Source organism: Acartia tonsa, chromosome 3 (genome assembly GCF_053477335.1).
Source record: "Acartia tonsa isolate MP-2025a chromosome 3, ASM5347733v1, whole genome shotgun sequence".
In the NCBI taxonomy this organism is placed as follows: Eukaryota; Metazoa; Arthropoda; class Copepoda; order Calanoida; family Acartiidae; genus Acartia; species Acartia tonsa.
The window spans coordinates 35,583,902-35,728,080 of NC_137262.1; the positions used below are offsets into that span (position 1 = coordinate 35,583,902).

The 144,179-nt window shown below is 32.0% G+C and overlaps 3 protein-coding genes and 1 long non-coding RNA gene across 9 annotated transcripts; 1 reads left to right on the top strand and 3 right to left on the bottom strand.

The window, feature by feature from the left end:
* Positions 1 to 12,763: 12,763 nt before the first annotated feature.
* On the bottom strand, positions 12,764 to 26,481 carry LOC145314013 (saccharopine dehydrogenase-like oxidoreductase). Its single transcript, XM_080153734.1, has 16 exons — positions 26,368 to 26,481; positions 25,596 to 25,700; positions 23,825 to 23,906; positions 23,216 to 23,327; positions 21,969 to 22,037; positions 21,497 to 21,552; positions 20,973 to 21,054; positions 20,557 to 20,627; positions 17,084 to 17,161; positions 16,683 to 16,728; positions 15,901 to 15,995; positions 15,405 to 15,477; positions 14,981 to 15,060; positions 13,965 to 14,031; positions 13,356 to 13,387; positions 12,764 to 13,073 (listed from the first exon to the last, which is right to left on the bottom strand). Exons 1-16 carry the CDS (start codon positions 26,456 to 26,458, stop codon positions 12,959 to 12,961), a joined length of 1,254 nt encoding a protein of 417 aa, XP_080009860.1. The 5' UTR covers positions 26,459 to 26,481; the 3' UTR covers positions 12,764 to 12,958.
* A 3,664-nt stretch (positions 26,482 to 30,145) lies between these two features.
* LOC145314015 (protein spinster-like) lies at positions 30,146 to 74,547 on the bottom strand. Of its 6 annotated transcripts, none has more exons than XM_080153739.1 (14): positions 74,074 to 74,547; positions 72,618 to 72,820; positions 53,464 to 53,577; positions 52,490 to 52,590; positions 50,949 to 51,299; positions 49,564 to 49,709; positions 48,193 to 48,295; positions 43,877 to 44,012; positions 41,826 to 41,965; positions 40,729 to 40,929; positions 40,055 to 40,184; positions 38,819 to 38,884; positions 36,842 to 37,067; positions 30,146 to 30,330 (listed from the first exon to the last, which is right to left on the bottom strand). In XM_080153739.1, exons 1-13 carry the CDS (start codon positions 74,097 to 74,099, stop codon positions 36,994 to 36,996), a joined length of 1,791 nt encoding a protein of 596 aa, XP_080009865.1. In that variant the 5' UTR covers positions 74,100 to 74,547; the 3' UTR covers positions 30,146 to 30,330; positions 36,842 to 36,993. The 6 variants fall into 6 exon arrangements, with proteins under 6 accessions (XP_080009865.1, XP_080009864.1, XP_080009867.1 ...); XM_080153738.1 differs by having other exon boundaries at positions 36,864 to 37,067; positions 74,074 to 74,524; XM_080153741.1 differs by having other exon boundaries at positions 30,146 to 30,368; positions 36,864 to 37,067; positions 74,074 to 74,522.
* A 4,557-nt stretch (positions 74,548 to 79,104) lies between these two features.
* Positions 79,105 to 103,558, bottom strand: LOC145314859 (uncharacterized; the record flags this gene model as incomplete). Its single annotated transcript, XM_080154939.1, has 13 exons — positions 79,105 to 79,929; positions 81,553 to 82,969; positions 83,361 to 83,477; positions 84,008 to 84,087; positions 84,531 to 84,623; positions 86,484 to 86,557; positions 87,425 to 88,116; positions 88,610 to 88,859; positions 90,245 to 90,379; positions 93,841 to 93,919; positions 95,020 to 95,133; positions 96,027 to 96,102; positions 103,476 to 103,558. Coding segments are annotated over 13 exons (3,249 nt in total), but the record flags the coding sequence as incomplete, so codon positions are not given.
* A 25,597-nt stretch (positions 103,559 to 129,155) lies between these two features.
* Positions 129,156 to 131,154, top strand: LOC145315233 (uncharacterized). The gene is made up of 4 exons (XR_013877988.1): positions 129,156 to 129,268; positions 129,550 to 129,620; positions 130,171 to 130,267; positions 130,731 to 131,154. It is a non-coding gene; the product is annotated as an uncharacterized LOC145315233 (long non-coding RNA).
* The last annotated feature ends 13,025 nt before the right edge of the window (positions 131,155 to 144,179 follow it).

Here is a 144,179-nt window from a genome sequence, read left to right on the forward strand (position 1 = left end):
CAAAATGGTTTATAAAACTCAAAGATACATTTCATAGCAGTGATTTTTTAATGGTAGAAAAATAATTCTTATCTTAATCAATTACTAATTCTGTCTAAAGCAGCTTAAAAATATATTTTGCATAGGATATCTTTAGCTAATCAACTGAATATTTTTAAAAAGTTATTCCTATATTGACTAAGCATAATGCTATACGCGAAGAAACTCTTAAATTAAGTCTGAAAATGTAAGTATGTCTTTATAAAGCATCCTGTACTTTTGTAATTGATTCATATGTTATTTCCGTTTAAACTTTTCAATTATTTTGAATATAAAATGCGTTGTTACTCTTTATTTGCTAAAGTTCTTCTGTCTGACCGTCTGATATATTGCAGGAATCTAAAGGGATAAGACAATGGCTAATGGATGTACATTGTACATAATCAATGATGAAACACTCAACTACCCCTTCTAAAGATTACATTTAGTTGTTGAAACGTTTGGACACTTAACATAATGAACCAACCAATACTAGAATTAAGTGAAAGTCCGCAAAGTTGCCGAGACAATGAGTGAGAATCGATTCGTTATTATAAAACTTTGGGGACTTATGTAATAAACAGCCCATTATCCAAACCCTCCCTGGATATATTGAACTTCGCATGATTTGTATACATACACAGTAAAATGATATTTTTTTATTGTTTCTTGAATAAACTAATTTGATTAATACATTAATATTTTGAAAATGTTTTCACTTTGAAAGGTGCAAGTAAACTAAAAGTTAAGTTTAGCTGATTACATAAAATTGTAGCTTGTATATTTATATGTTTTAGCAAAGAAACCAAATTAATAAAAAGATTAATTGAATAAAACTGGCGACTTCTCGAGAAGCTTTGCTTGTTGACTGTTTTCAAAATAAATGCAAATCATTTTTACTTTGATTAGCGGCTCCGCCCCTAGCATCTAGGCGCTTTGTAAAGGGGTATGAAGGGGGCCTATAAATAGCCTAAAACCTCTAATCTAAAAATAAAGTAGTCATCGTTCGCCTTGTGTGAAGCTTTCCCAAAATTGAAAACTCAATCAGTTCAGTAGTTATTTAAATCATAAGCTTCAGAGAGAAATAACCTTACTACTTTGTATAATAGGATAATGAATAATGAGTTGTTCGATGGTCTTTTAGTTTAGTGGGCTTTTTTATCCTACTGAATCCCTTACAAGGACCTAAAGCAAGCTGCAATGAAAATTAAGGATATATTTTAAAAACTTTCTGATCAATCATAGAAATACCAATTTACTGTTTTATAAAAATCTTATCTTAGTTTAGAATTTACTAAAAACTCTAGTCTAACAAAAAAATTAAATTTTCGTTTGTCTTGTAATTTTTGCTCATTTTGAAATTATCTGTATTGTAGTAATATTATGTCTAAATACTGCATGGTCAAATCAATGTGGGGATGCGCAGTCAGGTTTTTTCAGGGATATAGTCATAGGAGGATTAGTTATTTATCGCTTTTATTATAGACAGCTTTCCGCGGATATTAACATGAAAAGATTTATACCAAAGGGCCGAACGACGGGGCTAAAAAATAGCTTTAATCTAATTTAATATTAGTTGAAAATATTCTGTAATACGTAGCTATACATGATTTTTCGGTATGGCTTAGAACAGCTTATAATCCAGCGAATATTATTTGGTTTGGAAGCCATACTGGAAAAATGATTTTTTTCACACTGCTTAAATGTTTCTCTCTTAGAATATATTATTTAGAATGTAATCTTCATATAATTCATATTTTATTTGCCTATCCTTTTATTTTTGTTTTTAACTGCCCCAAGCCATATCATAGAATACTTTCAGATGGGATGGGGTAAATGGGGGGGGGGCATCATTTTAGCCAGCTACAAGTTTCACTTTATTAGAGTACATTTTAATCTGGTGTAAGATCCTATTAATACTACAATTTTGTTTTTGACAATTAGCAAATGTTAACAGGGAATAAAGAATTTCTTATCTATTATTTGTTTGGATAGACAAAACATAATAATAATGGATAATAAATACGTGGATAAATTGACAGAGGAAAATTTGACGTCATTTAGACAAAACATAATAATAATGGATAATAAATACGTGGATAAATTGACAGAGGAAAATTTGACGTCATTTTAGGTTGCTAATAGACCTCATTTATTGGCCAGTTCGTACATTCAATAGAAGGGGACGGGATTGGGTAAAAGGGGTTATTTTAACCAGCTGTGAGCATCACTTTATCAAAGTACATAACAATTTGATACATAACATCCAAGTAATTTTATATCGAATAGTATAATGTACTTTAAATAGCATAGCTACTCTCTTAAATAGTGTAAAAAGAAAGTTGATGATATATTTAAAGTTTAGTTTCGTAATAATATATAATTGATTGGTTGATAAAGACTAGACATCCATTGATTTTAATCTGCTAAAGAGGTAATTTTGCTTATTATCTTCCATTGTTTTTCCCCTTTAGATCCCTGTGTTACAATTACTCAAATATTGAAAATTTATATCATACTTTATTATAATTTTTGCTAATTAACCTATATAACAAAGTTAGTTAATAAGCTAAAGAATTACACAATTTACATAGATATAAGTACAAACTGAGAAAGGCATTTGTCACTTACAGAGAAGCTTTGCTACTAAAAAAACGTTTGTATATTCTTATAAATTTATTTACTTATTTGAATTGTCATCATTTTTAATGTAGCGCTATAATCAGAGTATGTCTGTTTATCATAGTACATATTTTACCTGTATAATTGATTAACATCCATTATTGGCACGCACCGGCGGGAGGGGACAATGGGCTGTTATTACACAAGTTCCAACAGTTTTCTAATTCGTTGGCATAAAAACTTTAGGGACTTTTGATTAGTTGATTAATTAAGTTAAGTGTTCAAGCATTGCAATCACTAATTTTAATATACAGAAGGGGTAAATTTGTGTATCATCTTGTGGATGAACATAAAATTATCGGCCATTATCCTCTTTAGATCCCTGAGTATATTTGCTTATTTTTTCTCTGACTATGTCTATTTTGCATTAAATGCTTCCCTTAAAAATAAATGTTGTTCCTATTTATGTTTTGTTCAGTTTTAAAAAAGAAATATTTCTGACCTACAATTCTGCTACAAACCGGTTTCATATAAAAATTACAGACATTACCCTTACACATGATCACTAAAACATATATGACGCAACTAATGACGTAAACAAAGCATTTGATGGAGTCGCGCATTATTTCATTGAAACAAAATACATTCTTTGTAAATGTAGAATGTACTTGGATAAAAATGCATAGATAAACATCAGAAATATATATAATAATTATCTTTAATTTTACAAAAAATACTCTTTTTTCACTAAAAAACAACGATTTCTTGAAGCATCAGCTGATAGGTGAAGAAAATACGATAGACAAAATGTGTTTCCATCCTCTTTCATGTGATGATGCAATGTGATAGCGGTTCCCAGATTAACTTAATTCCATAGAATAACATTAGAATATTATACACACTTGCATACTTTTCTAGTATTATTAAAATAAAATAAAAGACTTTAGGAACCGCTTGTTTGTGTGACAGAGAGAGCAGAAAGCTTTCCTATTGAGTATTGCATTCATTATAAAATGCTTTCTTTTCCTGATATCAGAATGGATAATATTTTTATTTTATAAGAATTTTTTACATAACAGGAAATGGTGGTGGTGGATTGCTATAATATAAACATTTCCGGGGGGGGGGGGGGGTGCGTGTAGTGATATTTACCCCAGTCCCGCTTGAAAGCCTCTCATTTTGACCTCCTCCAACCTTTGAAACCCCTTATTTGATCCTCATCAAAACAAGATTGGTCGTCATGGTTCTACACCCCCAGAAAAAAATTTTCTTCTTAAAAATATGTTAATGTTGAAAGTTAGATATACGCAAAGTGTAAAATAATAATTTTTTTTTTTTAATTTTAAAGTCAATAAGCAAATTGTTCTGATAAACTTTACGGTAGGATTTGCTTCAAATAATTTTAGGCAAAAATAAAAATACTTTGTTTATATACTAAATAAATCTGGCATTAGTATGTTGATTTCTATAAAAAAAATTTAAATATGAACAAATTGGTGTTATTAAAAAACTTTGCCTGAATCTTTTTTAGCAATAAAGTCTTGGTCATACAACTTAAACAAATTACTTATAAAACATGACAATGCAGTCTTTTGAATAGCGAAGCTACTTTGCCTGTTCTCTATCCTTCAGTCATAATGGATAAAATGTCACTTTTTCGGATGATATATAAAAAAGACTGCTGATTTTTTTTGCAAAGATAAGATTTTTCAAACAGCATTCATCATAAATCTTACCTAATCAGTCGGTCACCCTACAAATTCATATCAATTTTAGAAACGTTTCGTGGTTTATATTATTCTTATTTCCTTCTTTTTTATGACTATACATAATGTTTTATGCATCACTACCTATAGATGTTGTAACTTTTTTATCAAAACTACACTTCATAATAGTTGTTCCATAAAACCAAATAAAGTTCCTGAATTCATTGAAAGCATCATGTAGCTTGTCCTTATTAAATTCGAGTTAAACTATACATAAAAATATCCACAATCAAAAGAAATTTTATAATATTCACTCTTAATCATTATATAAAAGTAACAGGATGCTTCTCTTTCTGTTACTTGAGATCTCGCTAACTGCTGGACCGATATGGTTCTCCTTTACAGTGAAACTTCCTGGAAAGCTAAAATCAGGATATCTCCACCATTCAAAGAATTTTTTTTCTAAAATTAATACCAATCAATTATTGTAATTTTTCTTTATAAAATTGAAATTAGAGGGTCAGCTTTGTCCTCTTCTTTTCCTCTCCGTACTTCTAGAAGCCACTAGGAGCATCCTTGTGAGTAATTTTAAAAGCTAGAAATCATTCTTAAATCAAGATATTTAAGATCTCAAGAACCCAGTAAAAGTGTCGGACTGATTATGACGTAAAAAAAATAATTAGCCAATGAGAGGCCACTATAAATTTTACCATTGGTCAATAATTGCCTCTCATTGGCTAATTTTTATTTTTACGTCATAATCAGTCCGACACTATTACTGGGTTCAGATCTCAAATGACATTTATTCATTCTTTTAAAAGTATTTGCAATAAAAAATTTTCCACCTTAACCTTAAAGAGAGAAAATTAATATATGTAAAATAATTTTTTACGTAAAGATAAAATTCCAACACAACTTAGATGTAAAAAATTTAATAATGTAATGCTTCTTCTTACAAAAAGAAATGAATACCATAACAAAGAAATAAATTTCCATTGGTATTTTTTATGAAATTTTTTAAAATTAGCTTAAATGTAATATTTGAATCTAATTAACATAATAAACCTGTACAACTTACTTTGTCTTTCAGTCCATGATTCATACAATATATTTACATATATAATTGATAAAGGTTTGGTGGTTATTATAATACCTAATAATTTTGATCTAATGTCCTTCTGTCTCTCTTTTTATGACCACTGGACATTTGTTTCATACACTTTGTTCATTTGTCAATCTATGTTTTTTTTTGTGATTCACTACTTATGGATGTTTTCAACCTTGTTTAGTAGATTAATTAATACTTTTTTATCATAAACATAAAATTTGTTATTTAAGTTTGTAATATGTAATTAATGATAAATTCTAAACTTTAAGCAGATTTTCAACAAAAATCTATATCTTTATCTTAATCTTAATCTCTCTTTAGCTACTTTGTTAAGTAAACTTAGAATAAATATACATGGTGGACCAAAAAAATTGTGTTTTCCGATTTTCTATCACAATATGAAGGAATACAGAAAAAAAACAATTATAAGTCCTTGTTCTATGTAAAAATATCATAGAATAAGGAGGAATAGAAATGAAAACCTTAAATATTTCTGGGAAATTTGAAGGAATCTTTGACTTGCGCAGTAAAGACAAAAATGCTAAAGTACAAATCACAATGACTAGTTGTCACTAGTACATACTCTTGTTTTAATTTTGGTAAGTACAATTGACCACATTTGTAATTTTAAAGGGTCAGCTAAATGGGTACAGCCCCTTCCTCCCCCATCCCCCCCTTCCACAAGTTAATGTATGGATGTAGTTCATGTATAAATCAGCTGTTTAAAAACATACATAAGAGCGCAACCTAGTTTTATAATATAAATACTGAGACCAATATTTTTTTTTATAAAATTTACATAATTAAATTTCTTTAAGGCTTAATATGCACATTAAACTCATTTTTAATCCATTGTGAATAGGGAAGAGGAAGCTGGATTCTTGGGTACATGGCTTTTAGTAAACTATTGCAAAAGGAATTTATTTTGAATATTTTTTCTGAATAATTACTGAAATCATGTTATTTACTAACAGCCTTATAGCCGTTTTGGTCTTTCAAAAGTTCCAATTTTACTTCAGGCTAGCCAGGCAGAATCTTCTACCTGGATTCTTTTCTATACTTTATCTTCTTTGAAAAATATACACCAAATTTATGAAAGGTTGTCTTGGTACTTTGATACCATTTTTTGTATGACTGCCTGTGGGATTTTGTCCTTAAGTTCCTTTTGTTTCCTTACATGAAAGTCCCCAGAAGACGACTTTAAGCGCTGGGCTGAGACGGGGCATTCCCAATAGAAGCGCGCGCGTAATGTAAACAGACACTATCTTTTGTTTTGTTTAGCACGATCAATATGCTATGAAAATGAAAAACCATGTATCGTATGATTTGTATGGTCTGCCATGCTAATATTTCCTCCAATATCTCCCGGCTTGATGAGAGAACCATCTAGGTAACTTTTTATCCATAGAAAACTGCGCGTTAGAATGTTAAGATGTGTTTTATTTCAAGTAAAAAATGCAATTTTATTTTTCTTATTTTCAAGAGAAAGACCGATTGTTTTAAAACCTAACTTGTAAGCGAATGTTTTAATATGCTTTTATGATAATTTTATTCATAAGCCATTTATTTCTATTCTGTTTTTACTCGTTTATTTTGATTTTGATTAATTTTAGAATTGATAAAGGATTCTTTGTTATACAAAAAATCACGAAACCTATCATTATTTATTTTGTGAAAATATTCAAAACAAATGAAAATTAAATGTAATTAATTTTAATATTATTTCAGGATTGACTGTCTTCATAGTATAGTTCAATAAACATACTATTCGTAAACCGCCTAGTTCTCTTGGGGAGTAGAGGAATTGGTTGCCTTGTCGCAACAGATCTCGGAAATGGTCATGTCTGTCCATGTTCCTCGACAAAGGTATTTTCTATTGTCTCTAAAAATGTAGCCGAAATGATAGGTATATAATATCAATAAATGCTCTATGTGAAATAAGTAGTGCAAGAAAAATTAAGGTAACTCTTTCATTTAGTACAAAAAATTCTTAAAATATGAATATTTATCTAGAAAAAGATCTAAGAAAAGTACTTTTATGAGTTTTTATATTTCTCTATGGCAAATTTTTATTCTCTTTTAAAACTGTGCACATTGATAAATAGCACAAATTACTTTTTTATTTCTTTAAGTATCTAAAAAAGAAGAAAGTCATATTATTTTGAAATTTGCATAAAAAAATACTACCTTATATCAAATTTCAGATAAACAGTGACTTTATCTTTAAAGGACGCCTGCAAGAACTACCACGCTCTAACTGCTGAAAGACTGCCACAAGTAGACCCAATACCCCAAATTTAAAGCCTTCAAGCTTCAATAACAAAAAAGTTCTAGGCATTTCAAAATAGCATTTTATGTAAAATGAAAATTTTGAAAGATTTCCAATGCTCATAAAAGAAAAAACAATATTAAATTACTTCACCTATTACAAAATTATAACCTTATCTTTGTCAGAAACTTAGATTGCCGGTAACTGATTACATTTTTACAATAAAAACACCACATTTCATAGTCAAAATCTATGAAAAAAATTAGATTTAAATTGCATTTGTAAACGAAAATCATAGCGGACACAAAGGGGGAAACTAACACAAGCTCAGCTGTGATTGGTTGTTAAGCAGATTCAGCCTTCTGATTGGCTACAGTATTCTTGGTACAACGCAAGTTAAACTTAATTTTTTTTATGATTTTGACTATAAAAATGGGCATTTTGATTGTAAAAATATAATTAATTATGTGCAACCTAAATTTATGACAAAAATAAGCTTATAATTTTGTTTCTAGGTTACATAGTTTAATTTCAAAATTTCTAACATTAGCATTGCAATTCCTTTAAAATTTTCATTGAATATAAAATGTCATTTTAAATGCCTAGAACTTTTTTGTTAAAGAAGCTGAAGGCTTCAAATTTGGGGTAATGGGTCTACTTGTGGCAGTCATTCAGCAGTCAAATCGTGGTATTTCTTGCAGGCTTCCTTTAATATGTCAATCATATCGAAGTATTGAGGAATTAAATGAGGGGCGGGGATTATCAAACATGAGCAATTGTCAATTACCTTACTTATTTATGTAAAAAGAAACATTAATTGTTTGTTTTATAAAAGGAATTTGAAAATAAATTTTAAATGTAGTTGGTAGAATAGTTGGTTACTCGAAAATATTGTTTTCAAGTAAAGAAAAGATTTTATTCAACCCTAAAGCACAAAATTCTATCAGAATAAAGCATTAAGAGAACTTTTCAAATCGTGATCTAAAATACGCCATTGTTTAAAACAGTGTTGTTAAGCCAGAGCCGCCATATTTTGCTGGAATCAGATTCAGAGCCGTTATTTTCTGAACGGCTCTGGCTCCAGGGATAACTAAAAAAAATATCTTTAAAAATAGATTTTTTGTACCTTGATTAAACTTGATGTTTGATTTTCTTAAAATTTTGAAACCCTTTTAAGTGTTTCAAGTCCATTTTTCTCAAAAGTAGAACTTTTAAAATTTTCCAAAGTCAAAAATAGAAAAAAAAATTTGTTGACTGTTTCTTAATTTTAGGCAAGAGCCAGAGTCATTAATTTCAGAGGCTTCTCTGCACCACTAGTTTTAAGAAATATTAAAAACACCTTTTCTTAGTTTTATGTATTATTTTTAACAGAGATGAGGACATATAGATATTTTTTACATACTTCCCACTGGTTGTTTCACAAAAATAGAAAATGCAATTAATTTTGGTCCACACTGCATCTAATATTAACAAAGAATAAAAATATGCAGAATAAAATCACCAGATAATGCTCTTTCTTTAGTTCTAAGGAAAGATTCTTAGAGAATAGATATAAGCATATCAAAAAAGATGAAACTTAAAGCTTTAATTGTTCTAGCTGCGTTTCTTTCTTTAGTCATAATTAACAGACCAGAGTTTTCATTAAAATTGAGAATGATTATTTATGCTTTGCTAGTGATTCCCAGTTTAATTGCATCAGCAGTAATATTTCTCTATTTTACAAGAATACCAGTCAACCAATATACAATAATGATTGCAGCCTCCAAAAATTTGATGGTCTGGAATGTTGCTTTGACAATAATGTTTTATGGATACATGATGACATCATATTTCTATTGGGATGATTCAGATAGTGATTCTGCAAAATATAAACTCTGTGGTTTACCTGTCACAATAACTGTGGATGCATTTATTCTTGCTTTGGTAGAATTCCATATTGTCCGTTTTATCTTTGAAGTGTGTCCTTACTTAGTGTTAAGTAATGATTTTGAAAGATATGCTTGTCCTTTATATTTATCCGTTCCCCTTCTTACAGCATTTATACATTTCATTATGTATAATTATGATGGAAGGATTTGTGAAAATATTGATCCAGAAATACTATTTTTCAAGTTAGATGTCAATGTTAAAGAATCAAATTCAAACTTTAGAAGCTTTAAGCTTAGAAAAATTTACAATGTCCTTCTTCTAGTAACACAGATAGTCATCTTTCTGTACAGACAAAGAAAACTTTTGAAACTTGTTGCTGTAAAAATAACATCAAAATTCCACACCTTTCAATCAAGAAGAATTTCAAATAATGATCTGGAACTTGAATTTGTATCAAAAACTGATAAACCTCTATCTCCAAAACTGATGTATGAATCTAATGGTTCACCCATCAAAGATATTGGTAATGTGAATGCCCTTGAAAGGAGTGAATTAGTTCTTGACCCTGCTAAATTGGAAGACATCAGACCTGTATCATCTACAAATGTACAATCTATTCAAGAAAGTCATTGGCTAATGAAAAACAAATACAAAAAAGCATTTACTGAATTTGACGCTTTAACCTTGGAAAGTAAGGAAGTTATTGTGGTTACAGTTAAACCAGCAGCTACTGATGCCTCATTTGATTATACCTCAAATGATTCAGCTAATCAAGTTACCTTAGATGATAAAGAACCCAATAGTAAAGCAAATCTTGACAATAAAGAATTCAAAGTTTCTAACAATCAATTCAAATTTAAGAAGATAATTGCCAAGAAGAACAAGGTATCTCCAAACTATTCAAAAAATAATATAGAAAAAGACAATTTGAATCTTCATCCTGAGCCTAAAACTCAGGAAAATACTCAAACAAGTCAGTTAGGAGAAAATAAGACAGATCTTAGAACATCAAAATTTTTTGATCTCACAAAATTTGGGCTTGTGACAGGTCTAACTGTTCTAATGTTTTTGAGTCAGTTTATTAGTAATGATCACTTCAGAATCTCAATGAAATGCACAGTTGTAGATTGCTTGTTGCTGACTTCTTCAATATCAGCTATTATGTATTCAGCAAAGATAAGACATTTCTTACAGCTTAGATTTAATCAAATATTAACAGAACTTGGCTATTATTAATAGGCAAAATACAAAAAATTCCTGGACTAGCCTAAGTGTTAAGGTTTCCTTAGCCTTGTTAAGATGAAAAGGAATATGAAAGAAAGTCCTAACTCTTATAATTGAATTTTTGTGAAAGTTTGTTTCAGGTGTAGTTAGCATAGATATTGTGAAATTATAATTGAAAATATAAAATAAAAAAATTGTGCTATTTTAAATGTACCTATACTTAAGAATTGTTAATAAGGTTACCTTTCTGGTAGACAAAAATTTTGCTTAGTTATTAACATAAGATTTGATAAATTGCCATTGCAAGTGTTTATTTTGTACATGTTTTCATGTGATTGTGAATTTTATTACCTATTTAGCAAATAGACAATCGAATTTATTGATTTTTCCTTTAAAAAATGAACATTATCAAATAAATGTTTTTATTTAATGGAATTTGTGTGTGGGTGTTTTTAGTGATGTGCAGTCATATCTTTACAGTTATATTTTTTTTAGATTTGCCTCTAGCCATAAGCTTCTTTAAAAATCACTTTCTGTAAATTTAATATTTATATATTTTGTGTTAATGTATTTTGTCTATTAATGAAGGTTTAAACGTATATAAACTTGTTTTTACTATCTTGTCTAATGTCTTGGATTCTAAAAACGAGTTTTGCTGCATGTTCATAATGTTATTATTTAAGAATCCACTCTGTACTAAAAAATGTGTACATTGTATTTGCATTGGATCCTGCCTCCAACATTTTCTTGTGTATTAAAATAAATAAAAAATCTAAATAAACATCTGTGTGTAAATATACCTAATACTTATCCTTTCATTAAGTTTCATATTTTGATTAAAATAAATGTTTTGATTTGAAAACATTAAAAGTTATTCTAAAGCTTTTTTATACCATATTTTTTATTTTTGGTATATTTAAAAATTGGGCTCATAACCCCAACGGGGACGCAAACAAAACTAGATCTTGCGATTATGTCTGTAATAAACTAAATATTACAATTAAAGCCTGTGGCAAAACTTAACTTAAATTCTGGCTTTGTCCCACTGTGCAATGGTTTATATAATTGTGTACCAGCGATCGTCCCCCTGGTAAATAATTTCCATGAAAATGTTTTTGATGTTGAAAAATGGACATATTATTGTTTGGATCTTACACAAGATCTTTATTTTCTCTTATAAAGTGAAACATGATGCGGGCTAAATCCGCCATTCCCTCCCCTCCTATTGGACAAAAGAACTAACCAGAAGCAAGCTAAATTGAAGACAATTTTTCCCTGTCACAATATTCACGCATATTCTAAATATCTATAATACAAAGTGTCTTGATGTTTGTCCTTCCGGCTGTCCCTTAAGATGTCCCTAATGGCCCTGTGGTGGTTTTAAGCTATTTTCTTGGGGGGTAGGACACCCCCAACCCCCCCGTAAAAAAAATTCTGGGGAAACTACTTCACATAAATTATGGGCGCAGCACTAGAATTTTTAAAAAAAATTTTTAAAAATTACCTCATGGGGCAAAGCCCCTAGAGGCTAGGGGCGAAGCCGCTAGTATTTGTATAAATTAACTTATAAACATTTCTTTTTAGTTATCTTTGAGTAAAAGACGACATTTTACATTTAATGTATTTTTAAAACAAATTTTTTTAGAAATCTTTTATGATAAATGTATTTAAAATTTGATATCCTTCAACGAGATTTGGCGTATTAAAGCTCAATAATTCCAGTTTTATTTGCCTCAAAAGGATTAAGGTCCAGGCCAACAAAACAGAGATTAATTTTACAACTTTAAGTTCTGTCTTATTAGATCTCCACGTTATTAACTTACCAAGCATGACAGGATGTCCCAAATTTGAACTCTGTAGTTAATGTTACTGTTTAGAGAGGTGCTTGGAATGAAGGTTATGCAGATATTAAATACATGACAACTAAGTATATAAAACTATTCAAAGTCTTTACTCTTTATTTATTTGTTGAATTACATAAAAAATATAAAATGTATTAATGTTAGACACCACATTTTACAAAAACAACAAACATTTAAAAAAAAAAATTCTAACCTTTTTAAAAATAAAAATAAAATATGTCAAAATCTGAATGAAAAAAGATTTATAAAATAAAACTGGTAAAAAATAAATGCAATTCAATTATCCTTCAATAACAGAAGATTGGAAGGTGACATCGTGTTTGTTGAGCCTGTCAACCAGGGTAGTTTCAGCAAATGCAAACCCAGGAGGATACACGCCTCCAACACCAGGCAATCTAAAAAAGAGAATAGTTTTCATAAAATGAAATAAATAACTATCCTTTCATATACAGACATACAAACCCCCATAGAACGGCAGGAAATTATTTTCAAGTATGGCTTAATAACTGCTGGCTTAAAACCGATTAATACTGCTGGATTAAAACCGGTTCTCAGCCATGATGAAAAATCATGTATAGCATCGCAGTACAAACAATTTTCTATGAATAAATTATTACAAAAATTTTAGACTTTTTTATGTTTAAACTTTAAAACGAGGTTTTAAAAATAAATCTTACTTGTCAGTTTCTTGTAAAACAACTAGACCAGCCTAAAAAAATATCAAATATTTAAGACAAATGAAGCAAATGAAATAACAATTTTTACAGTTACTTTTAAGGCTGACTGAAAAGCGGACACAACGCTAGAAAACACAATTTGTTCGCAGTTAAGAAGGCCTAAATATAATTTGAATTCCCACGAAACCTTCCATTAAAAAAAGTGCAAAAAACACTATATACTCATTTCACATTATTTAATATTGAGTCTTGACCTTTTCAAATAATCTACAGACCTACTTTTATCACTTATAACTATTATGCAAACATACAATGTTTAGCCGTTCTGTACTGAAGTAATAGTAGACTTAAATGATATTATTTTCTAGGAACATTTAACCCATTAACTGACATAATTTGGGACACCTGTCATACTCGGCGAGGGTGAGGTTACAGGTAATAATGAGTAGCTCTCATAAGATAGCGGGACAAGTCATAATGTGCTTGAACATGGAGCTTGAGTTAGCCCTAGTGGTTATACATAAGTGTCTTTACCTCCTCCATGACGACTTAGGTCTAAACCCTTAGAAACTATGACTAATCAATCAAACAATTATTTCTTGACTCTACCTGAACCATACATTCACAGGTTGCTCCATAACCAACATTCTTTCCTTTCACCACGGTTTTAACAGTCCTTAATATTTTCAACTTAGAAAAATCTCATAAAAAATACAAAATAAAGTAACAATCGATATATCATTTCTTGGATGTTGCATCAGATTTTCATGTACTCTAATAATATTACGATCCACCAGCTTTATCCTATCCTCTACCCTTCTAGTGGATGAACAAACTGACCAATAAATTAGTCCCTACTAGCAAGCGAAATTAACGAATAAAAGTTTCCCCTGTAATTACATATCCACGTATATCCTAAATCCATTAAAGTAGCTGACCTCTGTACATGTTTGTTTATGGATTTGAGTATGTGTTCAACAAGATCTCAAACATCATAAATACATGTTTTTCTAATCTATAATACAAAGTAGCTTGATTTCTCTCTGTCTGTCCGACCGTCCGTCCGTCTGAAGCTTAAGATCTCAATAACCACTGAACCGATCGGATTCTACTCTTCAGGGTATATACCCATTGGTCCTGCGGTGGTTTTAAGCTATTTTCTTGGGGGGTGGGACACCCCCAAAAACAAAAAAAATCCTCCCCCCATTTTTTTTTTTACGAATTTTGCAAATTTGTTGTTTAATCGTTTTTTTTTTACGAATTTTGCGAATTCGTTATTTAATCGAGAAAATGTTTTCCTGCTAGGTAGGTGCGAAAATTTGCGACCCGTTCTGCTGGGTAAGTAATAGAAGATGTAATTATACCTCTTGGGGCAAAGCCCCTAGAGGCTAGGGGCGAAGCCGCTAGTATTTTATAAAGCCTAATATTTGTATTTCTTAAGGAAGGATAAAGGGATAGTATCAAATCAAAAGTGAAATATATTCCAATGCCAATGAAGCCCCCCACCGCCTGAATTTCTTTAAAGAAACTAACATAGAAATAAAGATAGAGGAAGGAAGAACCTCAAGAACAACAATAATTTCATCATTATCACTACAATCTTCATAAGATTTGTTGTTGATTACCTGTTTGGAGGTTGATCATGTTCACCTTTGGTGGCCCAACCTTTTCCATAAAGAGTCATCTCAAAATTTGTATTATCTGCCTTTAAATACATGTTAAGTTACGTTCATTTGTCATGAAATGTATAGCACAAGTATGTATTTTAGACTTGACAAAGGCATTTGATCATATGCTAACAGCATTTGATTTAGGGTAATCTGAATCTTAGTATGTTGTACTAGTAGATATTAGAGGGGATGTTAGTTAATATAATAATACCTTAAAAAACAAGCATAGGTAATTTGTTTTGGTTTATATCTAACTATGAATTTTAGACTTGACAAAGGCGTTTAATCGTATGCTATTAGAATTCGTTAATTGGAAATCTACCTTTCAGTACGCAGATATTAGAGGAGATTGATATAATAAATATTATTAGAAGCTTACCTTCTCTTTTGGCACACCCTGTTTGCTAACAGCTCCCATGGAAAAGAATTTGGGATGATTCTCTAGCAAGGATCTGCAAAATAAATATCTGTAAACTCTATTTCATAGTGCTCTTAAAATGCAATGTTGAGTTCCTTTTTACTAAAGGGTAATTAACTCATCACATTTTAATAAGTGTGGTGTTTTTAATGGTTATAAAGAAAAAGATTTGAGATTTTACAGTAATAAAGTATATATCCCTAGTCGACAAGCCAAATAAATCAAAAATTATTAATTATTTTTTTTTTTTTTGGGGGGGGGGCAGATATAAAGGTCATCATTACTACCATGTGTTGCCCCAAAATTAATTCAGTTGTTGGGCACAGCTGGAAATAATACCTAATTTTATCATCTCTTTTTTTAATCTTGATTTTAAAAATCTTATTAATTTACATAGTTGTGTTTCTTTGTGTACTTTTAAGTTTTATCATAATTGGATTTGGGATATACAATGTACCTGCCAAACTTGTTTGATGCCAGGAGACTGAAGATCATCCCCACAAACATGGTCAGGAAACAATTCCACCAGGACATCAGTGCATAACATTGGATCTGAAACAACAAAATTACCTCTTGGGAACTTCGGGTAATGCGCTACATCGCCCAGGGTGTTAGGTAAGGAAACACCCAAGACAACTCTTTAAATGCACGTTTCTGTCTGGTAGTACTAACTATGCATGGTAAACAGTAGTGCCTGTTTTCAGCCAAGGCATCCCCCCTAAGCCAACTATTAATATCACGCATCTGACATAGCAGCAATAGAAATCATGTTTAACGTCTTTAGTTTTGACACGGTGTTGAGTAGTGAAAGGGCGGGGGTTGGGTGTCAGGAAAATAATCTAAAACCACCCTAAAAAATTAATAAAGCTTCTCAGAGAAGTATAACCAATTCCGTCAGTATCTTTCGAGATCTTTAGCTTTAGACAAAAAAAAAAACTTACTACTTTATCCTATTATATAAAGTAGTAAGCGTTTTTTGTCTGTCCCGAAGGATCTTGCTAACCTCTGAACCGATATTGTTCTCATTTACAGTGAAGCTTCTTATAGGTCCTGGGAAGGTTTTAAACTATTTTTCGAAAGGGTGTCTTCACCCCCCTCTCTCCCAAAAAATATTTTTTATAACTCTTTTGAAACTCAAATCTAAAATAGGATGAAGTCGACTTTTCCTTCTCCTACCAGTGCAGTTCCCCTAGAGGCTTCTAGGGGCGTAGCCGCTAGTATTATAAAAAGTATATGAACCTGTGTTGGCTTTTCATCTTTTTCATGGAAGAATCCTCTTTGTGTCCTAAGAAAAATAAGGAATAGTTCCATGGAATGCATTTACCTACTGAGTTAATGTAACTAAAATAGTAATTCTTTAAATGGTTCTGAAGAATATTATAATTATAAGGCTAGCTAAGACGATAGGGGATATGAAAAAAAGAAATAATCACAATTAAAATGGTCGAAATGCATTAAAAACACATTTTTAAGTTGAATATGTCATTGGCAGTATTGACAGTTTGAAATCTACATAAATGTGAAAATTTATGACCACTAAACAAACATATACGTTGTAACTTTGTCCTTTTTTCTAAAATATTGCTGCGCTAAATATTGATATTTTCATCCTTGTTTTAGGTTAGGAAGTTATTGTGTACCTCATCATTACAGATCTATCAGATCCCAGGAAAGGCATGGCATATGACTCCTTCTCATTGCAATAGAACAGATTACCCCTGAAAAATTTTTTTAATATTTGAGAGATAAAAGTTATCTTTATTAATGAAAGCCTTATTCATACTTGTGGGTATGTCTCAAAGACCATTTATTGAGAGTTGCAAAGATTAAATAGATAGTAGAAATACTCACCCCTCCCCCCCCTTCTCCATTAATATTTAGAATATATTCTGTCATCACAGGCTTTAGTAATGTCTAAAGTACATAAATAAAACATGCTTATAAAATTCAATATTATAAAAATTATGAGCAAAGATAGGCCTTACTTTAAACTAACTAAACCTGGGTTTTAAGAACAAGGGGGGGGGGGGAAGTTCTGACACTTTTGCGTAAACAGTGATTATAGGCTTTGTCTTTGAAGATAATGGATAGGTTATTTGGCAAAAAAGTTTCCTTTTGGGATGTAGTTTTCCTATTTTCAAAAAAATTTTGGATTCGGCCTCCAGGTTCCGGTACTCCAGGCCTCCAGGTGGATTCTGGACAGGTAAAAAAAAAAATTCAAGATAGAACAAAACTTATTTAACAAAAGTTGGTACTTTATGGATGGTATGATCTAATTTGAAGAAAATTTTGAAATCGGGCTCCAGGTTCTGGTACTGCAGGCCTCCAGGTGGATCCTGGACAGGTAAAAATTGAAAATTTTTAATTTTAAAGTTAGAACAAAACTTATTTAACAAAAGTTGGTACTTTATGGATGGTTTGAACTAATTTGAAGAAATTTTTGGATTCGGCCTCCAGGTTCCGGTACTCCAGGCCTCCAGGTGGATTCTGGACAGGTAAAAATTGAAAATTCAAGATAGAACAAAACTTATTTAACAAAAGTTTGTACTTTATGGATGGTATGAACTAATTTGAAGAAATTTTTGAAATCGGGCTCCAGGTTCAGGTGCTGCAGGCCTCCAGGTGGATCCTGGACAGGTAAAAATTGAAAATTTTTACTTTAAAAGTTAGAACAAAACTTATTTAACAAAAGTTGCTACTTTATGGATGGTATGATCTAATTTCAAGAAATTTTGAAATCGGGCTCCAGGTTCTGGTACTGCAGGCCTCCAGGTGGATCCTGGACAGGTAAAAATTGAAAATTTTTAATCTAAAAGTTAGAACAAAACTTATTTAACAAAAGTGGCTTCTTTATAGATGGTTTGAACTAATTTGAAGAAAATTTTGAAATCGGGCTCCAGGTTCAGGTACTGCAGGCCTCCAGGTGGATCCTGGACAGGTAAAAACTGAATTTTTTTACTTCAAAAGTTAGAACAAAACTTATTTGACAAAAGTGGCTTCTTTATAGATAGTATTAACTAATTTGAAGAAAAATTTTGAAATCGGGCTCCAGCTTTAGGTACTGCAGGCCTTCAGGTGGATCCTGGACAGGTAAAAACTGAAATTTTTACTTTAAAAGTTAAAACAAACTTATTTAACAAAAGTGGCTTCCTTATAGATGGTATTAACTAATCTGAAAAAAATTTTGAAATCGGGCTCCAGGTTCAGGTAAAAATTTCAATTTTTACTTTAAAAGTTAGAACAAAACTTATTTAACAAAAGTGGCTTCTTTATAGATGGTAGGAAGTAATTTGAAGAAAATTTTGAAATCGGGCGCCAGGTTCAGGTACTGCAGGCCTCCAGGTGGATCCTGGACAGGTAAAAATAAAAAACTTTTACTTTAAAAGTTAAAAAAAAAACTTATTTGACAAAGGTGGCTTCTTTAAAGATGGTAGGAAGTAATTTGAAGAAAATTTTGAAATTTCAAAATTTTCTTTAAATTAGTTAATACCATCCATAAAGTATCAACTTTTGTAAAATAAGTTTTGATCTAACTTTTAAAGTGAAAAAATTCAATTTTTACATGTCCAGGATCTACCTGGAGGCCTGCAGTACCTGAACCTGGAGCCCAATTTCAAATTTTTCTTTAAAGTATTTAATACCATCCATAAAGTATCAACTTTTGTTCAATAAGTTTTGTTCTAACTTTAATAGAAAAAAATTTTAGTTTTTACCTGTCCAGGATCCACCTGGAGGCCTGCAGTACCTGAACCTGGAGCCCGATTTCAAAATTTTCTTCAAATTACTTCCTACCATCCATAAAGAAGCCACTTTTGTTAAATAAGTTTTGTTCTAACTTTTAAAGTAAAGAATTTCAATTTTTACCTGTCCAGGATCTACCTGGAGGCCAGCAGTACCTGAACCTGAAGCCCGATTTCAAAATTTTCTTCAAATTACTTCCTACCATCTATAAAGAAGCCACTTTTTTTAAATAAGTTTTTTTCTAACTTTTAAAGTAAAAAATTACTGTTTATCTGTCCAGGATCCACCTGGAGGCCTGCAGTACCTGAACCTGGAGCTCGATTTCAAAATTTTCTTTAGATTAGTTAAAACCATCTATAAAGAAGCCACTTATGTAAAAATAAGTTTTGTTTTAACTTTTAAAGTAAAAATTTTTTACTTTTACCTGTCAAGGATCCACCTGGAGGCCTGCAGCACCTGAACCTGGAGCCCGATATCAAAATTTTCTTCAGATTAGTTAATACCATCTATAAAGAAGCCACTTTTGTAAAAATAAGTTTTGTTCTAACTTTTAAAGTAAAGAATTTCAATTTTTACCTGTCCAGGATCTACCTGGAGGCCTGCAGTACCTGAACCTGAAGCCCGATTTCAAAATTTTCTTCAAATTAGTTCATACCATCCATAAAGAAGCCACTTTTGTTAAATAAGTTTTGTTCTAACTTTTAAATTAAAAATTTTCAATTTTTACCTGTCCAGGATCCACTTGGAGGCCTGCAGCACCTGAACCTGGAGCCTGATTTCAAAATTTTCTTCAAATTAGTTCATACCATTCATAAAGAAGCCACTTTTGTTAAATAAGTTTTGTTCTAACTTTTAAAGTAAAATTTTTTAATTTTTACATGTCCAGGATCCACCTGGAGGCCTGCAGCATCTGAACCTGGAGCCCGATTTCAAAATTTTCTTCAGATTAGTTATTACCATCTATAAAGAAGCCACTTTTGTTAAATAAGTTTTGTTCTAACTTTAAAATTAAAAATTTTCAATTTTTACCTGTCCAGGATCCACCTGGAGGCCTGCAGTACCAGAACCTGGAGCCCGATTTCAAAAATTTCTTCAAATTAGTTCATACCATCCATAAAGTACAAACTTTTGTTGAATAAGTTTTGTTCTATCTTGAATTTTCAATTTTTACCTGTCCAGAATCCACCTGGAGGCCTGGAGTACCAGAACCTGGAGGCCGAATCCAAAATTTTTTTAAAAATAGGAAAACTACATCCCAAAAGAAAACTTTTTTGCCAAATAACCTATCCATTATCTCCAAAGACAAAGCCTATAATCACTGTTTACGCAAAAGTGTCAGAACTTCCCCCCCCCCCTTATTACAAATATTAACCTGGGTTTTAATTTGTATTTAGCAGATGGCAGTCTATCCGGATACAGAGCCCGCCTGATTCCAACAAGATCCTAATACAAATTATTTTCAAATTCAATAGAATATGACATTAAAATCCGAAATTTCAATTAGCTAGCCTGTAAAATAAGTTAGTTGTCCAATATAAATTAATTCTGGATAGAAATTTTGTCTCTATGTATTTTAATTTATGTATGTATTACTACCAGTAAGATCTCATTTAACATTTGACTAATGATTTGACTAAAGGTGCCACATTCTTCAGTTGAGTAGGTAAGCACTAAGCAATGGTCATTTGATTTGTGGGTTTTTGAATCCGAGAAAAAGTCTATTTCCACCCCAAAAGATATATAAATCTAACTACCTAAAAAAGTTAAAAATCTTTGTTTAAAACTTACCTTTGAGTTAGCAAATCCATGGATAGCACTCTGCCAAGTACCAAAATTAATGGCCGCTCCAGGTATATTTGGAATGCTCACACTGAACAAAATTTTCAAAAATAATTAACAATGCACTTAATCTTATATTTTTAGAAAAAAATAGCTTATCTGTAGATTAATATAATGGGATGGCACGACATTTTACTGATAGCTGCAGCTACAGATTGTCTTATAAATTGCATTTTGCTGACTTATTGACGGTAAGTATACCCTTCTTAAATGAACTGCGAATAAAGCTGCAGCGCCCAGAGTTTATGAGTAATGCGTATACACTATACATACTTTCAGTGCACGACCTTTTTTTGAAAGTCAAACATAAGTATGGTGATGAGTTGAGCCTGCTTTGTGACAAGGCATTAACCACAAGTCTAACTATTTTTGGTATAGATATGAAACGATTGTGCCGAGATTCAAACCCATAACCTCTCACAACGAATAGCAGATGCGCTGCGAGTTTTTAATGTTGTGGAAAAAAATCTTACTCCAGAAAAGTTTCTACACTATTGACATCTCCCTTCATCTCTTTCTTAACACAAACCTAAACATACACAAATGAGTTTGGCTTTCAATCTGATTCATTTTCGCTGGTCTAGGCCTATAATTTTTAATCAGTCATTTTACTGGTTTGTTTGTTTGTCAAAATTTTCTAATTTCATTTATGTAAACCATATTATCCCTTAGGTATATAGGTCAAAATTATTGCTAGAAAAATTATACACTGGTACACTGTAAAGACCAATTATAAATCAACAAATCTAGGGAGGGAGGGGAGGAAAATGGACTCAAAATCATGCTATAAAATTCATAGCATACTTGATTTTTAAAATAATTATTTGATTTAAGATTGGTCTACCAGCACCAGAGATAATTTTCTGTAAAATTATTCAGCGTGTACATTTATTTGAAGTCCATCCCTAAAGATCCCTGGGAAATACAACTTCTATAATGTTCTACCTGGCCCATATCTGCTGGAATAGAATCAAAGCCACAAGCTCCAACTACGTATACACCATTCTCAACTGCCTTTAATAAAGAAAGTAAATATTCAATTAAAGATCGATGTTCTGATAAATTGTAGGTATTAAATAATAGGTTTAGATCTTTAAAATTTTTTTTGTCAGTACTGAAAAGGTGAAACTTGAAAGATAACAGTAAGACAAAGGTTATTCAATTAAAGGTGTTGGTTGTCTGTCTGCTTTAAAATGCTATGAGGCCACAAAAAATGTAATCAGTTTGCTTAAACAATAAACAAAATGGTATAAACACCCGTATAACCCCCCCCCCCCTTCCCACTGTCGTAATATCATGATAATGTATTATGATGAAAAACAAAAACACAATACCTACCTACCGAAACTCTAAAACATCAATTACCAAATTTGACCAATAGTAACATAGTATAGGTATTGAAAATCCAACCAAATTATTTGTTAGAAAGTGTACATACATTTTTGTAAGGTTAATATATCATCTTTTATGTCCACTAATAATCAGGGAGTAAGGGAGGGGACAATGGATCGAATATTCAATTTTTAAGTACTCTCAGACTTTGGGGACTGGCTTAAAGGGAATGTGCACGAATACAGCAGATTCTTACTGATTTTGGGGACTTGCGCATCAATGCCCCGCTAACTAGCTGAGCTAGTTTTGAATATGCAGACAGAAAAGTTTACAATTTATCGCTGGTTTTAACAAATATTTTTTCCCAAGAAAATGTCTTTTCATGTATAGAAACTCTACTGTGATATTTATGTATTAAATAATCTAAGAACCGCTTGAATTTTGGGGTCAGTTATAAATATATTAGAAGGGTTGAGGGTGGTTTCAACAAGATTTTTCTAGTGATTAATTACAGAATGTTTACTACATTGTGATGTGTTGATAATTTAATTTTCAAGTAAATGATTTTTTTCTTAGAACTAATTTTGTTCTAAATTAGGTTACCATGATCCCCTTACAATTTTGGTAAAATTTTCTTGAAAAATCTGGTTTTCGTTGCTTTTCAGCGAACCCTCTTAAATTGAATTAATTGCCCATTGTCCCCTCCCTTACTCCCTGACTAATAATTGATTAATTTCTTAGGATAAAACTATTATTAGTGGCAATTATTTGTTCAAAATTTTCATCATTTGTATTCTAGAAAGTTAGACATATCATTGTGTCTGATTGACCATCTACGGTAATAGATCCATTAAGTCTACCTTGGCATGGTAATTGAGCTGCATTTTCTCCAGATACCCTGGTTCTCCACTAATATCAATATGGTGGGCTCCATTCTCTACACAAGCTTCAACTACCATTTCTCCAAAGAATCTAATATTAATGTATTCAATTTAGACCAATTTCTCACCTTAATTATTATTTCTCAACATATTTTTAATTATATCCGATAAATAATTGTCTTTTTGAGCAAAATTTCAAATCGACACACATCCTGCTACTTGGCACCAGGGAGGGAGGGGATATTGGACAATTTATTACACTAATCCCAGAAGTTTTGTAATATCGGTTTCTTATTAGTTGTCTTAAAAAATTTTGTACTTTATTGATTGGTTGATTCATTAAGTTTAGTTTCAACTGTTTCAACCATTTTATTGTTATTTTGTGTATCATCAATGGGGATGTACATGAATTTATTCGCCATTGTTTTGGATCCCTGACTTTTTAGGAATCCACTTTTTTGGGGGGTCCCAAAGACGAGAAAGCATTAAAAAAATTGGATTGACTTGGTAGAAGAAGTGAAATCTATATGCTAGACACTTTGAGTCAATTCATCAATAAATCTATCATCCAAATATTATAATTATAACCTGTATGGACCAACACAGTTAAGAACAACTTTAGACTGTCTCGCCATCAATGCCAGGGACTCAGTGTCAGAACAATCACATACTAAACAAGAATAATAATATCAGTGCCAGGAACTTGGTGATGGAACAATCACATTCTAAACAAGGATGATAACATCAGTGCTAAGGACTCAGTGTCAGAACAATCACATACTAATCAAGGATGAGAACATCAGTGGTAGAGACTCAGTGTCAGAACAATCACATACTAAACAAGGATGATAACATCAGTGCTAGGGACTCAGTGTCAGAACATACAGTAAATACAGAGTACTAAGTAAGGGGGGGGGGGGGAAGTTTTGACACATTTGCGTAAACAGGGAGTATAGGCTTTATCTTTGGACTGAGAGAATAGGTTATTAGGGATAAAATCATTCTTATATGATGAATTTTCCCAAGTTTTACGATTTTTTGGATAGGCCTCCAGGTTCCGGAGCTCCAGGCCTCCAGGTCCTCTCTGTACAGGTAAAAATTAAAAAAATATTTTTTTTTTTTAAGAGTTAGAAGTCAACCTATGAAACAAAATATGCATATTTTTGAATGTTATTCACATATTTGAAGAAAAAAACGCATATTTTGTTTTATAAGTTGACTTCTAACTCTTCAAAAAAAAATTTTTTTTATTTTTACCTGTACAGAGAGGACCTGGAGGCCTGGAGCTCCGGAACCTGGAGGCCTATCCAAAAAAATCTTAAAACTTGGGAAAATTCATCATATAAGAATGATTTTATCCCTAATAACCTATACTCTCAGTCCAAAGATAAAGCCTATACTCCCTGTTTACGCAAATGTGTCAAAACTTCCCCCCCCCCTTAATGTCATGGGGCTGTCTTTTCGACCACGTAACAATCAGTAAGACTGAAGAAATATTTTGTTTCAGAAGCGGCAAAATCACTATAGGTATCCTAAAGTAATAAAAGATCTCATGTCTAGGGACGGTTTTAGGCCATTTCAAATACAAATGCTTTAATACCATTTTGATTATTTTACAATCAACTAAATGTTTATTAATTTATAAAGAAATGTACCTACAAAACTTCAAACAAAAATATTTACACAAAATATCAAGAAACGTGAGTTTTGTTTATATGAATTTAATTATTCATAATGCATTATTATGCATATATTCTAATTTTAATCCTTATTTAGAGAAAACTTACAGTTCAAATAGGAAATTAAATTTGCCTAAATGATTAATATAAATATTTAATTTCGTTTGTACAGTATTTGTAAGTAGAAAATAATATGTTATGTTTTTTCAATGGCATGTATCACACATTTTAAGTTCAGTAAAGGTTTTGAATAAAAGAATTTAAGATTCTTTTTGGCTGTAGCTTAAGACTTTTTAACCGATTGATTTCTCCATTTTAGGTAAGCTTTACAAGGGTCCTAGATTTTTAGTTTTTGATATACGCCTCAGGATGGTTATTTTTCTATCCTTTCCTTACTCTTGGAATAAGAAACCTCTTGATACTAAGTGCGCAGCCGCTAGTCTTAAATTTTATAAAAAAAAAGTAAGGTTATTTATGTTTGTCCGTAGAGATCTGACTGAACAATTAGGTACCTAACTGATTGACATTTAAGAAATCTTCACATAAGTCCAAACTGTGTTGGACTTCTTTGTTTTCTAATATGAATCATAAGGTGATTTATCTCCCCTCCCTGCTCCTTCGAATGCAGAGCCCCTATCTGCGACGGATGTAGCCACTTGTGCAGTAAATAAAATTCTTACTAATTTTAGGAGTCTCTTTAAGATCAGCAGCCACGGTTTCTGAGGCATTTTTAAGAACCTGCAGCAGTTTACTTTCATTTCTTCCAGCCACGGCCCAGCTTAATCCTTAAAATTAAAAAAAATCCAATTCTTAAAAATCTTTAAAAATCCTAGGTATCTATTTTAATCTTTGCATGATGATTCTTAAAACAGTTAGGTAAATTTTAGAAAGCGTAGCAACCAGAAAGTCTTTTTGTCCAGATGATTTTTCGTTCACACTTCTAGTTAGAGTTAAATATAAATCGTTGTTTTTAAAAACTCTTTATTTCTTAATGTTTAATTTATTTATCTGAATATATGTCTGATCTTTTGAGCTTTAATTTATTGGATGTTGTCATCCTTGTTTTTTATTTATATCCAGCCATAATCTATAATTAAAACATAGAATTGCTTAAAAACTAATAGAGCTACTCAATGAAAATAGTATTATAAGTAATGTATTGAGTATATCTGACTATACTTGTCTGTATCGTTTTACCGAGATCCTTCAGTACACACAGACCGACAAACATCCTATTACTTTTACTTGTCGATTACATCAGGATCCAAAGGGATAAGACAATAACCGAAAGAATAGGTTGAAACGTTTGAACACTCAAATTAATGCCCCAACCAAACCAAAATTTTAAAAATGCCGAAAAATAATTAAGCCAACGAATAATACAACGTATTTTAAAACTGATGTAATAAACAGCATAATGTCCCCTCCCCCTCTCTCCATGGGATTGCATACCATGTTCTATAGCCGCTCTGTGTACAAATTCTACCACATATTGGCCGGTGAAGCCGCTGGCACCATATATGACCAAGTCGTACCTATTCATTCTTCTGAAATTTTAAAAGCTTGATGTCAAACATATTTATTTATTACTCTAGTTTACGCCATAAGAGGCACATGAGAGAAAGAAGTTGGGGTTAAGTCAACCCTCCCATTTCGATTTTAGTTTCAAAAAGAATCAAATATAAAACGTTTTTTTTTAAAGGGGGGGGGGGAGTATTTTTTTTAAGGGGCAATTTCAAAAGTTGAAAAACTACCCCTGGACCTTCAGTGTTTTAGGAATCATCGTTCTTAGTTTTAAATCGATAGGACATTTCTAACTTTCCTATATTGACATTTAGAGCTAACCATTACAGACAGACGGACCTATCTGTATTGTATAAAATCTTGTTTACAATAAAATTTTTTGGTGATACAGGCTAATTTCAATACGGACTCTTTCAACTTTCGGTAAATTGCAAACTAATTTCAGAAAACAGCTTAAAACATCAGGGAGGGAGGGAGAGACATTGGTCTGTAAATTATCATGGTATCCATAAAATAATCTCACTGGCTTAAATCAATGGTTATCATTGAGGTGAGGATGTACATCAAATTATCGTCCATTGTCCTATTACCGTGATGTATTAATGATAATTGCATTTTTTTTTTGGAAATTTCAGAATTTTTTGAATGTTTTTATATGGTTTGCTTTGTATATGCTTGGGTTGAAAATCCGATTTCAAATCCGAAATCCACCCAATTTTTAGACCCCGAATCCAAATCCGCAATCCAAATTAACCCTAGAATATGCATTGCATCTTCACCTCATATTATATCAATCATGATATGAAGCGATGATTTTAACTAAGACTATCACGCACATACAAGCCACCTAGGCTGCTACACAAATGGATATATGATATACGTGGAGATATACGTGGACAAGGGAAAATTTGTTATCAATATAGCTTTTTTATATGGACCTCATTTATTGGTCAGTTTGAAATCAGGTACAACATCCAAGTAATAATGTATCGATTGGTACACACGGGCTAACCAGACTCAAGCCTTTTCAAATAAAATTTCTGTTTACAGCTTATAGTTGCTGCGCCACTTATTGCCAAAATTGTTCTGAAATAAACGTGATTGTTTATAAATAGTTAAAACAATGAAAATTACAGGGATCTAAAGGTATAAGACAATGACCAAATAAATTGATGTACATCCCAAATGATGACATACAAAATTAATCCTTCTGTAGATTAAAATAAGTGGTTGAAAATTTTGAACACTCAACCTAATAAACTAACCAATCAAACTTCAGTAAAAGTCCCCAAAGTTGTTAAGCCAACGAATAAGAAAACGTTATTGAAATACTTTGGGGACTAGTGTAATAAACAGCCCATTGTCACCTCTCTATATCTCTGGAAAATTAAGATAAACTGAGTACAGAAAATAATGATAAGAAAATCATCTTCACATCATTATTATTATTATATTCTTATCAAGCTTCTAGAATATATTTGTATAACTTAATTACTAATATTTGTATAGAGGGAACGGCCATTCTTGTACAAATCTCGCAATCAAGGTATATTAACACAGCTTAAAAATAACATCAAAGAAAATGGCTTTTAGTTGTGAAAAATAATAAAAAGGCAGACAGCAAAAAATTGATACATATATACATAGATACTCAGAAATGGCTACGTCCCCAACCTCCTTTGTTTAATAGAATTTTGAAATGGAAAGAATAATAATTGAGGGAGGATTATTGAAAACCACTCCCCTACCTAACCGCACAAACGAGAAAATACTAAATAACCCAAGGCAAACTTCCCTGAAAATTGTGACACAAACTGACCTGCAATTTACGAGATCTTAGAGGACATATGCTTTATCCTGTTGCTTTATCAAATATGGTAGATATTATTTATTTCAAGTGTATCTTGTAAAATCTCTTTTCAGCTTTTTAGTTTTATCTTTGATTACGAGAGGTCTCTTCTTGAACCACTCCTTTTTAGAAGTACAATCGTTTCTGCTTTGCTTGAAATATGTGGGTACGCCCTTAGAAGCCACTAGGGGCACTTGATGTGGAAGGGGGGATAGACCATCCCCCCCCCCCATTAAAATTTAAGTTTTAATAAGAAAAAAACCTTTCCTGGAACTATTAGAAGATTTATTGTAAAGGAGAACTATTATCAGTCCAAAGGTTTGCGAGATTCTTCTATACACACACACTGATAGACATTACGTTAATTTTAAATAAGAAAATAACGAATATGACCAAAGAGTGGCAGATACAATAAAGTAGTAGGATGCTTTGTTGAAAAGCACGGCAAAATTCAAAAAAAAACTTTAGTGTCATAAAGATAGACACCGCACCTATAAGTATAGAAGGATATATGTACTTTTTAAAACCAATAAATTATTTAAACTGGTTTTTACTTTTTTTTTCTTCATAATATATAAAATATAAATCATTCACTAAAAAACAGTACGAAATAGAAAAAAAGCAATGACAAAATCATTTTCACATTTAAATGAACTTAAAAACTTTAAACGTCATTTTAATTTCTGATAGCAAAGATACTGAGAAACTTCGTTCCACGTCTTTGCACAGCGGTGGTTAGCAACAAACTGAGATGATAATAGTATACACAATTCACTGCTAGCAAATACATGTACATCGTACAAATTTATACTACGTCTTCTAAAATACATGCATATATAATAGACAGAGAATATGTGTATTACCCTTTACCGCAAGACAGATAAAATAACTAGACAGGCGAAGAATTTAGTTGATACTCATTTTAGTCATTTATTCAAACTAATAATAAAAGCGACTGATTTGGGTTAAAATTTTTGTAATGCATAGATTTATCCATAGGAATTCAACTATTTAAAGCTGAATTATTAATAGTATTAAAAAATGAAAGTACAACTTTCCTTTCGTACTTTAATGGGTAGGTACAGTTTCTAATAATGTGTTCAGATTATTCCTACAAGGTTTTTCCAATTGTCCCAATTAAGGGATTGAGTATCTAGACTTTCATATTTATTGGATAGTGGTTCCTTATCCCTAAGTATTGGACCCAAGACCATATGATTAGTTTTATGAAAACTTGTGCCTTTATTAAATTAAAAATATATTTCTGTTCTTTCAAAACACGTTGAAGCTTTTTTTTAAGGGGTTTGGGGGTAAATAATCTCAATAAAGGGGGATAATTAAAGTTTTGTTAGGGAGTTCAATGGAGCTTATATTAACAACGAAATTAATTAATAAAAATCACGAAACCTATACGTTATTTCAGCTGTCGTTGGGGGGCAACACATCGTAAAATTGACGACCTCTCCATTTGCCCCCAAAATATTATTTTAGATTTATTTTGCTTGTTGGTTAAACCTTATTCCGGAGTACAATGGCGCGAAGCTCTCCTTTCTTTCTGTTTTGTTGTTAATAACTTAGCTTTAAAGTTGAAAAATAGGCTTTATTCCATAGTGTCTATAATTTTAATGGAGGGAAAGGGTAATCAAACCTTTACCCCCCCCCCCCCCCCCATAAGACATCCTTGTTTTAGATAGACATATATACAACCCCAATATTTTTTTAGAACTGTTTTTCTGACAATGGCTCCAAGACATTTTTTTAAAAAGGCTAATATACGCAAAAATTTCATGAACCCTTAGACAAGAAACATTTTAATATCTGAAAAAAGAATTATAAAAATAAATAATCGACATTACATAAAATGAAACATTTATTAAAAATTCTACAATAATCACTATCACATTCAACATGAAATCAGTTGTTTTTAATATTTAAATAGACAAATTTGTTTTATGGTGGTTTATAATCATTATATACAGAATACATAGCAAAACTATTACATAATAAAAGTATTTATTAAATTATCAAATAATTAAAATCACCTAGAATAATGGGATTTTATTGTCATTGGTCAAAATTTCTGGTTAAGGGAGAAAAAAAATGGACAATGTTGACGTTTTTTATCCTTAAAAAACTAAAAGCGTATAATCTATCATAAAAATAATGAAAAATACTCAAATTGAGCAATTAACAGTTTAAATAGATCTTTTGAGAGACTTTAAAAAAGGTTCATTAAAAATATTTTCAAATCTTCAACTCTTTGGCTTTGATTTTAAGATTCTAAAATGCTTTCAACATGGATTGTTTAATAGTTATTTATCGCATCGTATTATAAACAGCTTTCTGTGGATATAAAATGTACAATTATAAGATTATTACCGGTTTTTATATTCGTATAAACTGGATAAAATACGGTGCTTTAAATAAGGGGGGGGGGAAGTTTTGACACTTTCGCTTACTCCGTGATTATTGGGCTAGGTATTAAAGTTAGACTATAGGTTATTTGGGATAAAAGTTTACTTTTGGTTAGTACTTCACGGATTTTTAATTATCTTTTGGAAAACCCCACCCCCTAGCCCCCCGGGGCTCAAAATCCCCCTAAAAATGAACCTAACCTTAATTTTCTCAGGAACCATTTGACCAAAAGTGATGATTTCTTAAACTTAAGCTTTTATGCTTATAAACTAACTTCTAGTTTAGAAGTCACCCCCCTGCCGCCAACCCCTAGCCCTCCGGGGCTAAAAAAAACCCTAAAAATGAACCTAACCTTAATTTTCTCAGGAACCATTTGACCAACAGAGATGATTTCTTAAACTTTAGCTTTTATGCTTATAAACTAAGTTCTTGTTTAGAAGTCACCCCCCTGCCGCCAACCCCTTGCCCTCCGGGGCTCAAAAAAAACCTAAAAATGAACCTAACCTTTATTTTCTCAGGAACCATTTGACCAACAGAGATGATTTCTTAAACTTAAGCTTTTATGCTTATAAACTAACTTCTGATTTAGAAGTCACCCCCCTGCCACCAACCCCTAGCCCTCCGGGGCTCAAAAAAACCCTAAAAATGAACCTAACCTTAATTTTCTCAGGAACCATTTGACCAACAGAGATGATTTCTTAAACTTAAGCTTTTATGCTTATAAACTAACTTCTAGTTTAGAAGTCACACCCCTGCCGCCAACCCCTAGCCCTCCGGGGCTCAAAAAAACCATAAAAATGAACCTAACCTAAATTTTCTCAGGAACCATTTGACCAATAGAGATGATTTCTTAAACTTAAGCTTTTATGCTTTTAAACTAACTTCTGATTTAGAAGTCACCCCCCTGCCACCAACCCCTAGCCCTCCGGGGCTCAAAAAACCCCTAAAAATGAACCTAACCTTAATTTTCTCAGGAACCATTAGACCAACAGAGATGATTTCTTAAACTTAAGCTTTTATGCTTATAAACTAACTTCTAGTTTACAAGTCAGCCCCCTGCCACCAAACCCTAGCCCTCCGGGGCTCAAAAAAACTCTAAAAATGAACCTAACCTTAATTTTCTCAGGAACCATTTTACCAATAGAGATGATTTCTTAAACTTAAGCTTTTATGCTTTTAAACAAAGTTTAAGTTTAGAAGTCGCCCCCCTGCCGCCAACCCCTAGCCCTCCGGGGCTCAAAAAAACCCTAAAAATGAACCTAACCTTAATTTTCTCAGGAACCATTTGACCAACAGAGATGATTTCTTAAACTTAAGCTTTTATGCTTATTAACTAACTTCTTGTTTAGAAGTCACCCCCCTGCCGCCAACCCCTTGCCCTCCAGGGCTCAAAAAAAACCTAAAAATGAACATAACCTTAATTTTCTCAGGAACCATTTGACCAACAGAGATGATTTCTTAAACTTATGCTTTTATGCTTATAAATTGAGTTTAAGTTAAGAAGTCACCCCCTTGCCGCCAACCCCTAGCCCCCCGGGGCTCAAAAAACCCTAAAAATGAACCTAACCTTAATTTTCTCAGGAACTATTTGTCCAATAGAGATGATTTCTTAAACTTAAGCTTTTATGCTTATGAACTAAGTTTAAGTTTAGAAATAGCCCCCCTGCTGCCAACCCCTTGCCCCCCGGGGCTAAAAAAAACCCCAAAAATGAACCTAACTTTAATTTAAATTTCTTATTTGAAGAGTTAGAGGTACACTTATTGAACCAAATATGCTTCTATTTGGATGTTATTGACATATCTGCTGAACAAAAATATAATCGGCCTCCAGGTTCAGGTGCTGGAGACAGGAAAAAATTTAAATTTCTTATTTGAAGGTTTACTAATATGAAATTCCGAAATCGACCCACCCTAAGTAAGTTGTATTTTTTGTATTTTTTAACAAATAATTTAATCTGCAAGGTATTTTTTTCAGAGTTCTAAAATGGCGACAATATTGCTCACTGGAGATAAGTAGCTATCATATAGGATAACTTTAGATTTTTTATACCTTGATTAAGTTTCTTGTTGTACATATTTTTCATTTCTATTTAGTAACCTTTCATCTTAATTCAAACATTACACATAAGGATTTGTACCTGTTGAGAAGGCTCCTGGAGCCTGTCGGGAACACATATTGAAGCCGTAAACAATAAATTTGACTATATTATTTACTTTAACCTTATTCTATTTAAATACCTTTCCTCTAAATTTCAAACTAACCATTTTAGATATTCACCTGAACCTGGAGGCCGATTCTAATTTTTTCAGCAGATATGTCAATAACATCCAAAAAGAAGCATATTTGGTTTAATAAGTGTACCTCTAACTCTTTAAATAAGAAATTTTAATTTTCACCTGTCGAGAGTGGACCTGGAGGCCTGCAGCACCTGAACCTGGAGGCCGATTCTAATTTTTTTCAGGAGATATGTCAATAACATCCAAAAAGATGCATATTTGGTTTAATAAGTGTACCTCTAAACCTTCAAATAAGAAATTTAAATTTTTACCTGTCTCCTGAGTGGACCTGGAGGCCTGCAGCACCTGAACCTGTAGGCTGATTATATTTTTGTTCAGCAGATATGTCAATAACATCCAAAAAGAAGCATATTTGGTTCAATAAGTGTACCTCTAACTCTTCAAATAAGAAATTTTAATTAAAGTTAGGTTCATTTTTGGGTTTTTTTTGAGCCCCGGGGGGCAAGGGGTTGGCGGCAGGGGGGCTATTTCTAAACTTAAACTTAGTTCATAAGCATAAAAGCTTAAGTTTAAGAAATCATCTCTATTGGACAAATAGTTCCTGAGAAAATTAAGGTTAGGTTCATTTTTAGGGTTTTTTGAGCCCCGGGGGGCTAGGGGTTGGCGGCAAGGGGGTGACTTCTTAACTTAAACTCAATTTATAAGCATAAAAGTATATTTTTAAGAAATCATCTCTGTTGGTCAAATGGTTCCTGAGAAAATTAAGGTTAGGTTCATTTTTAGGGTTTTTTTGAGCCCCGGAGGGCAAGGGGTTGGCGGCAGGGGGTTGACTTCTAAACAAGAAGTTAGTTTATAAGCATAAAAGCTTAAGTTTAAGAAATCATCTCTGCTGGTCAAATGGTTCCTGAGAAAATTAAGGTTAGGTTCATTTTTAGGGTTTTTTGAGCCCCGGGGGGCTAGTGGTTGGCGGCAGGGGGCGACTTCTAAACTTAAACTTAGTTTATAAGCATAAAAGCTTAAGTTTAAGAAATCATCTCTATTGGTAAAATTGTTCCTGAGAAAATTAAGGTTAGGTTCATTTTTAGAGTTTTTTTGAGTCCCGGAGGGCTAGGGGTTGGTGGCAGGGGGCTGACTTGTAAACTAGAAGTTAGTTTATAAGCATAAAAGCTTAAGTTTAAGAAATCATCTCTGTTGGTCAAATGGTTCCTGAGAAAATTAAGGTTAGGTTCATTTTGAGGGTTTTTTTGAGCCCCGGAGGGCTAGGGGTTGGTGGCAGGGGGGTGACTTCTAAATCAGAAGTTAGTTTATAAGCATAAAAGCTTAAGTTTAAGAAATCATCTCTGTTGGTCAAATGGTTCCTGAGAAAATTAAGGTTAGGTTCATTTTTAGGTTTTTTTTCAGCCCCGGAGGGCAAGGGGTTGGCGGCAGGGGGGTGACTTCTAACCAAGAAGTTAGTTTATAAGCATACAAGCTTAAGTTTAAGAAATCATCTCTGTTGGTCAAATGGTTCCTGAGAAAATTAAGTTTAGGTTCATTTTTAGGGTTTTTTTGAGCCCCGGAGGGCTAGGGGTTGGCGGCAGGGGGGTGACTTCTAAACTAGAAGTTAGTTTATAACCATAAAAGCTTAAGTTTAAGAAATCATCTCTGTTGGTCAAATGGTTCCTGAGAAAATTAAGGTTAGGTTCATTTTTAGGGTTTTTTTGAGCCCCGGAGGGCTAGGGATTGGTGGCAGGGGGGTGACTTCTAAATCAGAAGTTAGTTTATAAGCATAAAAGCTTAAGTTTAAGAAATCATCACTTTTGGTCAAATGGTTCCTGAGAAAATTAAGGTTAGGTTCATTTTTAGGGGGATTTTGAGCCCCGGGGGGCTAGGGGGTAGGGCTATCCAAAAAATGATTAAAAATCCGTGAAGTACTAACCAAAAGTAAACTTTTATCCCAAATAACCTATAGTCTAACTTTAATACCTAGCCCAATAATCACAGAGTAAGCGAAAGTGTCAAAACTTCCCCCCCCCTTGTTCAGTATGGCTGAGAATCGGTTCTAATCCAACGAATAATAATCGATTTCGAAGCGATATTGGAAATAATCTTATCTTTTTAGTCTTATTCAATAGTCATACTATTTAAAAAGTTAGACAAATAATATCACTTGAATATTAACTAAATATAAATACCTATAAGAAACTGAATCTATTACACAAGCTAACAAGACTACTTAATACAACTTCTAAAATCAATAATAACGTGGGAAAGTAAAAATTTCAAACCTAACATTTTTTAAACATCAATTACATACAAAAAGGAAGAATTAGACCTTAGTAAGGATGGCAACATCCATAAGCAGCATAGCTTTTTAAGAATTAAAGACAAAAAATTTATTCTACAGAATTGAATTGACCGTCAGAACATTACCGACTGACCGAATAAATAATATAATGAATGAGGAGTCTTTTTTTTATATATAGTGTACAAGCACACTTTTTGAATTATAGAGTAGCTACGCTACTAAAACAATGTTCTGAATGAAGCTCAAGTTTCAGATAACCGGGGACATGTTTAATTTGAACCAAAAATATCAAACTTAAATTATTAACAATAACAAACAATTTACAGTCAATGAAGTACATTTTCAAATAAATTTAAGATTGATATTTTAGGTTCTGATAATTGTAAATCACCAAAATTAAGAAATAACAGCCATTTTAGCTTTCTAACATACAGCTTCTTTTCTGACAAAAGACCAAATGGTTTCCGTAATAAATTTTTAATTTTGATTTTTTTCAACAGCGACATCTTTGAGAGATTGAGGTCCTTATTTTTATTTGTATATTTGGTACAGGGGTGTATATTCTGCACAAGATTTATTTTTTTCCCCTGCTACAAATTTTTTTATTTTTTTTCTCCCCCTACTTTTTTCTCACCAAGTAGGGGGGAAAATGGAAAAATATTTAAAGAACTCTATATTTTATTTATTTTATCCCTCCTACCACACATTTTTTTAGTTTTTTTTTTCACCGAGGAGGGGGGGAAATGGAAAAACCTGAGCAGGGGATCCCATGTAGAATATACACCCCTGATTTGATATGACTTTGTGAAAGGCATAGCAACCAGAGAAAAGTAATAAAATGAAATTAAAATAAGATTTAATTTTCGTACCTATACAAATCGTTTTTTTATGATAAAAGGGATAGTTGCATGAAGTGCATTTAACAAGTTTGATTACAAGAATACCATCTAACATATATAATTTTTGATTACAATAAATAGCAATCTATTAGGCACCAACAAAATAGTCATCATGCTGTTATTGTGAAAGCCATTTTTGTTGTTTATAGCCAAAAAATATGATTTTCAAGTCGATATTTTTAAAACTTATTCAAGTTTAAATGCACTAAATGCAACTCAAATTTTAATTAACTATAAGTTTGCTTAATTAAAAATGAGTTTAGTAGAAAAGCCTAAGAAATCTAATTCATTGCCTAAATATAATTACATTATTGTTATTTGTAAAGATTTAGAAATGTAACTTGATAAGGGTATTCAAAAATTTGGGGCAAGTCTTAGTTAGAGCAATTAGGTAGACGAATGCATATTAATTTTAACTATGGTCATGTAGGTTTTTAATGCAAATGCACTAAAAATGAAAATTTTGTCAAAAGAACATTCAAAATTTGTTCAATTTTATATTTATAAATTGCAATTTTCAATCTTTTAAAGAATTTTGTAGTGAACTTGCATTTAAATTCCTAAGTGAAGAAGTTATTGATTTTATGACCCACTTCTTTTCTATAGATTGGGTAATTGTTTTTTTGAAGAGGTTTAAATTCAACTATGTAAGTTTATCAATGCAAAATTTAAATTATTTTGATAGGTATGAATGTAAGAAATTGGATATAAGACCAATGATGTTATTATTTTTGACCAATTTTTAGTGTCATAATTTTCAATTTATTTTAACAGCAAGAATTTGTAATGAATTGTTTACTAATTCATAAAGATTTTTTCTTCAAACATTCGAGGATTTTTTTGTCAGGTTTTCAAGGATTCTTTTTTTAGACTGGGGTTGTTGCTCTGGAATCTTTTGTAAGTTCGGGGGCACTTTCATCTTCAGAAGGCATCTCGTCTCCTAAAATAGATAATTAAATTAAAATTTGTATGACGTTCTACTTTTTAGATGGGATCTAATACTGGATAAACATGTTGAGTTGAATGTGTTCAAATGGCACTTTGATATGGATGCCGTTTAGGCACTATGCATCCCCCCCCCCCTTTCAATACTATGTGAATAAAAGTATTTTAATTCCAGTAGGGCTCGTATCAGATTAACTTCCGCTGGATTAAAACCGGTTCAGAGTCAAACTGAAAAAATATGTATCGTATCCAACAATTTTCCACGAAAATGAATGAAAAATATTAAAATAATCCGGACCTTTGGCCTTCGAGGCCAATAAAACCAGTTTTAAAATTCTAAAAATTTTCACTTTAATATCTACAAAAACTGTCCATAATTAGATATGATAAAAGAACTAATATCGATTTGCTTATTAAAGGTTTTAATTAACAATATCTGAATTCACAAAAACATGCAAATCAAAATATTACAATGTAGTTTTAGAAAGCATTTTGCAAATTTAAATAATACAAAATATTGCAAATTTGACCTTTCTACTTTACTAATATTTTATGTTTTTTTCTTCAAAATAGCTTAAAAATATGTGTTCTTATTTCAATTTAGGTACCTACTAGGTAAGCCAAAGCTAAACAATAATAAGTGATTGAATATGATACAATGTACACTAAAAATTACAAAATTAGCTTTAAAAATCTCCTAAATAACTTAATTAAATATTTTAAAAAGTGAAATGTGAAACTAAAAATGTGAATTTTACTGCGTCAACTCTACTTGTTTCAAGAATAAGGATAAGTTTTCTGGAATGTTTAAAAAATATTTTTTTTCTCCCAATTCTATTCCTGAAGTTTTAAAATCTGCCAGTAAATAAGATAGTACAAATTAGTTTTCTTAATTTCTAGTTTATATCACCCTGTCAAGATTTAATTAAAGTTCTTAAGTTAACAAATATGAGAACGTTTTTAAAAAATCTTTGGGTACCAGTATAATTTACAGTTCAAAGTCACCTTCGTTTCTGACTATACTTGACTTAATTTGTACCTCAGTATTTGTCTGCAAAATTATACCATTTAATTTTTCATAAAACTTATCCCTGGCCTTGGCAAAGATACTCTTTTACCTCGTCTCTAATCTAACGAGTCAGCATTCCAACATTTGAAAATGATTATGTAAATCAACAATTCTTCTAAAGTAAAGTTTTACTTAAGTCATTCTTACAAGCTTAATAAAATAATTTTACACAAACAATAATACTTTCTTAATCAATGTATTAGAACAGATTAAACTAAAAACAAAAAATCCAAATATATCAGAAATAAAGGGATAATTCCATCGACGATTTCCAATCATTTTATTACCTACCCAAGTAATATTTAGGGACAATTCACGAAAAAGGTCAATCAATTTTAACAAAATATCTAATGAGGAAAAAAGTTGGATCATGGAAAAAAAACGAAGTAGCGGGTTTCGTTGTATTTTCAGCGTAGCTTTTCTCTTATTTCTACCCCGGCGGGGGGAGGGGTTCTAACCCTGCAGGACAAATTTCCTAACACTAAGCAATCATTAACATTTAACAAACCTAACCTAACCTAACCTAACCTTAAATAACCTATTAAAAGCAATTGTGAAAATACGGCGAAACCCGCTACTTCGTTTCTTTCCATTTGATCCAAAAAGTTTTCATTCATAGATTGTCATCCTTTTAAAAGAAGTGCACTTGACACACAAACAAAAAAAATGTGCTGTACCTAAACTTTCCTCTGGTGAGGCTTTTGGTAACATCATCTTAACCTCGCCACTCACTTCAGAGGTTCCTGATAAGAAAATAAGTTTTAAAAAAAATAAAAAAGGTGCAATTTAAAAGCAGGGATGGCAATCCAAGGCACTATGCACATATTCGGATTTTCAAATATTGGCGGATCTATCCGAGACGGATGCGGATACCGAATTAATCAATGCAAAATATCCAAATTTTAGCGAATTTTGATTTCATTGTTTTTGTACAAAAATTGGTAGCCAAATCGGATTGCCATCTCTGCAAGTAAAAAGGAGTTACATTTTTAAATTACTACAAAAATCATTTTAAATATGAAGATTCAAAGCTGTAACTACCTTTTATGAGTGAAAAAAATATTTATCAACACTTAACAACGTTTAATTAATACCAGCCTAATCAAGCATGTTTTAAAAGCAATAGGCAAGCTCTGCTATTTATCTCTTCAAACAGCAACAAAAATTGATTTAGAAAGTTTTGCTAGTACAACATCTAAATAATTTTACTTTCTTTCTGTATGTCGTTTAACTCTGTTAAAAGTTTTTAAATTGATTTAGATATTTTTTGGAAAGGATCAGGGATTTAGCAACAGAAGACAAAATCATTTTCTCTCCAACTAATGTTAGTTCAATTTAAAACTGCATAATTTACTTGATTTATATCTACTATTGTAAAAAATGGTAAAAAGAAAACCTAATATATAATGATAACTCAATTATGATCATTTTTAGGGGACTAAAAAGTCAAAGGAAAGGTGATTTTTGGCAGTTGCCATATCCTTATCAATAATATTGCATAATAATATAATTGTGACTCGTAAGCAAGCTTCCAGTCAAATGCGCTTATTAAGTCTAACTGTTCTTAAAGTTTTCCAAACGCATAAAACAGTTTGACCTAATAAGCGCATTTGACTGGAATCCTACTCACAACTTTACGCCATATTGCAAAAGCTACTATTGATGCTGTGAGTATTGGTGCAAAAAATGGGGACATGATTCCAGTGACGTCATATTTTTCTTTCCCGAAAAAGGGAATGGGGAAAGAAAAAAAAAGAGATGGGAGAAAAGGGGGTTTTCCCCATCTCTTTTGAAGAGATTTTCTTCCCCCCTTCCCTTTTTCGGGAAAGAAAAATATGACGTCATTGGAATCATGTCCCCATTTTTTGCACCAATACTCACAGCATCGCTACTATTTCCTTTCTACTACTCACCATTACATTCTTTTTCACAGAGAAGTTTATCTTTGATGATGAAAATAGCGCTGATGAAGAACAGAACTCCGCCAAGGATTTCAACCCCTGAGTTTGTTAGCAGTGAGTATAACATAGATGAGTATTCAACCTAAAAAATATATAGGAATATATTAACAACATAGAATACCTAAACTTTGCTTTTATAATGTCATATCAAAATTGAAAAAATAATCCTCAAATGAAAATATCCATAAATGTTAATATGATTTTTTCTTGCGCTCTGTATATAAATGATATTTCTAAAACTGTTTTTATTTTTACTTTGAGAACGCGTTTGATACGATTAGATCAATGCCTCAATCATCTCTCCAATTTAGCTTTCAAAGACATAAAATTACACTTCAAAGATTAATTTAATAATCAGTCTCTATATGAAAGTATTTTATTCAGTTTGGCTTTCAAACCGATTAGTGTCCGCAAAATTAGAACCAGTTCTCAGCCATACTAATAAATCATGTATAGCATCATATTAGATAATTTTCCACGAATGTTAAAATTTTATTTAAATAATAAAATTAATCCCTTCTAGTTTTGTTATCCCGGCCCCAAAAAAATGGTTTTAATCTCAAGTTTTCATTTTGATATCCGCAAAAAGCTGTATATAAAACTATGCGATAAATAACTATTCATACCTCAGCACAAGAAGCGTATTCATAAATGGGAGAAACATTCCCAATAGGTTCTGACGTCACCAACTGGGCAGCTGTGGCGTTGTGTAACCCTGTGGGGCTGCTCTCAGTACTATTGTTGACAACCAGAGAATTGATCATGTCCTCGCTGGACTGGCACAGCTCGCCAGAATGGTCCAGGAACTTCACCAGACCATCCATGATCTAAAAATAATAAAAATAGTCAGTGATCAAAAGGGGAAGACAATGGCATCCCCAATGTAGATTACAATTAGTGGTTAAAACGAAAGTTATTGAACCAACCAATCAAAATTTCCTAAAGTCCCCAAAGTTGTTAAGCCAACGAATAAGAAAACTTTATGGTAAAACTTTGGGGACGAGTGTAATAAACAACCCATTGTCCCCTCTCTCTCAGATAAAAAGTAGAAAGTAGTGTCTTTAACACAATTTAGTCTTATATGAATTTTTTCCCCTTAATTTGATATTCATTTGCACAAAAAGTGTTTTTTTTGGAAATTGTTAATATAAATGTAATTATCTAATTTTCTCTCCATTCTAGTTGTCTCTCTGACGTGAGACATCATTCTTAGAAAACCTAATTTAGATTTCCCCCACGTCATTTACTCAAAAAATGCGCAAGAATGAATTTATGTAATTTTTGATTAAGAATAAGCATAGACTATTTCTAAATAAATAAACCCAAAGGGATCTTTTAGGATAAGAAGTTAAATTAATATTAATCCTCTATAATGATAAACAAAATTATCCCTTATCAAATTAAAAGTTTGGACAATGACATTGCTAGTTTGAACTAGCCAATCGCAATTTCACAATATTTGTGGCCTAAAGTTTTTAAGCACCAATACAAAATCGTTATTGTAAAACTTTGCTTTACAAAACATGTGATTCATTTATTGGTCAGTTATTTCATACAGTAGGAGGGGAGGAAATAAAGGTGCTGGATGGAAGATATCGTTATTTTAGCCCGTTGTAAGTTTTACTTTAATAGAGAACATGAAAATTTGGTGTAACATGAAAGTAATAATAAATATATCTATGTTACTGGGACGGTATTAAAAGTAACATGTATGTACACTTACCACTCCAATAAGGTACGGGGAGCCGGCATCGCCGAAAGCGTGACTGAACAGGATTTGTCCCGCCTCCGCCGTGCTTCGACAGGTAGGTACAACCACGTACAGCAACATGTCAGCCACGATGCTCCAATTCAGATTCAGGGCTAAAAAAAATTGAATAAAAAAGTTACTTATTACATCGTATTGAAGAACGTTTTAAATGGATAGAATAATTAAAATTATAAGATGAATTTTGCTGGCTTGGAGGTTCTGAAAGCCCTAGCGAAAAACCAGACTTAATATATTTTTCGTGTAATAATACGATAAGAAACAAAAAGGGGGGGGGGGGGTAAAATGTGGTGACTCGTGCCACGACATACCAGCAATTTTATTTTGGGTGCTACTCCCTTAGTTTTAGAGATAATTGGATAAAATCTTTTGGGCTGGGTCAGTAACTACCCCAACTAGAGGTATCTTTCAAAAAAAACGGCGGCGGGACCGCCGCTCCCGCCGCCCGCCGCCGTTTTCCGCCGCCACCAAAAATTTTTTTTTTTTGCATTTCTCGCCGAATTAGGCAATTTGGAATCATTTGAGATCATGTTATTTTTTTCAAAAATTTTTCCCCTTACAAGCAACCCTGCGGGGGGACTTTGTCATTTTTTTCAAATTCTCGTATATCAAGGTATATCTTAAATACAGTACTTCTCCTGTGATTTTGAAGATATTGAAACAAAATCTTTTTAGGTTGGTAAGTAAAAAATATATGAATTAAGAAAACGGCGGCGGGACCGCCGCTCCCGCTGTCCGCCGCCGTTTTACGCCGCCAACAAAAAATTTTTTTTTTGCATTTCTCGCCGAATTAGGCAATTTGGAATCATTTGAGACCATGTTATTTTTTTCAAAAATTTTTCCCCTTACAAGCAGCCCTGCTTTTCAAATTCTCGTATATCAAGGTATATCTTAAATTCAGTACTTCTCCTGTGCTTTTGAAGATATTGGAACAAAATCTTTTTTGATGGGTCAGTAATAAATATTTGCGAGAAATGCAAAAAAAAAATTTTTTTTGTTGGCGGCGTAAAACGGCGGCGGACGGCGGAGCGGCGGTCCCGCCGCCGTTTTCTTAATTCAAATATTTTTTACTTACCAACCTAAAAAAAATTTTGTTTCAATATCTTCAAAATCACAGGAGAAGTACTGTATTTAAGATATACCTTGATATACGAGAATTTGAAAAAAATGACTTAAGTCCCCCCGCAGGGTTGCTTGTAAGGGGAAAAATTTTTGAAAAAAATAACATGGTCTCAAATGATTCCAAATTGCCTAATTCGGCGAGAAATGCAAAAAAAAAATTTTTTTTGTTGGCGGCGGAAAACGGCGGCGGACGGCGGGAGCGGCGGTCCCGCCGCCGTTTTCTTAATTCAAATATTTTTTACTTACCAACCTAAAAAGATTTTGTTTCAATATCTTCAAAATCACAGGAGAAGTACTGTATTTAAGATATACCTTGATATACGAGAATTTGAAAAAAATGACAAAGTCCCCCCGCAGGGTTGCTTGTAAGGGGAAAAATTTTTGAAAAAAATAACATGATCTCAAATGATTCCAAATTGCCTAATTCGGCGAGAAATGCAAAAAAAAAAAATTTTTTGGTGGCGGCGGAAAACGGCGGCGGGCGGCGGGAGCGGTGGTCCCGCCGCCGTTTTTTTTTAAAGATACCTCTAGTTGGGGTAATTACTGACCCAGCCCAAAAGATTTTATCCAATTATCTCTAAAACTAAGGGAGTAGCACCCAAAATAAAATTGCTGGTATGTCGTGGCACGAGTCACCACATTTTACCCCCCCCCCCCCTTTCTTCAGTACTGGCCAAAACTCGTTTTAATCCAGCGGAAATCCGTTTCGTAAACATATTAAAAATGATTTTAAAACTTGTATAGGTTTATCTCTGAATTAGTTTTAATTATGTATGTACTTTTTTAGCAACCATAGCAACTGTTAGGGACTGACATACTTAAGAAAATAATTGTAGAAAACCTTAGTTTTTAAAAATGAAATACTTTTAAAATGATAATCTTACCTATTTCACCAATGAAGAGTAGAACAAAGGCGAGAATGATATTGCTCCTACAGTTGATGATGCCCAGGGTGAGAAAGACAGCGGAAACAAGGATTCCTACGCCACAGATGATGGGGTCAGCACGGGGATACTTCACCTGCAAAATTGTTAAACTCGTTAAACACAGAACCATACTTTTTATAATGCATATCCTTTTATATAACGTAGTAAGGTTTTTTTGTCTGAAGATAAAGATTTGATAAATACAATTACAGAACTGAATGGGTAGCATATTTTAGGGAAGCTTCTTATAACTCACCGGCTGGTTTTAAGCTTTATTATTCAAAGATTTAAGCCTAGGGATGGTTTTATGCTATTTTTCTGCTCGGCCTTTCTATACCTTTGAAGATAAGAGTCCATACATACTATGGTCGCAGGTCCTAGTTTTGGCAAAATTAATGTAATTTTTAAAAATCAAAAATTAATTTATCGCTCTTTTTAATGTTTTAACGTAATTTACCTAGCTTTAAAATGGTTTGGCATTATTATCATAGAATTTTTTTTATTTTAAAAATTTTAGTATAAAACGGTACGTCCAATTTCAACATGTTGATTCTTTGTTAACAGAATTATTTTATGTGATATAATTAATAATTAAACTATTATCTGATTTTTAGAATACTGATTCCTATTACAACAAAGAAAAATGTTATGAGCGAATTATCTCAATTTTCAAGTCAGAAAAATATCAATGTATTCTTGTAAATATTTTGCATATTCAATTCTGACACTCTACAAGTGTTCATGTTCGTTTGTCCTACCATTCCAAAGCTTCACTTTCATGGATGTTGTCATGCTTGTTTATTTGTTGAATGAAAAGTAATGCTATGCAGGTGTAATTAAGCATGATGAAAACAATCTAATTACATCACTTAAGTTTTCCTCATTTCTGTCTCCTACAAAAATGCTAAATTCTAGTTTGTCATAAAAAAATACATACAGTCACTTTTAGATTTATCACTGGAACAGAAATCTATTTTGGCTATTAATATTTAAGTTATAATAAATTAACAATTTTAATAGATTTCTTACCCTAAATGGCCAATCAAGACACAATAATTCACAATTCAAATCAGACTTATTAGGGGAATAAAATGAAAAATAACAGTCCTTCCGTACCAACATGTGTACATATTCTAAACAATAACATGGTCGGACTGTTTCTAAAAGGTGTTTCTATTGGTCCAATTATTTAATTTTGGATCTAGGCTTACAATATCTATTCCTTTGTAATCAACTAAAAGGAGACTTGACAAACTATCTTAATATTATTGAATAATGAAATACATAAAAGATTTGAAAATCACAAAACCTCGACCATTTGATTGAAATATCTGAAAGAATGGGCCAGCTTTTTGGCCAGGTTCTTCCCCTATTATTTTAACGCACCCGACACAGCAGTAGTAGGACCATTTATCATTACGCGATATAGGCCAAATTAATACCTATTTTTTAGCATATTTAGTTAAAAAAATAAGTTATGACGCAAGTGGTAGTTCTTGAATAAACCTAAGATTATGAAGCCCGTTTTGCAAAAGTTATTTGCCAATATTAATGCAATTCAAAATGGGATAAAGTAAAGACAACTTTAATTCTTGGTTCACTACAGACATAGTATTAGTATTGACATTATTATGATTTCTAGCCCCATTGTGCTCACGTGGAGTTTTAAGCAAACTTTCTTAATAAGCGAATAAATGCTAAAAATATGCTTCCCTTCTTTTAATCTTTCCTAAAAAAATAACAAAATATAATTTTTGAAAGATATTAAAAACAAAAATAATTTAAAATTTGACGTGTACCATGACTTAAAAACTATTTTTTTTATCTATTACCTCTCAAACTTAAATAAACTTAACTTACTTTTTATTCATTTTCCCCAAATAACATAAACCAACAAAATAACATAATCTTGCAGTTTATATAAGGTGGTAAAACATTAAATTGCATAGAAAACGTTTTCTATATTTCTGCAAAAATTCTATTTTGGGAATACATATTTGCAAATGTTGTGAAACGTTTGAGGAATATTTTGTTGGTTGAAATATTACAGGCAAGCAATGTGCATTTACTAAAATCAAAACAATTAGGCTTTAAACTTTTCAAATTGCATAAATAAACTTTATACCTATGTTAATATGTATGATAAAACCATTAGTATAAATAAGGGCCTCTAATTCTATATAAAAGTAGCACGGCAATAAGAATTAGTTTTGAGAATCTTGAGGCATATTGAGTGAAATTAAACCTAATTAGGTTTTGAAATTAGCCAACAAAATCAACAAGATATCATATAGTAAGCTATTTATTCCAGCTATTAAAACCTTAGTTAAATAGTAGTTACGCTACTACGAAACAGAGAGAGAGAGAGAGGACAGTGGGCTATTTATTACACTAGTCCCCAAAGTTGTATAATAACTTTGGGGACTTTGGTGAATTTTGATTGGTTGATTCAATAAGTTGAGAGTTCAAAGGTTTCAACAAATAATTTTAATCTACAGAGGTGGTAAATTTGTGTGTCATCATTGGGGATCTACGTCAATTTATCGGCCATTGTCTTATCCCTTTAGATCCCTGACTACAAAAGGGATATTTATTGATAGAAAATGCTAGACTTTTTTGTGTTTTATGATAAGGTAATAAAAAGTTTTGTGAAAAAAACAAAAATGCATACTAAGCAATAAAAAGGTTCCCTATGATAAATATTTAAAAAAATTAACAAGAAACATAGATGTACACAAGATTGAGATTTAGGATATCTCGATCTGATTTTTTTTCTTGGCCTAAAATTGTTCGCCCCTGAAATACCAAAACCAAATCACAACAATAGGAAGTTTTTAACAGTCACTTATTTTTTATTGACTTTTACTGCTGGGCTACTAAATGATCAGAATTGTCCTTGTCATGATATAAATAATAGGCCTCTGTATATAAACACAACAATGCAATACAAAGTTGGTTAGCTGTCTCTTCTTTTATTTGGTTGGATTAAAATAGGATTCACACTTAGGGATGTGGAGGGATATGATTCACAAAATTACCCCATCTGTAGATTACCTACAATTAGTGTTTGAAATGTTTGGAAACTCAACTTAGTAAACCAACCAATCAAAATTTAGTACAAGTCAACAAAGTTGTTCAGCCAAAGATAAAGAAAACGTTAATATAAAACTTTGGGAACTTGTGTAATTAAAAGCCCAATGTCCTCTCCCTCCCTGAATATAACCACAACAATAGAAAGTTAGTTAGCTGTCTCTTGTTGTTTTTATTTGGTCGGATTTACATTAAAATAGGATTCACACTCCACATCAACACCAAAATGTCTGGCAAGTTTAGTGTTGATGTATTACAACATTATATTAGATAATTAAGTTGGACATTTTTCACAGAAAGAGAGTGGACAATGGGCCTTTCTATTAAACTGGTCCCCAGAGTTTTATAATAACGTTTTCTTTTTTGATGACTTAACAACTTTGGGGACTTTATTGAATTGGTAGGTTCATTAAGTTGGTATCCAAACGTTTTAACCTTTAATTGTAATCTACAGAAAGGGTAATTGTAATCATAGGGGATGTACAATGTACATCAATTTACCGGCCATTCTCTTATCCCTTTAGCTGCCAGAAAGGTTTTCTTATTTTTAGAATAGTTACTTGTTCAATGGAATAGGAATTTAAATTTAGAATAACATTCTTATTTAGCTAATCTATTATTTGGTAGTTTTGTAAAGCATCTTACTTATTCTTAAAATAGACGAGACAAGGAAATGTAAAAGCGTAGCGGTCGTCTGGTTATTTCTGGTTTAACTTTTAATAATAGGCAAACACAATTTTTAGGCAACAATATTATTTTCTCATTCATTCTCATAGGGTCTCTTATAACCATTAATATTTAAACATTACATTTACTGCATTTGTCCTAAGAGTGTCTGTTGTAATATTATCCAGGAATCTTTAGGGATAAGACAATGGACGATAAATTAATGCTCATTCAAAATGGTGAGTGACCTCTGTGTAGTTCAAAATTATTGGTTGAAAAGTTTGGAAACAGTATTACAGTTTAATGTTCTTTAAATGGTGACAAGTTAAAACAGTACAATTGCAAATAACCACTAAGTCTTAAATACTGCTTGTAAAAGTGTAATTGATCATTGATTTCAACAATATCTTTGTTTTGAACATTTTAGTAAATATTGTGAAACTGTGAAAAATCTTTGAGTAATAACTGAACAAAATCGGGCCTCCGATTTACCTTTTATCTTTTACTGTTTTTATTACCTTAAGTTTGGTGGAGAGGAACATGCCAAGAGGAACGCCCACAATACCACTGGCCATGGTGACTGCGCCGAAGATAAAGGCCACACTCTCAATATTGATCATCCTGAAGTCAAAAATTTTAGTTTTAGTCAGAGATCTGAAGGGATAAGACAATGGCCAATAAAATGATGTACATCCCAATACACAAATATACTCATTCTGTAGATAACAATTATTAGTTAAAACGTTTGAAGACTCAATTTAATGAAACAACTATCAAAATTTGTCTCTATGTAAAGTTGTTAAGTTGACCAATAAGAAAAATTATCATAAAAATTTTGGGGCTAGTGTAACCAGGGAGTAAGGGAGGGGACAATGGATCGAATATTCAATTTTTAGGAGTCTTATACTTTGGGGACTGGCTTAAAGGGAATGTGCAAGAATTTAGCAGTTTCTGACTGAGTTTGGGGACTTGCGCATAGAATGCCGCTACTCGTTATGTATGTTTTGAATATTGCAGACGGGGAGAAGGGATAAGGGAAGTGGGGGGAAGGGAAATAAACACTCGTTGTGTTAGTTTGGAATGTAGCAGACGGGGAGAAGGGAGAAGGGAGGTGGGGGCAAGGGGCAAGGGAAATAAACAGAATAAAAAGGGGCAGTCATATTCTTGCTAGCAGCTGGCCGGGTCCAATAATCTTTTGATATAAAAATCACACCAAAAAACCTCAATATATTTCATCAAAGACAAGTTGTGATTTCACTTTTCATGACGCTATGGAAATCTATTATTCAATTAACAATTCCTTCATAATTTCCTACAAATTTATTGGATTAAACTGGATTTCATGCCCTTTCTTTGATAACTCTTATATTGAATTAATTGCCCATTGTCCCCTCCCTTACTCCCTGAGTGTAACTAAAAGCCCAAAGTCCCCTCCATCCCAGAGTTTTAGTACTAGGATTGGGCCGTCTTTCTATCCACGTCAATTAACAGAAGTAAGATATTCTCAGAAGCTATACAAGTTACAAGTCTGATTTTTCTGATTCCACTGGCATAAACAAAACTCATTAAAATGCTTTATAATTGGTTTTATAATATAAGATTTTTAATATTTCTTGTGTTGTATCAATGAAAGCTACCTAGATTTTTAGTCCAGATTCTCCGCAAGTGTAATAGAACGGTACAATTGACACAAACTATATATTGGCTAATTTTCTATTAGTTTTAGCTATGTAAGGAGAATTAAACATTTACCAGGTGCAATTTCTTTTGGAAACCTAAAATTGTTCCTTTTTTTAGTGCGAATCAACGCTGGTTTTAAACCAGCAAAAATTAATCGGATTCGGGGCAACTGAAAAAAAAACAAATGACATAGAAACACTAAAAATTACCTATGCTCTTCAGGAACAGTGTAGAGAGCCTTCTCAATGAAGACAGGACCCCACCAGGAAAGGGCTCCGGTGCAGAAGGTGACACAGGTGAAGGCCAGCGTTGAGATCATGAAGGTCTTGTTCTTGCCCAGGCTTACAAGGTCTTCCTGTAAAGAGATATGGTATGAAGATTTTTATTTTGGATTTTTAACATGATTATCATACATCCTTAGTGTTTTTGTCCTTATAATCATATTTTAGTTTTCAAAGGGGGGGGGGGCGAAAGTGACACTTTTTGTCAAAGGTACTCAACTAAAAAAAGAGTTACAGGTCTGAGATTTTGCATGGCAGTTGCTTTATAGGAGTACAATATGGAACTGTGAAGAAACGGCGGCGCAACCGCCGAAAACCGCCGTTTCCCGCCGAATTTTTTTTGCCTTTTCTGGGCGGTTTTAGGCGGTTGCGCCGCCGTTTTTTCACAGTTCCATATTGTACTCCTATAAAGCAACTGCCATGCAAATCTCAGACCTGTAACTCTTTTTTTAGTTGAGTACCTTTGACTTTTAGTTTTGGTTTCAAAAAGTGTCACTTTCGCCCCCCCCCCCTTTGTACTGATGATTTATCCTTATTATTCATAACCACTTCACCTTGCTTACTTCATTCTGAAGAAGTTTTCTGTTAAAAACAAAATGGCTAAACTGTAGCAAATTTCTTGGCTAAATACCTACTGAAGTATTTAATTTAAAAGTTTAACATTTTATAACATAGTTTAAGTACAGACAACAGAAAAAAATATTTATTTTGGGTGTACTGTACATGAAAGTATATGAAGTAATATCTAGTAAGCTTTGAGAATATTTTTTATTTACTTTATATTTTATTTTATAATGAATCTCAACTTACTTAATGTAATGAAGCATTTAGCTTAATTAAAGAAATATAAAAGATAAATCAAACAGTTCAATTGATATCTATATTTTAAGCTAAAGACAATGAAAACCTTACTCCATGATATAACTAGGATACATATAAATATTGGTGCTTGCTTACATGTGAAGACCGGAGCACCGAAACCCCCCCCCCCGCTTAGTTTTGACAAAAATCAAAAATAAGGGGGGGGTAGTTTTTTAACCCCCCGCTTAGTTTTGACAAAAATAAAAAATAAGGGGGGGGGGGGTAGTTTTTAACCCCCCCCCTTAATTTTGAAGAAAATTAAGGGGGGGGTTTTGAACAAAAAGTCTTTGCCTTTCCCTGCACTTTTCCTCCTTGCCGTTTTCCAGACATTAAAAAACTACCCCCCCCTTATTTTTGATTTTTGTCAAAACTAAGCGGGGGGGGGGGGTTTTCGGTGCTCCAGTCTACCACATGTAAGCAAGTACCTAAATATTTATATTTATTTTACTCACCCTGTATGTCTTTGCCTGTAGGTTGCCATGTCCCTCGCTTTCACCACGTGGCGGGTCCTCCATCAGGAACACAATAAAAATAACCGCCACAACACCGAGAATGGGCGTGGCCCTCAGGCCCCACTGCCAGCCGCCCAGCGCTGCGGCTGTGTGACTGCTGACCATATAGCCTAGACCGCTGCCTACCGGGATGGCAAAGTAGAAGACTGCTAGGGCTTTGCTGCGAGCGTCGTCAACAAACATGTCTGAGATGATGGTGGGCGCAATGGTTGAGTAGCTGGCCTCGCCGATGCCGACCATGGCGCGGGACCCGAGGAACGCCCAGAAATCAGGATTCGCCCAGCCTTTGTCCTAAAAATAAATAGAGGATGAAAACACAAAAAAATCTAAGATCGACAATATAACAAAGTGATTTACTCTAAAAATGGACGTGAGGACTTTTCTAGTTCTACATAACAGTGGCAAAAATCGTCGTGCTATGTTTTATTTTAATCATGCCTAAATTACCGGTAGGAGCTATCTGTCAGAGACAAATGAACCGACTTCAAAGGGATAGTTCTATGAAGTGTATTTAAAGAGTTAAGGTACTTAGAGTAGTGAACTTTTATATGTCTTAGTAGAATATATTAGGCATTGGATAGATATGATTATATGTTAAAGAATTTTTAACATTGACCAGACCAAACTTTTTTTATATGACAATATCTAAAAAAGTTAAAGTGATTTGCCACATAAATTACATGAGAATGGTCTATTTTTTACCAAATATGTATAGCCAAAACACCAATTTTAGAGAATCTTTTTCCACATATTTCACAAGAGTTAAAAAAAATTGAACAGGGGTTCCCCTTGAGACAAGTTACTTAAAAAACATAAAAAATAACGTCCGGTTCATTATAGTACAGGTTTTCTAATAGATTCTTTTAAAAAATAAAGAAAACCGTCCGGTTTACTTACAATATACACATTATCTCACGCGGAAATACCAACTAACCATACAACATATATATATACATATAAAAAGACCATTCTCATGTAATTTATGTTGCAAATCACAAACTTTTTTAGATATTGTCAAATAAAAAAATTTCGGTCAGGTCAATGTTAAAATTCTTTATTACAATCATATCTATCCAATGCCTAATATATTCTACTAAGACATATAAAAAGAACACTACTCTAAGTACTATATTAAATATTTTATTGGTCAGTCTTTGTTGTTATGTGTATTTTGTTTTATAAAAAGTTTGAAGTTCTTTTAACTAGCAAATGCTTTCTAAAGTTGTATTTATGACAAAAAAGTTTTTGCCATATATAACATGCAACGAAGTTGAAAATAAAAATGAAAAACTCATTTTTTATGGAAAATCCCTGGTCAAATCTTTTAATTTTAATCAATAACTTTAAATTATGCACTACTACGTTATTTAAAATAGAAAAAACTTACAGTTCACTATTTTTTTTTTAAATGCACTTCGTGAAACTATCCCTTTATAAAAAGCCCCAATTATAAAATTTATCTTTTCCAATTCATAACTTACCCTATTTTCCTCGGATCCTCCCATAAAAGATCCAATGAGGGTGAAGAGAGACCAGAGAAAGACTCCCGCAGCCATAATGTTCTTCCGGGAATATCTGTCTCCTAAAATAAAATATTTTTCAATATTTTGGAGACCATTGTTTTGAAGGTCCCTATACTCATAAAAATGACGTTACAACTTTTAAATGCATAAAATTGATAATTATAATATGTACAGGTAAAAAGCATTAATTGAAAAAAAGACCCAGGAAAAATAATTTCAGCAATATAATCTAGAGAAATCTTTCCTCTTGAACTTCTCTTATATATAATGAGATATATTCAGAAGCAGGAAGGGAAGTTTAATAATTTAGTGGCCATTGTCTTATCTCCCTAGATCCCTGATTTCCTAATTTATAAAATAAATTGTACAAATAGTTTACTTACACTTGTTTAGAGGAAATACAGGGATCTTAAGGAACAGGACAATGGGAGAAAAAATTATGTATGCCTCAAATTACACTTAACAGATTACCCCAATCATCCTTGATTCGTCAGTCATTTATGTTTACCTAAATTAGTATTTTTTTGGTGCTACTTTTGGATTTCAATATCCTAAAAATTTTTAAACTTACTTTAAAAGATAATTCATTAATGTAATGTTTAACTTAACCCTATATTCGTGATAATTTACACCCTAGCCCTATTTGACCGCTCATATAAAGTAAATTGGGGAGCAGGGGGGGGGGGGTCGTGGAAGGGGAAATAGTCCTAAGGATTTTTGGGGTGGAAAAGGGGTTGGGTAAACACGTGGAGTTTGACACAAGTTAGCAACAAATAATAACTTTAACATCCTGTGCGGATTAGGATTAAAATACCATACGGAAAAATTGAATTAGGGCGTTCAAAATAGACTAAAAACTTCACTAGGTAGGTACTTTTTATAAAAGAATAAGGAAATTTTTTTCTCATTATCTTACCTTAAAAAATGCTTACCTAGATATCCAAAAAGTGGTGCAAAAATCATGTAGCTGATGATAAAAGCAGTCTGTAGGAGCCCCATCTGAGAATTGTTGGCTCCAAATGCCTTCGTGATCTGGTCCAGAATACCTGCAAATAAAATATTATTTAGTATTTTCATTTGGAGGTCATAAGGCAAGGTATTCCTCGTGTTTTAATAATGTTTTTTACAAGGCAGGGATGTATAGTATATTGTTAAATCTAGTTGAATATCTTACTCCGAACCCCTATCTACTCCCCCCCCCCTCCTTCACCCAATTTCTATTGTGAAAATAAAAATTATAAATGTTTGCTTACAGGGTTGATCTTTAAAACGATTCCTATCACTATATGAAATTCGTATAATAGCAATACGATTGTTATCTATGAAAGTCTGTGATTCTGATGCATTTGCTAACTTAAGGGAATCCCCAATGGCAATCTGATTTCTCTGATTTGTGATTACCTATCATGTTTTTAAAGGATTTGCGACAATGTTACGAAAAATCTTCGAAAAAAAACAACAAAATTCATTATCTTATCAGCAAGAAGACTATTCTATAACATAGTATTGTCTGTTAGTCTTTATTTCACTAAAAGTTTCAATTCATATGATTTTCTATATAAAACAGTATCACATTTTACCTACCTACTGTTTTTTTCTTCAATTACTAAAAGTTGTACCTAATATTAGCATCAATGAAGAAATACTATAAATCATTTGACTAAAGGGGTTGTGTATATGAGAAAAGGTTATAAAATAAAGATTTCAAATTTTAAATTATTACTAGAACGTTAAGGATAGATAGGTGATAAGATTAGGGATCTAAAGGGATAAGACAATGGTTGATAAATTGATGTACATCCCCAATAAACAAAATTAACCCGACTGCAGATTACAAACAGTGGTTACAACGTTTGGAAACTCAACTTAATAGAGAGCCAATCAAAATTCAATAAAAGATTTAAGCCAATGATTAAGAAAACGTTAGCATAAAAGTTTGAGTACTAGTGTAATAAACAGCCCAATGTTCCCCACTTCCCAGTGATAAGATAGTGAAGTTTATGCAATACAGCATAAGAGAAATCAGAGAAAAAAGTAGAGGAGAGCAAATTTATTTTATCTATCATAATATCTTAAGAAACTAACTCCCATGACAACGCCTTTTTAAAAAATCCTCCAAAAAAATTATCATATTAATGCGCTAACTACGAACCTTATTGAAGTTTTGACTAAACACCCACATAAGAAAATGGGAGGAATGGGAGGGTAATAAAACATAATCTGTCATAAAATCACACGTTTATCATAAATGGGTTAAAATCTTAAAAACATAAAAACAATGAGTAAGAGAGATAAAAGATAAACAAAGATTTTAGTTTGATAAAAATAGAGTAACAGGATGTCTATTTTTATGTCTGTACCGTTCCCGCTAACCGCTGAACCGATATGGTTCTCCTTCTCATAGGTTTATAGCTATTTCGGGGGAAGGGTAAACCCCCCCCCCCTTCATCACCACCTCAAGATCTCGTTAACTGGACCGAGCATTCCAATTTTCGGGAAAGTTTTAAATTAGTCCTTGGAAGGATTCAGGCTATTTGGCCAATAATCATTTGATAACAAAAATAGAATCCTACACATAAAAATTGAGTGAAAAATATTAATAAACCAAAAGTATCTAAATGGATAGGTCAATGGCCGATAAATTGATGTACATCCCTAATGATATTTCACAAAAATTCCTTTGTAGATAACAATTAGTAGTGAAACTGTTGGACACTCAACTTAATGAACCAACCAATTAAAGTTTAATATTAGCCCCCAAAGTTAATCAGCCAACGAATAAGAAAACGTTATATATTATATTATTATAAAACATTTGGGACTACTTTAATAAACACTTGCGACTACGTCCCTAGAGGTCTCTAGGGGTACTTTAGAAAGGTACCGTGTAAAGAAGAACCAAATCGGTTCAGCGGTTATTGAGATACTTCGGTACATAAAGGCAAACAAACAAACATCATGTTACTTTATTATAAGGATACAATTGCCCCCCTGAAAGGACCTTGCTGTCAATGCGTTAATCAGGAACAAAATTGTTTTTGATATAATAATAATTTTAAAAATGTATAGGTAGGTAAAACAAAGAGTAACTAAACTGTACATAAAACTGTAAAATTGCGTAACATAGAGAACACACCTAATATCCTAAATCATCAAATTCATAGAATTAGATTCTTTGTTTCATAATTTCATTAAAAAGTACATAAAAAAAATAACTAGGTACTCGCTTTGTTTATCTTGTGTTTAAAAAAACTCATTTCATGCTCCTATAAATTCTTCCATTTTGGTCATAGGGCTTCTCCTAGGATACCCCATCATCCCCCCCCCCCCCCTGGAAAATCGACGCCAGTCACATAAGTCCCCTATTTTTAGCAGCAGTACAACTTAAAAACATGAAAGTTAGGGAGGGAGGGGACCTTAGTTGCTCAATAATTCATTATCATTATTGTGGAAGTATATCAATTTATTGACAATATTGGTTGGTTAATACTTTTCAAAGATCAATTTTATTTGATAGAAATTGGGCTGCTTAGTACACTAGTCCCCAAAGTCTTACAATAACGTTTTCCATTTCGATGGCTTTAACAACTTTGGGGACTTTAATTTTGATTGGTTAGTTCAAGTTGAATGTCCAAACGTTTCAACTATTAATTGCAGTCTACATAAGGGAGAATTTTGTGTATCATTATTTGGGATGTACACCAATTTGTTGATAATTGTCTTATCCCTTTACAGCCCTGTTAAAAATGTACTCCCTTCCTCCCTGTATATTTAAAGTGCAAATGAAATATGAGAATAAGAGTTTAAATCGTATGGTTTCTCCACGAGTTTTAACTAACTACCTACTTAAAGAAATATTTGATAAAATCCTTGCATAAAGTAACAGGATGTCTATCTGTGTTTGTCTGTATGTTTGTACCGAAGGATCTCGCTAACCGCTGAACCGATCAGGTTTTCCTTTATGGGGTAAATGGTTCTGGAAAGGTTTATAAATGTTTGAGGAAGGTACCCCAACCCGCCCAAAAGAAATCACCCCGAGTAAAAAAGCCCCCCCCCCCAAAAAAAACCCCAGGAATTTGGGTTATCAAATTCGACCTTCCCCTCCTCAAGTGCCCCCTAGAAGTCTCTAGGGGCATGGGCACTAATTATAAATAAAAAACTTTGTCTAAAATCAGCGTATTTAAACCCATCTACCAATAGAGAAAAAATAACTTTTATTCTAATTTTCATGAACTAACATTCAGGAGCTCTGTTTTCAAAGGATAGAATAGTTATTTCATTCATCGTATTATATTCGGCTTTCCGCGGATATAGAATGTACAATTATAAGATTAAAACCAATTTTTTAGCCCCAAGGTGCCGAAGGCACGGGCTAAAAAAAGCTGGTTTTAATCTTATGATAGTACATTTTTATATTCGTAGAAAGCTGGATATAATACGATGCTAGACATAGTTTTTTCGTATGGATGAGAACCGGTTCCTATCCACCGGATTCGAATGAATACGAGAAAATGTCTTAAAACCTTCCTAAGACATAAATATAAATATATAATTATAGCCTAAAACCATTCCGAAACCTATGCGAAGCTTTCCTGAAATGGACAGCGAAATCTGAACATACAATAATACAAATCTTACTGCTTTATAAAATAGAATACGTTTTTTTGCAATATTAAATAACTGTTTTGTGTTTTATTACGCTAAAATGTTAATGAACAATAAGAAAATAAATGCACAAGCAATTAGCTAAGCTGTTTATTTAGCATAATAACATGCAAAACAAAAAGCTGCTTATTTTGCATTGCTATTCTACAATTGTGGTCATATGTATATCAGTAAAACACTTTTGTATTATGGAAGTATAAAAAATGGGTCAATTGTAGACGAACCTATTTTTGTTTTATTTTAAGCTATATCATCTATAGATGTTGTCATCCTTGTAAAAAGCGAAGCTTTTATACATTTGAGTTAGTATTTTTTGTTTTATTATTGAACGTTATTTCAGGATAATATCGTTCTTTTTATATCAAACTTTGCGTGATGATTCCTCTAGAAGCGGTGAATCTAATTCACGTAATAAAATATCCTTTTTTAAAAGAATTTTTATCGTTATTATATAAAATGGAGATTCTTAGGATGATAAGGCACATATTATTAAAAGCGAAGCCTCTTTTAAATGATGTTTCCAAAAATCCTTTATTTTAGAAATTTTTAAAGTTATTTTATAGAAGTTTTGTTTTAAACTTTGTATTTAAAAAGCTGTCACTATATCTTTTACTGTTAGCATATTTTTACGACAGTAAGATTTGCTAAGCTTCGCTTGAATGGCTATAGTCAATCTTGTTTATTTATTATTATTATTATTGAAATTAGTGTACCTAGTCAGTATTAGATAACTATGTAAACATTTAGTAATATAATAAAAACCTAATAAAGGCCTCTTTATTTATTCTTAGACTGTCTCTTAAAAGTTTAAAACAAGGAAAAAAATTTGCGAAGTAAAAGTTAACAATATTTCTAGAATTAAACTGAAAGGGTATTTTCTAAGTAGCTTTTATTAAATGGAAAGAATTTAAAACTACAATATAATATAGGTGTATTTGTAGATAAGTTGATGAATGAATGACCGTCAAACAGAATCATACATAATACATATATTAGATCAAATATACATGCTCTAATTATAGAGAAACTGTGCAATTAAGATATTTTAAAAAAAGTTCCTAAAAGAAAGTAAATCAAAGCACAAGATAAAATCAATCATCAATCTAAATACTTTTTGCATATTACCAAAAAAATCGCAAAAAAGCGTCGACATGTTTTTACACATCTGACTTTGCCAGCTTTCTCTGAAATTGCATAAAAATGAACAAAAACGTTGTTTCCAATTTTAGAAAACGTTGCTTTGAATTTTTAAGTGATAAAAAAATTCAATGAAAAATCCAGCTTGCTTGAATGAAAATAATGGCCCCTTTAACAAGGACAAATAAAATTAAAAAAGCGTAGAAATAAAATCTAAAATAATAGATAATAAATATGTTACATAATGCATAGATAGACAAAACAAAAATCAATAGTTAAAAATCATCTATTTGAAGAACTTAATGATTTGTAAAGTTTTACTAAATCTTGATTGGTTGACTGAAACTAAGAAGAAACTTAAACTTTCAACAAAAATTTCAATTCAAGAAGGGGTAATATTGTTTATTATAATTAGTGGTGGAATGTTATTATTTCTTTGCTAGAAGTGCAAATAGGCAATTAAAAGTTAATACAGAAAAATGACTACAGAGTTACTTCGCTCTCAAAAAAGGGGGGAGATGAGGCCATACATCTGAACATAAATACATTTTTCCCAGGGAGGAAGGAGACATTGGGCTATTTATTACAATAGTCCCCAAAGTTTTATTATGAAGTATACTTATTCGTTGCTTAACAGCTTTAGGGACTTCTAGTGAATTCTGATTGGTTGGTTCATTAAGTTGAGTGTCAAAACATTACAACCACTAATTCTATCTATCAATCTACAGAAGTGGTAGTTTTGTGTAACATCATTGAGGATGTAGATAAATTAATCGGCCATTGTCTTATCCCTTTAGATCCCTGCATTTTTCCTGTGAATATTCTCTCTACTTGGATAGATTCACATTTTTACAAAATTATGGAGAGAGAGGTGCAGGGATCTAAAGGGATAAGACTTGGCCGATAAACTGATGTAAAATGTACATCCCCATTTCCCAATGATGATACACAAAATTACCCCTTCTGTAGATTACAATTTGTGGTTGAAACGTTTTAACATTTAACTTAATGAACCAACCATTAAAAATTCAAGTCCCCAATGTTGTTAAGCCAACGAATAAGACAACTTTGGGGACCAGTGTAATAAACAGCCCAATGTCCCCTCCGTCCCTGGAAAGGTAGCTTTCTCTTTTATTTGTATACACAACACATACACATGCATATTTGTAGTCAAACAAGGATGACAACATCCAAAAAAGATGGAGAGTAAATAAAAATAGCACAAAATCATCGCAAGAAATTAGTTTCAAAATAAAATAGTCTAAAAACCCGTAGGATGTATTCAACAGCTCAATTGGTTCGAGTGGTTGAAAACCTTACAACTTTACATATTAGGATGTATAATATATTGTATTAGCCTAGGACATTTTCTATGATTTACTTTAAATACCCTTGGTCATCAGGAAGGAACTATGGGGACTTTAAATGAATTTCTATTGGTTGATTAATTAAGTTCAGTGTCTAAACGTTTTAACCAATAATAATAAAAAAAGGGTAATTTGTGTATCATCATTAGGGATGTACATCAATTTACCGGCCATTATCTTATCCCCAAATAACCCTGTACGGTAACATACTATAAGTATAGAGTAGCAGTGTTTCAAATAATTAGAGGTGTTTCGGTATGTTTTTCTTGTATTCCCTGGCAAGTTCGAACCCATTAATCCCTGTTTCCTTACACCAAATTTCCTAGAGAATGAGTGTGTTACGCGGCATTCCTAACTATCTCCGCGCGGGCGTGGCTTGTGAACAGACAAAAGAAACGCGCACTTTTTCTTTGATTAGTCCCACGTGAAGAGCTACGTGATTGAAAATAATGTATTGCTTGAATATACATGCGCTCTGATGTGTGGAATATCTCAAATAAGCCTTCTGCTTAGTTTGACATCATAATGTGGTAAGAATTTATCTTCAATTCTTAATAATAAGTGTAGTATGGTATATTTTTACGAAGAAATTTAAAACATTAATTTTTCAACAAATAGACCATTTAACTGCTAACTTTTGACATACGAATATTTTCCTTAATTTTATTGATCATTTGAATCTAAAATTATCAATTTCTGATGCTATTTAATATGTTTCGTGCCAATTTAAAGTTTTTTAGAAATTTTATATTTTTAATTAAATTGAAATCACGCAACCTCGATCTACAAAAATAATAAACCATTAATATTATGTAATTAATTTTTATATTTTTGTTTTAGATTCACTGTTTTCATGGTAATAAATACACATTTGTAAACTTCACATGTTGGTCATTCGGAGGGCTTGAGATTAAGATATCGAGAACGGCTAGGATTGCGTTCCGATACAAGAGGGATATAGATTGAAAGATAATACATGTGAATCTGTACACTAATTCTTTTCTTAGTTGCCAGGGACACGAAAATACATAGAAAATAAATGCATAGAAGTAGGGGAGAAAGGAACATTTGACCCTCGTATTAATTTGCTTAAAAGCCTTGGAAATTTCTATTTAATAATGATTGGTTGGTTCAAATTCTCTGTGTCCAAACTTGTCGACCCATAATTTATCCTTTGTCTTTAAAAGAATTAATAAGATTGGAAAGTTGGCTTCAAAACATATTAGATAATTTTTGTCTTGTTTCAACTAGATTTGTCCAATTTTTATTAATCAATATTTCTAATCCACTGAAGGGGTAATTTTGTTAGTCATATTAAGGGATTTACATCAATCTATACGTTCTTTCCCGTAATATTGTTGGCCTGCCCTATTTTTCTTAATAACTATCTCTATTATATGAGAGGCCTTGAATGTCTCGTGAGAACTGTAGTTGTGCGTCTAGCCAAGGATTTATTTACTAATAGTAAGTGAAACCGTAGGATTTATTGAGATTACCTGCCAAAAATTACTGCATTTATAGATAATAATAGCAAGGACAAGTTTCTCCATATAATAACGAAGCAAAGAATTTATATTTGATGTAGTTGTTCCATTATTTTTAAACTTTTAGTAAGCAGCATTGATATCTGTGTAAGCCTCGCGTACAGCATGAGCTAACAGTTTAATTGCCTAATATACAAACTTTTTATGCCTATCTTTCTTTCAAAAATACTCATACAAAAAATGCAGTTAAGATAAATATGAGAGGAGACAAATTTAAATCCTTATAATAAAGTAACAGGATGTTTTTGTGTGTGTGTGGCTGGCTGTACCGAAGAATCTCGCTAAGCGCTGAACCGATAGGGATCTCCTTTATATCCTCTCATAAATCCTGGGAAGGTTTAAATTGAAATTTATGGCTATAAACACAATTTCTATTTTTGTTTACTTTAATTCTTAGTATATGTTAATAGGAAGCTATTTTTAGCTGTATAGGTGTTTCTAAATGTTCAAAACATTGTCTTTTAGAGGATCTCTATATAAATTAACACCAATTGTTCTTTTAATTAAAGAAATATTATACAGCATGACCCTCGAAAAAGTATTTTTAAGCATCTGCAGCCCTTATTTCTCAATGAATTATTAAAAAATGCATATGTCCTTGTTCTCCATAGTATTCCACGTAAGTAGATATAAAAATATTTTTTTTACCTCCATTAACACCGGAGATTTTTAGAGCTAAAGTTTTGAAAAAGTGACTGAGAAAAAGAATTTTTTTTTGTTTCTCTTATTTTTTGGATGGTTATATTATGTTTTTCTGGCAACTGAATAATGAGACACAAAGAAAAACAAGTTAACTAAATATTTCTTTTTTATTCCACCAAAAAATATAAATTTTTAATGGCAAAAAATACTACTGAATGAATTGATTATTTGCAAATTTTAGGTTATTTATTAACCCTTATTTATAGAAAAGGATTAATTATGACAGTTGCTCCGCCTACTTTTCTGACATCTCAATAATTTAATAGGGGGTAAATTAAGCTTTTTAGACTAAAAAATCATTATGTTTATTTTTATTTTCTTTATAACTTTTTTGTTATTAAAGTTAGGATGGTGAAACAAAAACAATTTTCCTGCTATATTCATAGAGATTTATTTGGTTTTTTAATCTTAAACAATTTTGCCTAATAAGTAAGTTTTTCAAAATATCATTAAACTAAAAAGACTCAAAAAATATGTGTAAAAAAATGCTTTTTACTCAAAAACTAAATTTTTTATTTCATTTTTGTATAAAGTTTCTGCTAGTAACAAAAATAAAAGGATTTCTAGCTTAATTTTGCTAAAAAAAGTCGTTTCATGTTAAAAGTTACTTTTTCCTCAGTCACTTTTTCAAAACTTTAGCACTAAAAATCTCCGGTGTTAATGGAGGTAAAAAAAATATTTTTACATCTACTTACGTGGAATACTATAGAGAACAAGGACATATGCATTTTTTAATAATTCATTGAGAAATAAGGGCTGCAGATGCTTAAAAATACTTTTTCGAGGGTCATGCTGTATTCATCAAACTATAAGAGATGAACGGAAGCTTATAAAATCCTCAAGGAGAGATGATAAATTGGATGTAAATTACACTGGTACCCAAAGTTTTATAAACACGTTTTCTTCGTTAGTTAAGAATTTTGGTACTTATATTGAATTGTGATTGATTGATTTCAAACCAGTAGTATCCAAGCTTTTCAACCAATAATTTTAATCTACAAGAGGGAGAATTTTTGTTTTTCGTCATTTTCTTATCCCTAAGATCAATGTAAATTCTGAAACCAATTTAAAATCTATTAATCCTGTATCAGCCGGTTGAATGCCTTTTTCATAAAAATTTTATTTCTGGTTTTCAAAACTGCACCACTACCAGGGAGTAAGGGATGGGACATTCGACAGAAAATTTAGCTAGATCCCAATGTTTTATGAACACGACCACCCTCATTTGCTAGCTTCAAAGTCTTGGGGACATTTCAACCAATAATATAGAACTACAAAAGGGGCGATTTTGTTAATATTAATGTGGATGTACAATACATCAATTTCCGTACATTGTCTTATCCCTTAAGATCCCTGACCACCAGGAAAGAGTGTAGGTGGTTAATTTATGTATAAAAGCTAAGGATACCTGGATTTGACACTGGGGGATAAATTATCTAACCATCTATGCTATGGCATATTCACATATTTTGGTGTGTTTTTTTGTTTAGAAGAAAAAATATAAAGGTTAATATGCCATTATTCTTTCCATCTCTAATAAAACAAGAAATTTAAAAAGATGCTCCAAAACCAAATATATAAGTATTTAAAGATAAAATAAGTACTTAGGTAGGTAGTTCAAAATAAGACTACGTAGAAATTGAATATAATATAACCTTCATTTATTTGTAAAGTATAAAGTTGTCATTGATATCAACGAAAAAAAAACAATATTATATCTGTTAGAAACTGTATTTTTAAACAGACATATGTTTGGTGTGCTAGAATCATAGCAAATTCAGCGGCATCATGTGCACTAGTCCACAAAGTCTTAATCAAAGAAAAGTTGCATTAGTTTTAATACCCAAAGTTTAAGACAGCAAAGAAAATTAATTTTATATTCATTGTCCCATTCCTTTATCACTGGTAGAGGAATAGATATTTATACGTTTTTAAATAAGGGTTTAAATGTCATATGAGCTTACATGTGCAGATTTCATGAAAACAAGAACGATTAAATACAATAGATGCAACTTAGCTAGAAAATAATAAAGGGAAATTAAATATATTAAGATCTGATTATAATAATTTGGCTTTTTTAAAATTTTTATAATATATCTTAACGCTAACACAGAAAAAAACTATCTATTTTTTGTCCAAATCTTGATTATTTATGACTAGCAGAAAAGTTGACTGTGTTTATGTATGCATGTCCAGAAAAACCTCACAAAAATATAGAGTAGCTGCGCTACTTAAAAATGTAACATTTATGTCCGTATATACGTATATTTTTATCTAAATTTAATTGCGATTACCAGGAATCAAATTACGTTTTTGAAAATGCGATGCAACTTGTTTATAGCTAAATATACTCTATAATTAACTTTCTCCGTCTGTCTGTAACGTAATGAGGGAAATGTATTTTCTCGGTTGCTATTTGTGATAGACTGAAATTTTTAATGAAGATTCCTTGTAACAATAAATATTCAATGCAGAATTTACTTTGTCCGTCGTCGGTCTGTCGATCATTCTTATCTTATATAAAAGTTTCGTGATTTTAAATGATTTATCAAATATTCTCGCTTTCATTTCCTCGCAGTTTAAAAGTTAAACAAAGTACATATAAAGAAGAGAGTTTTGTATTGATTTTATAACAAGAACTGCATTTTATTAAATATTTATACACCAAAGTTATATGTAATTCAGAGCTAAAGGAATTGTTAATCAGCAAAATAAAGAAAATCTTTTATTTATGAAAAGTGATGTTTATTTAAAGCCTATTACTTACCAATCTTTTTTTATACCTGGTACTTTTATTTCTTGGTCATTGGTTTTTAAAAGTACTAGGTTTAGTTAGTAAAAAATACACATAAATTACTTTTAATAGCTTTAATGTTGAATTATTTACCTATTGATTATTTAAATATGAAAAAAAGTACATAGTTTTGGTACTTTGTAATAACAAGAGTGGCAACATTCATGACATGGGAAAGCTTAGAAAATCCTGTTCTGTTTCTACATCTGTCCTTCATAGAGTAAATGATAGATGGATGGACCATGTAAATAAAAGTGTAGATGTTAATTTAACTGTGAAGAATCAGCCGTCTATCTCTTACAGAAGCCGGGTATATCATAGCATAGCTAGTTAGAGGTGAACTGAATAAATGAGCTAAAAAGTAGCTTCGCTTTTTTAAAAATACCATGTGATTTATTGCTAAAAAGTTTTAGTCATAGTCATACATTGCAGTTTATTGATTTTTGGTTTGAAAAGTACATAGATAAGTATTATTTAATGTGAATTACAGGAGAAAAGGAAAAACCAATAACATATAAAATGTAAATGACAGTATTTTGACTATGGATTTAGAACATAAGTAGGTATATTGACAGGGGTAGTAACTTATGTGGCTAACATGGACCTAATTTATTGGTCAGTTCGTTCATCTTGAGTTGGGGAGGGGATGTGGTAAAGGGCGTTCGTTATTTTTTAGCTAAATTAATCAAAAGAACCTTAATAGTCAACGAAAAGTTTTCTTATGTTAAAACATCAATCCATAAAAATTAACTTACGTATCCCTATATTCATTGTAAAATAAAATGAAAATATCAAAACCGTATCGCTTGTACTATTCTTCAATTTTAGAGACTAGCTTTCTGTTTCGTTATGTACGTCATTTTTACATGTTTTTCACGAGGATAGATATACATTAGAACGAGAAAGTACGCAGGTTTAAAATGTACAATAAAAGGTTGTATTTATATTTAGTTTGAACATCTTTGATTTGTATATTTTAAGGGGGGGGGGGGGTTAATGCAACCATCTCGTAATCAGTGAGCAAATAGCACTTAGAATTCGAATTTCGATCTGAAATTTTGCATGAGTAATCCTTGATAGGTCTATTTTCCCTAAATCGAACAAATAGTTGAAAAAGTAACGGCTGGCGGCTGGCAGCTCAGCCGTTTAGCCGTTTTTTGCCTATTTTTTGGGCAAATTCATCATTAATTACGTAGGAATCAACTTTTTAAAACATATTTCTGGTTTAATTCATGTTATATGATAACAATAACCATTTTTAAAAATTTTTAGTACCAGCTGCTAAACGGCTAGAACCGGCTGAAAACGGCTGGGAGCCGCCAAGAGTATAAAGGGTAGATAGGGCTTGTGACATGTCTAGGGGTAAGTTTCTATGGGTGCTGAGCTCAAAAATGCTACTAAAAATAGTGACGGCCAATCAATATGGCAGCTGGGTAACAGCTGCAGCTCAGCTGCGAGCGGCCAAGAGTAGAATGAGTAGATAGGGCTTGTGACGTGTCTAGGAGTAAGTTTTTATAGGTGCTGAGCTCAAAAATGCTAACAAAAATAGTGGAGGCCCATCCACATGGTAGCTGGGTAATGGACGCAGCTCAGCTGGGTAACGGCCGCAGCTCAGACGAGATAGGCCAAGAGTAGAATGAGTAAATGAGGCATGTGACGTGTCCAGGATTAGGTTTTTATGGGTGCCGAACTCAAAAATGCTTCTAAAAATAGTTATGGCAGTTAAGTAATAGCTGCTGCTCGGCTGCGAGCGGCTAAGAGTAGAATGATTAGATAGGGCTTGTGACGTGTCTAGAGGTAGGTTTTTATGGGTGCTGAGCTCAAAAATGATACCAAAAATAGTGGCAGCCCATCTATATGGCGGGTAATGGCCGAAGCTAAGCTGGTAGAGGCCAAGAGTAGAATGAGTACATAGGGCATGTGACATGTGACATGTCTAGGGGTAGGTTTATATGGGTGCTGAGCTCAAAAATGCTACCAAAAATAGTGGCGACCCATCCATATGGCAGCTGAGTAACAGCTGCAGCTCAGCTGCGAGTGGCCAAGAGTAGAATGAGTAGATAAGGCTTGTGATGTGTCTAGGGGTAGGTTTTCATGGGTGCTGAGCTCAAAAATGCTACTAAAAATTAGTGTTGGGCCGGATATCCGGCCATTTTCAATATCCGGCCGGATACCGGATATTGAAACTATCCGGCCGGATATCCGGCAATGTAATCTTTTATATTTTACAACAAAAATCTCTGTTTTTTTTATCTTAAATGGCTGTAATTTTCTTATTATTGAAGCTATAAGAACAATTTTTTCTGAATATGTTTATCTTTATGTAAATTTTATATTAGAAATCTCAAGTCACTCAGTTATAGCCCTCTACTTTTTATACACAGAAAATGGGATAGAAAGAAACAGAGGTTGTAAGGTTATAAGTTATTTTTCTGCACTTTCATGTTCCTTCTAATATCCCTAGATACTAGGGACGCAGCCGCTAGTATAATATATAACACTAGTTTATGAAGAAATTTTTTTGCAGGTATAGTCCCTTTCATGGCAACGCCCCTTAAGGAACGATTGTTTGTATTTTCACAGTAGGTTTGCGGGGCCAATTGCCTAACCCTGCGGGGCAATCACCTAACCAAATATAACCTAACCTTACCTAAAATAACCTATTAAAAGCAATTTTAAAAATACAACGGATCGCTCTTAAGGTCCTTTTCCACGAAAGGGACTAAATCCTTTTTTGATACTTTAATATGTAGTAATTTGGCTGGTTATCCGGCCGGATATCCGGTAATTTGGCCGGATAACCGGATATTTGCCGGATATCCGGATATTTGCCGGATATCCGGCGTTGGCCGGATATCCGACCGGATGTCCAGTATCAGGTGTCCGGCCAAAAAAATATCTGGCCCAACCCTACAAAAATAGTGGCAACCAATCCATCTATGGCAGCTGAGTAACAGCTACAGCTCAGCTAGGAGCGGCCAAGAGTAGAATGAGAAGATAGGGCTTGTGATGTGTCTTAGGGTAGGTTTTTATGAGTGCTGAGCTCAAAATGCTACCAAAAATAGTGGTGACCCATCCATGTGGCAGCTGGGTATCGGCGGCAGCTCAGCTGGGAGCGGCCGAAAGTAGAATGAGTACATAGGGCTTGTGACGTGTCCAGGGGTAGGTATCTATGAGTGCTGAGCTCAAAATACTACCAATAATAGTGGCGGCTCATCCATATGGCAGCTGGGTAACAGCTACAGCCCACAAGCCCTATCTACTCAATCTACTCTTAGCCTCCCCCAGCTAAGCTGCAGCCGTTACCCAGCTGCCATATGGATGGGTCGCCACTATTTTTTGGAGCATTTTTGAGCTCAGTATTCATAAAAACTTACCCCAAGACATGTCACATGCCCTAAAACTAGGCCAAAAACGGCTAAACGGCTGAGCTGCAGCCGCCAGCCGTTACTTTTCCAACTTTTTGTTCGATTAAGGGAAAATAGACCTACCAAGGATTATCCATGCAAAATTTCAGATCGAAATTCGAATTCTAAGTGCCATTTACTCACTGATTACGAGATGGTTGCATTAAACCCCCCCCCCCCTTAATAACACTTTGTAATGAATTTATTATTACTTGGATCTGACATCAGATTTTCATGTTCTCTAATAAAGTGAAACTTGTAGCGGGATAAAATGACGATCTCCTCCCTCTCTCCACCATCTTTGCCCAAACACCCCCCCCCCCCCCCTCCTACTAGTTGAACGAACTGACCAATAAATAACAGACGAAATGGCAACCTAAATTGACGAAAATTTTCGCCTGTTATAATATCCACGTATATTCTAAATCCAATCCCTTAGTAAACACGAAATGTACAAATATAAACTGTACAAAATCAGAACCTTAGCTTGTAATTTTTGTGACTGCCCTTGACACGAAAAGAATGTCTAAATAGATTTCTACATATTTAATACTTTTTATTGTTTTAGTTAGGTATACAGAAACTAAAAAATATTTTAAAAACTCTAAAACGATTATATGACCATAATAAAAAGATGGGTATATTATTTTATCCTTTTTAGGTAAAGCTTTACATTGTTCTTTTTCCATCTAATATGGGAGGAGGGCAGAAAATTGGGTGTCAACCCTGGCCTCTCAAAGAAACAGAACCACTACTATAAAGGTGAAAGAAAGAGGGTTGGTAGTCCTTATTATAAGATTACATATTTAGCGAAGCTACTCTATAATTTGAAATGTCCGTCTGTCCGTCTGTCCGTCTGTCCGTCTTAGTTTGGGGGAAACGTGATTTTCTCGGCTCCTATAAAAGATAAAAGGCTGAAATTTTTTGACAACATTCCCATTATCAAGGAGCCCAATTAACTATAAAACATCAATGGCGATAGGACCGCTTTTTAGCAGGTTTTAGGCTATTTTTGTATTTTTCACATTTTTCACCATATCTTTGGTGTTTATGGTCCGATTTCCAAACTTTTTTCAGTTATAGAATCAAAATTAAATTTCCTGTCGTTTCAAGAAAATAACTATGACGGTCAGACTGCCTTTAAGCAGGTTTTAGGCTATTTTTGATTTTTCACATTTTTCTCCATACCTTTGGTGTTTATGGCCCGATTTCCAAAATTTTTTCAGTTATAGAATCAAAATTAAATTTCCTGTCGTTTCAAGAAAACAACTATGACGGTCAGACTGACTTTAAGCAGGTTTTAGGCTATTTTTGTATTTTTCACATTTTTCTCCATACCTTTGGTGTTTATGGCTAAATTTCCAAAGTTTTTCAGTTATAGATATCAAAATTAAATTTCCTGTCGTTTCAAGAACATATCAATGGCGGTCAGACTGCCTTTTTGCAGGTTTTTGGCTATTTTTATATTTTTCACACTTTTCCTCATATCTTTGGTGTTTATGATCCGTTTTTTTTTAAATTTTTGTAGTTAAAAATATCAAAATTAAATTTCCCGTTGTTCCGCATCCAGTAAGTAATTTACTTTGACCATCAGTGTGTTAGTCATAGTAATGAAATATAAATAAATATTAAGAAATTAAAAACAAATTTTGAAAAGGTTTCGTGATTTTTTTCCTAATATACATGCTTTTGTCAACTAATATCTAAATTCTTATTTAATTGTTTATGCTTCGCTACTTATGGATGTTGTCATCCTTGTTTTTTTTTTTTTATAACAACCTATTAATCAAAAAATAATCCTATGTGAAATAAAGTAGAAAGTACTTGTTTGTCCTTTAAGGTCTTAGTAATAACCAAAACCGATTGATTTCTCCATTTTAAAGGTCTTAGGGTGGTTTTAGACTTTTTTTTACTATTCTACATCCCCTTAATGTTTGGAATAGAAGTCAAAGCTGCCTATTTGCAAAAATTACATTTTATTTCCTAGAAAGTAAATTCATTATTTCTAAGAAGTGTGGCTTATATAACCATTTTTTGTATAACATTCCGTAATCATTGCATTTATTTAGAAACTAGTTTTCTTGTCTTGGTTTTCTAAATGAGACCAGGGCTGTTATTTTTAAAAGTACAAGGAAAAATTAGCCTCCATGTATATCAATGTGTGAGGCAGAAATCGATATATTATTACTTGGATTTTGCACCAGATTTTCATGAACTCTAACTCGCAACTGGCTAAAAAAACGATAAACCCATTACCCCACCCCCACCTACTGGATGAACAAACTGACCAATAAAAGAGGATCATGGTAGATTTATTGACGAGAAATTTTCCCCCATCAATAAATCCATTGAGGCAAATGTCTATGACAATAACGTCAGGTCCAACAACCAAGGATAAGTATGGGGACCAAGGTTTCTCTTTTTATCCAACACATAGCGCGTTATATATATGATAAAACAAACATGCATTTGTGTCAAACTGTTCATTGTAATGAGTTGTCCTTGTTTAGGAGCCAAGGCATTCTCTCTACTGTAACTATTAATGTCACGTGACAGACTACGAAGCAAAAAGGGCCATTTTTAAAATATCCAGTATGACGCAGGTTAATGTTTATCATTAATAACGGACTGACAAAACCAAATTATAAAGTAGCTGCGATTCTAAAGGCGAAATGCACGCAAAGTCTGAAAAATTGGGCTCTGGGCCAAAAAATATTTTGATTGATATCATGAAAATTCATTCAGTTTTCATATTTAAATGGGTTGTTTGATATTTTGCTGTAAGTGAGAATTTCAAGATTTTCTAAAATTATGTGTTGTTCGTCTGACTGTCTACTGTTAAAATTTTTCAAAGGGGTTTGTTTACAACCATTAAAGAAACTACAAAAATAATGAATATATTATTACAAAGATCTTACACCCGATTATCATGAACTCTAATAAAGTGAAACTTGTAGCTTGCTAAACCCTACATCCCCTCCACCTACTGGATGAACGAACTGACCAATTAATTATATCCATTTTAGCAACCTAAATTAACAATAGTTTTTCCCCTGTCAATATCCACATGTATTCAGTCTATATAATTACAAAAAAGGGAGAGGTCATTTTCTAGTAAATCCCGTAAAGGTGTGTGTTATAAGGCCTAAAAATAGTAGTAGAACGATAAGGTGCTCTAGATATATGTATTCCCTATTGAATAGAACAATAGGGAAATTTTTTTTTTTTTTTTGATAACCGTACCTGGATTATCTAAAAAAAATACGAAATTTCTATCAAACGCTTTGTTTGGCTCAAACTGACAAAAATTAAAAAAAAATATAATTATAATAATAATGTTTTCTATAGGTACAAGGTAAAGGTTAAGAACAATCTATACCATTAAACAAAGGAAGAAGTCATTCTTTACAGGTTGATTTATTATAATTATATTTTTTTTTATTTGTGTCAGTTTGAGCCAAACAAAGCGTTTGATAAAAATTTCAGATATTCCAGGTACGGTTATCAAAAAAAAAAAAAAAAAATTTCTTCCCTATTGTTCTATTCAATAGGAAATACAAATATATAGAGCACCTTATCGTTCTACTACTATTTTTAGGCCTTATAACACACACCTTTACGGGATTTACTAGAAAATGACCTCTCCCTTGTTCAATAAAATTGAAAAATCTGCAGATTTAATTAACTTTGTTCTAAAAAAAGCTTTTTTTCATTAGAGGATTTTTTCTCTGTTCAGATATTTAATTATCGGTAGAAAGGATTAATCTAATACCTTCAGTTCCAACCAATCTTATTAAGGATATAAATCATTAATCCTATGATATAAAGTAGTAAGGCTCTCTTTGTCTTTAGTTTAAGATTTCCATAACTACTGAACTGATTCAGTTTTCTATTCTTTATAAGTTTCATGTAGGTCTTAGGATGGTTATAGCTATTTAATTTGTTTGTATTTTTTTTTAGTACTAAGCACCTAGATGCTAGGGCCACAGCCGCTCGCATTATACGTAAAAGGACAATTATGTTAATAATCATAGGTACAAATCGACAATTAAGAATTATTATAGAAGCGAAGCTTTTTCTATAATTAGGATCTGAACGACAGTTAAGTATTTTGCCGTTATATACATGAAATAGTTGTGAAAATTGGGGAAATTGTTATTATTTTGACTTCCTACAAATCAAGTAACACAGCAAGTCTATAATGTGTCCCTAATGGTCTGTACGTCCATATTAAATCACTATTTTGTGCAATTAGGATCATTCTCTAATTAATGATCTTAATTGTGAGATTCGCTTCAATAGATGTGTACTAGTGTAGTTACTTGTATGGATAGGTAGATTACAAAATTCAATATGATGTTTAATCATGTATTAAGTATTATTAGAGCTATGTTACTTAGCTAAAAAGAATGAACAGAAGGATTTTCATAACTTAGTCAAAGAGTAGCTACGCTACTAGAAAAACCCTACCTGCTATGGTCAATCTGTCCATATAATTGATAAGATTCACAAACACGAGGACGCCAACAGTTATGGCCCGCCTCGAGCCCTGCCATCTCCGCCGCCGGTTGGTGGTCGGCGAGTTAAGGTTGTACTTGGAGTTGGGCGGCGACTGTTTGACCAGCTGCTGGGAGGAGGGATTGATAGGCAGCCCGCCTATCTTACTTTGCACCCTGAAAAAAAATATTTGTATTCCATTAATATTACTATCTATGTATTCTGAAACAGCCACATATAAATATCTCATTTTTATTGCGTTCTCTTATTCGTTGATTTTTTAGGTTTTATATTATATCATGGTTCAAACTTTTCCAGCACCAATAACAATCTACAAATGTAGCATTTTTGCATAATTTGGGGAATACAGTAAATCAATTTATCGTCCATTATCTTATCCCTTTAGATACCCCTTGAAATAATTTGTTTGTTATTTTCCTAACCCCCATTATATACAACCCCCAAAGTTTATGACATTGCATTATGCGGATATATCTGATTAAGATTATTGATCTTTATCAGGGAGGGAGGGGACAATGGGCTGCAAATAAAAATAATACCAAAGTTTAAAAACTTGTTATTCCATTCGTTGGCTAGGTAAAAATCTTTGAGATGTAAGATTGAATCTGTCTTTCAAATCAAGAATTTTTACATCGAGGAAGAATAGATTAATTTATCGGCCATTGTCTTATCTCTTAAGATTCCTGATATTTAAAATCTCACAAAGCATATAATGGTCATAGTTAGTTACCATTCATGATAAATGATATATCAATTTTTCTCCCAATTAGTAAGCAAATTCTACATTTAAAGACAATTAGTATCTTGCCAATGACCTCTCCCTTCCTTGTTTAATTAACAACATCCAGTGAGTGTTAGTATTAGATTGGATTTAGGCTATTCTGAGGGGGTTATTTGATCTCATACATTTATAGTTATATATGGCTAAGGAGAAGCTATGTCTAGACTATTTTTTTCTAAACTTTCGTTGGCCAGCTAGCCGTTTATTATAAGATAAACATTAACCATGGAAGTTAAGTGTTAATATTTGGCTGGTTTTAAGATATTTGAAGGGGTAAAAATCAACATACAATATAAAAAAAACATACTAAAAATCAATTTAATCTCAAAATAATGAAGAAACAAAACGTTTCATAAAAAATCTAGATAATATCCATAGATCTTTAGGGGGATAAAACAATGGGTATAAATGGATATGTACTACCAGGCTGGTCAATATGCTGATAAACAAAATTCCCCTTCTCATATACTTTACAAAATTGATATTGAAAAATTTGAAAACTGTCAATTTATTCAAGATTTAAAGTGGGCAGCCAAAATCGTTAATCCAACTAATTACAGAACGTGTGGTAATCAAGATTTAATGTCCAATTAATGTCGACCTCACCCTTCCCTGGCATAAAATTACCTGTCCACTAGCGGCTGTGCCGGCATTTTTAAAACTCTTTTTTTTCTCACTTATTTATGAAGTTTCACTTTTTTATGTGTTTTATATATTAGCTAACAGATGACAGTTATATATCTGTCTGTCTAGATATACAGCTAGCTAGATATCCACTTTCTATCCTTATAATCACGTGTGTTTAAAAATCAATTGAATATTCTTTTTAAAGATATAAAAAGATTAAATTAATATAATTTCATGATAAAATAACACTTGTTTTGGTAATTAAAAACACTGTTCTTAATTGGAAAGCAATTATAAAGATGGATATGTTCTTTTGGCCTGCTTGGGACCAATGATTCTGAGTGCAGAGTGTCTGGCGTGGCGTTTCTGTACTAAACTAAAGAACCTCGGCTAGTAGAGCCGACAGCTTACACTAATGTGTGTGTGGGTGCGTGAATGGGAAATTTTGGCCCGGCACGGTTTAAAAACCGTCTGCTAGAAGTTTTTATCATAGACGTTTTATACAAACAGAAAACTCCTTTTGTAAAAGTTGATAACATAAAAACGTATTTTTGCGTAGATAAAATATATTCTTTTATCAGGAATAAGGTTGTGGCTGTAATTCAAGATCTTTCTAACATATTCCAATTCAGTTCTCCATTTTATGTAAGATTCCACAGACCCGATTGCTTTTAGGGGTTTTCTTTGTTTTTTTTTTTGGGTGTTTCAGGACATTTTTTGTCTCTTTCTCCAATCGGTATTAGATAGATTCACCCTAGATGTTAGGAGCGCTATTTATATTACATGAAAAGCAGTACTTTGATAACACTATATACATTTCTATAGCTTGCCATTTCTATGAAAAGGCCGCTTCGATCGATAATTTGGCGCGTCACGGATTTAAAGGGAATGCATGGAATTTTATCCACCCATAAATATATTTAATATTGGAGTTAGCTTTCAAATCACACATTTAAATTTTTTTTCATAATCTAAAATACGTCAGCAACCTATTTTTTGAAATAATATTTTTATTTCATAGCTGACTTTTGTAAGAAAAAACTCCTCGAGAATGTTTGATAGGCGACCCGGTACATTTACATAGTCGTGACAGTACAACTACATTAGGCCTTGTGCTTTTTATGGGGTAACAACATTTTGTAGAATGTATATTCTTTATTTCTAAAATTGTTTTTCGAAGCATTGTACAACAATAAATTTAAAAATTTTAATCCAAGTTTTAAAAATAATGTCTTCAAAACAATTTTACCCCCATTGTCTCTTTGGTAAACGTAAAGAATTACAGCGCGTGCGCTTTGGCAAAAATGCATCGGACCATCGAACACGTCATATGTATAACAACTTGGGTGGGGGTGCTCTGCTGTACGTCCGTCTGTCTGAAACAAGAAATTCATTCAAATAAATGACCGTGAATTTGAAAGCTATGTAAATCATGACGTGTCATGCTTAAAAATTTTTAACACACATTTTTGTTTGTTTATTATTTGTATATTTTTATTCTTGTTTATTATTTAGATTTATACACATGTATTGGATGAACTTATAAAGGGGAGATATGTGTAAATGTATGGCGTGACTTCTTTCTGCCTCCGAAGCTGACTTTCCTCTGATCCATGATGACTTTCTGATACCATATCATTAGGAAATACAATTACACATGATAAAATACATGTATTGTTGCATCATTTTTACAAATATAGTTGCAGCATAAGAAGATAAATCAATAAATTCCTTAGAAATTACTGAATTTTTTAGAAAAAAAGGATAAATATTGACATTATGTTATGTACCTTTAATCTAGAGGAATAATTTTTTTTTCTTCAATAGAGGGGAGCAGGATGGTTAAGAGCAACGTTTAGGGAGTTATTTTTAGGAATGTGCAAGACTTTGTGTCAATCCCTCTCTTTGTTACCTCATATAATTGTAATTGTACCCCCCCCCCCTCCCATCCAAAAAATTGTTTGGGGGGTTATGTACCCTCTCAAAAATGGTTGGAGGTGTCTATGGCACCCCCAAGGTAGAGGTAAAAAAATTGAAGGGGGGAGGTTAAAATATTAAAAATTACTAAATTTTGGGGGGCTACTTGCACCCTTCACCCCCCTTGAAAACTTTTAAAACCCAAATTTGTCTTTATTGTTGTTGATTTGGGCTTAAAGGCACTTGATTATTCATTACAAACTTTGTATGGAGAAAAATCTACCTATAGAAATTTAAAATGAAAATTTGGATGAAGCAAGCTATAGAAATGTCGTCATTCGTTTGAAATTTGTTTAAATATAATCTTGCCAATTAAGGCCATCAAAATTATTTCTTATTGATTCTTTGTAGGCCTGTAGTAGCTGCTTTGTAAAGTTAATACCTTCTTGTAGAAGATAAAGAACATGTTAGTCTCATGTCCAAGAAAAGGCTTTTATTTTTCAGTTACCCTTTCGAACTATAGAAGGTAATCATACACAAGAAATCTTTTTACACTTTCTAATTTTCTTACATTATCGTAGATTTTTGTAATGCACATTTTAGCAGCGCAGCCACTGGACAACTACGATCGGTCCTTCTATTGACAGTTAAGTGTACAAAATATTTTTTCTCATGATTTAATTAACCAAAGAAAAGCTTTATCTTAAGAAAATCGACTATTTATAGCGGACTCATTTTTTTCTGTTTACTTTGATTGTTAAATTAAGCTTTTATTTGACTACATAGCACAAATAAAAAAATATCGATTTTAGATATACAATCCTCTTATTTCCCAAAAATATACAACTTACCAAACGTATTAACTTACCCATTTACAAATGGGGTAAAATAATTAACATTTCATTATCTTATCACTAAACCTCTATAAAATCTACAAAGAATAGTTACTGATCGCATCGTATTATAGACAGCTTTACGTGTATTTTAAAATGAAAAATTATAAGTTTAACCCAGTTTTGTTAACGCCGAAGGGTCGAAAGCTTGGGCTAACAAAATTGGTATTAATTTTATGAGTTTTATATTTGTGGAAAATTGTCAGTAATTCGATGCTATACATGATTTTTCTGTATGGCTTAGAACCGGTTCTAATCCACCGGATATTAATCAGTTTCGAAGCTATACTGGAAATGTTCTCACTTTCTACGGCTCTAATTAAACATACCAAACAAAGCTTGATTATGTTCCACAAAAAGTATTGATTACAATTACCAGAGGGAAGGAAATGGAATTGGACTGAAAATTATACCTACCCCTAAAGTTTATAAATACAGTCTGCTTTTTGTTAGTTTTGGAAACTATGGGAGTATAGGTTCAATTATGATTGGCCTGTAAAATTATTCGTGACAAAACTTTTACCACTAACTTTGATTTATATATAGGTTAATTTTGTTTATCATAATTCGGGATACATTTATTTATTGTTAATTGTCTGATCCCTCAAGATAGCTGAGAATTACACACCTCATACAATACATCGACTAATTGGTAAAATAACTTTTAGAGCCAATGGACCATCTTTACCTCTTTAAATTAAGTATGTAAGAAAGCTTCTTGCCGGGTTCAAGCCCCGTGAGTCTCTTCCTAACACAACTAAACCCTAAATAAGCATAAATCAGAAATCTTAATAGACATAAATTTACTTGTTATAGATTATAACTCCACTTTTTTTTACCAAACAGTCAACATTGAATTAAAAGTCATAGGTAATGTTTGATTGGATTTAAAAACATAGTAGGTCAGGACAGGAATAAATGTTACACGTATAGAGTAGATATGCTCCTAAAATCAAGGAAAATACTAACTTTTCAGACATGTTTGATTGGATTTAATAACATAGTAGGTCAAGACAGGAATATATTGGATTATGCACATTATAAAGTTTTTCTATCAATCAATCAAATCTATTTGATAAAGTAGTAAGCTTTTTTTGTCTATAGCCAAGGGTTTTTTTAACCTCTGAACTGATATGGTTCTCCTTTACGGTGAAACTTCCCATATGTTCAGGGAAGGTTATAACTATTTTTGGGAGGCTTTTTTTCATCCTCCAAATAAAAAATGAACTGGGGGGGGGGGGGGCGGAATACTTTTTCCTTTTAAAGCTTAAATTGAAATGGGGGTTTATTCTAGTATAATTCGACAACCCCCCCACCCCCATTTTTAATTTTGAATAGATACAGTTAAAATCAATTGGGGGATGGGGGGGGGGGGCATGGGAGTACCTTCCCCCAAAATGGTTAAAAACCTTACCTGGACCTATAAGAAGCTTCACTAAAAAGTAGAACCATATCGAATCAGTTTTTAGCGAGATCTTTCGATACAGACAAAAAAGCTTACAACTGTAAATAGAAGGATTTCTCGATCCATATTTCTCTAAGTTATAAGGGTGTAGGACAAAAAAAAAATCTGAAAGTTTTTGCGGTGTAAACATGAAGAAGTTTAACGAGTTACAAATAAAATCTAGATAATCCAATTTTGACAGGATAAGAAATGGAAGATGAATTTTTACCACCCTAATAATGATAAAACCTTCTGCAGATCAGTATTATCGATGGAAAAGTTTAGACATTGAAAGTTTATCCAATCCAGTTAAGATTTGATACAAGTCATCAAAGTTATTAAAGACAACACGTATGAAAGAACATGATTATGAAATTTTAGATAGCACAGAATGAAATGAAGTCCAATTGGTACCCAAAGTTTTATGATCACTTTGTCTTAATTGTTGGTTAAAAAAGGTACTTTTACTTAATTCCAAACGTTTCAACCAATAGTTTTCATCTATAGAAGTGGTTATCTTGTTTATCTTTGGGGATGTACATCAATTTATCGTCCTTATCCATTATGATCTCTGGGTAATATATTTAGGCCTTCTTGTTTCAAACGCTTTGGTTTGTTCAAAGTGTATGATAATGGGCCAATAGCGATATTTTTACCTGGGTTTAACATTATCAATATTTTTTTATGGTAGCGGAAATATTACTTCATTATTTAAATCCAGATACGGACTGACGAAGTTAATTATAAAGTAGCTTCGGTACAAGAAAGAAGTTTAAATAGCAAAAATACTTTATTACAAATACATTACTTTTACAATACATTGTAATATTTTAATCATAATAATAATTTGTTCAAATACAATAATTTCAACTATAGGATCTCTAGAAAAAACAGAACCTTTAAAAAATATAATGATATAGATAATAGCTGGTATAATAAATATTATAAGAATGAAAATTTGTTTCTATGTGTATGAGGCATTATTTTATTAAACTGCGTTTAGGGCAGTGAAAATAATAATCACATCAGTACTTCAGTAAGGGTCTTGAAAGATGATTACTGAAACAATTTGATCCCTCAAAACCCCAACTAAACATACATATAATTATGTATTTTAAACTAATCCTTTTTCTTTCAGTTAAATTTGTAAAACTATTTAATTAATTAATATTGAACATTTCTAACTCTCTTTTGATCAACAAAATGTAAACAATTAATGCTAATTATAAGATTATCAAAAAAACCTTCATTTTTGGCAGTTAACAAAAATAACATAGAATGTAATGTATCTTAATTTATCTACATTTATTATTACATTATTAAATTAGATATTCATATGCAGGTATTTATTTTATTAAAGTAGACTAGTCAAATATGATAATAATATCATAATTTTTGAAAATATTAATGAAAGCCAAATTAAAACAGCCGAAATTTTGGTACATAAATAAGTATTAAATTATTGAGCTTTAAATTAAAATTTGATAGATTTTTTATAATACAATAGGAAAAATAACAAATATATTTTTGGTGGAGCCCAATTTCTATATTGTGTTGCGAGGCTCATTTAAGTTGAGGAGGTTGCGGGGCCCGATGCTTCTTCTGAAATCATTGATACATCATTAGTATGGATAGTGCGGCTACAAAAACACCAAGAAAGAATGATGCATGTAGTAGAAGGGCCTAAAACAAAAGTCTAGGCTTTTTATAGCACAACCTTTATTGGAATTAATTGATCTTAAGCTTTTGGTAAACTAAAAATTTCAAACTTAAGAATATTCTTTAAAGTATGAAATATTAAACTTTTACAAAAAATGTCATTGCAAAACAATAATATTTATGACAACTATGCTTTTATAGAAAAAAAAAACAGAAAAATGTTAAGTAACTTTATTAATTCCTGCAAAGGGTGTGTTACATATTTGATGAAAATGAGAAAATTTTATAATTTTCCATCATAACCAAAAAAAGATATATTTTCTAAAATTTAAATTTGTGATATTTAAAACTGAAATGCTAATGCTTAAAATTTAGATTCCATATTAAAGGAAACTGCTTTGAAATTTGATGCACATATCTAAAATATAATATCTAGGTCAAGACCTTTAAAATTTCCCATAAAAGAGCAAATGAAAAATTACAGCTTTAGTCAACTAAGCAAAAAATGTTAAAACTGTAAAAAAAAGTTTGCACAGTTTTAGATTGATCTGAAATAGTATTCTGAAAAATAAATAGGAAACAAGATAAAACAGCTTTTCCTTAAAAAAAGAATTTTTAAAATATCCCAATGTTATTAAGAATATACAGCCTTTCTAGGCCCTTGATCAAACTCATGAAAAAATATTTAAAAAGTTCTTATTATCTGTTTAAATAGCATGAGTGTCTATTTAAAAATTACTTTTAATGAAAAAATTAAGAAATTTCTTTAATTTTGCTGTTTTTGCTGTATTACAATTTAATGTTTGTTCCTTTTCCTTATAGATAATTGTAATTTGTTGAATTTCAGATTGCAATGTTCTTGTTTAAATGATTTTAAATATATTGTTATCCTGTTTTTAGAAAACTTTTTTCTGTCCTGAAAATTAAAATCAATACTGTCAGTTGCGTCTTGCATACATTAGAAAAATAAATTGCACTTTTGCAGTTTACACAAAATACTGAACAATTTTGTTCCTAATGTTCGCAGCTATTAAAGATTTAAAATTTAATCAGTAATGCTTTGCTTATACTTTTTGGATTATTCCAGATTTATTCCTAATTTTACATAAATATATTTCCAATTTTTATGTTACTTACAGACATATGAATTATAGAGTAGCTGCTGTACTAAAAAAATTTAAGCTAGATAAATGAAAGCATTATCTACTAACATGCAGAAGTTACACATCCAAGGTTAGAGAATTGTTAGAAATAGCAACTTTTTAGATATTATCCATTTTATAAACTATTTAGATATTGTTCTATCATGCAGTTTAGATTGGAAACTAAAGGTTTTTGGCATAAAAAATGAAAATCAAAACTTTTTTTCTAAATCTGTGTTTAGCCAGTGTATTTTCCTTTAAAATTTTCCACAAATCAGAAAAATAAGTCCTTTTTGTGTAGATTTTCTTCTTTATGAAAACAAATTAAAACTATAAGAAAATTTTAATTAAATAACTTTATTTTTTCAAATTATATTTTTTAATGCCAAAACCTTTAATTTTTAGTATTAAAGAAATAGTTTACCTTATTTTTAGGAGTCAAACCGAAGGGCCCAATGGTAAAATCATTGGTAAGCTTGGACAAGGAGCTCTCCATCAGCTCGTACGCCTTGGCGCACTCCGCGGCCAGGTCCTTGGCGAGGGACTGCACACTCTTGTTGTCCAGAGAGTTGCGCTTCGAGCTCATCTTTGAGCCCTCACCACCTTCTCTAAGGGTGACACTTTCGTTTTCATGATTCACTAGGGTTGTTGTAGCAGTACATGTACTTTTGTCAGCAGCAGCATCGTTATGGTTATCAAACAATGTGTTAGATCTTTTATCTAAACCATTCTGTCCACTATTAAGATTATTATATGCTGGCCCCGAGGGGCCGGCTGGTTTTATGTTATTAGCACTCAGATTATTATTACTAGTTGTTATAGTAGAAGTAGTAGTAGATTTGATAGTAGAAGAGGATAGATGAGTTGAAGCATGATTACTACTTGCCTGTGAGGGTAGAAGAGAGGTGGGGGGCACGGGGGACAACACCTCGCGTCCCTGCTCCTTTTCAATGTTCTGCAGCTTGGCGCTGACCTGTGCCAGCAGATCATCGCCCTCTGGATGCTGCTTGTTCTTGGATTCTCTGCGTTCACTCTTGCTGCGCCGATCTTTGGATTCGCCGCGTTCTTGACGCTTGCGCTCCTTACGTTCTTTCCTCTCCCGCCTCGCTTGTTTCTCCTCCTCGGTTCTTTCCTTCTTACGCTTGGGCTTGTCAGGTTTGGAGATGGGTACACCATTTTCATCAACAGTATCTTGATTGATTATCTGTTCATGGTTGTGGAAAGACACTCTCCGCTCAAGCCTATGGCCTGATTGAGATGGCTCTAGTCTATGGTTTGATTGTGAAGGTTTAATTGCGGCCAAACGACGAGCTTTACTATCACTGCGCTGTAGGTCAATAGGGTTGTGGTGGCCGTTCACAGCCCCGAAGGGTGAATCAATACCACGTGGTGAATCTGTGTTGCTTGAATTTTGGCGGGAGAAACTGTGAATGCTGTTGAGGTAAGCAGAGGCCTGGCCGTTGACATGTGCATTAGCGTCACGCACGGTGCTGGGTCTTTCCCGGCGCTCCTCCTGGGCCGCTTTGGATGCATCTAGGGCTGCCATTAGAGCTGGCAGAGGATAATCACCTGAAACAGATCCCCGTCTGCTGAATGAATAAGTCATTTCTGTGACAGAATTGCGTCTAGAAGATCTACCACCATAGGTGATTTGATCCAGTCCTTCACTGATGCTGCTATAGATTGAGTAGCCGGCATAGCCATCAAACACAGAGCTTCTGCGCACAGCTGAACTGTAGTCGGCAACTGTAAATGAAGCTTTTCGTGCCAAATTTGTTCTAGTTCCGTATGAACGGTCAGCAAAGGAGGAAGTGCGGGAAATGCTGTTAGATCTTGTGGATCTGAAATTATTTAAAACATCAAAAGTCATAGTTTTAGAAATGCAGAATTTTAAATGGATGGGGCAAGGATTGTTGTATATCTTCAGTATATAACCTTATTTAAAAGTAACATGATGTCTCTCTGTCTATAGCTTAAATCTCACTAATTATTGGAAAAAAATAATCCACCTTTTTTTACTTATATAAAAATAAGATTGAAAGTAAAGGGACGACTTACCCCCCATACCATACCTCCCTTTCCTCAAATTCCCATTAAGTCTCTAGTGGCATAACCGCTAGTTAAAGATACATCATCTATTTGATTACTTATTTTTTTATTTGTTTAATATATAGGAGAATTTTAGACATAATGAGTTTTTTTTAAAATGTCCATGTCATTTTAAACCTGTACCTGGAATAAGTTCTATCCACTGTAGAATTGCTGCGTGACAACCTGTAGCTGCTTCGCTGCTGTTCTTGTTCTTGCTGTTGTTGTTGCTGTTGCTGTGCTACTGTAGGTCCAAGGGTTCTGCAATTAAGGTTGTTAAGTTCTAAGCCTCTAAGGTATCATTGTCAGTTTCAAAAATAAATGGTAGAACATGTTTTATATATAGATTACATAATGTATTTCCCTTAGAAAAAATGCAATAAATACAATGGAAGTAAATAGTCTTATTTCAAAATTCTTCTTTTGCAAAGGAAGTATATTATGATTCGGGGGGGGGGGGGGGGAGTTTTTAATCAATAATCTGAGTGTTTGATTATATAGAGAAAATCTTGATATGGGTTTTCTTTCAAGACTAATTAAGTAAGATACAGTCAGTTGGCATACATCAAGAACATGGAGGGAGGGGACATCGGTCTGTTTTTATCTTTTATAACTTTGGTGACTATCATTATATTTTGATTGGTTGGGTGGGTCAATAAGCTGAGTGTCCAAACTTTTCAAATACTAATTATAATATACAGAAGGGGTAATTTTGTGTATTATCATTGGGTATCATTTATCAACCATTTTCTTATCCTTTTAGATCTCGCATTTAAAATGTCATTGTTTACCTGGCAATGCTGTTCTTGATGGAGTTGTAGTCGAATCCGTTGCCTGAAGCAACCGGCTGCGGGTTTAGATCACATGACATCTGAAACAAGACATTTCTAAACTTTCTGCGGATAGTAAAATTAAAGATTAATTACAGTTTTGTTAGCCCAGAGGTGCCAAAGACTCGGCCTAAAAGAATGCTAATAATGTTCTCATTTTTAATATATTATTTTATTAGAAGATTTATAGGACATATAACAAAATAAGATAGGCATTTAGACCAACTTTTTAATGACCCATTTTTTGTAATATCTTCAAAATAATTTTTAATCTAAATTGATTGAAAAGTAAGTTAGGACAATTTCTACTAAACGTTAAATAATGATAAAACAAACATGGAAACACCTCATAGTGCCTTTAAAAAAACTGACAAATGATAAGCCAGTATACATTTTACCATTAGTTAAGTATACTGGCTTATCGTTGGTCATTTGTATTGCATGACGTCATATTTTTCATAGGCACTATAAGCTGCTTCCGCACCTGATGTCTCATAAGAAATTCACAAGGATAAGGATCCCCACAGAACTCGCAAGGGAAGAAAGATCCATCATTATTGTCTGGGTCATCCTCAACCTAAGAACAGGGATAGTTTTGAATGGGTAGCGCAGCAATTATAATATTTCGGTATCTAAACAAGATACAAATACATGACTTTTTTAAAATGAAAAAAAGATTACTGTCATTTCTTGTAGACATAAGAACCCCAAGAAACATGGGAAATTTATATTCTGATACTTTAAGCAAAATCATTCAAAACGTCGGTGAAAATTAAGCTACGCAAATTTTATATAGACAGATATAAATTTACCACTTTGGCAGATAGAGGTTTAAAGGACGCCTGCAAGAAATACTACGCTTAAACTGCTGAAAGACTGCCACAAGTAGACTCAATACCCCAAATTTAAAGCCTTCAGCTTCAATAACAAAAAAGTTCTAGGCATTTCAAAAAAGGATTTTATATACAATGGAAATTTTAAAAGATTTCCGATGCGCATAAAAGAAAAAAACAATATTAAATTACGTCGCCTAGACACAAAATTATAACCTTATCTTTGTCAGAAATTTAGATTGCCGGTAACTGATTACATTTTTACAATAAAAACACCACATTTCATAGTCAAAATTTATGAAAAAATTCAAATTCAATTGCATTTTTAAACAAAAATCATAGTGGAAACAAAGGGCAAAACTTCTGCAAGCTCAGCTGGGATTGGTTGCTTATCTGATTCAGCCTTCTGATTGGCTACAATACACTCGGTACAACGCAAGTTAAACTTAATTTTTAAAAGCGAAGCTTTTCTATAATTAGGGTCGGTCCGTCCGTCCGTAACGGATAGCTTTTTTCGTTAATTTAGACATGTTAGAATTGTCCTATCGGTTTCAAATTTTGCATGGTGATTCCTTTAGTAGTTAAGTACGATTTAAAAAGCGTAGCAACTCTATAATCATTACCAAAATGTCCGTACGTCCATTTTAAACATGTTGATTTTTTTACTTTTTTAAATAGTTTTTTTCGTTTATTTAGGCATGTTATAATTGTCCTATCAATTTCAAATTTTGCATGGTGATTCCTGTAATAGTTAGGTACGAGTTAGAAAGCGTAGCAACTCTATAATCATTACCAGAATGTCCGTACGTCCATTTTAAACATGTTGATTTTTTTTTACATTTTTAACAACAAATTTGTATGTGACCTAATTATTTGATTGGTCTGATTTTTGGTATACTGATTCCTGGGACAACAAAGTACAATATTATAAGCGAAGCAACTCTATAATCAAGTCCTAAAAATGTAAGTATGTCGATAATCATTATCCTGTATCAAGCAGTTTTTCAACAAATTTACTTACAATTTTGCTTTGACTCTTATACATTCGCATTCTGATTATTCAGTTCTGACATTACACAAGTGTTAATGTCCGTTTGTCCTACCGTTTCAGAGCTTCGCTTTTATGGATGTTGTCATCCTTGTTTTTTAATGATTTTGACTATAAAAATATATAATCAGTTACTGGCAATCTAAATTTATGACAAAAATAAGCTTATAATTTTGTTTCTAGGCCACGTAGTTTAATTTCAAAATTTCTAACATTAGCATTTAAATTCTTTCAAAATTTTCATTGTACATAAAATGTCATTTTAAAATGCCTAGAACTTTTTTGTTATAGAAGCTGAAGGCTTCAAATTTGGGGTATTGGGTCTACTTGTGGCAGTCTTTCAGCAGTTAAAGCGTAGTATTCCTTGCAGGATTCCTTTAAGTACTATTTAAAACAAATTATTTTCTAATGATTTTAGCAAAGAAAACCCAATAAGGGATAAATTATATTAGCTGCTTTTTTAAGGATAAAATATTTTTTTTTCGTAAACATATTAGGTAATTTATTATTATTATATTTGGTTGTACTTTGTTTTTCCTCCCTAGTTTAAATTTACCTCCATTGGGTCTCTTCTTAATCCACTCAACATCTGTCTCAACCCTTCTCTGTCTTCGTCGTTTTCATACATTCCTGAACAAAAATAAAATTGGTTTGGTTATCAGAGAGAGAGAGAGAGAGAGAGAGGGGAAAATGGGCTGTGAAATACACTAGTTCCCAAAGTTTGGGAATAGTCCCTGTCGTAACATCGCCCCATAAGGGGCGATTCGTCGTATTTTTAAAATGGCTTTTTATGTGTTATTTTAGGTTAGGTTAGGTTAAATTGGGTTAGGTGATTGCCCCACAGGGTTAGGTAATTGGCCTCGCAAGGTTAGAGCCCCCCGCAGGGGCTAGAAATAGGAGAAAAGCTACTGTGAAAAATACGAAGAATCGCCCCATAAGGTGCGATGTTACGAAAGGGACTATACCCCAAAGTTTTACAATAATGTTTTCTTAATTATTTGTTGGCTAAACCTTTTTGGGGACTTTTATTGAATTTTGATTGGTTGGTTTATTAAGTTGAATGTTCAAACGTTTCAACCAGTAGTTTTAATCTACAAAAGGGGCAATTTTGTGTGTTATAATTTCAGATGTACATCAATTTATCACCCATTGCCCTGTTTGGTGATACTTTCTTCAGATTTTTTGGCAATTTAAAAAGCTTTATCACTTTCCTTTTCTTTAATATCTCTAAAACTTGAAATTAGATACCTATATAGGGGGAGGGTGCACTTCCCATCACCTAATAAGCCCCTAAAGGCTAGAGGTGAAGCCATTAGTTATTATCATAAAGTAAATATCAATAAGAGTTAATAATAAAAAAAATCACGAAACCTATTATAATAAATATGAAATATACTGCTTAAAATGTAAAACAAAACAGGTATTAAATTCACTTTGAAAAAAAATATAAAATATGTCAAAATAGAGCTTCCCTAAAAAGATACGTTTTTTATTTACCTGCTACTACTGCAGTACTTGCAGACTTTTTAATCTTGCTGCTAGACTCATAACCATTGCTTGTTGATCTTTCTTTCTCAGATCTTAGAAATGATGATCTTCCCATGTATGAACTGGTTGACTTACTAATAGAAGTATCATAATAACTGTCTCTTTTAGTAGAGCTGCTATCACTATAGCCGTTGCTGTAGGTGGAATATTTATCCACAATACCATTGGATTTCTTAGCTGTTGAATCAGTGGTATCATGTCCATTTTGGTGGGATTCTCCATTGGTTTTCCGGTCATATGTTGAGGAGTACCCATTGCTTTTGTGTGAATCTCCATTTTCCAAATGTTTGGATACTAAAGAATTTGATGCCATTGAGGCAGATCTTGTTATTGATCTTTCTCTGGCAGTACTGCTGTCACGCCTGCTTGCTGCCGTTGATAATGAATCATTATGATTGGATCTTAGTGAGGAATAAGCTCGGTAGGAGGAGTTACTGCTGCTGCCATTCTCAAGCCTCACATTGGAGGGATTAACACATTCTGCCTGGTGGGATAACAGCTTGTACATGGGCACCATGGCCTCGCAGAATTCACAGGGAAGCTTCTCTACTTCCGCACTGTCCTCGTCTTTTTTCATTAATGATGACACTACTGATGTGGATTTAGAACCAACCAAGCCACCATTCATCTCATTCAAAGATCTAGTTAAAATTATCCATTAAATTTATTTGAAAATTATTATTATTTGATTCTTTATTTGTCTTATTATTTAAATAATCGATTTTATTTAATAATACCTATAGTTAAAATTTAGAGCCATAATAAAAAATTAGTAGTGCTACAAGTCATTGAAAAATGTCAGTTACAAAAGTTTCTTCAGAATACAGCATCTATGCAATCTACTGCGTAAAAACAAACATGGAGTTCATTAAGATATTAAACATCTAAACTCTATTTCTCGCATTAAACATTACTTGGAGCTAAATTTTACTGACTTAACTGTTAATTTGTTGTTTATAATGACTTTTAATGTCATTAAATTTTCTATATAATTACTGGATTTCAGTTTATTTTTGATTCAAATCCTAATAATTGTTTGTTTTTTAATCATAAGCATAAATTGTTCTTAGTAATTTTAACTTTATAAATAACATCATTCTGAAATAAGTTTTAAAAAAATGAATGGATATTTCCCTGTTGACAATTGAACTAGTAGAAGACCTAGCTAGAGAAGATGAAACTATTGATGAACTAGTTGATTTTGCAAGGGTTGAAGCTGTTGAATACGACTTCTCAGCTACTGCATATGACTTGTCAGCGGTTGAGCTGACAGCTGACTGACTGGCTGTTGTAGAATATCGTCTGCTGGAGTATAAATCTTGGTTGTTGAACAACTCTGTGGCGGTAAAGTTGGATCTTTGCTGAGGGGTCGATGGCTCAGGATCTAAAATTATTAATATTTTCATTAAACTAATTATTTGAAATTATTGTTACTTTTTAAAGTAAAAAAAATAATATATTATTTAATGTCTTTACCTAAAATTGATTTATAAAATAATTGAAAAGTTTTCTTTATTTCAAAAATTAGTTTTAATTATAATCTATAACAGTTAGGGAGTTGAATCCATTTTTATAGAAGCAGAAATATAATCTATGATTATGGTTTGGACCCTCTAAAACTGTAATCTACCTTTCCACTTTCCCCTCTCTTGGTGAAGATATCTTCAACGCCGATACGATTTTTGAAATGTAAGATTCTACTTTCCCTTCTCTTGGTGAAGATATCTTCAACGCCGATACGATTTTTGAAATGTAAGATTCCACTTTTGCCTCTCTTGGTGAAGATATCTTCAACGCCGATACGATTTTTGAAATTTAAGATTCCACTTTTGCCTCTCTTGGTGAAGATATCTTCAACAAGAGAGGCAAAAGTGGAATCTTACATTTCAAAAATCGTATCGGCGTTGAAGATATCTTCAACAAGAGAGGGGAAAGTGGAAGGGTAGATTACAGTTTTAGAGGGTCCAAACCATAATCATAGATTATATTTCTGCTTCTATAAAAATGGATTCAACTCCCTAACTGTATAATTTGGAATTCCAAATTTTATTTTTGTATGTCTAATTTAAAATGTAAATCAATCTCAAATAATATAAATTGACGTGATCATAATTTAAGAGTGCACATCAATATGGTAGGATAGGTCAACCTAGTCATTTTCCTTTGATTAGTATTTTAATAAGCATCTCAAAATATATCTGAGGCATGCAACAATGTTAGGCAGACTTATCTAACACTAGCGGCTACGCACTTAGAGGCCTCTAGAGGCACTTTAGGAGCAGAGAATTGAATTCGATAACCCGATTTTTTTATTTTAGTTTTAACTAGAAATGTAAAACAAATTTTTTTGTTGGAAGGGGTTTTTTGGTCCATCTCCCTACCCCCCCTCTCATTGTTAAATTTAGTTTTTTTTTAAATTTCGGAGGATTAATTTTTTTCTAGGGGCGATTTCTCTTAGGAGGTTGGTGGTAACATAACCAAAAATATTTAGAAACCTATGAGAAGCTTCTCTGTAAAAGAGTCAGTTAAGTGGTTAGCGAGATACATTGATACAAACAGATAGACATCCATTACTTTATGAAAAGGATATATTGATATACTTATCCTGTAAGATAGATATACCTTATAAGAACTATTTACCTAAGTACTTTGAATTGTATCTTGATGTATAACTGGATGCATAGGACTATATTAGGAAGCTTTATATATTTCATATAGGTAATGGTATACCTATTTTGTCTGATAGATATAAGTATTAAGAAATTTTACCTAAGTACTTTGAAGAATATCTTGAAGTATAACTAGATGCATAGGAAGAAGTTAGAGAGTTCTTTCTGGCCGCTACACTTCCGGTGGACTGATAGGAGGAGGAACTTTTCTCCCAACTAGCTTTAGGTCCGGGCTCTGAAATGGACGGAGACACATGTACATAACAACAATATTTATGAGACTTTTTCAGATGGGTGTTTTATAAATGTTGCTAAAAAAAGTCATCCAGAGAACAAGGACGTCAAAGGTTTTTTATTTGTGGAAGGGGGGGGGGGGGGAGGGTGAAAAAAATTCTAAGGTAGGGGATTGATTCCCCCCCTCCCTTGGACGTCCAAGCTAGAGAAAGTCTTTTTGTACCTTCAACGGTCAAAAATTATTATTAACAAAACTGAAGTACATTGTTTGTAAATGTATGTTAAAAGTTGTCTCAAGATTTGCTAATTATAAAATTTTGCTGTTTTTCCAGAATACAATTTCAAATATTTTTGGAGAAAAAGAGAAAATGCGCCGAAAGGGGGAAATAGACATATAGGGGTTGGGGGGGGGGGGGGTAAGTATTTCAGAAAGCTTTTTTCTCTCAATATATCATGAAAAATGCTAAATTTTCCAAAAATAATGGAGAAGTTAAAAAATTGGCAAAACGGAAGGCAATGTCTTGTCAAGATTTCTCAATGAAATTTTGGAAATCATTACATAAGTTGAAAGTTTGTTTATTTTCATTAATACCCCTGAAATGGTAGGAAACATTGTAAAACATAATGTTTAATTTGTTAATTACAACAATTTTGAGGTACAAGACAAATAAATGTATAGTTAAGGTATATCCCCAATGACAATTAAGAAAATTACCCCCTTCTTACTAACTTACACTAATATTATAAACAAACCGATCAAGATATAACTAAAGAAACTCAAAGTTTTAAACCAACTAGTGGGAGAATGTGTTTATTAAACTTTGGGTGATATAGTTTTTAGTTTAATGTGACATAGTTCATATAACAAATATAATCCTAATTAATAAAGTAGTAAAGTTTTTTTTTTGCTGAAGCTTAAGATCTCAATAACTACTGAACTGATTTAGTTCTCCTTTTAAGAAAGCTATACATAGGTCCCGGGTTGGTGTCAGGCTATTTTTTCCCCTTTTCTCCATTTGTATACAGATCCCCTAATTGCCAGGGGCGCAACTGCTAGTAGTAAAAATAGTAGTCACAGCTAACAAACAATCAAATCGAATAAAATACTTCGCAAATCTGCGTTAACATTATAACTTATTTTTAAATTTGATGTATTTTCAAACCTTTTTGTAAATTATCTATAGGCCTGTTTGCATTAATGGACATATACATAGGAGACTGCTTATTTATAGAAACAGGATATCGTTTAGATAGACACAGACATTTAGGGATGGAAAAATGGGCAAAATTTAGAATTATTAGAATCGCAATAAACGGTGTTGCAACAAGTAAAAAATAAGCTATATTAAACATTGACCAAAAATAATCCTTTTTGACATATTATTGAAACGATATTATCAAAAGACATTTTTATACCCATTACATAGACTTAAGGTGGTTATGGCGGATCTTTTCTTTGTATTTTCATGTGTCAGCAATTAAAACTTTAATTCAATGCTATTATAGCTGAACTTAAAAATCAAAACTGTAAGATAATGCAGATAAGGTTGGGAAATTGGGCTGTAACAACTTTGGAGACTTTCATTGAATTTTGATTGGTTGGTTAATTTTTTTGAGTGTCCAAACGTTTCAACCATTAATTGTAATCTACAAAAGGGGCAATTTTATGTATCAAAATTGGGGATGTACATAAATTATCTTATCCCTTTAGATACCTGATGATAATGTCAGATTTCTTAATTTTCCTTAATGTCTAACTTCTAACTAATAAGCTTATTCCAACATCTTTATAAAAGATAGAATATATATAAATATGGAGAAAGAAAGGAATTAGGTAGCTAGAGACAAAATGTCTATCTTGTCCAGAGGCAAGACAATAAATTCGAATAAGTAGAAAAGGACAACTATGTATTTTAAAGTAGATTTTTTTCTTTATTTTTGTATGTTTGTCTAATATGTCAGTCAAAATCAACTAACACTTATACTAAATTGACACTAGTCAAATTATAATAAAATTTCTTATGTTGAAGTTAGGATTTCCTAAGCCTTATATGGTTATTTTAATATAAGGAAACTCATATAAATCAACTAGTTGTTAATGCTTATTAACTTTACATAATCTTATATATTTTATTGATCAACCTTTTCTTGAACATTTCCTAAACTTTTTTCCTACTACAAACCTATACCTGTCCATGATCTTAGCAGGGGGGGACAGAATAAACTTGCAGAAATGGACTTTAAGGCCTAATAATTCATACTGTCAACTTTTTTCTTGAGAGAGCGAAACGCCTGTACAACTATCTTTGTTTGTATGTCTATGTTCTAATCTTTAAAGCCTCAACAGTAAAGCTACTTTATATTGAACTACATATGTCATTACATATATATTTGCAATTCATAATTTCAACTTTTTTTTCTTTGGTAACGAATCTACTCTTGAAATAAATATCATTGTTTGTTTATTAATATATGTATAGAATTACTCCTTTTTATTTTTGCTACCTGTATAAAAAAGTTTCGGTTACTAGTCAATGATGACCCGATTATGAAATAATATTAAATTAGTTTCGGCCATAAAAAGGTAAATAAGTAAATATGAATAAGAATATGCGTTTTTTTGCAATATATTAAATTTATTTAAAAGTTAACCTGCTATCAATATTAATATAGTGAACTTTGAACATTGATGTCCTTGTTCTAAAGTTAGCTGTTTAGGCCCAAAAATATATAACAAATAGAATATGTCGGGCAAGGGGGGAAGGGTCCATTGAACAATTTTACTTTGGGTACTTTTATTAGCTGCTTTGATGTAAAAATGTCCAAGCTTTTATATTTTGCTTATCATAATTTTGGGTGTACATCAATTCATCGCCCATTTTCTTATCCCTTAAGATCCCTGATGCCGGGAGAATTTATTGATTTGCTCGATTTGTCGCATTCTCTTGAAAATACAAATATGCAGACAAATATTAAGCGGGACAAAAATAGATGAAAAACTTGTTTTGAAAATTTTAAAATACATATGTATTTAAATTATTAATGATTTCAAATTTTTAAATGAAGCTAATTTTTTTAGTAAAGAAAAAGCATTGAATTTAACTTTAAAAAAGCTGTTTTAGAGGTCTAATAGAACAAATATAGAACCTTCTACGGCTACTTGATTTTACGAATGAAAACCATTTTCATTCCATAACATCAACAAGAGACAATCGTAATATGAGTTTTATAGCAACGTGTAGCTGGCTAAAAACCGACCTCCCCCATCCACCCCCTTTACCCCATGACCTCCCCACCTACTGGATGAACGAACTGACCAATAAATCATGTCCATGTTTGCAATCGACGACAATTTTTTAATTCTCTATCCATTTAAATGCCATAAACAAAAAAAAATGAGAGTTTTCGACTTAAAGCTTCTGACATTGAAGGGATATGTATTTTGAAGAAGAAATATCTCACCGTCTTTAAGCTTAATAAATCCGTGGTTGCTGTTGATATGAAGCTCAAAGTTCTTCAGCATTATAAACTCTCCACACTCCTACAACAAGAATAATCAGATCAATAACAAGTCTAGCTAACACATTTGATAGCAGAATTATGTATAAGTATGTATAAAAATATACTTTTCATATATTTGTTTTCTGATTCTGAGTTTTAAATAATAAAGGCATATTAAAATTTTACAATAAGCAAAAAACTAGAATAATAATCATATTTCACGTATTTTAATAGAAAAACTGATTAATAAACCATCTTTACTTCAAAATTATAAACTTAAATTTTGTATAAAAGATTTAAAAATAAATACATATTCTTCTTAAAGTACAACTACAACAATTAAAGTTTTTAAACGCATTTTTTACAAATAAAATTTACGTGTAGTTTGTCTTTAGAAACACATTTAACGTGTTATTACGCTAAATAATTTCCAGTATGGCTTCGAAACCTCTTAAAATCCGCTGGATTAGAACCGTTTCTCAGCCATACTGAAAATCATGTATATTATCGTATTACAGACAATTTTCCATGAGTGTTGAGATAAAAATCATAAAATTGATAATAGTTTAGTTAGCCTGACTCGTTTTAATCATCATTATAATATACGCGGAAAGCTGTCTATAAAACGATGCTATAACTACTCCAATGAAGAAAGGTTATTGAAATTAATCTACGGCTCTCACCCCCCCCCCCCTAATCCATAATCCATTATGCATCTCAATATTTACACCAACAACAATTAATTTGTATATTATCCACTATTGTCTAATCCCTGAGAAACGACTTCCCTATAAATGTGGGTTAAGCAAGCGATTATTCTCTGTTCATGAAACAATGAGACTATCAAATAGCCGACATGTTAATTGCATATTTGCGCCAATTTTCTTTCTTTTTAGTAGTGCACCTTCTCTAAAAAAATTTTGTCCCTACATTTGTAAACATTTTTAGAAAATTAGAATATATTCACAGTTTTTTTTTACTGCAAAAACATTATAATTATTTTATGGTTTAGCTATTTTTTATGTATTACATTGTTCTCCTGTAAAAACTTTAAGGTCTGTATAGTTATGATTCTACTTATAAACAGAACTATTCTTTATGTTTTTTTAAAAATTTAAATTGAATTGGAAGATTTTTTACCTCACATTTATCAGTTCTTGAGCCGCAATAGTTTTCATGTTCTTCACGGTTTCCCTGGTCAATATGGGTGGCACAGAACTTGCACAGGATGGATTTCTTTGGACATAGGCCTTCCTAGATTAATAAATTATTGGATTAATGGATAAATAAATGCTATGGATTAACAGCAGAGAACTTGCACAGGATGGATTTCTTTGGACATAGTCCTTCCTAGATTAACAAATAACTGGATTAATGGATAAACAGCTGAGATCGTATATAGGATGGATTTCTTTGGACAAAGTTCTTTCTTAATATAATACATAAAACTATATTGAATTATTGTAACTTTGACTTCAACAAAGCAAGCTTTTTTTTCAATGAAACAAAGTATTCCAAATAAAATTAACAGTATATAATGTATATATAGCTGTAACAACAAAAATAAAATAAAAACAATAAACATAAGAAAAAATAGTGAAAACTTTGCTTTCTATTTTGTGATTGTCCATATTTTTGCAACCCTAATTGCTTAGCAACGAATATTTTCTGATTTAAGAAAAATTCTACAGGACAAAATTTAATACCTTTTCATTTTTTACTGTTCAAATACAACAAGTTTGCAAATTGCAATATTCCATTGATTTTAGATATACAATCGTTTTCATCAAATCAATGGTGTTTTTCAAATGCAAGAGTTATTTGAAGAAAAGATTTTGCTAGAAATACATGAATGAATGAACGAAAATATGATGTAGTCTCTAAAACAATCTAATGGACCACAAAAAGCCAACCACACTTAATATTGTTTCTATCCCTTTAATAGGCCTACAACTTTGTAGGTACACATATTTCCTTTCATAACCTAACGTAAAAGCAGCTTCAAAATATGTTTTTTTCAAAAGGTCCAAGTTTGATTGAATTAAAATTGCCGGTAGAAAAGTGTTTCACCTATTATATTTCCATCAATTAACATGAATACTTTGCTGGAAAAAAGGTCATTCAATATGATCCTGGGTGGTATTTACCTGATGTTCCTGGAGCTTAGATCCAGGTATTCCTGTGCCACAATCTGGACAAGGCTTCAGGGCATGCTCTTGTTCCCTAGAAAAGAATATACAGATATAATTTCATAATAAATATATATTTAACGATGCCTAATTGGTAATATGTAAACCATAATCACTTTCATTTAATTCCATAAACCATTAAAATATAAATTAACAGGATATCTAAGTGTCTATCTGTGCGTCTGTACCATAGGATCTTGCTAACCGCTGAACCGATAATGTTCTTTACAATTTAGCTTTCCCATAGTTCCTGTGCGGGTTTCAAAATATAATGAGGGAAGGTACCACCACACACCTTAGGAAATTGACCCACGAATAACCAAAATTGAAAATGAGAGGGGGGGGGGGACAGTAGACTTTCCTCCCCCTTTTTCTCTACTTGAAAACCTGTATTATTTTTGTATATGCCATTACATTTATTATTTGTTGATATAATGAAAGTACTAAAATTCAACTTGAACACATATCCACACTCTATAACCTTTCATTTGTTCTTATCTAAGGTTGACAAGCTATCCAGGGATCTTAAGGGATAAGACAATGGCTGATAAAATTAAAGTACTTCCCCAATAATGATACACAAAGTTACACTTTTGTAGAACAAAATTTCTGGTTGAAACGTTTGAACACTTAACTTAATAAATCAACCAACCACAATTTCCATAAGTTCCCAAAGTTGTTAAGCCAACGAATAAGAAAACATTATTATCAAATTTTGGGGACTAGAGTAATAAACAGCCCAGTGTACAATCTCTCTCTCTCTCTGCGAACTATCTCTTGTCAATGTGTATATTCGGTTATATAAATGTTATTTATGTATGTTTAAATGGCCTGAAGAAATGCATAAGCGCACAAAATCAAGAAGTCATTTTGCCCTTTTTCATAAAGCCTTGATAAGAGTCAAGGAGGGAACAGGCATTGGACGTTAAAATATACTTGCCCAATATTTTTGAAATACTTTACTCATTCGTTGGCTAAAAAAATTTAAGTAATTGATTGAATCTTGATCAGTTGGCTCAAACTAGCACAAACAATTATTGTTATCAAAAAGAGATTGAATTTGTTTATCATAATTGGGGGGGGGGGGGTGCATCAATTTATCGACCACTGTCTTATCCCTAAAGATCATGGATAAGGATATTTTAGTTAAAGGTCAGTTTGGACCCAACCAGAATATAGCAAATAATAGCCACAAGCTTATACTATCTAATACAAATTTGTGCTAAATATTTTAAAAACGATAGTTACAGCAGCATTATATGTATGCTTTTAAAAATAAGAAGAATGACTTATGCTTATGAACAGGTTATTGCAAATGTAAATTTCAAAATTTTTAAATTGATAATTTTAATATTTTGAATTGTCCTTTTGCAATGCTGAACAACTTAAACTTAAACTTGCTTATTATTGCACTGACTTGTAAGTAAACAAACCTTGAATGAATGAAATAGGGCTGACATTGAAAACGATGTACGTAATTTTTGCACGTCCTTGTCATAGGCGTCCAAGGGGGGGGGTAATGGGCCATTTGGCACCCCCAAACGATTTTGGGGGTCCCGTAGGCACCCCCAAAATTTTGTGAACAATACCCCCCCCCAAAAAAAATTACCCCTACTCTGGGGGTGCCGTAGGCACCCCCAACGATTTTGGGGGGGGTATTTACCCCCCCCCAACCATTTTGGGGGGGTAATTACCCCCCCCAAAATAAATGTTCTTTAAAAATTTTTTTTTGGGGGGGGTATTTACCCCCCCCAAATTGAATGTTCTTTAAAAATAAATTTTACTGATAGTTTATTTTAGGATAGGTTATATTGGTTTAGGTGATTGCCCCACATGGTTAAGCAATTGGCCCCCCGCAGGGTCTAGAAATAGGAGAGAAGCTTGTGTGAAAAAAAACGAAGAAACGCCCCTTAAAGAGCGTTGCCACAAAAGGGACTATACCCCAATATAGTCCAACCAGTTAAAACAGTTCTTAACCATGATAACAAAAAATTTAATAGTTTGATCATGTTTTATTTGCTTGGGCCTTTATAAGGGCTAAAACCATCCCGGGGATCTATGATGTAATTGTAAAGCACTGAAGATTCCATAAAATAGATACCTAACTAAATTAAATATTTCATTAAATAATGAAAAAGAATTTCTAAAGGCGATTTCTTTTGGGAGGATGTCAGGGTGTCTCAAAACTAGTTATAAAACTTACCAGGACCTATAAGACGCTTCACTTTAAAGTATAATCATATTGGTTCATTGGTTAGTGAGTTAATTATTGTATTTTTATGTTCTAAAGAATGAGATACTACTATATATTTGAATAGTAGTGGCGCCCTTAGCATCTAAGAACTCGTGTTTTCTAAAGGGTAAAAAGGGAGGAGAAAAATAGCCTAAAACCACTCAAAGGATTGACCTATAATAGTGTGGAACCATCATGGGATCTATGTGAAGCTTTCCTAAAAAAAAGGAGAACTCAGTATTAAAAGTAATGAAATCTGAAGCTATAGTCAAATAAACCTTACTTACTACTTTATGTTATAGGATAGTACTTATTAACTTAATAGATTAGGTAGGTGCTTTTTTTACATAATTAAATTACCCCCCCCAAAAATTTTACCCCCGGGGTAAATTAGTTTGGGGGGGGTAATTACCCCCCCCCAACAGATTTGGGGGGAGTATTTACCCCCCCTAACAGACTTTAGGGGGGGTAATTACCCCCCCCAATCAAATTTTACCCCCGGGGTAAAAATTTTGGGGGGGGTAAAAAAAAATTTCAGCGCGCTTCGCGCGCCATTTTACCCCCCCCAAACACGAATTACCCCCCCCCCTAAAATTTTTTACCCCCCCCAAAAAAAAAAAGCTTGGACGCCCCTGGTCCTTGTGTCTGGTCACCTTGAAATTCTGATTAATGAGCTCGGTGTATTTCAACACACGCAAATTGTCGCGCGCTTCGCGCACACAAATGCGCAATCATCAAAAAGAAATCACCGAAAAAATATTTCTTTAAAGGTGAGTTATTTCAAAGAATAACTAGTTTGCTGCCAACTTAAATGATATTGTTCCAATTTTATTTGGAAAATAACTAAAGTTGACAGAAAATGTTATATATGACTGGCAGAAAACTTAATATAAAAAAGTTTTTTTTCTATAGCTTTTTTATTTTGAAGTAACCCTAGTTAAAAAGACATAATATCTGTATGTTTAACAATGTACTTGTGCCCAAAAATATATATCACTAAATCCCTGGTGAAAAAGACAAAATATCTGTATGTTTAACAATGTACTTGTGCCCAAAAATATATATCACTACATCCCTGGTGAAAAAGACATAATATTTGTATGTTTAACAATGTACTTGTACCCAAAAATATATATCACTACATCCCTGGTGAAAAAGACATAATATTTGTATGTTTAACAATGTACTTGTATCTAAAAATATATATCACTATACCCCTGGTAAAAAAGACATAATATCTGTTAGTTTAACAATATACTTGTACCAAGAAATATATATCACTATACCCCTGGTAAAAAGGACATAATAACTGTTTGTTTAACAATGTACTTGTACCCAAAAATGCACTTGAAATGTCAAGCTACCCGTCACTGTCAATCTAAAAGGAATGAAAAAAATCATGGATGTATCATTTGAAAAATAAAGAAATATTTTGTCTTCCCCTTTTACACCATTTAAAGCAGATTTGTTTGAGCTGTTGAATAATAGAATGTTTTTTGGGAATAGTCCCCTTCGTGGCGATTCGTCGTATTTTTAAAATGGCTTTTTATAGGTTATTTTAGGTTAGGTTATTTGTATTGGGTTAGGTGAATGCCCCACAGGGCTAGAAATAGAAGAAAGGCTACTGTGAAAAATACGAAGAATCGCCCTTTAAGGTTCGTTGCCACGAAAGGGACTATATCCTGTTATATTTGTTTCTAGATGATAATATTTAGCTATAGGTTTCTCCAAATGCTTTATTCATGTAGAAAAAAATATTTTGCTTTTGTTTAACTTGGCGCAGATACTCGTACTATTTGTGGTGTTTTACTGGGTGTATTTAAACAAATCTGTTGAAGTCTTATACTTAAATAAATTATTTGTTAGAGTTGTTGCTACACCCCTAACCTCTAATGTAGGTCAGGGAAGTTCAGGGAAATAGCCTAAAACCACCCAATTTGCACGAAAACTTTAGCTTTAGACAAAGAAAACATTGCTACTTTATATTAAGGGATTATTTTATTTGATATGAATTTTTGAGAATGGGGTTAATCTTTTGTTTTGAAAAAGCGTAATTTAAATCTATTCTAAATTATTTAATTAATTGAATGATGCTATGTTATCTAAAAATGATTTTAATAAGAAAAGTCTAAATATTGGATTACTATTTGATAATTAAGACAATTTTTTATGATAGAGCCATTTTGAAACATAATACTTAACATTCTCTACATAATAATGCAAGGATCTAAAGGGATAAGATATATCAAATAATGAAACACAAAATTAACCCTTATGTAGGTTATAACTAGTGGTTGAAACATTTGAAAACTCAATTTAGTAAACCAACCAATAAAAATTCAATGAGAGTCCCCAAAGATGTTAAGCAAACCAAAAAGAAAACGTTATTATAAAACTTTGGGGACTTGTGCAATAAACAGCCGATTGTCCCCTCCCCCTACCTCCCTGATAATAATGATGTTATGACAAAGATATAGTTGATAGATGGAACACGTATGGTCCCTCAGATGTCAAAACTTTATTTTAGTGTTTGGCCAAAATGACTTAGCAATTGTATCTGTAAGTACGTCTAATAACACCCTATGCTATTTTTAAAATCCTAGAAAATTTTTTTTGCAAGAAAATTGCATAAATTTGCAACCTTTTTTAGAACCACTACATAACTCGAGTTTTAAAACTTTTTATATAAAATCCTTTTTACAAAAAATATCAATAATTACTTAAAATTAAACCTGAAAGAAAAGAAATCTCATTACACGTGTTAATTTGCATGTTTTAGGTCTTTTTTTGAGGAAAGTATAACTTCCACATTTTTGACAATAATTATATTTTTTAACATTTCAAAGTAAAATATAATAAAACTTAAACGATTTTTCTTGAATTATCAGTTGAAAATTTCATCAAACATGCAATTTAAGTGATGAAAATTTAATAAAATCATTTTTTGAATGTTTAGAATTACCAATTTTCTACATTTAAAACAAACTGTTAACAAAATTTAAAATCATTCTAATATATAACTTTAAAAATCAATAACATTTTATAAAATGATGTTTTAAAAAATAAATCATTAAAAGGTATTAAAATGCATTTTAAGTTGCTTAAAATTATAACGAGAATATCTTTTTACACTTTATTCTTTGTAATAGAGATTAATCGTAATTTGCTGAAAATGAAACATTTAATAAACTAATTGAATCTTTTTGTGACCATATTTAAAATTTTTAATTTTTACACTAAGGTGTTTTTTAATAAAAATCTTTGTTAATTTCTGTTTTACGACAAAAAAAGAAAGGGACTTTTTTACTATTTCTAGGTTATCTTATGCAATTTAAACTATATAATATGAAATAAATTTTAATTGTCTTTCTTTTGAGCCACAAAATACTGTAAAATGTAACATATATGCAAAAATAACAATTTTTTTAATGAATATTATAATATCCTTATATGACATTGCGTCAGAGCTTATTCTTTAGATCATATGTTCATGAAAAGTAGCCATAACTTGGAGGGTTGCACTATTTGTTAGAATATTAAATAAACTTGAATGGTAAAAATATTAGCATATCCTTTGTTAATTCAAATGCTTTAGGTATATTATTCGGAAAGTTAGTTAAAAAAGAGAGCATTTGCTGTGTATACTGTTGAAAGACTTTCAAAAATGTGAATTACAAAGCAATCCTAAAAGATCGGGCCGTAGGCAAGTCTTGGTCGATTGGGGGGTACGGGGGTTTTCTGATAGCAATTTGCGTTATTGGTATACAAGGTAAAAAAACAACATTTTAAAGAAATTCTTTAAATAAAACCCAACGTGTATTGGCAGTACAAACATCTTAATGCTAGCAGACATATGTTTATCAAAATTAAAGAAAAGTATTTCCACAAGAAAAATTATTCAGGTTTCTACTTTATAATTTTAAATATTTTTTTTCTGATAAAATGTTTGACATATATCATATAATCATTTACCAAAAAAAATATTTTGATAATTTAGATTTCAGAGAATATGAAAACCCTCAAAAACTAAGACGACATTTTGCATCTTCTGCTATGACATTTAAGAAAAAAAATTTAAAAATCAAAATTTAGTATGAAAACTATTTTTATCGATTTTTCTGAAGGTATTATCGTATTCTATGGGTTTTTCATTATCATTTACTTATATCGAAAGTGCCAAACATTGTACCCTAACTTATTCATTTAATAAAAAACCAGCCGTGGGAAGTGTGATTTGAACTTGAAAAGTTGAACAGTTAAAAATTTGCAGATAAGAGTGACAGTACTTTTTACGTAAATGCCATATTTTTGAAGACTTGTTGTTTTTAAAAACCTTCCAACAAAAAAGGAAATATTTAGCATATCCTTATAATAAAGTAACAGGATGATTGTTTGTTTGTTTGCCTGTGTGTCTGTTTGTTTGTACCGAAGGATCTCGCTAATCGCTGAACCGATGGGGTTCTCCTTAACAGGGTAGCTTCTCATGGGTCCCGGAAGGTTTATAAGTATTTTGGGGGAGGGTGCCACCACCCTCCCAAGAGAAATCGCCTCTAGAAAAAATACACCTCCCGAATTTTTTAACGAAAATAAAAAATGAGGGGGGGGGGCGTACCTCAATTCCTCCCCCGAAGGCCCGGGCTAACAAAACTAGTATTAATTTTATGATTTTTATTTAATATTCGTGGAAAATTAACGATGCAATACATGATTTTTCAGCATGGCTGAGAACCGGTTACAATCCAGCGGATATTAATCGGATTCAAGGCCATACTGGAAATCTATTTTACAGTAATATCTACTAACTAATAAGTATGAGCTTGCAAAATTAGTTTGACAGCATCTACTAATTAGAAACTTAACATATGACATCTTAAATTACAAAAAGTTTTCGGCGTTCTCCTCTTTTTGGAAATTTGAGTAACTGCCCCCCCCAAACAGAACAACTTTTTAGGTTATGTTATCTAAAATTAGCTAGGAAGCCGAGCGCTGCGGCTAGGCAGGCAAGGGGGCCGAGCGCTGCGGCTAGGCAGGCTAGGGAGCTGAGCTCTGCGGCTAGGCTGGCAAGGGTGCCGTGCGCCGCGGCCAGAGTTCATAGTTTTAACTCGAAACTTTGTTTTGTTAAATTGAAGAAAAAATACTTTTATTGACCTATCCCTCTAACCCAAATTTTTTACCTGTGTTCTTCAAACTCACTGATTGGGATGGGTTCATCACAATCTCCACACAGCTTTATATTTCTGTTCAATGTTACGCCACATTAATTTATTATTAACATAATTTTTCAGGAAAGGAGGGGACTAATCCTCAAAGTTTTGTATTAACATTTTCTTATTCGGTAAGGACTTTTATTGAATTTTGATTAATTGGTTCCTGGTATAAGGTATAAACAACGAGCGAAATAAATATAAAATAATATTTGGGGGGCAAATGGAGAGGTCGTCAATTTTACGATGTGTTGCTCCCCAACGACAGCTGAAAAACACGTATAGGTTTCGTGATTTTTTCCCGATTTTATTTCATTGTTGGCATAAGCTGGGTTGGTTCATTGTTCAAAGTTTTAACCACTAATTAAAACTATAGAACGGTTAAAATTAAAATTGTGTATTATTATTAGGGATTTATCGACCATTATCTTGTCTCTTTAAAACCCTGTAAGCTTAAGATATTCGCTGGATCGATAGGATTTTCCTTTACAATTTTTATTTTTATGTATTTGAGTTTTGATAAAATAAAATGGTGGATAAAATCAGCTGTTTGCCGTAAAAATAGTATAAAATCATTGCGGCATTCCTGGCACAGTGGAGAGAGTGCATCCGGTAGTTTTGAGCGGGAATCTCACGGCGACTGAAAAAGAAAAAAAACAAGGATGAATATACAATAAAATGCAAATAAACGGAAACAAGGACAAAAAGAAGTTTTTTAGTTCATTTCATTCCAACAATTTAAAAAATAACCGTTTTATTTTTCATGAACTTATTTTAGTGTATCAACATGTCTTAAAAAATTTTGCTTATTAAGTTATGTATAGGGAGAAGATTAAATTACAGTCTATTGTTCTATTCCTGTATCAATAAAATAAAAAGGTTTAGGTTTGTACAGGTATCTTAAAGGATAAGACATGGCACTTAAATTCATAAAGATAAACAAAATTACCCCCTCTGTAGTTAAACATTATTTGCTAAACAAATCTATCAAAATTTAGTTAAATTACCCAACGATTTTGTGCATATAAATGGGGTATTCCTGTCCAGTTTTTTGTTTAGGAATGAATATTTCTTACCCGAGGGAATAAATGATGGACCGATAGGTCATCATTTATTCACAAGGGTAAGAAATATTCATTCCTAAACAAAAAACTGGACAGGAATATCATTCTCATTTAAACAAAAATTTATGCTAAAATGTGGTTTAATTCTGGTTTTTAATTTTCATTTATTTCCCTGGTTTCATTTTTCTTTCTTTTAGTAATTTATAAAAATTCTAAAATCTTCCAAAAAAAATTAAAAATCTTCTAAAATCATACCAGGGATATAAATGAGATACCAGGGAAATAAATGAATATTTACATCCACTATTTAAGGGGTTGTTTATATGGGAATGAGAAATCCTGCATATAAAATTTTTGAGCATCAGTATAAATTACAGCCCAATGTTTCCTTCCTCCTTGGATTTTGTATGACCGTTTTATTGGTAGTAATGTATCAAGTGTTGCTATTATATTGACACATCAATGTATCACTGGACAGTAAAAGTAATCCACAGGGGAGTACACGTGGAGATCTAAAGGGATAAGACAATGGCCGTTAAATTGATGTAGTTCCCCATTGATGTTACTTAAAATTACTCCTTCTGTTTAGCCACTCAAAATATAAAATTGTCATCCTTGTTTAAATCAATTATATTATAATTTAATTTATAACAAGAACATTATTGGTTTTTCCAAACCTTTCACATCCAACTTATAATTGAGTGGTGAAAAAAGTTTTTAAAATGCAAACACTCGCTTTAAATGGTGTTTTTCTGTTGTAGGAAAGTCCCAGAAAAGAGCAAAAATACCTAATAATAAAACTTAAGCAAATGGACCTGCAGATAGCAAAATAGTTCAATACATACAGATAGACAAACAGATAATTAAGAATTATTTTTCTATTTTAAATCATATGAAAAATATGCAAGTTTGAAAAAATGTAATTTAAAACTTTCAACTTTGGATATGCCTTAAAATTCACAGCATTTTGCAATCCAATAAAAGGTTTATTATCTGGGCTCGGCCTCAGTTTAAGCCTTAGTAAAAGAGTCATATTATAATTTTAAAATCAAGCTGGATGTCGAAACCGCGTAAAGTGCCACCAAAAAAATGACGTCAAACAATAAAATGACCAATGAGAGACCAGTATGAATTTTACCATTGGTCAATTACAATGTATACTGGCATATCATTGGTTATTTAATTTTTTTGGAGGCACTTTACGCTGTTTCCTGAATGTCTAAAGCTGATCCATATTTTTAATTTTTTTCTTCACACAAGTGGATTTAAATTTCGGGCTTATGCGCGGCTAAGCATGGCTGCCAAACCCTGATTAGTATAAATAAAAGAATTTTGGAAAAAGTTTAGGATAAAAACTATATTTAGATGTATTAAACAAATTAACAAATGTAAAATTTAAGACAAAAGGCTAATTTGGGTTGCTTTTAATTACAGCAAAAGTAAATTACAATGTTAGTAAACTGAAATATAGAAATGCAAGAATAGCTATTTATCTCATCGTATTGTAAACAGCTTTACGCGGATATCAAAATTAAATATTTTAATATTAAAACGAGTTTTGTTAGCCCCGAGAGGCCGGTGTAACAAAACTGAGATTAGTTTTATGATTTTTATTTTAATATTCGTGGAAAATTGATTTTTATATGATTTTTCATATGGCTGAGAACCAGTTCTAATCCACCAGTTATTAATCGGTTTCGAAGCCATATTCTAAAATAAAAACAACTTTTATTTCTTATAGAAAAATGTGTGTATTTTTAATCTTGAAATTGGTTATTTAAATATTGCAATGGAAATATGAAAGGCCTGACAGCTTCCTTAAATGCTGACAGAATAAATGTCCCAGCTAAATAACCAAATAAAAAGTAATTATTTCAAAAAATGTCATATTTTTCCATACTTATCATACAAACATCTTACGTCTTGATCGATCTTTTAGGTAACTGGACAAAGTGTCTCAAAATCAGCCATGTGACGTCATAAACATGAAGGAGATGAGTGGAAAAGAGGGAGAGAAAACCCCTAAAAAGAGATAGATAATCCCTGGCTGATTTTTGAGAGACTTTGTCCAGTTACATCTTTTAGAAAAATTTAGTATTTTAGTATCAAGGGCCATGGTTTTAAGCTACTTGACGGGTGATTGCAAAAAAAAATATCCCTCCTTCTTAATAAAAATCAATGTGAAAGCTAGGGAAACAATACCGATTTTAGCAATCTATTAGCGAAATATTTGTAGCAAAACCTCTTTTTTTGGCTAAATTTAATAAACATATTTCAAATCTGTTTAGAAATGCAAGCATTGAATAATGGATTAGAATATTCATAATAATATGGAATATTATCTTTATGCAAATTAATCATTCAAAATGCACTCTATGTCAAAAAGTCATACTTTTAATTTTATATTCTTAGAAGATCAAAACAAAAATATAAAAAATAAACAAGTAAGTTACAGGATTGAACATTTTTTAGGGGGGATATGTCATTGCATTTAAAATTATTATGTTACCAAAAAATTATAGAAACTTTTACTAAAAATTGATTGGGTCTTTAGTATTTAGCTTTTCCAGCAATGAAATTGATCTATCGAAGGACAAATTTTGTTTATCTAAATTGGTTTTTCAATAAAATTTTTTCTCGTATTCGTTCGAATCCGGTGGATAGGAACCGGTTCTTATCCATACGAAAAAACTATGTCTAGCATCGTATTATATCCAGTTTTCTACGAATATAGAAATGTACAATCATAAGATTAAAACTAGTTTTTTTAGCCGGTGCCTTCGGCACCTCGTGGCTAAAAAAACTAGTATTAATCTTATAATTGTACATTCTATATCCGCGGAAAGCCGTTTATAATACGATACGACAAATAACTATGCCTGTTTAGTGTTTATAGGTTATAATATTCTGTGGATGCAATATTTAAAAGCTTAAAGCTAGAGACGGAAGTTATTTATCACATCGTATTAAAGACAGCTTCCTGCGGATATAAAAATGAAGAAAAAAAATAGTATTAAAACCAGTTTTGTTAGCCCTGAGGGGACTCAGGTACGTCCTATTAAAATTGGTATTTATTTTATTTTAATATTCGTGAAAAATTTGAAACTTTATTTTGCACTCTTATACAAATAAAATAAAGAATGTATTTAAGCGAATAAATATTCTTAAAAAGATTTATATTTACGTTATCAGCATTATAAATTCATTACATCATAAGCGTGCAGAAGGAGGACGTAGGGGTGTGTAAACCCCCTTTAACAGCACACCGATGGAAAGCTGTGCACGCCTCTGTATTGCATTTACATTAACATAAGTCAACCTGAGAGTTTTCTTAAAATTAGTAATCATTTATTTAACGAATATTCATTCGACAGACAGACAAAACAATTCAAGTTATTGAATTCTAACAAAAATAACTCTTAATTAATGGCCAAATGTTCATGCTTAATTTGATATGTTTTAGATTAACAAAGCCTCATTATTTTTTAAATTAATCTTTCAAGGACATAAAGTACTAAAGAAAAAGATGTCAAAAAGCGAAGCTCTGAAACGGTAGGACAAACGAACATTAACACTTGTATGTAGATTGTCAGAACTGAATAATCAGAATACAAAGTAAAAATTTATAACAGTCGAAACAAAATTGTAAGTAAATTTGTTGAAAAACTATTATGTCCATAAGTTGCACACTTAAAGAAGGACAGATAGACAAGTATAGAATAGCTCCACTACTAAAAAAAACTATTTTCCCCGAAAATAATGTAAGATAATATACTATTGTTTTCTTTATCTGTTATATATCTTTATGAAAACATCTTTTTTGTTTATTTACTCTCATTTTCAAAAAAAGTACATCATAATTGTAAAGACTGTTTTAGAACATTCTATTAAAAAAAACACACCCATTGGAAATTCCCATCTTATGATACGATTTATTCATCATTGTCCTTTCTTTCTTTTACCTTGCTGTATTATACTTTCTTGTTCTTTCAAAATTTATATTAGCAGTATTTTTGAAAATGCTTATTTTCATAACATATTTAGGTAGAAAAATATTTCCGGGATTTTCTTTCCTTTTTCTAAAGTTATGACGTAGATGGGAATTTTCAAGGTTTGCTTTGCATCAATAACAAAAAAGGTCAACGACGTTTTAGTAGCGAAGAATAAAGGTACTAAGAAAGAGAGGGAATGTCTGATTGAGCCAATAGGAGAATCGCATCGGAATTTACATTGGATCTCATTGGTTGAAATTATGTACACATTTTCCTACGAAGGCATGTTTTTTTTCATTTCATACATACATAAAAGTCAGCTGTTAACAGTATATTTTCTTAGTAGAAAGCTTTGCGGAATCAGAATTAATTGCCCAAAAATTTCGTTTACAATTTGAAAGCTTGAAACAAAGTTGGATTCTTAAAAAAAAAGTTAGGCTGGCAACTCGCTGGTGAGGCAAAATTATTTTTGTGAAAAATCCTCCAAAATCGAATAAAAAAATTTACAAAAATGAAATAAAATCTTAAGAGGGTTATTAACATATGATTTTGTTTAATTTTTGTAGATTTTTAATGTGCTTTTGGATGATTTTTCACAAAAATAATTTTGCCTCACTATCGAATAGCGTGTCTATCATTTTTTAAGAATCCACATCAGCTTGAGTCGAAAGTAAACAATACTTTTGTCTGCTAGGAATGTTCTCTCTTAGATTTGACGAAAAAAGGGTTCAGAATATTCTTCTACTCTTCTATTTCTATTTAGCGAAGTTACTCTTTTCCAGTAAAGCTTTGAAACTGGATTAGAACCGGTTCTTTGCCATACTGAAAAATCATGTACAGCATCGTATTACAGACAATTTGGAACGAATATTAAGATAGAAATGATAAAATCTTATAATTTTTCATTTTAATATCTACGGAAAGCTGTTTGTTTGTATTTTCACCCCCTAGCATCTGGGGGCTCTGTATGATAAGGGGGAGAAAGGGGGCAATAAAATATTAAGACTTAAATTTAGATAAAACCATTATGGACCAATGCGAAGCTTCCTTAAAATGAAGAATTCAATCGGTTCATTGGCAAGATTTTTATGGAAATACAAAACCCTTACTAGGATATGTAAAAATTATTTTTACAAAGCCAATTTTGATAATAAATTTCCAAATTATTAGAAAATGTTTAATCCTTTACTTTGTCAAAGCATTAAACTAAAAGAATAGAGGGGGAACAACTACTTGTAAAACTACCCAACAGGTGGGGGCCTTGTGCTGACTTTTTAATTGAGTTATTGAATATCAGCCAAAAGCGTCAGAAACACAGCTAGGTTGCTACAAATGATCGGAAAGCAATTTGCTAGCAGGCGAAATAGGCCATTTTGGCCGAGTAGTTGTCTTGGTTATACATCTATTCTTATACATTTATTATTCCAGCGACTTTTAGCTTAATCTCTATGCACTTTCCTTCAAAATTATGAAAGAAATAATACGATTAGAATAAAGCATGGAACCCTAATTAATTTGAGATAGGTTCAGTTCATTCTCCTTAAGTGGAATTTCTAGATTAGATTTTAATTAACACAGAATAGAGAATAAGATAGGTTGACTTTTAATCAATAGTATTTAAATAAAAACTAGAAAGATAATTAGATAGAGAAACAAAAACAACTGATAGATAGATAAGGGAAGTTCTAAAATAAGAGAAAAAAGTCAGAGGGTTGAAGTTTTGGCTTTGTGCCAGACAGAAACACAAATTTACCCTAGTGTGTCTTTTCAAATCACAATTGATAAAGAAAAGTTTAAAATACACATGACAATAATAAAATATTTTATAGGCCATAAAATCAAGCACAATCAGCTATTAATTAAGTTTTTTTTTCTGTTATATAAAGTATTAAGGCTTTTTGGTCTGAAGCTATAGATCTCTGTAAATGCTTATCCTAGTTAGTTTACCTTTTAAGGTAAGCTTTATAAATGTCATGGAGGGGATTTACTGACTTACTCCCACCCCCTAGGGTCTAGGGTTTAAGATACTTGTAGGTTAATAATGAAAGGGAATAGAGTAAATAAGATTTCAATTTGATAGGACCTTTCAATATTTTCTAAAAAAAAATTTAGTTACTCCTGGACTTAGTATATTAATGTTAAAAAAAATATTTATCTATATAAATTTTTTTTGTAAAACTATCAGCAAAAAGACAAACTTTTTCAGCTGTTTTGGACTACTATCTACCGACTTACTTCCGGACACTCTTTTTTATATTTTTAAAAGCGAAGCTACCGTTTCAGTGCTTCGCTTTTATGGATGTTGTCATCCTTGTTTAAAAGCGAAGCTTTACTATATTTAGGATAGGTCCATCCGTCCGCACGTCCGTCCGTCCGTAACGGATAGCTTTTTCCGTTAATTTAGGCAGGTTAGAATTATCCTCTCGACTTCAAATTTTGCATGGTGATCCCTGTAGTTGTAAGGTACAATTTAGAAAACGTAGCAACTCTATAATCGTTACAAGATTGTCCGTACTTTCATTTTCAACATGTTAGTTTTTTCACTTTTTTAACAACTAATTTTTATATGATCTAATTATCCGATTGATCTGATATTTGGTATACTGATTCCTGGGACAACAAAGTACACTATTATTAGCGTAGCAACTCTATAATAAAGTCTTAAATGTAAGTATATCCTTAAACATTATCCCGCATCAAGCAATTTTTCAACAAATTTACTTACAATTTTGCTTCGACTGTTATACATTTATATTCTGATTATTCAGTTCTGCTTGATTACAACTAATTATATTTCAAACTTTTTTTTATAGGATTTTCTGTACTTTTGTATACTTACATTCAGTCATTTTTAAAACAATCAATGTTTTTATTAAATTTTTTTCTTTATGTTTCAACCTTTTTGCTTGATTTCAAGTGGTAAAGATCAGAATGAGAACTAAAAAGTTGTTTGTAGAAATTACATTTTACACTTGACACACAAATCTACTTTCTTTCCACAACAAGATGTGTTTCTAAGTAGTTTTGGCTGAAGGATTTCATAATAAAAACCTTTTTACACTTTCTCTCTCTTTCTATATATCTCTCTCTCACTTTCTTTCTTATTGGCAAAAAAGTTAATTTCTTTGTTTAAGATATAACATTGAAACACAACATAGGTGAACTATAAAACACGTAACTGTGACGCGCAAAAATATCGTTTTCTAGGGTTTGTTTTGTTAGCCCATCCAAAGTTTACTGATGGCTTTATGATGCTGCGCTACTTATATATATTATTGTCCTTTTTATATTTACGAGTTTTTTATTATACTTCGGTAACTTTGATGGTCGATAAATTTATACCCCTAATTATGATAAATTAAATTACCCCTTCAAGTAATCAAAATAAGTGTAGAAAAAACAGCCAAATTAATATAATAAATCTAATAAAATTTCCACAGTTTTCAAGCCAACGAATTATGGAGCGTGTTTATATATTTGGAGACTAGTATAATTTACCTCCCTGAATAATATAACCTAACAACTACATTAAACATTATCCTAAGGTCAAAGTGATTATAATTAAAATGTTTGGATCAACTGCAGTTCACGGTAAAATATTCCTGGTAACGAGTATTTCCAAATATCTATGATTTTTTTAAGGTTGCTAGCTGCCAAACGGCTGAACATACATATCATAACCGTACATCATTTTAAGCGGCATAAGAAGGCCTACAAATAATCAGGAATAGCCAAGATCCAATGATACACACGGAAAGCTTCACTGAAGAAAAAACGAGTGAAATAGGTCTTTTTCGCGAGATAATCATACATTATTGATTTATGGCTATTCCATATTATTTGTAGGCCTTCTTATGCCGCTTAAAACAGTGTGCGGGCATGATCTGTACGTTCAGTCTTATGGCAGCTAGCAGCCTCTAAAATTCATAGATTTTTGGAAATATTCGTTACCAGAAAGATTTTACCGTGAACTGCAGTTGATCCAAATATTTTAAAGAAATTTTCATAAAATTAGCATGAAATTTATGTTTATTGATCGCATGATTTTGTATATTTGACCCCTTTCAATATCTTTTCAGGGAATCTTAAAGCTAACCATCAGAAGGCTGCTCATTTGTACAAAAAGTACAAAAAAAATTGGGCTGTTTATTACACTGGTTCCCAAAGTACTATGAAATATACGTTTCATCCACTCATTATAATCTTTACAAGAGGCAATCTTGTGTATCATCATTGGTGATGTACATTAATTTATCGGCCATTGTCTTATCCCTTTAGATCTCTGTAAAGATATATAATTTTGCAAAGAAAAGATGAAATAGTTTTAATTTCATTTTGCTTTCAACGCTTCTTTATAGAATTTTGTCCGCTAATTTTTTGCACAAAAAGGATAAATATGTTCAAAGGTGTAAAATGGGGGTTGGGTTTATTTTTCATCCCTTTAGGATTCACATAACCCTTGCAAAATCCTGTGCACGCCACTAATTATGTCTGCGTATGGGCAGACAGACGTACAGAACCTTCATGTAGATCAGCTGCGCTACTTAAAAATGACATTTCTTTGGTCTCTTTTGTAAATGAGTTAAAAATTGTCAACTTTGCAAGGTTATTGAATTAAATTAGTTTTTGAAAATTTGGACCATGTTCATTTTGTGAGATAGATAGTGATACAGTCAGGGAAGAGACAATGGCCGATAATTTTAACTATATTATAAATATTCAAGTTGCTAAAACCCGACCCTCTACTCAATTGGGTCTTTGAAAATCAACCAACGGTGTTTTGAATATTAACACAGCCAAATAGCAGAAAACAATTTGCCAACAGATGAAAAAGGTCAAGGAACAAAAAAAGTAATTATACATCTATACTATAGATCTGTTCCAAGAACTATCTTTCTAATAATCTTTCAGTAAGAGAAAGAAAAGTACACCCACTGACGTTAACAGATCACGTTTTCTCTCCGTGAAACGACAGACTAAAGAATATTTTTTGTGCTCAACTAAAAGACAAAGACTAAAAGACAAATTATATTCTAACGTAAATTTTCAAACCTTTTCAGGAAAACTATAAGGAAGAGTAATTCCTTTTGCATTTCGTTAAAATTCACCTACATTTCACAAACTTAAAACAACAAGGACATGTATCTTCTTAGGCTTCATGGCAGGCTAATACAATAAAGTGGCAAAAAGTGATATATCTTCGACATATTTTTTTTTTACAAATAATTTGCCTTTATTTATTATCGTGTTATGACAGACGTTTGTCGTTAACTATTTATCTAACATTGCAACTTGTAAGTTTTTTTTCTAAAGCCAAAGATATATAAAAAATCTTTTTCGAATGTGTGTACTTTTCAGATAAGTTTTATGTATATTTTGAGGTGGCTTTAGGTTATTTCATAATTCCCTTCCCTAGATTAAAGGGTGAAGCAACTAGTGTATTATAATGCAGCATATTTATAAAAACTATTATTTCCTAAAAGTTTGAAATGCATTTAATAGTAACTGTGTTGTTAATATATAAAATTTTCTCTGCAACAAAAGATAACCAGGGAGGGAGGGAGGGGACAGTCCCCAAAGTTTTACAATAACTTTTTCTTATTCGTTGGCTTAACAACTTTGGGAACTTTTATTGAATTTTGCTTGGTTGGTGCATTAAGTCGCGTATCTATTCGTTACAACTAATATTTGTAAACAGTAGAAGGGGTAATTTTGTGTATCATCATTGGAGATGTATAACATTATATATTGCCTATTGTCTTATCCTTTAAGATCCCTGAAAGATAACCCAGATTGATAGACGTATATAAAAGGACACTGTGCTCTTTAAACTTGATTTAATTGTGTTATGTAGTTGAAACTTTATATGCCCATTCTTATAATACTGATTAGATATTTTTAAAAAATTGCTTGGTGTTGAGCCCTAGTTGTTATACTAATATAGCCTCTAAATTTCCTGTAAAATTACCATGTTTTTTATTAAAAGTTATCACATTGGTTTATCAGTTTACGAGATCCTAATGGAACTTCAGGAATAAGAAAATCATTCCCCTATGAGGATAATCCAAATTTACCTTCAGATCTAGTAAAAATACCCAAAGTTTAAGCTACCAAATAATATTACTAAATGTGATACTGGTATAATTTACCCTCCAATGTTCCCTTCCTCCCTGGTTAATTAAGCAAAAAAATATAAATACACATGATTCAATTCAATTTATTAAGTTTCATAGCGTCCTTTTAAGTCTAAAATGCAGCGATTATATTCAATGCTGACCTTCTAAAGTACATGAAAAAAATGATCATTACTGATTAGTACTGACAGATTATTTGAATGCAAATGTTCAAATTATTTTAAATGCATTTATTTCAAACTAATATTTTGGGCGTTTTCCTTGTGCTATATAAATTTTATAAAGAATATTTGGATCATATGAAGAAAATGAAGTCATTCCTAAAAAGGACAGAAATTCCCTTCCTTGGGTATAGGAAGGCTATTTACTTTCCTTTTTCTTACAAATTCTCAGTAAGGAAGGTGATTTCTGTCCACTATCTTACAAATTCTCACTAAAGGAAGGTGACCTCTGTCCACCATCTTACAAATTCTTCCTAATTCTTAGAAATTCTTCCTTTTCCTCACTATTACAACTATGCTTAATAAATCTACCCTATTTACCCAAATTCTTACTTATTCTCAGAAATTCTACCTTAATTACACAAATTCTCCCTTATTCTAAGAAGACCTACCTTATTCTAGCAAATTCTTCCTTATTCTAAGAAAATCTACCTTTTTCCCTCAAATTCTTCCTTATTCTAAGAAATACTTCCTAATTATATGAAAATCTTCCTTATTATAAGACATTCTTCCTTATTCTAAGAAAATCTAACTTATTCTAAGACATTCTTCCTTATTCTAAGAAAATCTACCTTATTCTAAGAAATTCTTCCTTATTCTAAGAAATTCTTCCTTCTTCTAATAAGATCTACCTTATTCTAAGAAATACTTCCTAATTCTATGAAAATCTACCTTATTATAAGACATTCTTCCTTATTCTGAGAAAATCTACCTTATTCTAATAAGATCTACCTTATTATAAGACATTCTTCCTTATTCTAAGAAAATCTACCTTATTCTAAGACATTCTTCCTTATTCTAAGAAAATCTACCTTATTCTAAGACATTCTTCCTTTTTCTAAGAAATTCTTCCTTATTCTAATAAGATCTACCTTATTCTAAGAAATACTTCCTAATTCTATGAAAATCTACCTTATTCTAAGACATTCTTCCTTATTCTAAGAAAATCTACCTTATTCTAAGACATTCTTCCTTATTCTAAGAAAATCTACCTTATTCCCTCAAAGTCTTCCTTCTCATCACATATCCTTCCTTTGTCTCAGATAATTTAGCTAATTCTTGCTAATTAGACCAACCATTCCTGGGATCTTAAGCTTCACAGAGAAAAAACTTGCTGTTTTCTTAATATTCTGCCAGGAGATGAGAACAGTGCTGTGTTGCAATAATTTTATGTATATCAGATTTTTTTCATCCAAATAAAAAAGCTAGCTTTTTTTAAGAGTGAAAAATAAGAATATTTTTAATTTAATGACAAACTAGCCCCTAGAGACCTCTTTAATTTTAGTGGGTTTCTAATTTTTTTTTTTTGGGGGGGGAGATTTTTCCTAGGGGAGATATCTCTTGAGAATGTGGTATGTACTCTCCCCCAAAATAGCTATAAACCTTCCTTGGTCTTATAAGAAGCCAAACAGTAATGAAGAACCATACTGCTTCTATATATAATATAAAAAAAATATTCTTATAAAAAAGATAGCTTTTAGAAATTAGAAAAAAAACGTCCATCAGCTTGGCTAGCCTGGACAAGAATTTGACACAGCACGGCATTCCTACATGGTAAGGGAGGGCGTGGCAATAATTTTGGTTTTATCTAGGTCAGATTTTTTTCATTCAAATAAAAAAGATAGCTTTTTATAAGAGTGAAAAATAAAAATGCTTCTTAATTAAATGACAAACTAGCTGCTATGCCCCTAGAGACCTCTTTAATTTTAGTGGGTTTCCTAATTTTTAAATTTTTAAAAAAATATTTGGTTTAGAAGTTAACAAGATATACACACAGATAGACAAACACAGATCCTGTTACTTTTATTATAGGGATATAGGGATAGTAAAATATATGTTCTTGTGTAAAAGCTAGCTTTTCAAAATAAGCAAAAAAAATTGACACATAACGCTCCTTGCGATTGCGCAATATATCCTATGAAGATTAGAGTGGGTCAATTTTCAATGTTTTTTTTTTCAATTTTGAATTCACCACAATGGATTTATTATTACTTAGATCTTACACGAAACATTTCATGTTCTATAATAGAGTGAACTCTCTTGCAGGGTAAAATAACGATCTTCCCCACCCAATTCTTTACCCTATTCCCTCCCCTCTTATTGGAAAAATGGTCTACCAAATAAAATCGAAGGGAAATTGCAACCTAAACTGACTAAAAATTTTCTCCTGTGATAATATCCACGCAAATCAATATAGAATTAATTGGAAGTTGAACCATAATTTCGTATCCTCTTAAAATATCATTGTTGTAGATGGTTAAAACATTATCTATCCCCTCTCCCCTTTACCCTATCTCTTTTCCTTCTTTATGGTGAATAAACTGACCAATAAACAGGTTAGCAACTTAATTTGGCGACAACTTTTCTATGTAACTCTATGTCAATAAGATAACTTTAAAAATCGAACCATCCTTATAAAAATTGACCCAACCCGGCCCAAAATTGTTGCTTTTAAAGACCAATACTAAAATCTAAATACAAAATTTTTTGACATTAAGAAATATTTTATTTTTTTTTGTATTAAGTAATATGAATATTAAGAAAATTCATAATCCTTTATATCTTTTGAACATATATTTATAATTGTAAAATTATCCGAAAATCAACAATTCTTTAGCTCTGATGTTGATCATCCCCTCATTATCCCATATGTTCTATTATTCATTCTGCAAATGTACTATTAACACGGATCTAAAGGTATAAGACAATTGCCGATAAGTTGATGTAAATCCTCAATGATTAAACATAAAATTATCCCTTCTGTAAGTTAAAATTTTGTGGTTGAATCGGTTACTATTAACAGGGATCTAAGGGATAAGACAATTGCCGATAACTTGATGTAAATCCTCACTAATTAAACATAAAATTATCCCTTTTGTAAGTTATAATTAGTGGTTGAATTAAATCGTTAATGGACAGGACACTCATTTTAATGTACAAACCAATAAAATTCAATAAAAGTTTTAAGTCACTGAATAAGAAAACGTTATTATAAAACTTTGGGGACCAGTGCAGTGTAATAAACAGCTCAATATTCACTCCCTCCCTGGATTATTACACAGTACACTAATTAAGTAAATTGATTTATCATCCATTGTCCTATCCCTCTTAATTCCTGATTATAGGTTGATTTCTCTGTTTCGGCATGGGACAAGAACAACACATCAAAGAAAATTTATAAATATAGAATATGTAATATAAAAGTTTTTTTTAAAAATAATTAGATACTGCTGAACCGATATGGTTCACTTTTACAGTGTAGCTTCTCATAGATCCTGAGAAGGTTTATAGCTATTTTGAGAAGGGTACCACCACCCACCTTGAAAAATATTACTCCTTTACAAAAATTTTTAATTTAAAATAAAAAAAACAGAAATGAAAAATGTGGGGATGATTATGATCCCCCCCCCCCCCATCAAAACAAAAAAATTAACCCCCTTCCCTTCATTTTTTTCACTTTTTCATTTTAAACTACTATAGAAAATGGAGATATTAAATTCAATTCCCACCACCTAAAGTGCCCATAAAAGTGTCTCTAGGAGCGTAGCCGCTAGTTTGAAATAAAACACTAACAATATAATTAATTATCCATTAAAATTCTTAAAATTCTAAATATACATAGTCTATGGTCTTATTTTAAAAGTATGTCTGTGGGTTTGTGTTCGTTCATGAAAAATACACGCCCTCCCTTACCATGTAGGCGGCCGTGCTGAGTCAAATTCTTGTCCAGGCTAGCCAAGCTGACGGACGTTTTTTTTCTAATTTCTAAAAGCTATCTTTTTTATAAGAATATTTTTTTAATATTATATATAGAAGCAGTATGGTTCTACATAACTGTTTAGCTTCTTATAAGACAAAGGAAGGTTTATAGCTATTTTGAGGGAGAGTACTACCACATTCTCAAGAGATATCTCCCCTAGGAAAAATCTCCCCCCCCCAAAAAAAAAAAAATTAGAAACCCACTAAAATTAAAGAGGTCTCTAGGGGCTAGTTTGTCATTAAATTAAAAACATTCTTATTTTTCACTCTTAAAAAAAGCTAGCTTTTTTATTTGGATGAAAAAAATCTGATCTACATAAAATTATTGCAACACAGCCTGTTCTCATCTCCTGGTAGAATATGAAGAAAATAGTAAGGTTTTTCTGTCTGAAGCTTAAGATCCCAGGAATGGTTGGTCTAATTAGCAAGAATTAGCTAAATTATCTGAGACAAAGGAAGGATATGTGATGAGAAGGAAGACTTTGAGGGAATAAGGTAGATTTTCTTAGAATAAGGAAGAATGTCTTATAATAAGGTAGATTTTCATAGAATTAGGAAGTATTTCTTAGAATAAGGTAGATCTTATTAGAATAAGGAAGAATTTCTTAGAATAAGGTAGGCTATCTGAGAATAAGGAAGAACTAGGAGGTATTGGGTTAATTTTCTTATAATTAGGAAGATTAAGTGAGATTTAGGAAGAGATTTTCTTAGAATAAGGAAGAATGTCTTAGGATAAGGTAGATTTTCTTAGAATAAGGAAGAATGTCTTAGAATAAGGTAGATTTTCTTAGAATAAGGAAGAATGTCTTAGAATAAGATAGATTTTCATAGAATTAGGAAGAATGTCTTAGAATAAGGTAGATTTTCTTAGAATAAGGAAGAATGTCTTATAATATGGTAGATTTTCATAGAATTAGGAAGTATTTCTTAGAATAAGGTAGATCTTGTTAGAATAACTAAGAATTTCTCAGAATAAGGAAGAATGTCTTATAATAAGGTAGATTTTCATAGAATTAGGAAGAATTTCTTAGAATAAGGAAGAATGTCTTAGAATAAGGTAGATTGTCATAGAATTAGGAAGTATTTCTTAGAATAAGGTAGATCTTATTAGAATAAGGAAGAATTTCTTAGAATAAGGTAGGCTATCTGAGAATAAGGAAGAACTTAGGGTTAATTTTCTTAGAATTAGGAAGATTAAGTGAGATTTAGGAAGGTGATTTTTATCCTCTTTTTCAGATATGTGAGAAAAAGGAGAGTGATTTTTGTCCATATTTGAGATATCTGAGAAAAAGGAAGATGATTTCTGTCCTTTTTGGAAGGGAATTTCTGTCCTTTTTAGGAATGACTTCATTTCCTTCATATGATCCGAATATTTTCCTTTCAAAAGTAAAAATACAATTCTAAGCTTACAATAAGATTTTTTTTTACAATAAGTTGATCAAACGTATAATAGAGTAGCTACGCTTTTAAAATTTAAAAATAAAGAAAATTTAAATTACAAATTCTAGGCATGATTTTTTTCGGAATGAGTTTTAAAAAAGTTTGTTTTGAGAGGAGCAATTCAGAAAGGATTAGAGACTGTATTGGGGATTAGTTATTATAGCCATTAGAAGTAGTTTAGAGTAACAATTTAGAAAGGGTTAGAGACTGTATTGGGGATTAGTTATTATAGCCATTAGAAGTAGTTTAGAGTAACAATTTAGAAAGGGTTAGAGACTGTATTGGGGATTAGTTATTATAGCCATTAGAAGTAGTTTAGAGTAACAATTAAGAAAGGACTAGAGACTGTATTGGGGATTAGTTATTATAGCCATTAGAAGTAGTTTAGAGTAACAATTCAGAAATGATTAGAGACTGTATTGGGGATTAGTTATTATAGCCATTAGAGGTAGTTTAGAGTAACAATTCAGAAATGATTAGAGACTGTATTGGGGATTAGTTAATATAGCCATTAGAGGTAGTTTATAATAATAATTTAAAAAGGATTAGAGACTGTATTGGTTATTAGTTATCATAGCCATTAGAAGTAGTTTTGAGTAATAATTTAGAAAGGATTAGAGCAGGTGTATTGGAGACTCAATATTGGGGATTAGTTATTATGGCCATTAGAGGTAGTTTAGAGTAACAATGAAGAAAGGACTAGAGCATATATTGGGGATTAGTTATTATAGCCATTAGAGGTAGTTTAGAGTAACAATTCAGAAAGGATTAGAGACAGTATTGGGAATTAGTTATTATAGCCATTAGAGGTAGTTTAGAGTAACAATTAAGAAAGGATTAGAGCATATATTGGGGATTAGTTATTATAGCCATTAGAGGTAGTTTAGAGTAACAATTAAGAAAGGACTAGAGCATATATTGGGGATTAGTTATTATAGCCATTAGAGGTAGTTTAGAATAACAATTAAGAAAGGACTAGAGCATATCTTGGGGATTGGTTATCATAGTCATTAGAGGTAGTTTAGAGTAACAATTAAGAAAGGACTAGAGCATATATTGGGGATTAGTTATCATAGTCATTAGAGTAATAATTCATTCATTAATATTTGATTCATTGAGAAAAGTTTTCAATTCTTACATGCAAAAATAGTAACCAATAAATAAGATTTAAAAATTTAGAAAAGCTTTTAAAAGGTTTATTTTTAAATACTCTAGTTATGATTTGTCTAAAGTTTAGATATGATAAGTGCATACCTAATTTAGATAGGATTTTATGTTTTATATGAACTTAAAATTCCTTATATAATAATAAATACAGAATTTCTCTATACAGTTACATGCTTATTTTGTTAAATTTAAATGATATTTAATAAGGGAGGGAAGGGACACATTCTCTCATTGGTTACCATAAAAACTTTGGGTACTATTATCAAATATTGATTGGTTGGTACGAACTATTCAGTTATACTTGCTTTAGGGTAGAACGAACGGACGGACGTATTGTGAATAATCTATAATACAAAGTAGAACGATGTCTGTCTGTTTGTGTTTGTGTGTTTGTCTGTTTGTTTGTAGCGAAGGATCTCGCTAACCGCTCAACCGATCGGGTTCTCCTTTACAGGGTAGCTTCTCATAGTTCCCGGGAAGGTTTATAACTATTTTCTTGGGGGGTGGGACACCCCCAACCCCCCCAAAAATAAAAAATACCCCCCCCCCAAAAAAAAATAAAAAATTTTCTTTTAAATCTAAAATTTTAATTGGTTTGATTAAACCTCTTGGGGCAAAGCCCCTAGAGGCTAGGGGCGAAGCCGCTAGTTATAAATAAAGAGACACTCTGCTTTATTAATAAGAATTTAAAAGTATACTTCAGACTGTTTTCAATATTAATTCAACTCACATTAACTTGTGAAAATCTAAAGATTACGTATTTAGGAAATCCCCAAAACATGCAAGTACATATTCAAACTCTCTATATTTATCTAAAGATAGCCCATAGAAATATAAACAATTTTCTTTGGGGTTCTGGATTATAATGTATGACGTTGGTATATTTTGTTAGTTGCTTAGCTAGGAAATACTAATAGAGTAACAATCTATTATTGTAAATTATATGTATGTGTATTGTGTATGTCCAATAAAATCTCGTTAAAGAGCGGGACATGTTTAGGCGGGAGGGGGGATTGTCTTATAAATGTCCCCGTAAAAAAACCCTCAAAAAACATTTTATCGATCACGTGATATAGAGGTCAATCAGACAGACATAAATTCTTTTTTTTTAAATATTTATTTAAAATCTTATTTTAGCTAGCCTCTCTAAATTGTCATAATATGTTTAAGATAAGTAAAAAATCTTATTACTCTATTGATGTCTTTTTAAAAATATTTTACTTTGTAATGAATCTGCTCATTGTTTTATTTTTCATTTTAAATGATCTAGTGTCCTTACAGTGTATATGAATTTCCAAGATTTTAATTATTAGGTTTTTTTTCCGTCCAAGAAATATTATCTACTCGGATGCTATTTAAAATAGTATTCTGTTCATTTTTGTGTGTAAAAATAAATTTTCTATTGTGAATTTCAGAAAAATACTTCTCCTTTATGAAAATATGAAAGTGACATTTAATTTGGCTATCCTTAAAAAAAACCGGCTTTCCAAAAACACCTGAAAATCTCCCTTCCGCCCGAGTATTTACGGTCAACACAACAAATTCCTAATTTTTCATGTTGTTGGGAAAGCAAAAATTCCCAACCCCCCCTTTAAAGTTCTTATCTTTTCGGTCCATATGTAAAACTCCCCTGCCCCCTTACTCTGAAACAATCACCCCTAAAAGTGCTTCTGATTTGACAACTTTTGTCTTCCTGTTTCCGCGATTTTTAGCCCTAGGGTTAAAATTTCAAAATTCCGTAGAATTACAATTTTCCACATTAATCTCGTTTGAAAGTTAGATAAATACAAAATAAACATTTCTAATTCAAATATATAATACTAGAGGTCTCTAGGGGCACGTATAATGTTTACCAAAAATATATGCGTTTTTTCATATTATTTTGATACCATCCCTCAAAATAGTTATAAACCTTCCCAGGACCTATAAGAAGCTACCCTGTAAAGGAGAACCATACCTGTTCAGCTGTTAGCGAGATCCTTCGGTACAGACAGACAAACAAACGATCATCCTGTTACTTTATTTTAAGGATTCATCAAAATTTTGAAGAACTTATTTTTTTTTTATAACTTATTTCTATATCTATTACATAAAATAATATTTTTTTAATGAAAAATATGATTTTCAGTAAACCCTTATTATAACTCAATGATTAGAAACTAACACATACGGACGAATGGATGTAAAGGTATATCCTAGAGTAGCTATGCTATTAATTATTTATAATAGTTACTTCTTTCATCGTATTATAAACCGCTTTCCGCGGATATAGAATGTACAACTATAAGATTAAAACCAGTTTTTTAGCCCCGAGGTGCCGAAGGCACTAAAAAAACTGGTTTTAATCTTATTATTGTACGTTTCTAAATTCGTAGAAAGCGGTATGTATTACGATGCTAGACATAGTTTTTTCGTATGGATGAGAACCGGTTCCTATCCACCGGATTCGAATGAATACGAGAAAACGTTTTCTAAACTGATATCACATGAGCAAAAGGAAATGTGATTTTTATCTCTGATTTAATTTACCCTTTTGAATTAAGCATGTCTGTATGTCTCATGGAGGGAGGAGACATTGTGCTATTTATTTCACTATTCTCCAAAGTTTTATAATAATTAATAAGGTTTTCCTATTAGTTGTCTCAACATTTAGTTTTTTTTTAATTTTGCCAAACCATTAACCACTAATTTAAACTACAGAACGGGTAATTTTGTGTATCATCATTGAGGATGTATATCAATTTATCTCCCATTGTCATGTCCCTTTAGATCCCTGGTCTGTCTGGATTGAGTTTATTTTTAATCTAAACTTTCTCGACCTTAGATATTTATATTAGATGAGATTTATAAAGGATTCTATTAAGGTAATAAAAGACAATCATGTCCAGAGGTAGCAAAGCAAATAAATTACAAACAACTTACCAATTTGAACACATTTCATGATCGCCCATTTTTTATAAATCATGTATATTTTCTGAAAATAAATAATACAATAAATGATTTTTGTGTTTTAAAAATCTATCTAACATGTTTAGTAAAATTACTTTTGACATATTTCAATTATGATCAGTTACTGCAGTGATCAACTTCATATTTTTTTCTCACTTTTCAGCATATTTTTGATAAATAAAATTTTTGGGTAATTAGCTATGATGGCACGTGTATTAGGCAGATGTATTTTTGCCGGTAGGCGGTAATAGCTACATAATTGACAGTATAAGGAATATGTTATATGTACTTTGCTATGATGGCACGTGTATTAGGCAGATGCATTTTTGCCGGTAATATCTGCATTATTGACAGTATAAAGAATATGTTAGACATACTTTGCTAGGAGTTTAGCTATTTCACTAATTTATACGTCGGAGTAGCCAGACGCAGGAGTGGACACTTAACCTAACTTAACCTATTTTAACCATATTTTAGGGTTTTTTAATGTCTAATCCCTGCGGGGGGCCTACTTGTATATTCATATCTTAACCTAACCTTACCTAAATAGAAATACTTACTTAAATTAACATTTTATCACTCCTGCGTTTGTCCACTCCGACGTTTGGGACTCCTGCGTTTGTCCTGGAACCCTAAAATTGAGTTTGCATACTATTTGCACTGACAAAAATACATCTACTGTACTTTTACGGATTACCTATCCCCATTACGATCCTGTTCTCTACTTGATTGTTATGTAAAATGCTTGAAGATTATTTAGTATTAAATTTGATGATTACAATACAAGTCAACATGTTTAAGTGAGTGATTATTTTCAGCTGCTTCAGAGTCATAAACAGAAGATTACTGCCAAAAACAGGGATAACAACATCCTTAAAAGCGAAGATAAAAAAATATTAGAACTTAACAAGTTGGAACCATCAAGTAAAGTTTGAAAGCGATAGGACAATTTTAACATACTTAAATTAACGATAAGAGCTATCATTTATGGACTGACGTACGGACGTATAGACTTCGAACATACCCTAATTATAGAAAAGCTTCGCTTTTGAAAAGAAAGCAGAAATAATTTGTCATTTGTTAGGTTAGTTGTTTTGGTTTTATTGTCGATTTGCATTGAAATTGTTTCATCAGCCTATCATACACCAAGGTAAAATAAACTCTTTTAAACGTTTTTTTTACAATTTAAATTATGTTATTAAATACTTTGTTTACGTTAAAGCGCCTAAAAATTAACTATCCAATTTGTTTTTTTCATTTTAAAGTTAATGATATCTTTGTTTAAAATCTTTACTGTATTTTGCCTTTGCTATTATTATTGAAAAAAATTAAAAATAACAAAATGGGGGAGGGGGATTTTTTTTTTATTTGTATATTACCCCTGCAGGGAGCCCTAACCGTTTATGTCTAGACTAAGATAAAATACTAACACACCAAAAAATAAATTTAGTTCATAAAGGAAAGGTGTTCTTTGCTTGCTAGGACCTTAAAAACTGCCTCATATTTTTCCTAAAACCTAAGTAATATTTCTACTTTGTTAATTTTTATGTTTTAGAAATTGTAGAAAACCAATAGCATGGTTGAGACAGAGAGACTATACCTTCCCAACTGGGGCTAATATACAAATAGGAAATTTTAAAACAACAAATTGGAGTATTAGACAAACTGTAGTTATCTAACATTATTCTAATAATGAGTTTAGACCAACAGAAAGATTATACTCACCCAACTGGGGCTAATATGCAAATAGGAAATTTTAAACAACTAAATAAATGCAGTAATGAACAAATTGTTGAAATCTAACACTATTCTGATAAGGACTAAAGACCAATAGAAAGATTATACTTCCTCAACTGGGGCTAATATTCAAATAGGAAATTTTAAACAACAAAATAAATGCAGTAATGAACAAATTGTAAAAATCTAACACTATTCTAATAATGACTTTAGAATTGTACTCTACCTACAATTTTTAATCATTTATAAAACAGTCTTTTTGAAGTCCTTGAATATCCTGACATTAGGACATTTTAGAAGAACATTTAAGCATAGTCCCTTAAGGGGCGTTTCGTCGTAATTTTACATCAGCTTTTTATATGTTGTTTTAGGTTAGGTTAGGTTAAGTTGGTTTAGGTGATTGCCCTGAAGGGTTATGCAATTGGCCCAGCAGAGTTAGAGCCCCCCCGCAGTCGCTAGAAATAGGGGAAAAACTACTTGAAAATTCGACGAAACACCCCTATATACTATACCCGATCATTTTACATGTAATATGTAACTTAATTTTGAATAATAAAATAACTGGATTTAACTTGTTTAAAAAAATATGAATAAAAAAATGTATAAGATTATAAGTTTTTTTTTCATGTATTTTTACTTTTCATTTTAAAGTGTTTTTAATATCTATTATTTTTTAACTTTGGAATTTTAATTTCGAATAGAAAGCTTCACCAATTATCAATGCTCCTTGAATAACACTTAAAAGTTAAAGGGGAAATAATATTTAAATATTTATCTTTAATTAAAGTTCATATTTAGATACAAATATAATCCGGGAGGGAGGGGATATTAAACTAGTCCCTAAAGTTTTATAATAATGTTTTCTTATTTGTTGGTTTCACAATTTTTGGGACTTTTATCTAATTTTGGTTAGTTCCTTAAGGTTCCTTGTTAAGTGTTCAAACGTCTCAACCACTAATTATAATCTACAGAAGGGGTGATTTTATTTATAATGATTGGGGATCGGACATATTCTTATACATTTAGATGGTTCAGAGTATTTTGAATTTATAGCAATTTTACAATTAATTGTAAATTTTGGCCCCAGTGCTTTTCGTTTTTATTATTGTTAAAATCCTTGTTTTCAATTAGTAAAACAGTTTGTAGTAAAAATACATCATTAACTTATGTATAATGACATTTGTTTTTGAATAATGATTCTTAGGTTTCAAAAACTTTACAAAAACTTAAGTAACAATACAATAAATCATTTTTTAAAACAAGTTAAGATAATTGTTAACTTTCTTGATCTCGGCAACTGCAGCCGCCGCTTATGAAGCTTCATGTGGATAATTCGCAACTGACACTATACTAAAATTCGAAGGTAAAAATGACAACTACAGACGTCCAAGCTTTTATTTTTGGTTCAATACCAAACTCTAATAATAGTGGTTATTCGACTTTTTTTTTTTGGGGGGGGGGGGTTTTACCCTCCTAATATTTTTTTTGTATGAGGGGCGTAAAACCAATATTTTTCTGTAAAATTCACTTTATTTATATGAAGTAAGGCCACCCTGTTTGCAAAAATGGATGAAAACGCAGTCACCTTTTCAAAAATACGCATCTAAGCCGATATTTTTTATTATGACGATTCTTTCAAATTAGATGATTAAAGTATTGATCACATAGCAACAGTCATTCTTTTCTTACTAGTAAATATCTGCTATTTTTTAGAGAACTTTTATGTAACCCAAACAAGCCAGTGTTGTCTTAAACACAAAAAAAGTTATATATAAAGTATATTTCTTTTGTATGCTTAGATAATTAGTTGCTATATTGAGGTTTTTCAAGAGTAAAAGATGATAAAAAATATCAAGCTTATACTTTATATACTCGATCAGAATTATGTAAAAACTCATATTCATCCCATAAATTTAATTTGTTATACCTTTAATTCATAAACAAATACAGATTTTTTTCCTGTAAACTTAGAAGGACTACAAAAACATAATTTATGAATCCAGGGATAAAGGGGACAATTAGCTGTTTATTACACTAAGCTCTAAAGTTTTACAATAACGTTTTCTTATTCGTTGGCTTAAGAACTTAGGGGACTTTTACTGAATTTTGTTTGGTGGGTTTATTAAGTTGAGAGTTCAAACGTTGCAACCACTAATTGTAAGCTACAGTAGGGGTTATTTTGTGTGTCATCGATGGGATATGCATCAGTTTATCGGCTATTCTTTTTATCCCTTTAAATCCCTGATATCAATCTACTTAACTTTTTGTAAGGTGTCGTTGATTAGACACCAATCAGAATCTCAAAATAACTAGTTGCTGGTTTCAATAAAATAACTAAACACAATAATCACAGTATAATTTCTACCTCAGCTATCCAACTATAATACTGTTATATAGTTACTAAAATTGTCTATGAAAATGATCGTAGCTCTAAAGATTGGCCTCTCGGAGACTAGGATTTTTTTTTCTTTTTTCTTTACGTGTTATATCTTTTGCAGGAAAAATTGGATGGGAAAAATAAAATATAAAATGCCGTCATTATATCAATATAGGACTTTAGTTATGATGGCATTATTAGAATAGCGTCATATGCTCTAAATTATATCATTACCCAAAGTTTTATCAACACTTTCTCTTATTCCATGGCTTACATACTTTTGGTGCTATTATCAAGTCTGGATTGGTTGGATATAATAAATAGTAACCAAAAGTTTGTTACAAATATTATAAATTTATTGAAGGGGTAATTATGTTTATCATCATTGGGGATTTGAATCAAATTATCGTCTGATCCTTTAAGATTCCTGCTTATTTTGGAAAATATAACGCAAAAAAAGCCCTTACATCTTATGCAATAATGTACTTATATGAAACATAATGTATATTAAATATATATTTTTCTAACCTATATTACGCTCATTTCTAGCGTTTTTCGACGCAAGTCCATGTGATGTAGTTTTTTGTGTATCTTACTTTTTAGTTTTTGTTGCATCATTATTTCTAGAAGTACGCCTTTAAAGATGATTTTAATCACGCATAAAACTTATCACGTTCGTTCTATTTTATTTCCAACTATTTGATGGCTGCTCTATAATTCAATACGTTAATTATCCTATTTTACCGTATAATAATTTACATTTACAATATTATTTAGACTATACATCTATATTTTAACTTCAAATGTTAGTGTTTTATAGTTGCTTTTATGAATGTTGTCATCCTTGTTCTTAAAATTGAATTCTAGAGTGTGGAATAAAAATCTTATGTACACAAAGCCTTCATCAAAGTTGGTATAAACAGGTGAAAATATTATGCTACCCTCGGCTCGGTTGAGGTTTAAGAATATTTGTGGTACTTTCATAGTTATAAAAGAAATTGCTACTTGAAAAAATCGCACACCTAAAAAAAGTTCTCTAGTGGAGCACTTTTTTTTTGCCATTTTCCCAATGCACCGGATTAAATGTGAGAAGCCTTACAGAAGGACCATATCGGTCCAGCGGGTAGTAAAATCCTTCAATACAAACATACAGAGATATATCCTGTTACTTTAAAAAAAATGATTAATCTAACATGATATTTAGAAATATGGTTTCAGTTCTGATACTGTAATGGAGAAATATAACAGAACTAGAGGCAGTTTGGAAGATTTCAGGTAGCCTATATAATACGTAATTTTCTTGATTTTCATATTTTGTAGGTTTCTAACCACTGAACCGATATGGTTCTCCTTTACAGTAAAGATTTTTTAGGTCCAGGAAAGGTTTATAACTATCTATATTAGGGAGAGTGCATCCACCCTACCAGGAGAAATCGCAACTAGAGAATAATAGCCCCGCAAAATTATTCTCAGAAAGCAGTATTAAAAAAATCACAGCGATATAAAAAAAATCTTTTCCTATTGTCATTGATGTAAAAAAATCCTATTCTATAAACATTCAGGGATTTAAAGGGATAAGACAATGGCAGATAAATTGTTATAAATTCCCAATGATGATACACAAAATTTTTCTGTAAATTACAATTAATGGTAGAAACATTTGGACACTCAACTAAATGATCCAACCAATCAAAATTCAATAAAAGTTCCAAAGTTTGTTAAGCCAACAAATAAGAAAACGTTATTATAAGACAGCCCAATGTCCCCTCCCTCCCTGATAAACATTTCTATTCATTTATTTCTATGGCTTATGGTATTTGTTTAGTTTATGGATAAGAAACGCACAACATACCGACTCTGGTGTGTACTATTGTGTTACAAGCAATGCTATCGGTCAAGCTTCAACTAAAATATATCTTCAGGTAGGATTATTTGCTTCTATAAGATTTAGATTCCCTTGCTGAACATCTTGATTGGTTGGTTCAAACTAGTAGTGTCCAAACTTTTCAACTAAGAATTTTAATGTATTGAAGGGGAAATTTTGTTTATCACAGTTGTGAATGTACATCAATTTATTGCCCATTGTCTTATCCTTTATGATCATTGATATTTAATGAATTTAAAATGATAGAATAGTTATTTATCGTATCGTATTATAGAAATCTTTCCGCGGATATTAAAATGAAAAAAAATGAGACTAAAACCAGTTTTGTTAGCCCCGAGAGGCTGAAGGCAAACTGGTATTGATTTCATGATTTCCATGTCAATAATCATGGAAAATTGTCTGTAATACGATGATATACATATTTTTCAGAATGGCTGAGACTGGTTCTAATCCTGCGGATATTAATCGGTTTCGAAGCTATACTGGAAAAAATGTTATAGGTAAAACCAGAGATCAATTACAATCAAGAACAAAGTTGGAGCTACTTTGATTTGTGGAATAATGCCGCCAAAATATGGAATTTGGTTATTAGTGGAAATTTTGAAGGATAAATCATTTTGTCTCAATTTATATCAACTAGTTATAGTAGTGCATCTACTTTATAAATAAAGTCTGTCCTCATATCTCATATCAGCTTGAATTGTTTTGATAATAAAGCTTTGCTATACATTAATAACATTACATTTACTGAAAATGCAATAAGATTTTGATATTCTTATTTCATCAAATACATTTGTTGGATTTTGAATTGTTTTGCTATTTATGGCATATTTATAATTTTTATTTAATCTGTTATTATCTAAAACTAATTATGATGCAAAATTAACATGTTATGTATAAAAATAGATATACTTTTAGGAAAAACTTTTCTTTTTATTTTTAGAAAAGTTAAGCTTCAAGTACAGGAAAAATCTGACATTTAAAAATATTGCATTAAGGCAAACTTGCAACTCAAAAGTACAAAAACACACCTAAAAATACTTCACATATTACAAATATAAATAGTTTAAAAGGAGCAGCAGAAAAAACTATTTGCTTGAATGCACTTAACCCACTTGATAAAAATATATAATAAGTACATATATGTAGTTGTGTGTTAATTCACTGTTCTGTCACAATTGCTTTGCACAAGCCTGCTTTGACCGCTCTGCTTCCCCCCTACCTCCACCTCTACCTTTTCCTTTCTCTGCTGATATAATCGCATCTCCTTAATTTCTCTCCCGCATTTTTTCTCCCCCAGCAAAGCAAAGTCAGCTGATTGAATATCAGACTTTCTGCCAAAAATATAGGATAAAAGAAAGCTGTGTCTTAGCTATTATCCGTAAGAAAATAGAAAATGATTAGAGTGATAATATTATATTTCATTTGTAAACTTGTTTATATCATTTTTAGACTGTATATAAACCTACACTAGACTTTTCAATTATATATCATATATATCAATATATGAAAAATCATATTAATCTAATTAGATAAACTCTAAAACTAAAAGAAGGAGGTGAAAGTGTTTCTAGGAGATTTTTCGTAGGAGGCTAGAGTAATAGATAGATACATAGAAAATATGTTTATTCTAAACAGTTAATAATTCATAAAGGCATTTAAAAAAATTATATTAACTCTTTCTAAAAATAAAGGCCGGTTAGATAATGAAATAAGAAGCTAAAAATGTTTTTAAACAACCAAAGAGAATAAAAATGTAAAATCTTTTTAAAACTTTAGGATTTTTTTACTGTTTTCAGAAATGACCTATGAAGGGGAAAAGACGGGAAGGGGAAAAGACGGGAAGGCGAAAAGTAATTAAAAACGAAATTTAGGAAGGCTAAAGCTTTTAAAGAAAGAGTGGCAAAAAGAGTTAGGAAATAGGGAGAAAGTGGGACATTTTTAGGAAGGCTAAAAAGCTTCAAGGCAATAAATTTTCGCCGAGTATTTGTGATCAGAAATGTTTGAAAAAAATAACATTTTTTTCCTTTTAAAAAAAGTTTTGGTCCGTGCTGATAATTTAAAAGCTTGGAAGAAAAGAAAACGCATTATTTTTGCATTTTTGGGACAACTGTTTGTGTTTCAATTTTATGCTTTACTACATTTTAGTTAAATGGAAAATTACAGAATTCTAAATGATTCAGAATTAATTCCCGAGGATTTTTTTAAACGTTGCATGGGGGATTTTTTGTCAGTAATTTGTTTTATTCAAACATAGATTGAGTCATATTATCGACTACTTGAAAAATACATTAAACACCAAGTATTAAGTCTTTAAATATATAATTTCAAAACAAATTGAAAAATTAATCTTATAACACAAACAGAATGTCTGAAAATATTGGTATTGGTCTGCAGATTTTAGGCTGTTTGACAGGATCGTATGCAATACGATCCAATGAGAAATTTTTATCATACAATGAATTGATGGGCTATGGTAGAGACTGGGGGCTAAGGCTTTAGTATATACCCAAAACATTAAAAAAAAACTAATAAACAAAATCATATATATCCTATTTTATACTAGTTGCTTCGCCCCTAGCCTCTAGAGAATAGCGAAAGTATTAAAAAATAGCCTATAAGCAACCAAAGACATTTATAAAACTTCCTTGAAAGGTACAATCAATTTGGACAATCAGCTTCAGACATCTTTAGCTTCAGACAAAAAAAACCTTACTACTTTATATTATACTATTACTATACTACCAATAGGTATATACCCTGAAAAGTAGAATCCGATCGGTTCAGTGGTTACTGAGATCTTAAGGTACTGACGGACAGACAGACATTAAGCTACTTTGTATTATAGATAATAGTAACTTTTTTTGTCTGTAGCTTAAGATTTCAATAGACTACTGAAACGATTAAGTTCTTCTTTTTAGGGAAGCATCATAAAGATGACAGGAAGATTTTTAATATAAGTCTTCGGATGGTTTTAAGCTATGTTTCGGCCTTTCCCTACTATTTGATATATTTTCCTATTTGCTAGTCGCGCAAACGCTGGTTTGCTAAAAGGTATTAAGGACTTAAAAATGCGTCGCTTTTAATCCGCTTTATACGAAAGGAATGCGTAAAAATATTTCAATAATCAGGTGATTGCGTTCTTTATAAAAAGGTGGTAAATACTTTAAAGTAGTTCACGGATGTTACACAATATTTGGGTTGCAGTTGAAAAAATATAGACTTTTACAAAAGTAACAGGATCCGTCTTATCCAGCTTGCACCACGAGGAGGTCAAGTATAATAGCAAGCCATTTTTGATGTTTTTATTTTGAGAAATTTTTTTTTTGCTTTTCTTTTTTTTTTAAATCTTTTTATTTTTTTTATTTTTTTTTAAATTAATTTTTTTTTTATAAAAAATTGTTTCCACATAGGATCAGACAGAGCTAAAAATGTTAGCTACTGCTCTGAGATAGATCAACTTATTTGGGCTTGCTGCATAAGTATTAACTTTGGCAGCAAGTCTTTGGGCCAACAATAAGTATTTCTTTCTAACTGCTGGATTGTTGACAGCCTGATTGTCAGCATAAACCTTATGTTGGAGTGCAATGTCCTTTATAAGCCCATCTAAGAGTTTCCACACACTGGGATGTTTAGAGAGAAAGAGTGAATTTAATCCATTGTGGTATCCTTCTACAGCATTAGTGGTTCTGGGAACATTATCAGCTGGATCTGTAAAATGGTTCCAAACTTGAGGGGGATACCTAGAAGGATTTCTTGGTATGCCTGCACCTCTATCTCTACCCTGAATGTAAGATACCTCAAAGTAGGCAATCAGCTCATTGACTCTCTCTATATCTGGAAATGAATCAGCTAGTTCATGAAATCTTGGTAACACATCATCTAATGGAACAAATGATAATGCCATTAAGGATTTGACTGCCATGTTGAACTCTGGGTTGCTTTCAAATTGGCTCTTTAGACCTAGTTCTCCAACTTTTCTTATTACAGACTGACGAAGGTGGAAAAGGCATCCTTTTACTGAAGCATTTGGGTATGCCAGTCTGAATGCATTTTGAGCAGCATTTTCAAAGTCAAGCAACATAATTTGTGGAACAGAATCAGGCAGAAGTTCCTTTAGGGCATCTAGCATCCTGATGTATGTATTTTGTTCTTTGTTGGGCAAAAGAAAATAGTTGTTGCCTACCTTAGCATGAATTGTGTAAAGCTGGTAGAAAACTGATGGCACAACAGCAAAGGTGCCATCACCCAACCACACATTCTCATCATCCAGTACATGTAAAAGCTCCCTGGAGCCTAACATTAAAATGCGGTTAGGATCTGCAATACCTGTGTCATGAAGAATAACATTCCTGTATTTCTCAGGAATTTCAAAGCTTAAATTCTGAGGATTTGGCTCTACAGGATTGCCCACTCTTCTCTTAGCCCTGATGTTGTCATCTAAAGATGGGCGCTTAGGTAGCCTTTGCAGTGTATCTTGACTTAGACCTGCAAGGCAATCTGCAAGAACAGATCTTGTTGTGTCAAGAGTTGAAGAGGCCTTTGTCCTCATGAGGGACTGCACTCTCAACACATCATTTTTCACTGGATCTCCAGTGTGTGAGTGTATGACCTTCCACACCCCCCTAAAAATTTTTTTTCCCTCCATTTTAAATTTTAAACTTTTCAGGGGGATGCGGTAACCTCCCACATTCCCCTGAAAAATTTTTCAATTTTTTTATTTTTTGCCATTTAGAATTTTTTTTTATTATTTAAAAAAAAAAGTTAAGGGGGTGTTGGAGGTCACCCCACCCCAAAAAATTTTAAATCCAGAAAAGAAAAAAAAATTTGAAAAAATAATTTTTAGGGGGGTGTGGAAGGTCACCTTACCCCGAAAATAAAAAAAATAAAAAATTGAACAAATTTTTTTATGGAAGTGTGGGAGGTCACTTCAACCCCAAAAATTTGAAAATAACAGAAAAAGAAATTTGTAGGGGGGGTGTGGAAGGTCACCCCAACCCCGAAAGTTTAAAAATGAAAAGAAAAAAAAATTTAAATAAAATTTTGTTTGGGGGTGTGGGAGGCTACCCCACCCTCAACAAAATTGGAAAGGGGAAAAAAAAAAAATTGAAAATTTTTTTTTTAGGGGGGTGTGGAAGGTCATCTCACCCCCTAAAATCTAAAAATGAAAAAAAAAAAAAATTGAAAAAAAATTTTTAAGGAGCTGTGGAAGGTCACCCCACCCTGAAAAATAGAAAATGGGAAAAAATTGAAACATTTATAGAAGGAGTCCCGTGTGGGAGGAATAACATGGGAGGGAACCTATGTGGGAGGAATATCGTGGGAGGTATCCTGTTTGGGAGGAATCCTGTGTGGAAGGTTAATATTGGGGGTGTTGGAGGTCACCCCACCCTCAACAAAATTGAAAATGGAAAAAAAAAAAATTTGAAAAAAATTTTTTTTAGGGGGGTGTTGAAGTTTATCCCATCCCCAAAAATCTTAAAATGAAAAAAAAAATTTGAAAAATTGTGTGGATGAAGATTGAAGGTTAAGTTATGTTAAGTAGAACTCGTACCTCGTAGGGATTGTTCCCCGCAGGGATTGGGAACCCCGAAATATTGGTATTGAAACTTAAAATAAAGGGTAGGGTGTGTGGCAAGAAATAGGTTTTAGTGAAAGCCTCGAAATATGTAATCATTAATCAATCCTTATAATAAAATAATAGGATGTCTGTTTGACTTTATGTGTGTGTGTGTGTTGAAGGGGTTAGCCGACTGCAGACCAATATGGTTCTCCTTGACTGTGTAGCTTCTTATGGGTCCTGGGAAGGTTTATAATAATTTTGGGGAAGCATACCCCCACTCTCATAGTAGAAATCGCTCATTAGAAAAGCATTCCTCTCCTCACCACTTATTTTTCCTTATCTTTTAAAAACCAAAATTGAAAATGAAAAGGTCGACTTCCCCCCCCCCCCCACCCCAATGGAAAACTTTACTTGTAGAGATGTTATGCATCAAATTCAAATTCCCAACTCTTTTGTTTCTGAACAAAATTACGTCAACTATTTTGTATTGTTTTCTTTTGTTGTTAACCTTGCATTAGTTATACATTTCTAGAGGTCACGTTAGCTAAACTAATTATTTCTAGATAATTCATTCTGTTAAAAGTCATATTATTTGGTATGAAATCTAATGTTTAGAAATAAAGCCTTCAACTACTAAGAGACTGATATGAAGCTCCCCACAAAATTATAGGGCGTTTTAACGACAATTTGATTTTCAAAATATTATCTTGTTATTTTATGTTTAAACTAGCGGCTACGACCCCTAGAGGCCTCTAGGGGCACTTGAGGATGGGAGAGTCGAATGATAACCCAATTTATTATTTTAGATTTTAAAAGAAAAAGTAAAAAAAGATTTTTTTTGGGAGGGGGGGCCCGGTGCCCCCCCCCCCCAGTTTTAATTTAAGTTTTAAAAATTAAATTTTTTTAGGGGGATTTCACTTGGGAGGGTGGTGGTACCCTCCCCCAAAATAGTTATAAACTTTCCCAGGATGAGAAGCTACCCTGTTAAGGAGAACCCGATCGGTTCAGCGGTTAGCGAGATCCTTCGATACAAACATACACACAGACAAACACACAAACATACATCCTGTTACTCTGTGTGTTTAAATATATTAATACTAATAATTTAATAAGAGCCCTTTAGGGACACTTAGTTTTTTTTAAATTTTTTTTTTTTGGGGGGGGGGAGAGTTTAAGAAGGTTGTAGGTACCTTCCAAAAATAGTTAGAAACATTTCTCGTATTCATTCGAAACCGGTGGATTAGAACCGGTTCTCATCCAAACGAAAAAACTATGTCTAGCATCGTATTATATCCAGTTTCCTAAGAATATGGAAATGTACATTGTACAATCATGTATGTATGTATGTAGCCTTGATTCTCTGAAGTTAGGATTCAGATGCACAAGGAGATTGGAGGTGAGAATCCTTAGACCAATCCTAGATTGGTAAGCTTCGCGCACAGCTGAGTGTATTCTATGTTACATTACAAGCTGACCCGCAATTCTCGTGGAAGCTACTCAATTATTACATCACCCTGGCCTAGAGTTTTGGCAGGTGTTCCATATTAAGCCACCCTAATTAATGACACTCTCATATGGATGAGGAGCATGGACGAGGGAAAGCATGATTACAGTTGCTTGATTGGTAGGATCCTAACTTCCTACAAATCTCCCTCCTTACAACCTAAGGGCATCTTAGGGAAGGTTGCGTGATTATATTCTGACAAATTGCAACAGCATTTGTAATCCAAGTGCAATATCTATGAGGGGACTTGAACTCGGATTTTCCCAACCATAGCGTAGTGCGCTAACCACTACTCTATGGGACACCCTATGTACAATCATCATTCGGCATCTCGGGGTTTTAATCTGATAATTGTACATTCTATATCCGCAGAAAGCTGCTTATAATACGATGCAAAAAATAACTATTCCGGGTCCTTTACAAAGCTTCACTTCAAATATAAGCCATATTAATACAGACATGTAGACATCCTGCAACTTTTATGTAAGGACCGAGAGAAACTGTGCAGAAAGTTGGTTGAAAAGTTTGGACACTATAAGTAGAAAATTACCAATCAAGATTTAGAAAAATGTAACCAACGAATGAGAGAGCATATCTGTAAAACTTTGGGTACAAGTATAATTTATAATCCAATTTTCTTTATTTTCCTGTGCTAAATAAGGTATAGTTCTTGTTATTTTGTTCCTGTATGCAATTAGACCTTGCATTGTATTAGTATCTGTTTAGAGGTCAACTAATATAAACTAATTAATAGGAAAATACACACAGATATTTCATCTCACAAAAATTTTAGTCTAACAACAAAATTTACCCATAATTCGTCTATCAAAGTTATATTTTGTTGATTTAATTGTATCCTTATCATTACAATAGTAAGAGGATGACAGTCTGTCTGTAGCTTAGGATCTCAATAATTTCTTGCACTATATGGTGCTTATTACAGATTCATAGAAGGTTTATAACTGTTGTGGTTGTGTACCTTCAACCTCCCAGGAAAATAAAGTACCCACCACAAATTTTTTTTTATATTAAACGAATATTTACTGAAGTGCTCCTAGAGACGTCTAGTGGCGTATCTGCTAATAATACTATATCATGAAATTAATATGAAAATTCAACTCAGATTTGAATACATACCATCATATTAGCCACGTTTGGATGTAGTCGTTCTTGTTTTCAGTATGTCTATACCTACCCTAGAGACATAAAAGCATACAGAGGTGTAGACAGGAAGCATAAAGCACGTCTGTTTCTCAAGTTTGCGCATTTTTTCAAGGTCAACTTTGTGTTCTATAGGGTCTTGCTTCTAAAACTCTATTTCCAGAATGGCTATACCTACCCATGAAACTTAAAAGCATAGAGGTGCAGACAGGAAGCACCAAGCACGTCTGTTTTCAAGTTTGCGCATTTTTTCAAGGTCAACTTTGTGTTCTATATGGTCTCGTTTCCCTAACTCTATTTCCAGTATGTCTTCACCTACCCATGAAACTTAAAAGGATATAGATGTGTAGACAGGAAATACTAAGCAAGTCTGTTTTCCAATTCTGCGCATTTTTTTCAAGGTTAGCTTTGTGTTCTATATATTCTTTCTTCCCTAACTCTATTTCCAGTATGTCTTCACCTACTCATGAAACTTAAAAGCATATAGATGTGTAGACAGGAAATACCAAGAACTTATGTTTTCCAAGTTAGCGCATTTTTGTTCAAGGTTAGCTTTGTGTTCTATGTGTTCTTGCTTCCCTAACTCTATTTCTAGTATATCTTCACCTACCCATGAGACAATAAAGCATATAGATGTGTAGACAGGAAATACTAAGCACGTCTGTTTTCCAAGTTAGCACATTTTTTCCAAGGTCAACTTTGTGTTCTATGGGGTCTTGCTTCTAAAACGCTATTTCCAGAATGGCTAAACCTACCCTAGAGACATAAAAGCATATAGAGGTATAGACAGGAAGCACCAAGCACGTCTGTTTTCCAAGTTTGCGCATTTTTTCGAGGTCAACATTGTGTTCTATATGTTCTTGCTTCCCTAACTCGATTTCTAGTATGTCTTCACCTACCCATGAAACTTAAAAGCATATAGATGTGTAGACAGGAAATGCTAAGCAAGTTTTCAAAGTTTGCGCATTTTTTTCAAGGTTAGCTTTGTGTTCTATATGGTCTTGTTTCCCTAACTCTATTTCCAGTATGTCTTCACCAACCAATGAAACTCAAAAGCATATAGATGTGTAGACAGGAAATACTAAGCAAGTCTTTTTTCCAAGTTTGCGCATTTTTTTCAAGGTCAACATTGTGTTCTATATATTCTTTCTTCCCTAACTCTATTTCCAGTATGTCTTCACCTACCCATGAAACTTAAAAGCATAGAGGTGTGTAGACAGAAAATACTAAGCAAGTCTGTTTTCCAAGTTAGCGCATTTTTTTCAAGGTCAACTTTGTGTTCTATAGGGTCTTGCTTCCCTAACTCTATTTCTAGTATGTCTACAACTACCCATGAAACTTAAAAGCATATAGAGGTGTAGACAGGAAGCACCAAGCACGTCTGTTTTCAAGTTTGCGCATTTTTTAAAGGTTAGCTTTGTGTTCTATAGGGTCTTGATCCCTAACTCTATTTCCAGTATGTCTTCACCTACCCATGAAACTTAAAAGCATATAGATGTGTAGACAGGAAATACTAAGCATGTCTGTTTCCCAAGTTAACGCATTTTTTTCAAGGTCAACTTTGTGTTCTATATGGTCTTGTTTTCCTAACTCTATTTCCAGCATATCTGTGCCTAACCTAAAAGGCATATAGGTGTTGAGTAGAGAAGAAGCTTTAAAAACGATTTATTTCAGCTGGATCAAAACTGTTTCTGAGTCTTTGTATTTTTTCTTTTCTGCAAAAAACTATCGAGATGTAATAAATTTACATTATAGGGTAGAATTCTAAAAAAATATTATTAAAGATTTTCCTTCTTATCTTAAACAGTTCGTTTGTGGTTCATAAGTGGTATTAGGGAAAAAAACCAAATCTAGTTTTATAAGGAATAGCGGCAGAAAAACATAAGATAGGAAGATAAATAGATAGATAATTGTTCAGACAGATAGATTATGTTGGGGCACGCATCAAAACAATTCATGCATTTAATTCAAGGCTAAGGTTAACTTTAGGCCTAATTGCGTGTGTTCATGTGTGTACCTGTGTGTGTATGTGTGTGTGTGTACCTGTATGTGCGTGTGGGTGTTTCAGTGTTACCTAGGCCTACTTTTTTTTATGAGTAGCATCTCTATAACTTCGCATATTACTTTTACTTTCTTTACCTAAAATATATAGTACTATCAGTGCCTCCCCTAGCATATTGGGAGCCTGAGTTTTAAGATGACAGTAGATTAGTTTTGAAATATCCTAAGCATAAAATTTAGAAAGAGTTTGCATTAAACCATACTCTAACCTTTTGTGAAACTCAATTGGTTCAGTGGTTAGCTAGATCTTGACGGGCGAACGGGTTTATATCATATTATATAAGAAAAAATATTGCCTCTGAAATATATCGAATAAATGATCTTTTATGGCTAGTAAAGGTGAAAATAAAATAATGATATTTTTAAATGAACAAGGATGACAACATCAATGAAAGCAAAGCTCTGAAATGGGAGGACAAACAAACATTAACACTTGTAGAGTGTCAGAACTGAATAAGCAGATTATTAATAAACATTTGTATAAACAAAATTGTAATAAAATTTGTCGCAAAACTGCTTAAATATATGATAATATTTAAGGACATACTTACATTTTTAGGACTTGATTATAGAAATACTTCGCTTATAACATTGTACTTTGTTGTAAGGAAAAAATCAGCTGTTTTAAATGGACGTACGAACCTTTTGGTAACGATTATAGAGTTGCAGAGCTTCCAAGTTCCAAGCAAAATAGTAATATTTTTCGCTTCATCCTTTGTTTTAAAACCAAAATTTTGTATATCTATATTCTTTAATTTGCACCTATGGACAAGTTTGTTTTCAAAATACACAAAATGAAATGACCGGGTCTTAAAGATTTAAAAATGAATTGTTAAAACAAATATACTACATATAGTTACAACTACCAGTAAAATTTTTAAAGTGAAACAAAAACAGAACATTGCAAATTTTTGCAGTTATAATATTTTAAAATTTGCATAGAAAAGTTATATTTCTAAAATATTTAATCACTAACTCTGGAATTTTTTTTATTAAATATAGTTCCAGCCCTAATTCCAAATATAGTAGATTACAAAGCCTTTCATTGTACAACCTGTGCATGGTAATGTGTTGCACCTGTTTACGGGCCAATTCATTCCCCCTACTTACCTATAAGTTTCATGTGCCTGGCATAGCAAAAGTAGGACAGTTTTAAGGTCTTTAGTTATGAGGCAGTGTTAGGTTAAACTTCCTAAGCATTTACATTCCCTTTTGCCACAGTAGCAATTATTTTATTTTTTAACTCTGGTGATTATCGATTACAACACAGAGAAAGCCCTTTACATACTGACTGTTGCAGACAACCAAACCAATCATAGTTTTAGTTTATAGTATTTTTCAAAATATACTCAAAATCTTTAACGATGGGTGATTTCGTAGAGAAATGTTACTGTTTTCAATATTTTCAAAATACTAAAATAACCCTAGTAATATACAAATTCCCCAATATATTCGAACGACAGGAAATTGAGACTTCGCACATTTGTTGATATTTTCATACGGATATAATGGGTCAACTTATGCTAGATTTGGGATGTATTTGTAAGATACTACATATGTTCACATATCTTTACGGTCAAACATGGTCAGAAAATCATAAAAATTCCGGAAAATATTATCAAACGAAGAAGGTTTTATAGCCTCACCAGGATTTTATGACTATAAGGTTTGGTGAATAGATTTTTTTTCTATCATCACTTAATCTCGTAGCAAGATTATCAAGATAGTTAAGCTTAGTTCTTATTGCTAATTTCGCTTGTTTTTTTATTTTCATTTTGGCAGCATTTCATGCTTAATAAACCAACCAATCAAAATTAAAGAAAAAAAGTCTCCAAAGTTGTTATTGCTAATTTATCTTGCTTTTTTATCTAGCGGCAACTTTTGATGTTCTGTTGTGTTTGTCAGTTCAAATACAGAAATAGGATTTTGTAGATTTATTAATTATGTATTATTTTTGAAAAATGTGATGTAAACCCCCCCCCCCCCAATCATATTTCTTTAAATATCTTATACGTGAGTCGCACAAAGTAGAGAAACAGGTTCATATATATTGTTCATGAATTCTGGTGTGGGGGGGGGGGGGTGGTTTTACAATGATGCATCACTGATCAGATTCAGAAGTAGCTATTTATTTATCTAATATACCAACCAAAGGTTTTTTTTATAATATCTATATGTGATACTTAATTTTTCAAAATATTGCTTGACTTTGATGTATCAATGATCAGAAATAGCTATTTATTTATCTAATATACCACAAACAAAATTTTTTTTTATAATATCTATATCAGTTACTTAAGTTTTCAAATTTAAAATATAGCTTGAATTTTCTAAAGAATAATTCTTACAACATTTCTGTACGAACACCTTGGCTGACCTTAATATCATGTTACCAGTTACTTACCACCCCCCCCCCCATATTCCGAGGGTTAATCCCCATAAATCATACATTTAAATAAATACAGGAGACTTTATGATAATAATACTTGAGTCCCCTCCCTCCTCTTTAGTAATATAAATAAAGACATCTTCTTAGCTTTAACTTTACCAAGTCCGAGCCTAACCAAGGAGAGTGCAAAATCTGTCGGACGACACGAAACAAACGGACCAATGAGAGTTCGAGTTGGCTGGGTTAGCGGAGATTGTTAAATAACAAATTAGCTCTAATAAATAATAATAATCATGTTTAGCTTCGTATTACAGGCAAATTTCCACAATTATTAAAATAAAAATCATAAAATTAATGTTAGATTTTTTAGCACGGGCCATAGGCACCTCAGGGCCCTCAAAACTGGTTTTATTTGTATATTTTTTTTCATTCTAAATAACCGTGGAAAGCTGTCTATAATATGATGCGATAAATATCTATTTCAAACCGTTGGGTCAGTAATTAATAGCTCTTCATTATAAATTTAAGCATCTTAGAATTGTCCTATAAATTTCAAACTATGAATTTCCAGCCAAAAAATTGTTGATCAACAGTGCAGTTACTCTTTAATTTATTTGCCTTGTGGCCTTTCTTGGGTGTAATTAAATATCTAGGTTTACAATTCAAATATTATGCTAATTTTATTATAATGGGGGATATAATCTTTGCATCATTTTTAGTCTTTTAAAATCAAAACCCGATGAATGGCCAGAGGGATGGGTAGATATTTCAAATATTTCAGGCAGGGAGTGGACATTGGGCTGTTTATTACACTAGCCCCCAAAGTCTTATAATAACGTTTTCTTATTCTTTGATTTCTTGGGGATTTTTATTAAATTTTGATTGGTTGGTTTATTTAGTCGAGTGTCCAATCCAAACGTTTCAATCACTAATCGTAATCTCGCTAACCCCCGGCCCCAAAATATGTAGGTAGGAAGAGGGGTTTTGATATTTATCGCATCATATTTTAGACATTTTTCCGTGCATTTTAAATTTGTTTCGCTTTTATGGATTTTGTGTATTGTAACTTATAAAAAAATTGCTCATTTGTAAACATCATATTCATGACCAACTTCCTATCATAAAGATTTGTGAGGGGAAGGGGGGAGGGGGCTATATACTGTTTAATAAACGTAGGTCTAACCGAAGTTTTTCTATAATTTGTGTTCTTGATCCGTCGGTCTGTGCATCATTAATTTAATGTTAGTATTGTATAGATTTAGAAAGCGTTG

What these genes read in the sequence shown, in the direction of transcription:
- LOC145314015 (XM_080153739.1), bottom strand. Translation starts at nt 74,099, where the DNA reads ATGCCGGCACAGCCGCTAGTGGACAG. An exon ending in ACCACTTTTTGGATATCTAG is followed by an intron (nt 52,591 to 53,463) that starts GTAAGCATTTTT and finishes ATTTTATTTTAG; the next exon opens with GAGACAGATATTCCCGGAAG. An exon ending in CTCACCAGAGGAAAGTTTAG is followed by an intron (nt 37,068 to 38,818) that starts GTACAGCACATT and finishes TATCTATTTTAG; the next exon opens with GAGACGAGATGCCTTCTGAA.
- LOC145314013 (XM_080153734.1), bottom strand. Translation starts at nt 26,458, where the DNA reads ATGAATAGGTACGACTTGGTCATATATGGTGCCAGCGGCTTCACCGGC. An exon ending in GATAGATCTGTAATGATGAG is followed by an intron (nt 16,729 to 17,083) that starts GTACACAATAAC and finishes TATTTTTCTTAG; the next exon opens with GACACAAAGAGGATTCTTCC. An exon ending in AAGATGAAAAGCCAACACAG is followed by an intron (nt 15,996 to 16,682) that starts GTTCATATACTT and finishes TTGTTGTTTCAG; the next exon opens with ATCCAATGTTATGCACTGAT.